Source organism: Podarcis melisellensis, assembly GCF_964234715.1.
Source record: "Podarcis melisellensis genome assembly, chromosome: 15".
Lineage (NCBI taxonomy): Eukaryota > Metazoa > Chordata > Lepidosauria > Squamata > Lacertidae > Podarcis > Podarcis melisellensis.
The window spans coordinates 31,840,547-31,962,497 of NC_138532.1; the positions used below are offsets into that span (position 1 = coordinate 31,840,547).

Consider the following 121,951-nt stretch of genomic DNA (forward strand, 5'->3'; position numbering starts at 1 on the left):
GTACCAACCAAGCGCATACATTGATGTGTGGACCACATGTCCGGAGCAGCACAGGAGGACCGCCCTGAAACCATTTTGACTCCCAAACTGACCAAATGTTTTCTCTGCGAGGAGGGAGGGTGTGGGGGAGCCTTCCCATTGTCTCAGGAAGTGGGTAATCACCATCTCAAAGGAATGGGCAGACTACCAGGAAAGGCAATCAGATAAGGCATTATCAGATAACCTGGCAGACAGGAAAAACAACAACATTCAAGTTTCTGTTGTAGACCACCTTTTCTGTGATGTAGGTATGATGTTTGGGGTGGTGGTCTTGGGTTACACCCCTTCTGTGATGTATGTTTGATTTATGGAGGGGTGGTCTTGAGCTCCAGGGCAGGGAATTTAAAATGTCTATATAAGGGCAGGCACACCTTTGTTATGAGTCCTCCTCCGTCCTCCTGCATGTGAGGGGAGCACCCTGTTGTAACAGTTCAATAAAGATCAGGCTTACTAGCTGCTTAGCTTCTCAGTATTCTCTGGTTGGCCTCTGTTATTTTCTCCTACAAAGAAAATGGAGAACCTACAAAGGACTCTGTAAGGGCTCTTGTGTCCCCCATAAGGAAATAAGGGCAGATCTTTATTACAATGCCTTGGCCCAGGAAGATGGTCCAAAGCAGTATGTTGTGTGTGAGAGAGAGAAATCACACAAACATGGCTCTAAAACACAGTGTACTAGATCTGTATCTAATGGGCTTACATTACAGGAAGGGGAATTTTGGTTGAATGTTAGGATAAACCTCTTGAAGCTAAGAGGTGTTTGACAATGGAACTGATGACTTAGAGTGGTGCTGAATGGGCTTTGCCTCACTTCAAACTTGACTCTAGCTCTGGATCTTCTGGATCCAACAGGGGGTTAGACTAAATTACTTACAATGACAGGGGTGAGGGGACCCGGAAGGTACATCAGGACATACTAGTAGATCTCTGGGTGATTTGCAAGAGATAGGCACGGACTCTGATCACTTGAAGGGTTTGATTCATCAAATGCAGGTAGAAGCAAGCATCCCTTGGAAGGTGTGGTTTCGGGATGGGAGGGGATTTTATTCTGATTGCATTTTAATGTGAACCTTCTTAACCTGCAATCCTTGAACCCATACATGAACTGAAACACAGCTATCCTTGGAAGTTTACTTTTCTCCAAATTTTGCAACACAGTCCTGCAGCCAAGCAATGCGTATACTACTGAACATAGCATTTAAAAGATGCATTAAAGGTAAAGGTACCCCTGCCCGTATGGGCCAGTCTTGACAGACTCTGGGGTTGTGCGCCCATCTCACTTAAGAGGCCAGGGGCCAGCGCTGTCCGCAGACACTTCCGGGTCACATGGCCAGCGTGACATCGCTGCTCTGGCGAGCCAGAGCTGCACACGGAAACGCCGTTTACCTTCCCGCTGGTAAGCGGTCCCTATTTATCTACTTGCACCCGGAGGTGCTTTCGAACTGCTAGGTTGGCAGGCGCTGGGACCGAGCAGCGGGAGCGCACCCCGCAGCAGGGATTCGAACCGCCGACCTTTCGATCGGCAAGTCCTAGGCGCTGAGGCTTTAACCCACAGCGCCACCTGTGTCCCTTAAAAAAAAGATGCATTACATTGGGCAAATATTTGGATTAGTCAAAACTACCTATAGAAATGGGTTTATCTGGAGATATTTGCAGGGAAAAGCTGGCAACCTTCACCAGGGTTTCTAACAGGAGTCTGTCCCATGCTTATCTGGAGATGCTGAGAACTGAACTCAGGGGCCTTGCACTGCCCCTGGGTTCTCAACCACTGAGTTAATGCTGTTGGTGATTTCCCTCTGCCCCATTTCTCTGGGCTGGCATTGCTCACCAGCTGTTAATAGCCTTTTGATCCAATATCAACCTTGCTCCATCAGAGCCTAGTCCTTCCTAGGCCACCTCTTTGATACCAGCCAAGCAATTACCGTACTTTTCGGACCATAACACGCAGTTTTTTGCTCCTAGAAAGTAAGGGGAAATGCCTGTGCGTGTTAAGGAGCGAATGCACGGATCGGAGCCATGGATGCCATCAGTCAAGCAAAGCGGGAGCTGCTTACACACTCTACGAGGCTCTCGCTTTGCTTGCTTTAAAGCGACCTGGAGCCGGGGAGGAGGGAGGGAAGAAGAGCCATGGCAGCAAAGCGGGCAGCAGCCGCTTACACGGGAGGAGGGACAGACGCTAGCAAAGGTCCGTGAGCTCTCTAAACAGAGCAATGAGGCTGCAGAGGGACAGCAGGAAAGATAAAATTTAAGCAACCAGCAGCAAAATAAAACCAACCTCGAGCTCTGAGCCACGCAGTGAAAACCAGGAAGTTAAAGAAAAAAGGCTGGGGATGAGGGAGAGGGGAAAACTTCGCAAATCCCCGCGTCTCAGCTGATCCGCTGGGAGGGAGCAGCTTTTTTTCAGGCAGGATAGATTCGAGCATTGTCTGGGTCCTAGTGCCCCTACCACTTTTTTGTGCTCCATTCTATTGCTGCTGGTGGCTGCTTATCACTCAGGCTGCAAGGAGGAGCACTTTTACACAGCTAATGGTGAATCCCCTGCAATCCAAGTCCTCCTCACTTGCTCAAATCTATTCTGCCTCAAAACAAGGAGTGGAAGGAAAAGGCTGCAAACTGTTAAATGGAAAAAACCCCAGGCACAGGGCAAGTACCTTAAGTATACCTTTAAAGCAACAGTGCTCTTTCCCTCCCTCCTCCCGCTCAGCTCACCGAAAAGCTCCTTCTCCACGCGTGCTCCCTTGAGTGCTTTTCCTTCCCTCCCCACTTTAAACGTGGTTACAAAGCAAGGATCCACATGGATCCTCAGGATTTTTGCATTGGGCTACCCCAAACTCACCATCAGATCACATGTCTGTGGCCACAGCATGAACCATAAAAATCATGCACCCACTGTTTCATTCAGAATTTTTTTTCTTGTTTTCCTTCTCTAAAAACTACATGCGTGTTATGGTCAGATGCGTGTAATAGAGCGAAAAATACGGTAAGTGCTCCATGGTGACTGCTAACTTGGCAAGGTTCCCCTTGCTGAAAAAAACAAATAGACTGGAAATAATTGCTCTTAAGACTCCTGGGCCGTTCCGGATGGTCAAAGTATGACTCTGTCACCCCAGGAATTCATATCACATCCTTCTCACAGTTATCAGCCTGAGAGATCCTGAAAAATGCCTTGAATTGTATTTCCCAAGCACAAATTAGCTTTCAGTTGTGCCTTAATAAGCCCCTTCTATCCGTATGACCTTGATCTAACAACAGGATACAAAATAACTGCACAACAGCTGCTGCTTATCTGCTATTCATTTTTGTTTTGTTTTTAAAGCCTTGCAACGCAGAGAAATCCTTTTCAGCCTGAGGGATACATGCCCTTCTGGGCAGCCTTGAAAGCGTAGGAGCTTTCACCCACCCTCCAATAAAATATCTGAGGGAGCTGCTCCGCACCCCTCCCCCAAGATGAGGGGCATTGTCATTAGGATGGTGTGTGTTGCACGGCAACTAGTGACTGATTATGTGGGGCAGGGCTTACCTGCCCCCCATTTCCCCCCCAAGTTGGCACCCCTGCTTCCAAGGGCTGGTGGGCAGAGGCAGAAGCAAAAGTAGGTTCAGCAATGAGTGCAAATTTTACTTGTGTACCCTAGGCTAGTTTCTACACACACACATGTAAGGAGAATCTGCTGATTCCCCTTACCCAGACTGCATTAAAGTTATTGTTAGGAGAATCTGCATACTCAAACTGTACTGTATTAAGAATGTGTCAAGCATGTTTGTGCAGGAAAAACTCAGCCTTGAGCTAGCCTGATAGAGAGCAGTAGCTGTTTTTAATCGCATCTAATCCAGACCACAACTAATAATATGACAACATCCCTAATCCAGGTTATTATTACAGTGGTACCTCAGGTTACATACGCTTCGGGTTACAGACTCTGCTAACCCAGTGCTTCAGGATAAGAACAGAAATCGGGCTCCGGCGGCGCGGCAGCAGCAGGAGGCCCCATTAGCTAAAGTGTTGCTTCAGGTTAAGAACAGTTTCAGGTTAAGAACGGACCTCCGGAACAACTTAAGTACTTAACCTGAGGTACCTCTGTATTATGATTGCAACCACCACCTGCACTCTTGCAAAGGTCCCTTCCAAAGGAATCACCGCCACCACGTGGGAAGAGGCGGAGGGGGGGCTGCTGCCCTTCCCACTTCCCGAGACTACCCTTCCCAGGACGCACCGCGGCACTTGCGGCGAGCATGCGTGGTTCGGGGACGGGGCGCGGAATGGAATGGAATGGAAGTGCAGGAAAAAGAAGAGTCTTTTCAGGGGGAGGGGAGGAAAGACTACGACTCCCATGATGCTGCTCGGCAGCGAGGAGGCAGTGCCGATGATGACGATAGCGGCGGCGCATGCGTGCTTACTCATTCTGGCTGAGGCGGAGGTGGCCGAGAGGAAGCAACGGCAGAAATAGCAGCAGCGGCAGCAGCAGCAGCGGCAACGAGGAGCTTCCTGGCAGCGGCCTCCGGTGAGGGGCTGGGAGGGCGAGGCGGCTCAGCCCCACTCACACGGCGGGAGGTGGGGCGGTTTGGGGAGGGGTTGAAGACTTTTGGGGGCTGAGAGAGGTCTGGGGGGCTTGGGGAGTTGGTTTTTTTGGGGGGACGGGTTTTTTCGAAGTGTTGCGGGTCTGAGGGACGTGGGTTGAAGGGCTGAGGGGGCATTTTAGGGGGTCCACGACCCCTCGTGCCTTTCAGTCTCCAGCAGAGCTTTTCAGGGTTTTTAAAAAATTAAAATAAATGGTGTTTTTTTAATAAAGTGGAGTTTCTGAGAAAATTGGGAGCGGCCCTTTAATAACGTGACATTTTTCATTTCCTCCCAGAAACTCGGGGTGGGGCCGTTGGTGTTTGTGGTCTCTTGTTTTCTCTTTCCTCTCCTGTCCATTTTACCCTCGCAGCCCCCCCCCCCCGCCCGGTAAGGTAAATTAAGACTTCAGAGACGGAGAGAGTTACTAAGCAGCCAAGTACTGTACTTGCCCAAGGCCACCCACCCACTGTGATTTCTTTCTTTCCTTCGCTAAGTGAAGACCTCTTAGTCTTCTCTCACCACTCCTTCTAGCCCAAGGACGACTCTCAAAACCTGTAGGTTGTGGTTTATTCATTTATCGTATTTTGTATTTTTAATAAACCCTGCCCTTACTTGAAGGAGGAACATAAGGTAAGCAGAGGAAGTTTCACTTCTTCTGTCCCCTTGCCCCACGAAACCATTGTGCAAGGGAGATCAGCCCTGTGTGGTTAAAGTGTCAGACAGGGGCCAGCAAACTTTTTCAGCAGGGGCCGGTCCACTGTCCTTCAGCCCTTGTGGGGGGCTGGACGATATTTTTTGGGACGGGGAAATGAACGAATTCCTATGCCCCACAAATAACCCAGAGATGCATATTAAATAAAATGACACATTCTACTCATGTCAAAACACCAGGCAGGCCCTGCAAATAACCCAGAGATTCATTTTAAATAAAAGGATACATTTTACTCGTGTAAAAACATGCTGATTCCCGGACCGTCCGCAGGACGGATTTAGAAGGCGATTGGGCCAGATCCAGCCCATAGGCCTTAGTTTGACTACCCATGGACTAGGACCTGGTTTCAAATCTCCATTTAGCGATGAAGCTCACTGGGTGACCTTAAGGGCCATTTGCTGCCTCTTAGCCTAACCTACCTAACAGGGCTATTCTCCCCCCCCCAGCTGGAACTCACAGGAACTCAGTTCTGGCACCTCTCAGGTGGACGTCATTGCCGTTATAAGAGAACAAGGGAGGCGTTCATGGTGATTTCCGGCACCTCTTTTTCCAGAAAAATAGCACTGCTGTGACGATTACAGTAAAGTGGGATGGGAAACCGTGTGGACCACCTTGAGCTCCTTGCAGGCAAGGTGGGGTATAATTGTAATAATGATGATGTGTGACCCAGCGATACCCAGTGGGCTTCAAGGCTGACTTAAGAATTTGAACCCAGGACTGCCTGGTCATAGGCCAGAACTCTATGGGGAGGAGGGGGGTAACCAAGTGGCCTCTAGATGTTAGACATCCAGCTCCAATCATCTGTTACTGTTGACCATGCTGTCCAGGGCCAATGGAGATTGGAGTCCAACAGCACATTGACTGCCTTTAATACACCACACATTGCTATAGTCACCTGCCTAGAAAATGGTGGACTTGTTTTAGGGGTGCTTTAATGGTCCCCTGGGCAAGGTAGTGTTCCTTTAAGGATTCAGGCTTCTCTTGAGGGAGGTTTTGTGTGCTTGTGCTAAGGCACGCATGCTATGGTACAACTTTTTTTCTACAGGAAAGCTGTGTGGGTGTGGGATGGGTATTTTGGGGGTGTTGTGGTTTCCCCTCCCAAGAAAGGGGGGCTGCTGAGTGATCAGAGCTGTTGGCAAAATTGTGCATTGGGACGTAAGTCCCTCCCCTAAGGGTGTGGGTATATATGTTTGTGTGTGAGGGATCCTCCTTATATAAGAAAAGTATACCCCTAAGTCCCTTCTGCTGGGGAAGGTTTCTCAACTTCGCCAAGCTTCCAGGAGGCATTCCATTGGCTGTTGGTTGGAATCAGGATGCTAGGCTAGGTAGGTTTTTGGTCCGATCCAGCGGTGTGTTTCTTACTGTCTTAGCAGGGTTGCCTTTTCTTGACAGAGGTCACCAGGCATCTGAGGTCTAGCCTCTTTTCATTTGAGGGGTCTGAGCTGCAAGAATCTATCACCCTTCAAGTAAACAGGCCTGCCTCTGGGGTGGCTTGCTGTTTGGCTGACTTGGTACCTAACTTTATGGTCCTAGACAGCTATTCCCCATGCTGGAAATTTAATGGTGGGAAATTCCTCTCCCTTCCTTTATCATTCATATGTCAGCTAATCTATTTGGGGAAGGATGAGTAATAACTTTGTGTGTATACGTGAGAGCAGAGGGGATAGATGTCATCCAGCTGTTTCTCAGCACCTCTTGTGTGTCATTCTCGGCTCCATTTACTTACATTGAGTAATCATTCCATGTTGCCAGAAAGGCATGTGGAACTGCTTCCCCTACGTTTAATACTCACCCCAACACCACAGGCCTTAGTGGAGTATTTGCATGTTTCTGGACTTCATTTTCTTCCACATCTCTACAGTGTTGCTGGAAGTGGCTTCCGCAATTTGTCTGTGAATGGGTGGACCCTCTTCGTTCTCTTGCCAGGGTTGCTATGAAGAGCAACAAAATAATCACCGTACTCTAAGTTTCTCAGAGTGGGTTACAACATCCGAACACAGCACAGTATTAAAAACAATTTAAAGCGACTTACACAGGTGGGTCCTGAAAACACATAGCTCAGGTGTCTTAAGCCAGGGTTAATGAGGTGCATCTTCAACATTTTCCAGAAACTGCTGAATGAAAGTGCCAGATGCACCTCTGTGGAGATGGAGTCACACAATTTAGGCGCTGCCACCCCCACTCTAAGCTTCTGCAGAACTACCAAGGGGCTCCTTCTGCCCATCTTAGCAACTGAGAGGGTCTGTAGGGAACGCGGTAGTCTTTCAGTTATTTGGGGTCTAAGTCATTTAGGGATTTAAAAACTACTGTGAGCATCTTGAATTGGGCCTGGAAATGCACAGGTAGCCATTGCAGCTGTTTTAGAACAGGGGTTATATGAGATCTAAATGCAATCCTAACCAGTAATCTGGCTGTGGCATTTTAGACCAGCTGAAGTTTCCTTCCAAGGGCAGCCCCATTAAGGGAGAGTTCAACCCTTTCCAAAACAGACAACCAGCCTAATTTAGAAAAATAAAAATACTGGAAGACTGTTCTTTTGAGCCCTTAGGCAAAATCATATGTAAATACCAGTAAGTGGAAGCATGCATCAGAAATGTGAAATGGCCAAGGTTCTCGAGTGCTTGAAAGTGTTCAGCAGCAAACTAGTGCTGGTCACGTTTAAACCCTCCATAGCTGGGGTGGGCTAATCTGTGGCCCTTTGGATGTTGTTGACCTCCAGTTTCCATCAGTCCCAGCTAGCGTGACCAACAATCAGGGGTGATGGGCGGTTGTATTGCAATGTCTGGAAGGCCACGAGTTCCCCATCTATGTTGAACCGAAGATGAGACTGTTCTCGGAAGGCGCTCAAGGCCATCTTGATAGTCAAAATAACTTTGAAACTAATTGGTAGCTATTGCAAGAATGCGCTCACATATGTATGTTCACTTGCTTGGATATCTGCTCATTGGCTTGTTTTGGTGCTATGTTTTTCTGTGGGCCCTGGGATCCTGGCTCTGGGCCTAGAGAGGGGAGTTATCTGCGAGCCTTGGATAGTTGCCACCAATGCCTTCAAGGGTCAGGTGGATTGATGGTAGATTCTGGCCAAGCTGACATATGCAGCTTCTTTTATAAGTAATGTATACATGTTTACCTGCTTGTGGACAAGTCATGGCGACTGCTTGTTGCTGCTGTGTTCGCCCAGTGACTGTAAAGGCAGCAGGGCTCTTTACTCCATGTTGCAAGTTTACACCTTTCTTTAATAAAGCACTGGAACTGGCCGCTTTAGTGTTTTTAAGATCCTCCTTTGGTATCCCTGCACCAGACTACTCCCACAAGCCCCACTTTGTGCTTGCAGTTTGGGACACCATCCCTTCTCTTGAGGCAGGAGTGCACTGTGTAGTTGTAGCAGCAAATGATGAAGCAAAAGCAAAATTCCCGAGTACATTTTAGTTATATAGTGGTATCTCTGGTTGCGTACTTAATTCGTTCCAGAGGTCCGTTCTTAACCTGAAGCAACACTTTAGCTAATGGGGCCTGCCGCGATTTCTGTTCTCATCCTGAAGCAAAGTTCTTAACCCGAGGTACTAATTCTGGGTTAGCAGAGTATGTAACCTGAAGCGTATGTAACCTGAGGTACCACTGTACTTGAAACTACAGCCTCCTTGAGGCAGGGGTCTTTCCTTTTATTGCTTTGCAAAAGTGCCACCAATAAGGGGCGTCAGGGTGCCATTTATTTTTTTTTAGCCCTCCAGCTTGACTCTCAATTGACCTACAAACCTGAGTTACTCAGCAGTAGCATTCTATGTAAGCTGGTTATACTTTGCTTGTATGCTGAGTTTCGAAGCAAAGTATTTTCTGAGGGGAGAAAACTCTGTGTTTTGACTTGAAAACAGTTTCTTCCACTCTTTACAGCACACAGCAAAAGCTTTGGTGACCTCTTGCCTCCCTCCCTGGTGTCATTTGTTCACATTTGAGTTCAATGCATCCAGCTTGAAAGGGAGTGCATGTGCTGTCAGCTTTGGACTGGGGACCAGAGTTCATGGTCTCATGTATTTCACCAGCTATGACCTTGTGGGGCGTTTTCTGGCTCATAGCTTTTTTCCTGCAAAGCTCTTGGAACAGGCTCCACAGTTTCCTTGAGGAACAGTGAAAGCAAAACGGATACAAGAATAAAACCGAAACCTTCTGATCTTATAAAATCAGCCTGCATGAAAGCCTTTGTGCGATTGGTTAGAAAGATACCACCACCACCCCCTCTTTGTCCACACATGCTGGGCCCAGTACAACTGATCTTTCCTCTTTGCCCTCCCAACAGCCCCAGGAAAAGGAAGCAGTTCTTTTGTGGAGCCTCTCTGCTTTGAAAGGGAAAGCTTTCTTTCTGAGCTTGTCCTAGATTCTTTCCTTGGTGGAAAAAAACCCTGGTTATTTGACCTGCTTCTTCCTTGTTCCTACCTCCTTTCCGAGTGCCATGCAGGGCTGATGCTGTCAGAGACAGGGTTCTTGGGCAGCAGTTGGAAAGGGCAGAAGGAGGCTTTGCCTGTGTGCTTGTAAGGTAAAGGTAAAGGTACCCCCGCCCATACGGGCCAGTCTTGACAGACTCTGGGGTTGTGCGCCCATCTCACTTAAGAGGCCAAGGGCCAGCGCTGTCTGGAGACACTTCCGGGTCACATGGCCAGTGTGACATCGCTGCTCTGGCGAGCCAGAGCTGCACACGGAAACGCCGTTTACCTTCCCGCTGGTAAGCGGTCCCTATTTATCTACTTGCACCCGGAGGTGCTTTCGAACTGCTAGGTTGGCAGGCGCTGGGACCGAGCAGCGGGAGCGCACCCCGCAGCAGGGATTCGAACCGCCGACCTTTCGATCAGCAAGTTCTAGGCGCTGAGGCTTTAACCCACAGCGCCACCTGTGTGCTTGTAGCAGCTGTCAAAACTACTTGTTCCTACCAGCAGCCAGAGGCTTCACCCACATGAAGCCATGTTCCCAGGCTCCTGCATAAACCAAACAGACCAGAACAATCCTAGTTGTTTTGTTTTTGTTTGTTTTTGAATTACCTTCTTTTATGCTGTTACTTGATCTTCCCATAGGGACAGAGGACGAATTCATTCTGTCCGCTTTCCACAGTGGTGCAGTGGTGGATTGGAACATAGTGTGGATTTGTATCGATCTTTGCAGTGCAATTGATCTTTGCCCCTCATTCACCATTCTTTTTAGGAATATAGGAAGTCAGATCATTGGGTCCATCTAGCTCAGAATTGTCTACACTGACTGACATTGACTTTCCAGGGTTTCAAGCAGTGGATGTTCCTAGCCCTACCTGAGATTGAGTCCTGGGACCTTCTGCGTGCAAAGCAAATGCTCTAACCACTTAGCTGAAGTCCTTCTGTTCTTGCTCATACCATTGTATTGGTGGAGGGTGATATTACCATGTATACTGTATTTGTTTGGCATCCACTTGTTTGAACCTTGAGTAACAACACAGAGACTCAAGCCTAACATTTCCTCCCTTTTAACTTGCAGGTGTGACAAGCTGCTGTTGCCAAAGATGAAAAATTGAATTCTGACTTGACACCATCCCGAACCTTTCATATTCCCCCCACTTTTTTTGGAGGAAGGGCAAAAAGCCCATTGAAGATGGCAACTTTGCCAAGTACCTCCACCGGGCCTCCCCCGTCCCTGCCAGATCCAGGAGTTGCCGTATGGGAGTGGCAGGATGAGTTTGGCAGGTGGAGGCCGTACCCAAGCGGCGTGTGCAGCTACATCGAGCAGTCCTTCCAGGCTCTCATGGCAAAAGGGAGGCAGTCACTGCCCTCCTGGCCTGCCAACGGCAGCATTCCTTTGGGGCAAGCGGATTCCACGCTAGCACCTTACATCATTGACATACCGAATCTCACACAGTTTCGGCAAGATACAGGTAGGAAAGCGGCTGTGCTAGCTGGCCTGGGCGTGACTTAGCAGTGGCCCTTCTGATAACACTAGAACTTGTGGACATCCGATGAAGCTGGATATTGGAAGATTCAGGACAGATAGAAGGAAGGACTTGGTCACACAGCACTGAGTTAAACTATGGAACTTGCTCCCACTGGAGGCAGTGATGGTCACCAATCTAGATTGCTTTAAAAGAGGATTAGACTAGGGCTGGACGAGATTATGTAGAGGCGAATACTGTAGGGCTGGGCAATATCTGGTTTGCAACATTGTGATATATCACCAGATAAACATCACAATATATTGATCTATCATGATGGCTGAAATAAGGATTGAGCTGTGTAGAGGCATTGGCTGGCTTCACAGTTTTTCCCTCATCGTGATTTTTGCATCACACACACACAGATACAGATACACGTCATGATTTGCAATATATTGGCCAGGTCTAAAATTTTGAAACCGTTATCACAATACAGACTTCAAAACGGTTTTGGATGATGTATCAATATATCGCCCAGCCCTAGTGGGTAATATCCAACAAAGTCATACTCGAAGTAAACCTGTTAAAATGGATGGCTTAAAGTTACCAAGATGCACCAATTGCCTACTTAGAGTAGGACAAACAGTGTGTGTGTGTGTACATACGTACACACACACACACACACACACAAAATTGGGGGGTGGGCAGGAAACCTAGCAGGAAATGCCTATCCACAAAACTTTGTAATTGCAGTGTAAAAAAACCCAGGCAATCTGGGCTGTTCAGAAGCCAGAGAGAATGGCAGGAAATCTTCCTTCCTGAGTTTCTGAACATCTTTGTAGAAGGGAGCAACAGATGCAAAGTCAGGCCGCAGGAGTGTGGTGCTTCAGCTGTCGGCAGTGGACAGATTAGCAGATGTAGGGGTAGCAAACACTCTCTGGTTGCTGCTGGACTACAGCTCCCATGATGCCTGGCCATGTTGGCTGAGGCTGGTGGGAGTTGGAGTCCAGGAGCGTTTAGAGAACATTTGTGACTTGGGCCCAGGCTGTCTGAAAGGTCCCATCTCCATATGTGAACCTGCTTGGGTGCTAAGATCCTCAGGTAAGCACCTTCACTGTCCCATCAACATCAGAGGTACAGCAGGTCCACAGGAGAAAGCCTTTTTTGTGGTTGCTCCCAGGTTGTGAAATATCCTCCCAAGAGAGGTCAGACTGGGTTCCTCTTTGTTACCCTACCACCAGTAGTCCAAGACCTTCCTGTTCAGATGGGCCTTTGGAAACTGAGGTGCAGACCATGCTTACCACTGGGCTGCTGTCAGGGCAAACCCAGTGTTAAATGCTGGCTCTAAATGTGCTGTGATATATTTTGACTATTGTTTTCAACTAGGTTGGTTTCATTCTTCTGTATTTCATAATGATGTTTTTAAATGTTGCAAGCTGCCTTGAATCCCTACTTGGGGAGAAAGGCAGGATAGAAATACATTAAATAATAGAGGAGCTGAACAAGAATGCAGGTCAGTGTTGGGTCTTCTGTTCTCTGTTATTTAGATTAAGAGTTACAGGTGTCTCCAACCTGGAGGAGGAGAAGGAATGTTCCTTTGGCCCCAGGATCCCTTTCCTCTTCACAGTAGGGTTCTTGCATGCTCTCCTTGCAGGGACCATGCGCTGTGTGCGCAGACACGTTTTCCAGTTGGATTCAGCCCCTGGGCAGGGAGTCATCTGGGAGTGGCAGAACGATGATGGCGGCTGGTTCCCCTATGAGATGACCGTCTGCATCTACCTGGAGCAAGCCTTCACGGTCAGCACCCCCCAGGCAGATCTTGGGCTCTTTGGCTACAAGTACAGCATCGATTTCATCTCGCAGACCCAGACCAACAAGGCCACGGGCTACCAGCGGAGGATCCGGAGGCGGGTGGATTCTCCCTACCCAGTCACCACAGTGACGGGGCCTCCTCATGCAGGACCCTCATGCACATGCCAGCAGTGTTTGTTGAACAGTGGGACTGGCCCCATTACATCACGTTTTCGGCACTCCATGGTGAACCTCCCTGGACCCTCCGCCGGAACTGCCCCCAGACCCTCTGCTGGGAATCTGGGGGCTGGCAGGACAGCGGGGCTCAGTTCCTCTCTGGTGGGCTTTGTGCCTTATAACAAGCCAGCCCTGTCCGGAGCACGGTCGATGCCAAGGCTGAATGTACACAGTGCCGGGGCAGCACCGCAGTCCGGAGCCGTCGCTGGGCCAAGCCCAGCAAACACTACATCAAAAGGAGTCAGGTGAGCTATGTTTGTTGATCTACTCTTGAGTTGTTAACATACTTTCTAAGCCAAGGGTGGGGAGCATCAGGCCTGCGGGCCAAATCTAACCCTCTAAAACTCTGTATCTCAGCCTTGGGACTCTCCCCCAGGCCACCCCCCCTCTCCCACTCTGCTTCACAGCCCACCAATAGCTTTGTCCTGTGCAAAATTGTGTGTTCTCCTTTTAAATCCAACCAGGTTAGACAGTCACTATGTTTTCTGGTATTAAATTCCATACTTCAGCTATGTGTTGTCTGAATTAGGACTTCCTTTTGTCCTGAATCTTCCATCCTTCATTGGATGTCCCTAGGTTCTCATATTATGAGAGAGGGCGAGAAAAGCATGGATCGTGTAGGGGGGTGGGAAGCAAGTTGTCACTGTGATTAGGATAAAAGTATGTTTAAGGCTCTGTTTATTAGGATGAGGCAGTTGCATTGGAGAAGACCCCATCAGCCAGACTCTTCTGAGCTGATCAATAGGGTGTTCTGCTTACGTGCAGCTTTTATAGAGATAGCAAATTTATCACAAGCCATGAACAATTTCTGTATATCACAGTCTCCCCTCCACCCCAACTCACCTTTTGTCTGAACGAAAAGACCTGAAATGTTATAGCCTTTCCTGGTGGGGGAGTTGTTCCACCTGCCTGATGGTTTTGACTGCCCTTATTCTGCACCTTTTCCAGCTCTGCAATAAACTTTCTGAGAAGCGTCAACAGGTATTCCATGTGTGGTCGTGCCACAGGCATTATGATATCGGCAAGGTGTGGAAGGTGTCAGGCCCTTTCCTAAGGATCCCCAACATGGGGTTTTCCTTTGTCTCTGCTTCTGCACACTGGATTCAGGTAGCAGGAGATAGAAAATATTCCTTCTGCCTGAGACTGAGTGCCACTGCCAATCAATGTGAACCCACTGCTGATGGTTCCCCCCTCTCTCTTGTATGGTGATGTTTATCTGCTGTACAAGAGCCTCTGAAGCCTGCAGCTGAAATAATGTCAATCTCCCAATCTAATATTTGTTGGAAAAGAGATGCAACTTCAGCACAGTGAAAAAATAAAATAAAATTGTTGATAGTTAGTGGACTCTCTTTCAGCCCAGGGTTGGGGAACCTCCCTCCCAGGGGCCAAATGTACCCCATGCCCAGTCCCCTCTAACTGGCCCTTATTACTCCTAAGGCCACAACTCTCACCGGCCCAGCTTCACATCCTCCTTGAGGGTTTCTGCCTGATTGAAATGTAGCTTTAAACTCTGATTGTGTCTCTCTCTTGCCTGGTGGGGTACCTGAGTGTGAAGAAACCAGCTTCCTGTACAAATATAAAAATCACATTCATTGTTCCACACACTTTTGCCTCTGGCCTCATCCAGCACTGGTATGTGCCCCTCGGAAACTTGCTCAGAAGGGTATGCAGCCATTAAATTTAAAAAAAGGCTCCTCACCCCTCTTGTAGAAAATGCAGGGTTAAATCGTCTGAGCTGATATCAGGCAGCTTCCTACGTTCCAGTGACTCTTTTCTTCAGGACACAATCTTACCGGCTGTCAGGCATTTGGGTAAGCCATGTTGACTGCAACATGCTCTTAAGCTCTCTTGGTGGCATGGGTTCACACTTTCGGATGCAAGTATTTAGTATCTGAGTGATTCACCCTGCGTGTGTGAACTGGCCTTCAGGTTAGGGTCACTGTATTGGTGCTGCTGCTTCTGCTCTTTATGAGGTGTTTAGACTTCCTCTTTCACTTGCCAGTGCTAAGTGGGGATCAGGCCTTGAAGGTGATGCTGGTGTTTGGGGAATTAGGTAGAAGCTTAAGCTGTGGAAAGGTCCTGTTTCAGCACCAGCAGACAGCCCTGGGCAGCTTTCCTCCACATAATAGCCTCCTGTCAGAAGTGTGCAATTACTTCTGTCCGGGCTCACATACTTGAAGCTCGCAAAAACCCACCTTCAAACAGAATATTCCCATGTATGTGATTAAAGGAAATCTGAGCAGCCAGCCATTGCTATCCAGCTCTTGGGCTGTGCTGTTTGCTGGTCAGCACTGCAGATTAAAATATTAATTATTTTTGTTAGATTTGGAAACTTCATTTTTGTGCGCACAGCAAAAAGCCCCCCTAGAGCTGCAGACGGTGTCTTTAATCTGACTCTGAAGGTTTTGTTTTATGAATCAGCCTAGATACAAAGCCAGGAAATACTGGATCAGATCAAAACTGTAGAGTTGTAAGGGACCAAAAGGATAATCTAGTCCAACCTCCTGCAGTATAGGAATTTTTGCCCAGTATGGGGCTCGAACCCATGACCCTGAGATTAAGTCTCATGTTTTACGAACTGAGCTGTCCCAGCACTTGATGGTGGTGTTGTAAGAAAACTTGGTATATCTTGAGCTGGAGTATAAGAAGCTGGTATTGGGCTTGAAATTTAACTTCCTGAGAATCGGCTGTTTTCTTTTTCTAAAAAAGCAAGTTTTGTGTGAGAGTGTTTTAAACTGGACAGTACTTGTTGAAATCTCAGAAAACTGATAATATATCCTGCTGAATAGGTTTTGCAGTGGTGGTGATGGGGTTGTGTATGCCTCATTTCCCCCATCTGATAAAATAACTATAAACTGTGTCCATGTGTACAGTTTGCTTGATTTATCCATGGCTGTAGGAGTCAGCTGTTCAGGGGGCCAAACCTGGATTGCCTAGGCAGAGAGTGCAATTTTTAGCCTAGAGCATGTATAGCCCTAGGTATGTCTGATTCTCCTGCTTATTCCTTGTGGTTGCTATAATTATCCACTTTAAAACACATTCAATAACATTGTCCTCTTCTCTCCCCAGTGTCCCAAATCTACCAGTGAACATGTCCAGACACAGCAAAGTGAGCCGAGCTCTCGCAGGTAAATGGCTCTTGTTATTTCTTTTTGTTTCCCCCCCCCCCGCCCATGGCTTACATTGGCAACTGGGCTTATAAGGAACTGGCATCCTCATACCCGGTGCTGCTTGGGAATTCTAAGAAACAAAAAAAGCTGCAGTTATGAAAGGTTCAGTCCACCATCTTGATTCAAAATGGCATCCAGTTGGCACAGACGAAAATTTGCTCCTTGATCTCAGGACCCATCATGCAAAGTGTGGTTAAAATCCATGCAGGTTTGAGCGATTTAGTCTGCCATCTTGATTTAAAATGGTGTCCGGTTTCATCCAAACGTAGACAAAAACCTGGGAGTGTAGTCAGCTAACTTTTACTCAGAGCAGACCCATTGAAATTAACCAACCTAAGTTAGTCATGGCCATTAACTTCAACTCTTGAGTAAAAGTTAGTTGGATACAACCCCTGCTCATTGATCCCAGAAATTATTATGCAAATTTTTTTAAAAAAATTGTTGCAGTATCTCTTAGAGGTGTTCAGTGGCATAGCAAAGAAACAAAATGGTGCCCTCATTGATGGTGTGGGACTTCAACTCCCATCAGCCTCAGCCAGTATGACAGATAGTCAGGAATGATGGGTGTTGTAGTCCAGGAACCTTCTGGAGGGCCACAGGTTCCCTATTTTTAGCAGTTACCTGTGTCCTGTTGGGGTAAACAATACTGCCTGCTTCTTCCTGAATGTCCCTAAGTCCACGTCACAAAATGAGGATTTCTGAATTCTCAACAGATTGTCTTTTCATACTTGATACAGATTTCCCTCACCCCTTCTGCTTCTTGGAGGCTGCTACTGCTACTGGAGTTCAGACCATTGGTCCCCTTTCCCTGACAGAGGTATTGGGAAGACCGCCTTTCCATAGTTAAAACCATGCCTAAGGCGGCTCATGACATGAAAAGATGTATACAATTGCAAAAGTACAACAAACGTAGACAAAAGCAGAGAAAGTAAAAGCATATAAACAATCTGCACCTAAGTCATAATAAAATCTAAAATTAAAGATACAAGAAGCTGTTATTAATAACAGCAAGGTTAAGCCTCTCCAAAATTAAGTCATAACCACAACAAAAAACCCTAAACAATAACCCGCGCCAAGAGTCTGCAGGCATCCTGAGAAGCAGGGCCTGAAGGACTTGCAGCCAAGATAGTCCCTGGCCTCTTAGGCAGTCTCAGCTTTTGTAGCTTCAGTCAGTCAGTCAGGACTTCATCCTCCCCAGCTAGGTAGCAAGCCAGGGAGCAGGTGTTGCAGGACTGTCAGCTAAGATGTACCCCTGCCCCATATATTCCATAAGATGCTTGGACGATCTAATGGGAGGCTACAGTCCACAGATTCTCTTCCACGTGCTATATGTTTTGAAATGCATACTACTTTCCCCTGTGGCTCGCTCTGTGCATTGTGAGAATCTGCCTTAATTGGGCACAGTCTCACTGCAATGAGGTGCTAGGAAGAAAAGCCCAGGAGGGTGTGGGGACACCCAGGGAAGTCATAAAATGGGAGATGGAGGATGCACTCCTGGCACCCCCCCACATTTTTTTTAAAAAAGCAGGGTGTGGTCTTCTTTTTCTCCAAAATATGTTCACCACCTATCCTTCCCTGACTCTGTAAAGCAGGTGGCTGGTCTCCAACATGGGTGCTTAGGAACAGCAATGAGTCTTGCTGCTTCTACATGTCTCAGAAACACTTTGCAGCTGCTGGGATGATATCTTGCCCATTTCTCGCTTTGGGACTTGAGTAGGCACTGCAGCAGCCCTCAATATGGTCGCCATGGTGAGTGTAGGCCTCAGGACTCACATGAACTTGGAGCACCACAGAATCCTCTGCCACACACAAATTCTGTTCTGTGTCATTGGCTCAGGGCTTTTCAGCAACCAGCTGAACCTAGGAGGGATCCCTTGAAAAACAGTGGTGTGTTTGTGACTTCTTGTCGTATTATGTAATAGTCTGGTTCAGATGACTGGTCTAAACCATGGTTTAGTGATTGAGAATGGACTGTAGCGAGCCTTGCATGCCCTACCCTCTAAATCTCCAGCTTGATCGTGCTTTGTTTTTTGTTGTTTTTTGTGAATGTTGGTTCGATCAAGCCACAGTTCCTCTCAAGCTTGTATGTCACATGGAACTATTGTTCATTCTAAAGTAAAAATGGAAGCTTTTGCTCTTTGCTGAACTCAAGGCTGGGAGCCTGCATTCCCCATCACCAGTAATGTGCTTTTTCTGGGAAAAAGTTAGTTGGGAAAATTCTCCTATGCCAATTAACCTTCCTCAAGCTTGTGCCTTCCATTTATTTTGGACTTCCAGTTCCCATCTGCCCTAGCCAGCATGGCCACTGCTCAGATCTGCTGTGGCCCTCCTGATGTTGTGGGCTACAAATGCCCCATCCCTGATTTATGTGGTCATTTGAAGTTGGCAGCTGTGAACGTGTCTGCTGCTTGACTCGCTTCCTTGCACCCCTCCCCCAAATTCCACCCTTTTGGGAGAAAGTGAGCTTTTAGATGTCTCTGTCTTACCCATCTATATCCCCACCCCCTTGCAATACTCAATCACCTCCTTTTCTTTTTGTGCTTGTTTTATGATTTCTTTTTACATTGGTCAAATCAGTTTCTCAAATCAAGGTTTCCTTGTGTTATTTCCTGGCAAATTGTGTGATGCAAATTTTCTTTTCGCTCCTCCTTCCCTCCCTTCCCCACCTTGCATGCTGATCTCGTGCCCCCCTGTAGGCATGATGGCCTTTCTGATGTCAGTCCCTGGATTCCCTGTGCACCTCAGCCTGGCACCTCAGCCCGCCAGAGCCCCTAGAGCCTCTAAAAAACACAGCTCAGTTAAGGAGGGGAGGAGGAGAGAGATCGCCAAAGGTAGCCCACTTGCTTGGATTCCTCAGGGGGGCGGGTTGTGGGGGAGATCTCCTCCCGGCTGCTGCCACCTCCTCCTTGCGGCATTCTGCTCTCCTTTCCTTCCTCCTTTCTGGCTTCTCTGGCAAATTGGATAGCTTTGGACGCTCTTTGGATGGCCTGGCCCTTTTCTGCCGCAGAGGGTCTTGACGCGATCTTTGCCTACATGCTGCTGCTTTGTAGTCTCTCCAGAATCTGCATGACCTTTTCTAAAGCCGCCTCTGTGCTCCCAAACAGAGAAGTCGGGTGGTCTCCAGGCTTTCTATGCTTAGAAACCAAGGTACACACAAGAACGAAGGGAAGGGTGGTGGAGGAGGAGGCTATATTTACAGTAGCGGAGGCTCCTGTTGCAGCTTATCGGATTAGCCGAGGTTCACCTTCTGGTGGCTGACACAAAAACAGTCTCGGATGGTTAAACTGGTATTAGTAAAATGTTTTGGGCTGAACGGCGGCTCAGTGATACCTTAGTTGCAGCTGGGTTTCCCAGGTTTGCAAATGTGCATAATACTGACCCCCTTAAAAATGTTTGTGTCCTTTAGTCTTAGGGCTCATCCATCGCGGCTCCTCTTAATTCGCTCATTTAGAAAGATTCCCAGATCACTTAATGATAAATCAAGTTCCTATTTGTTGCCATTGTGTTTGTTATGCTGAGACACATTTCCCTTTAGGGACGTAAGAAGAGCCTGCTGGATCAGGCCAATGGCCCATCTAGTCCAGCCTCCTATTCTCACAGTGGCCACCCAGATGCCCATTACGGGAAACCCTCAAGCAGGATCCAAGCGCAAGAGCCCTCTCCCCACCTGTGGTTTCCAGCAACTGGTATTTGGAACCATTATTGCCTCCATCTGGCTCATCCTAAAAAGAAATTCCAAAATCCCTGTTTTGCCCAGCCCCTTTGCTTTCGGCCTTCTCCAACAGCTGGTGCCTTCCAGATATTTTGGGCTGCCACACAGTCAATGGGTATTGTAATGCAAAACAACTGAATAATCATAAAATCTTGGAACGGTTCCCAAGGTCATCTAGTCCAACCCCCCGCAATGCAGGAATCTCAGCTAAAGCATCCATGACAGATGGCCATCCAACCTCTGCTTAAAAACCTCCCATGAGGGAGAGTCCACCACCTTCCAAGGGAGTCTGTTCCACTGTTGAACAGCTGTTACTGTCAGAAAGTTCTTCCTGATGTTTAGCCTGAATCTCCTTTCTTGTAACTTGAATCCATTGGTTTGGGTCTCTTCTTTTCCAGGCTAAACATACCCAACTCCCTCAACCGTTCCTCATAAGACATGGTTTCCAAGCCCTCCTCTGCACACGTTCCAGTTTGTCAATATATTTCTTAAATTGTGGTGCCCAGAACGGGACACAGTACTCTAGGTGTGGGCCTACCAATTTGGAATAGAGTGGTACAATTTCTTCCCTTGATCAGGACACTGTAATTCTGTTGCAGCCTAGAATAGCATCACATTTCAAAACAGACATACTAGGGGGATCGTTCCAACAGGGCAATGATTTCAACATGCCAGAAGGAATTATCCCCACCCCGTGTTGCTACTCTGGGGCTTTTCTCAACCCCACAAGAGGCAATTTTGGGGGTGGGGGGTGGAGATCGCAGAGGGTGTCGTTGCAGAAAGGAAAGTTGAATCCCATCCACTGCTTTCTGATAGGTTTCCAGACATTTTTGGGCCACTGCCCTATTGGTTCCATAAACTCATCCCCAGTTCCTTTTACCCTACCCTATAAAAAAGGCATAGGCAAACTTGGCTCTCCAGCTGTTGTTGGACTACAACTCCTATCATCCCTAGCTAACAGGACCAGTGGTCAGGGATGATGGGAGCTGTAGTCCTAAAACATCTGGAGGACCGAGTTTGCCTATGCCTGCTATAAAGAGTATTATTCAGTAGGGCAGTTCGCACAACCCACTAAGGAAGATAATAATACAGTAACATTCAAGCCAGTTGCAATTAATTGCACATTTAGTTAAAAAATAAATATATGCAGAAAAAGATGTATGCTCTGATCTAATATTGTAGCTAAAGAAGAAGAAGCAAAGAATTGTGCATGAAAAATATTTTTACTCAGTCTTGCCAACGACAGCATACAGGTGAAGGAAATTTAGAGCAGTACGTACCAGACGTACACAAATCTTTGCCTACCGCAGATGTACAGTAACTAATTTATAAGAAAATCAATAGCTGTTTATAATAATTGGCTTTCTTGTGACTTGCAAAGTCAGAATCATAAATACAAACAAATGTGACCAACGGAAATAGCTTTGAAAGTGGTAAGAGCAGTAAAACTTTTAAGTACAAAGAGAGGAAGGGGCTTTGCTATAGACTCTAGACTGGTCAGAACCCACTGTAAAGAACCACTGTCCTAATGTTTTCTCTCTGCATTGCTCTGCAAGCCCACATTTTTGCATTCTCGGAGGTGGTATTCTGGATCCTTAGCTCTGGGCAGTTTGTGGACAACCTGCTTACCTCTCCCACCAGTAGCTTAAGGCGCTGGTGGGGAACCTGTGGCCCCCTGGCTGTTATGGGTCTTCATTCTCATCACCCCTCTAGTCTGGCCCAAGTGTCAATGGGGAGTTGTAGTCCAGCAAAATCTGGGGAGCCACCCCTGGTTTAAGGATAGTGTTGCATGTCACTGTCCAGCTGCATCTGCTCTTTGGGATGAGGGGAGAGGACTTTGCATATGTACAGAGGTGCTCTTCTCCCCAGTAGACAACTGTGGCTTCCAGTAGGTGCACAGATGTTTTTCCCAGTGACAGGATCTCAATGCATTCTGAGATTACCTTTTCTTTCAAGGGGAACAACGGTAGAATGGTATTAAGAAGTCTCTCTAGGCAGGTGGTCCTCTGCCCAGGTATTGGACCCTTCCTTACAGACCCACTGCAGGAGCAGAGCAAAGCTTCCGTCATCGTTGCAAGTTGAGAGACCAAGGCCACGTTCACTGAAAGCACCTAGAGCCTACAATTCATAGAGTTCCCTGGGAAGAGGGATTGACCGTTAACCTAATTGTGGAAATCATAGCTCTGGGAGGGAAATAGGGGCCTCCTAACAGCGCCCTTAATAAACTGCAGCTCCCATGCCTTGTTTAAAGTGATTTTATCACACTTCAGACATATGGTGCGAATGGCCTCTACCCAGCTCTTATGTCCATCAGTGGAAACGACTCCGCCCTGCTCTGTGATCTTATGCACGTAGCATTGAAGCGCTGGCTGTGACTGCTCAGAAATTACTTTTGCTGGATTTAACCTTCTTGCACCTTCTCTAACCCTTCTTCCTTGGCCCGTCGCCTTGACTTGCCTGTGGGCCGCTTGCTCCTATTGCATCTGCTGTCTCCCAAGCAGATTTGTGTCTTAGCTTAGGTTAATGTCTCCCTCTGTGCTTTCTCTCTTCTCTTTCTCTCTCTCTCTCTAGGTGGCTCCAGCAATCCTGAAGAGGTGGTTAAGAAGTATTTGGAGGAGCTGAATTCACCCCCTGCTGATGAGGTGAGCTGAAGAACGGCCCCAGGAGCCCCTCCAAGCTAGGAATGGAGCCCTCCCTAGAAACCAGGGGTGGAGAACCTCTTTCAGCCTGAGGCAGACCTCTAGGTGGTGGGTGGGGCCAGAGCCAAAAGTGAATGCAATGAATGCAAATTTCTACAGTAGGCTTGTTTCTACACCCACCCACCCTTCTCTCTCTCTCTCCTCCATCCAGGCAAGCCAGTGGCAGGAGTTCAAGCAAATGTTCCAGCCAGGCAAAGCCACTGACGGCGGGTACAGAGCAGGGCTGGGGAGGGCTGTGGCCTGGAGAGAGTTCTGAGGGCCAGGTGAAGAAGCTTGGAGGGCCGCATTTGGCCTCCAGGCCTAAGGTTCCTAACCCCTGCTTAAAGTTGAGGGAGAATGGAAGGGGAATGGAGCTTTATTTGTTAATTTTTGCTAAATCGGTTACAGAGACATCACAATATAAGTTAGTTGTCAGGAGCAGGAGTCAGGCGTTAGGTCGGCGATAGCAAACACGGCGTCCGTGAAGTTATTCAAAGAAAGCAAAGCAGCGCAGGCCCAGTGAGCACAGCAACTTGTCCCTGTAGGTCTTGCCCCAATAAAGCAGTTGCGAGGACTGAAGGCCTTTCCCACTGCTCTGTACGGCTCCTCCTCTCCATGGTCTTTGCCAAGCAGTCACAGATTGCGCACACAGCCAATCTCTCCTCTGCTCTTCATTTCTCTGCGTGTCCTGGGAGACCAGGGGGGAGGGTAGCTGGTTGCGGCAGGAGGGGGAGGCTTCCTGGTTTCTTCAGCAGGCTGCCTCCACTCTGCCTCTTGACCCTGCTCCTCTTCTGCTTGAGTTGAAATACTGATTCTCTCTGTCCAGGATTGCATCATCTGCATGGAAAAACTAGGCGCCCCTTCGGGCTACAGCGATGCCTGCGAGAGCAAGACGATCAGACCGGAGAGCGTGGGGAGGCTGGCCAAGTGCACCCACACCTTCCACCTCCTCTGTGTGCTGGCCATGTACACGAGTGGCAATAAGGTACTTGGTGGGTGGGGTGGGTGCCTGTGGTCATGTGCAGAAGCAGCTACCCTTTCCCTAAACAGCATGGTGTGCAGTTGCTGCTGAGGGTAATCATTATAGCAGGGATGATGCTGGCGCTCCAGCAAGGCGTAACCTTTAAGGTTGCTGGAAACTGAAGACCAGGGATAGGGGCAGAAGTCTCAATTCTCCAGCCAGCTCCTCCGGTACATCAGCTTCAGCGAATGCTCCAGCTAGATTTCCATTAATACGCACACATATTCCATAAGGATTTTAGCTCAAAAAATAACCAAGCGCAGGTTCAAGTTACTTTCATTAATTCACAAAGCCCAGAACAACTCATTAATATATCAGTATCTTCACCCACAATTATGAATTTCTGTGCAAAAAGAAATGCCCTCTTTCGATTTTAGAAAACGGCAAAATGTTCTAACTCGCTTGCTTGCACCTATATCAAATGCCCTCCTGCAATGGTTGTTTGGCTACAGGAAGCACCTTTAGCAAGAAACCGACTACTAAAATGAAGTATTATTATTGTGGTCCTGGTAATTTCCTGCTCCAATCTGCCCCTACAAAGTATCATATGGACTCCTTATGCCTACAAGCATATAGCTGATGCATTTGCTGATGGATCATCCATCAAACTGATGGATGATTTAGAAGGATTGGGTCCAGCATCACTTTTGCTGTTCTTGTGCGCCATTATCCATACTCAGCAGAGTTAATTCTCAACGCAGCTCCTTCCTAGGAAACGTCTTTGGGGTTGAAGGCACACACAATAGGCAATAAACAATCATGGATGCCATATAGATTCAGTCGAGTGTAGAGGTTTACTTGACAGGCATAAAAGCATATTGGTAGCAAATATATACAGACATTCACCACTGCCGTGGTCAAGGCATGCTTAGAGTCCAACAAGAGTCCAAGACACTCTCTCTCTGCTTCTCTCACCAAAAGGCGCAAGCAAGAAACTCACATCAAGTTACGCAGAACCTTTGTTATCAGTGCTTCCTGTCATAATGTGCATGTCCAAAGAACAGTTCCCACAAAAAATGTCCTTGCATAGACAGAACAATCTCAGCCTTCTGCTGCTTCTTGAAACCACTTCTCTGTTCTTCTCTGTTTCTGGAACAAATGGTTCTCACACATAGAGAGAGAATATCCAAAATATGCATGTACCGATCTCCTAGAGCCCCCTGGGAAAAAGGGGTTTGTAGCCCTTGGAAAGACATCCTCCTCTCAGCACCTTGAACAAACTACAGCTCCTAGGATTCTTGGGGAAAGCCATGACTCTTTAAAGTGCTGTCACAGAGCTGTAAATGCAGGGGTGAATGTGACCTAGATGGTCAAGCAGCTCTGACTTTGTACAAGGACTTGCACCCCCAAACTCCTGTGGTTGCACACGGCTTTCTTTTTTTGCTGTGACCTATCTTCTTGCTGAGCAGTCCCCTCTCCCTCCCACTACACACACCCAGGAGTCAAAGTTTTTTGCCTGGTCTTGGTAGCCATCAAAACTTGGCTCCCCTCCCTGTATTGCAGAGAAAAAGCAAATCCATCCTCCTCCTACATCGCATGCCTGGCAAGCGGCCTTCCCAGAAGATAATGGGTGAAAAGAAAGGGCAGTGGCTTAGGCGCAAAGCAGCTGTTTTGCATGCGAAAGGTCCCTGGTTCCATCTCCCATGGTAGGGCTGGGCGAATTCCCTGCTTGAAACCCTGGAGAGCCATTGCTGCCAGTCAGACGATGCTGAGCTAGATGGGCTGTTGGTCTCACTCAGCATGAGGCATATTTCTAAAATACTAAGTGCCCAGTGCCAATTTGAAAGAGGTGCTCTCTGCCTCCTGTTGCCAGCTGTAACGATGGCAGAAAGAACTCCTTCCGGCCATCAAAATTAAATTTCTGGCTGCCACTGGTGACCTTATTTGTGGGCTCAAGAAGAGTAGGCATGCCAATCTATGTAAAAACTGTTCCAGCCGGAGTGGGATTGAATAGGTGCTTCTGGGAACTTAAGGAGGTGAGTGATTGCAATCTTCTCCACCCTTTGTGCTTCAGAGTTGTTCTCTGTAAGTATAAGCAAAACTTCTTTTAAAGGAATGGGGAGATGCAGGTGATCTGGAGCCTGCCTCAAAAGGTCCTGGGGCTCAGGCTCCCCACCCTGACACGTCCCCTGGTTCTCGGGGTTCTAAACCTTTCTTTGACCTGGTTTTTTTACCTTCCAGGACGGCAGCCTCCAGTGCCCGTCTTGTAAGACCATCTACGGGGAGAAGACAGGCACCCAGCCCAACGGGAAGATGGACGTCTCCATACTCTCCGAGTCTCTCCCGGGGAACGAGGACTGTGGCTCGATACAGATCATGTACCACATTAACAGGGGCATTCAGGTGAGAAAGTTAGAATGGAATCAAAGAGTTGGATCCCACAGGTCATCTAGTCCAAACCCCTGCTATGCAGTGGCGTCAGCTAAGGAAGAGGGGAAATCATAGCTCAGGGGTGGAGCGGCAGGGTACGCATGTTGGCTACCCCTGACTGTTGACATCCGTCTGTCTTGAGAGACAATGGAGGAGTGTGCCTTTGGGGGTGATGTCAAATGGCTAGAAGGTTACAGCGCCTGCTGTGGCTGTAGAGACCGACATGGGAGAGACATGTCCTGTTGCAGCTGGGGCAGTTGAAGGCATCCGGTTATGCTGCTATAGATGTACCACGGCGTTTCTTCTCTCTGCGCTCCACCCAGCAGCCATTCCTCCTCTGGTCACTGCTATGGGTGCACAACCTGACTGCCTGCAGGCACTGTGAACATCTGTGAGGGATTCCCACATATTGGGGTTGATGTTGCCAGCTTTCATGCCACATTTGCAGAAATCTTTGTAACTCAGAGTTGGTCTGCCAACACGCCTGACTGACAGCGTGCAAAGTACCCAACTGATACTTAACCAGCAACCCTTCCGACATGTTCCTACAGCACTGCCACCTTCCCGCAGCCACCTCTGAAGCTAAGTGGGCAGTACAGCCAATGACTGGATTTCACATGTGTGACCTTTGTCTCTCTTCCAGGGTCCAGAGCACCCCAACCCAGGCCGCCCATATTCCGCAAGGGGCTTCCCGCGCTACTGTTACCTGCCAGATAACGAAAAGGGAAGAAAGGTATGATGGAGTCAGCACCTGCGCTTACCTGTGGCAGTCAGCTTTCAACAGTTAGAGGAGCTAGGAGGTCAGCCTTAGACAACCTGATGCACTACAGGGGTTTTGGACTACAAGTCCCATCATCCCTAGCAAGGGCTGCTGGGAGCTGGAACAACTTAGGTCCAGGGTACCTCAGGGACTCTCCCGATCCCTTATATTCCAGCTCGAACTCCGGGATTATCTGCAGGAGCAGCTCTGGCTGCTCCCTGAGTAGGTGAGGCTCATTTGACAACAACAAGGAACTGAGCCTTTAGTGTCGTCAGCCCAGTACTGTGGAACTCACCACCACTGGAGATTCAGCAGGGGCCTTCTGTGTTAATTTTTAAATGCCTGCTGAAAACTTTTCTATAAAACACCTGGAGGGCATTAGGTTGGTGAAGGCTGTAATAGAGAAGAGAGGTGAGCACAAGCTTATGTCTTCTTTATTGCCTGTATTTTAATAGATTTGCTTCTTATATTGTTCAGATTCTGTTAAAAGTTTGATTACTTTTAACAATAATATTTTATATGGTTTTAGCTTTTGGTATTTTATCTGTACCATGTTTTAATTAGTGTCAGTTCCATTGAGCCCCAGAATGAGGGAAAAGGCAGGATATAAATATTATTATTAATAGTAGTAGTAATAATAATAAATGTAAGATGCAGTGGGGGACACTGGTAACTGTCCTGGCCAAAACCCCATCCAACACCAGGGACAGCTAAGAAAGGAGGTGAGATGTAAGGACTGGCAAACACCTCTCGATGAATGCAGAACAAAGCCAAATTAGAACTTCCCCATCACTCAAATTCAGCTCAAAACGGCACCAGCTTCATAGAGACAGTTCACACTTACAGCCAAGGTCCATTCGCCCACATGGTTGCAGGGTGCCATCTACTGCCATCTACCATCCAAAACTGCCATGGCCAAGACAGGGGGGGGGGTGCCCTCACTCTGATTTGGCTTCACAACAATGCATTTTCACTGGCAGCAGTGGCCTCCATTACGCCAACAAGTTAGTTCTGGGCGAGGGCAAAGCTTAACGCCCTCACTCTGATTTGGCTTCACGGCCACACAGTGTCACCAGCAGAGATGGCCTCCATTGAATCAGCAAGTCAGTTTTGAGTGACCTCCCTCCCTCACTCTTGCCAGGTCTTGGAGCTCTTGAAGGTGGCCTGGAGGAGGAGACTGATCTTCACAATTGGGACGTCCAGCACAACAGGAGAAAGCAACACCGTGGTGTGGAACGAGATCCACCACAAGACAGAGATGGACTCCAACACCTCGGGGCACGGCTATCCAGACCCCAACTACCTGGACAATGTGCTAGCCGAGCTGGCAGCTCAGGGGGTCACGGAAGACTGCTTGAGATCCTGATCACCCGCGTCAGTCGGATGGAGCCTGCTCCTGCACCTTCGGACTGCAGGCACCCCTCTCGAGGGTCGTCGCCGCTACAGCCAGTTGCCCCTGTTGCCTTAAGCTCGCTTGCCCCCCTTTCTCTGAGCAATAATGCTGTCTCTGGGATCGCCTGGTTGCAGGGAGGAGGTTTCTCTACTCCGTTTTGTATCTTTCTAAGGGCTTAGCCCAGCCTGAATGTACGCAGCGAAACCACCTCCCCCGTGTATAGAAGAAATGCATAAAAGGACGGTGACTTTAACTCTCCCCTCGTTGCCTTCTTCTGCAATATGTGGTTGCCGATGGGGAGGCGGGGCTTGGAGGTGCCTTTCGTGCAATGTGGGCTTGCCTGCTCTGGGAGGCAACCTGCAGGGGGCGCTGCATCTTCCTCCTGCATTGCAGATCCTGCATTTGAGCAAGGAAGTCTGTCTTCACGCAGCACTGAGTTAAACCCCGGAGCTCCCTCCCAGAGGAGGCAGTGATGTCCACCTGCTTTGGATGGCCTTAAAAGACAAAATATCTGAAGAAAGGGCAATCGTTGACTATGCTCTGCTTCCACAGTTTGAGGCGGCAACATTTCCCAATACCTGTTGCTGGAAGCCATAAGAGGGAAGAGTGCTCTTGTGTGCGAATCCTGCTTGCTATCTAGTTGGCCGTTACGAGAACAGAACGCTGGACCAGATGGGCTGTCGGCCTGATTCGGCATGTTCTCGTGTTATATGCCCTCCAAGGTCACTTCCTGTGTGCCAAAGTTTGCAGAGCAGGGCGAAGAGCTGTAGTTGAGACTTCTCCATGATCTGCTCATCTTCTCTGTGCAGCGAGATGTAGAGGCAGGGCAGCATTCATTTAGGAGGTCTCTTTCCGTGCCAGGGATCCAGGATGGTGTTGCTCTTTGGGAAGCGGTGGGCTCTCCTCCAACAGACGGTGACCTTTCAGGGAGGCCACCATTGCCTCCCACATGGCAGGAAGCAGGTTAGGCTGGATGACCTCTGAGGTCCCTTTCAGCTCTATGAGTCTGCGCACCAAAGTGTGCAGAGCAGGACATCCAGAACAGTCAAAAGGGCCTGAAATGAGTTTCCTATGAGAAAAGGCTACAACCTTTGGGCTTCTGAATTCAGGGCAGGAAGGCAAGTAAAGGAGAGGGGACTTGGTGGAAGATGTTTAAAACGATGCATGGTGCATGGAGTAAAAGGATAGAGGGACGCTCTTCTTCCTCTCCCAGCCAAGGGAAGTCCTCCTTCACACAGCAGATAGTTGGATTGTGGAACTCTCTCCCACAGGAGGCACTCCTGACCACTAAAATCCCAACACTCTGCTTGAAATGTGCTATCAACCTACAGAGAAGCTGCTGGCAGCTCTGTGTTCTTTGGAGCTGAAGTAAAATAGACCCCCTGCATCAGTAAAAGCAGGAATTAACACCCTGCATGCGTTATGCAATCAAATAGGTTTGCATAATGTTGTTCTCCATAATTCTGCATAATTTTTATTACTATGCTAGTCATACGGAGAAGTAAAGTCTTACTCAGCTAGCCTTTCAGCCTTCTGAGATAATATGGCCTGCCTTTGCCTACATACTTTGAAGTGTATTTTCACAGCCACAAGGACTTGCTTACAAAAAGAACTTCAACCCCTGAAATTTGAGATTCTCAGGATGCTGAATTGTATAACCATTATTTGGTTGCTTGGTTTTAATGCTACGGAGCTGGAATCCTCACAGAGTCACCAAAGTTTTTTAGTAACTCCCCATCTGAATCACTATTTTGGGGCTGTGCTGATTTGTGAACAAAAAGCAGCCTCAGGGCCTTGGCACCCTGTTCAGACATGACGTGTAACCCTTTATTCCCTTTTCCAATCAAATTTTGTAACTGCTGGAGCGCCATCAGGCCAAAAGATAACTTTGATCCCTAAGATTTTGGAAGGTAAGGGTGTTGTAGTTTGGGAGTGATTTTCCCACTTAAAGCACTGTGACAAAGGAATGGAGGAGTGGAAGTTTCCATTGGGACACAGCTCACACTCATTGCCCACTGCCATTTTTTACTGCAGTGTAGCAAATGAATAAAGATTATGCCAAGGTTGACCATAAGAGGGAGACATATGATCCACATTGGAGATGGAAGATCAAATCTCTGTCCAATGTGAGATTCATATCCCCATGGGCAGGGCTCAGCAATCCAGGCTTTTCTCTCTTTCCCAGCTACTGGCAGACCTTCCCAGTTTCTCCAGCTTCTGAGAATTCAGACACCTTTTTGAATTTCTCTGGCCTCCTGTGGACTAGGAACTTGGTTTTGACATCAAAGCGGGCCCAGCCTTCAAGCAAAGCCGACTTACCTCTGTGCTGTCTTTGCTGATCTGTATGAATGTCCTAAAGCTGAGCTATGTGTGAAGTATTTGGCTCATGAGCCTGACAAAGTTTTGAATCTAGACCATAAATGCTCAGCTGCTGGGAACAGAGAGCATAATAACCTCTAAACAATAAATACTTTTGCACAGAACTTGGAATCTGGTGATTTCTTCCTCACATTTTACTGTGATTGTTGGAAATTCTACGTGGAGAAAAACTGGATGCAAGCGTCTTGTTTAAACTACTCCTCTGCCCCACCTCCTTTTCAAACCCTACCTTAGGAGTCATGAGGACTAGTCCCTTACACTTAACAGTAATGAAATAAAATACAAATGAAGCCCTCCAGCTGCAGAATTCCACACATAGTAACCATTGCTGTACAGTGGTATCTCGGGTTATAGACGCTTCAGGTTACAGACTTTGCTAACCCAGAAATAGTAAAGGTAAAGGGACCCCTGACCATTAGGTCCAGTCATGGCTGACTCTCGGGTTGCGGCACTCATCTCGCTTTATTGGCTGTGGGAACCGGCGTACAGCTTCCAGGTCATGTGGCCAGCATAACTAAACCGCTTCTGGCGAACCAGAGCAGCGCATGGAAATGCCGTTTACCTTCCCGCCGGAGCGGTACCTATTTATCTACTTGCACTTTGACGTGCTTTCGAACTGCTAGGTTGGCAGGAGCAGGGACCAAGCAACAGGAGCTCACCCCGTCCTAAATCTGGTCCTGATAGAACCACCGACCTTCTGATTGGCAAGTCCTAGGCTCTGTGATTTAACAAACAGCGCCACTTCAGGATAAGAACAGAAATGGTGCAGCGGCAGCGCAGCAGCAGCGGGAGGCCCCATTAGCTAAAGTGGTACCTCAGGTTAAGAATAGTTTCAGGTTAAGAACGGACCTCCAGTACGAATTAAGTTCTTAACCTGAGGTACCACTGTATTCAAACACAGCCACTTGGTGAGGTCATCCTTCAGACTCTGGCAAGGGGTGAAAACTCCAATTTAAAGAGAGGAAAAGGTTCGAGAACAAGCATCCTATAGTGTTGTAGACTGTGAGCCTTGGGAATATCTGGATTTTGTCTTATTTTTTGGTGGTTCACCCAACCGAAAAAGAGCTCGTTGGAAGGAGGACAGAAAACTTGCGTCAGAGACAGAGTGAGCTACCTCCTCTGAGTAGAAGCAGTCCCAGGGCGTCTTTGCTTCCAAGGCACAGAGACATTATCGTTCTGCCCCCTCCCCGCAGAAGCTTGGCTGCAAGGAGGAAATGCCAAAGCAGTGGATCATCCAGAGAGACATCAGGCACGCTCCTCTTTGAATGAGTGCCCTGTGCTCTCGGGAGTTTACTCATCATTTAATCTCAAGTCTCTTTGGGGCAGCTCAGACCTGCCTGCCCACATTAATGGACTGCCCAGTACAACCCAGCCTTGTGGAACTGGTTTGGCAGCATTACCCCCTAGCCTTGTCCGTAACCTGTGTGACAGGTAGCATGGCTAGGACTTTTACACATCTGTGTACCCACTCCCCAATCCAGACTGGTCTGGTGGCATTTTTCGAGTGTTTCATGCCTTTCCTGTCTCCCACCTGCCACGCTGTTCTTTTCCTGTGTTCCGCTGGCCTGGTTGATGGACCTACAAACATTTGTCCTCAAATATTGCTTATTTCTTAACTTAAAAGCATTTATGGACCATTTATAGGGAAGTTTATTTTTAATCTTTTATTATGTTTTTTATATGTGTTGGAAGTCACCCAGAGTGACTGGGGCAACCCAGTCAGATGGGTGGGGTACAAATAATAAAATAATAGTATTTACTACCACTACTACTATTACCGGTACTCCTACAATTATGGGATAGGGCATCCCTATTTTAATCAGAAAAATGTTGGAGTGTATGGACCTGTAGTCTAATGAATTGTTGGGCAGTACAAATAACAGAATTTGATGAGGCCCTCAGTTACTGAAGGTAATGGGGCCCTTTATATGTCCAGCTGTCCTTTGTCAATAACAAATTGCCACTGTTTTTTGTGTTGAATATATGCTATATGGTATTTTATGGACCTAATAGGTATCTAAAGCTATTTGCACATAACAAATAGGAGCCTACACAACACAAAAGACTGTTGCTGTATGTAGGTTTTATTTTACTTTTTACTTTTTATCTTATATTTTGGAAATGTTCATCCAGTTGTTGTTTACCTTTAATTTTTTGGGTCCCTCCAAGAGAGTGGATAGCTTGTTTAGCTTATATGTAAATCTGGCACTGGTCCTATTCCATACCCTCCAACATTTCTCCAATGAAAATAGTCCTAAGGAAAAGTGGGACATTTTGGGATCAAATCAGAAACTGGGATGGCTTTTAAAAAAATAAAATAAAACCAGGGAAGCGTTCATGGTGAGTTCTCTTTTTCTGGAAAAAAGTAACACTGGGCATTATTAATAAATAAAAAACTGTCTTGCCAAACAAAGGGCAGCCAGGACTGGCTAATACCTGGATGGGAGTGTACAGGGGACCTCCCTGTGTATTAATTTTTTGATGGAAGGTATAAAATAAAATTCAGGAACGCCAATAGGTAGATTTGGTTATGAAGTATCTTGATCCATCACACCTGGACCAGAGGGGCTGCTGGTCTCATCCGGAAGCTCTTCCCATGTTCCTCTTGCTGGCTGTTTTGTGTGTGTGTTTTTTCGGTGGGGCAGAATAAAAACAAGACAAACCTGCTCACTATCAGGGTCAAGATCCTCCTTACACAGGCTGGGAGGAATGTGGAAAGTGGGGAAGGGCCTAGGGCAGCCCCTGAAGGCAAAACAAAAAAAGAAAAAGAAAAAGAGCCAGCCAGTTGAGGAGAAGAGGAGGAAGATATTTCGCCTCAGTGGTCCTCTCTTCATTTGCACCTAGGACAGCGAGAGAAGCGGTTTCTGTGGCCCTGACCATCTCCTGTTTTAGTGAGGAGAAACATCTGGAGAAGATCCGGGCTGTGTGAAGATGGCCTCCTTCCTTCTGCTTCTGCTGCTGGCAGCTGGAGGGACTGTCGCTGGCATAGGTGACTATTGTTTGGTAACACTGTGAATTTTAAATATAATGTTATATATAATCTGACCCATCCCCAGGATTTTGGGGTAGTTCCTTCAAAGAAACCTGGGAACGACAGACCCTCCAAGTGTCCCTATTTTCCAGGGACAGTCCTGAATTTACAGAAGCCGTCCCATTTTATGATTTGATCCCAGATATTTTCCTTAGGATGTCCCTATTTTCATCAGAGAAGTGTTGGAGAGTATGGAGTTATGCGACCGCCGAGATGTCTGAAGGCAGCCCTGTAGAAGGAATATATTTTTATTTATTAATGTTTTATTGCATTTTTATACGTATTGGTAGCTGCCCAGATTGGCCGGGGCAACCCATTCAGACGGGTGGGCTATAAATAATAAAAAATATATTATTTTAATTTTTATTGCGGAATGAGGCATCCCTATTTTAATCGGAGAAGTGTTGGAGGGTATGGAACTGTAGAGTTGCAAAGTGCTGGGGGTTGTAGCTCTGTGAGGGGGAAAAGAATGTGCTTTAAAATGTGGCATATGTGTGTGGAGCAGTGCTTGGGATTTTTTTTAGTTTAGAGGAAAAGCTGAGTAAGAGGCAGCATGATAGAAGTTTATAAAATTGGACAGAAGAAAGTTTTTCTCCCTCATAACACTAGAATTTGTGGACCTCAAACAAAGTTGAATGTTGGAAGTTTGATGCACCTTGAGTGATGATGACCAGGGTAGGCGGAATGGAAGGAATAAATTTGATTCCGTTCCTCTTTAAAGATAAATTTGCTCTTCCTGAAACAATGCTTGAACCAAAACGCATCCATCCTTCAGAATTCACACTTCTCCAAATTTTGTAGTGTCATTCTGCAACTGAATAAATGGTACGAAATGCAAGTACTGTGGTAAAATATGCATAAAATCTGCATAGATCCGTGAAGGAAAGATACTTAAAACATGCATTCTATCCCATATATTACTTTGCAAAAAGAAAAAGAAAGAAAAGCCAAATTGCATAAAAACATGTAGATTTGGAGAAATTCAAACTTCAATGCTACCAAATTTTCATGGCAAGTTGTTGTTTTTTTCCAATCTGATGTGGAAATGTGGAGACTTGAAGAATAGAAAAACGAGAAGTAGAACTTGATAGATTTGCCCATCTCTATTGGGGAGGGGAGGATCGCTGTTTGCTGCTTTGCCTCAGGCAGCAAACCACCTACCCTTTGCCCAGTTAACCAGGACGACTTGGGAATGGAACCAGACCATACATTTAAACTACTGTCATACAATTTTATATAGTAACGGCTTTCCCCCAGAGAATTCTGGGAGCTGTAGTTTGTGAAGAATGCTGAGAGTTTATTATCTATTTATTTCGTCTATATCCCACCTTGCCTCTCGAGGAGCTCAAGGTGGCGTACGTGGGTCTCCCTCTCCCCAGTTAATCCCCACAACAACCCTGTGAGGTAGATTGGGCTGAGAGGCAGTGACTGCCCCGTTCCCCCAGGTCGCCCAGTGAGCTTCATGGCCGTCTGGGAGAGGGGGGCGGATTTGAACCCTTGTCTCCCAGATCCTAGTCTGAGACTCTACCCAATACACCACCCTGGCTGTTTAACGAACACTCCATCTCTTTCCCCTGGCGGAGCTACAATTCCCAGAGTGGCTTAACAGGTAAGAGAGAACTCTGGGAATTTTAGCTCTTTGACGGGGGAATAGGGGCCTCCTAACAACTTCTTTTAAAAATTATAATTTTTTTTGGTATTTTCATTTTCAAAAACCACTGTGTTATTTTACATATCTTTACGTTACCTATACAGTCATACCTCAGGTTAGAGACACTTCAGGTTGCCTTTTTTTTGGGTTACGGACCCGCCAAAACCCAGAAGTACCGGAGCGAGTTACTTCCGGTTTCAGCGATCGTGCATGTGCAGAAGCGCTAAATCACGCTTTGCGCATGTGCAGAAGTGCCGAATCGTAAACCGCATGTGCGCAGACATGGCACTGTGGGTAGCGAATGTGCCTCCCACACGGAACACGTTCGCAACCCAAGCATCCGCTGTGTTCTGACTCTCTCGAGTCAACCACTTCGCCCCATCCCAGCCAACTGACTTTCTAACTTCCAATTATAATTTCATCCACATTTCTCATTCCCCACATCTACCTTTCCTTTTACTTTAAGATTCCTTATCATTGTAAATAAGTTTCTAATTTTAACTGACAAAACTTTAAGCCAGTCCTGTTAGTGTTGTTAAACGTTTACAATGTTATTTCAAATAAATAATAATTTTACTCCGGTCTTTTTCAAACTGTTGGTCTCGCTGGTCTCGGATTTTCCCGTACAGTCTTGCCATCTCTGTATATTCGATCATCTTGTTCTGCCATTCTTCGACTGTCGGGGTTTCTTGCTGTTTCCACTTCTGGGCTGAAAGAATCCTTGCCGCTGTTGTTGCGTATAAGAATATAGTATGGTCTTTCTTAGGGATCTCTTCTCCTAACATACCTAACAAGAAAGCTTCTGGTTTCTTATGGAATATGTTCTTACACACTTTCTTAAGTTCATTATAGATCGTGTCCCAGTATGCTTTCAAAACCTTAGGGCAAGTCCACCACATATGGTGAAAGTTACCTTCTTTTTCTTTACATTTCCAACATAAATTATCAGATGTTCTATACATTTTTGCTAATTTAGTTGGCGTCAAATACCATCTATACATCATTTCCCATATATTTGCCTCCTAACAACTCTCAGTGCCCTTAACAAACTACAGCTCCCAGGATTCTTTGGGGGAAGCCATGACTGTTTAAAGTAGCATTGTATGGTGTGAATGTGGTCCAGGTTTTCTTGAAAATCCATCTTCTAAGATCACTGAGAAAGGAAGGATCGCATCATGGGGGGCTCCCATTCTGAGGGGTACAGTTGGCACCTATGCTGGGGTCTCTTTCATCCCAAAGGTATCCAGAGCTGTTGAGCCTGACAGCAGACTTGCTGCCCTCACCTGGAGAAACACTAGATTGCATGGCCAGTTGGGGGGGGGGGTGCCTGGCTGATCTGTCCAGAAAAAAGAGGAGCTTGTCTTGTGTAAATTTATACACTCTAAAAATTGCAGGGAGTAGTGAATAGACGCCCCATTCCCACCATATGTTCAAAGCACTACAATACCACTATGGGATCCGTGGTTTGTTGAGGGTGCTGAGAGATGTCAGGAGACCCTAAATTCCTCAGAGAACCATGATTCTCAGAGTGTTTTAACAATCCTGCTTCGCAGGGAACTCTGGGAATTGTAGCTCTGGGAGGGGAACTGGGGGGGGGGTTGTCTTCTAACAACTATAATCACCTTTAAGAAGCAACAGATCCCATAATTATTCGGGGGAAGTTAGTAGTTTGTTTAAACTTTAAAGGTGGGCTTAGACACAGTCTTGGTGGATAAAGCTAACAATGGCTACTAGTTGTGATGACATTGTCTTCTCTCCACTGATTGGGGGATTATTTACTTATTTATTTATTCCATCTGCCTCCCACCTTTCCTGCAAGGAGCTCAGGGCAGCAAGGAAAGCCCATGTGGTGTAACAGTGGGAATGTTGGATGAGCCCCTGGGAGACCATGGTTCGAATCCCCACTCAGCAATGAGGAAGCTTACTGGGTGAACTTGGCCCAGTCACCAGTGATTTTTTTTTCCTGGGGATACACAGATTCACAAAATGTTTTTGTACTTTTGTCCATTTACTGTATTTATTTTCCCCGATTTGAACCATAAATTGGTGGTTTTCTTTGAGTCAAAATGAGAGTAACCGTAAACATTTTTTTAAGGCAGGGGAAAAAGCACTGCCAGTCAACATTCCTCAGCCTAATCTACTTCACAGGGTTTCTGTGAGGACAAAATGGGGGAACGATGTACACCACCTTGAGCTCCTTGGAGGAGGAAGTGCTGTACGTACAGTGGTACCTCAGGTTACAGACACTTCAGGTTACAGACTCCACTAACCCAGAAATAGTACCTCGGGTTAAGAACTTTGCTTCAGGATGAGAACAGAAATCATGCGGCGGCAGTGGGAGGCCCCATTAGCTAAAGTGGTACCTCAGGTTAAGAACAGTTTCAGGTTAAGAACGGACCTCTGGAATGAATTAAGTTCTTAACCCAAGGGCCCACTGTAATCAGTCAATAAATGCATGGTTCTCCCTGTCTCTGTTTTATCCTCACATCAACCCTGGAAGGTAGGTTAGGTCGAGAGACAGTAACTGGCCCAAGGCCACCCAGCGAGCTTCCTCATGGCCGAGTGGGGGTTCGAACCCTGGTCTCCCAGGCCCTAATTCTCAGTGCTCTAACCACTAGATCACACTGCCTCACTTCCCTTTGGGGCATCTGGCTGGCTGCCGTGAGAACTGGCTGCCTGGCCCCCTTTGGCCCGATGCAACTGCAGGCGTCTCCTGATGCCCTTCTGATGGCAAATGTTTGCGTACCTCACAGTTTTCTGCATCTGGGAGTAGGAACCCACTGAATCTCCCTGTGTATTTTCAGAGACGATCTCCTACACCCCCTCTGTCTCCAACAAGCCATTGGAAGGGAAAACCACTCAAAGCACCTTCGCCCTGACACTACCCCACTGCATTTTTGACCGATTTGCTAATGCCTCGGACAGTATCTGGTTGGTGGTCACGTATGCGAACGGTGAGTCTGCGGTGAGCTTTTTGTAGAGCCCACTAAAATCTGGACAATGGGGTTAGAGGGGGGAGGGTTCTCAATTTAAACCCTTGTCAACTCAAAACTACCTGCAACTTTTACTTTTCTATTTCCCAGTTTTAATTTTTGACATCTCTCCCAGTCTGAGTTGCTGCAACACTCAGATATTTTAGAAAGCCAGGGTTGTAGATGAGTAGAGATGGCATGTTGGCAGTTAATGTAACAACCTTAAAAGCAGGGCTGCAAGCTTTCAGCAATAAATAAATCAACTTGAAGCAGCAAGAAAAGACAGGCAGCTTAATTTAGGTTACAAAATGGTAAATGTTTCTAAATTTTATGTCTAAGCTAAACAAGCTATAGCTTAGGGAGTCGACCCCCCCCCATTTTAATATTAATATACTTCTTCTTAATTGTATTTCAGTTCAACAATTACTTTGATAAAATACATATTTTGTTATGTGCAAATTGCTTTAGATACCTATTAGGTCCATAAATTACCACATAGCATATATTCAACACAAAAAACAGCGGCAATTTGTTGTTGACAAAGGACAGCTGGACATATAAAGGGCCCCATTACCTTCAGCAGACGGACACAGGTGGCTCTGTGGGTTAAACCACTGAGCCTAGGACTTGCCGATCAGAAGGTCAGTGGTTCGAATCCCCGCAACGGCGTGAGCTCCTGTTACTCGGTCCCAGCTCCTGCCAACCTAGCAGTTTGAAAGCATGTCAAAGTGCAAGTAGATAAATAGGTACCGCTCCGGCAGGAAGATAAAAGGCGTTTCTGTGCACTGCTCTGGTTCGCCAGAAGCTTAGTCATTCTGGCCACATGACCCGGAAGCTGTACGCCGGCTCCCTAGGCCAATAATGCGAGATGAGTGCTGCAACCCCAGAGTCAGCCACAACTGGACCTAATGGTCAGGGGTCCCTTTACCTTTACCTTACCTTCAGTAGCTTACGGCCTCATCAAACCTAAATCTGGTCCTGATAGAAACGCAAAGATGGCTTGCTAAAAACATGCAGTCTGGGTTTGGAGCAACCAGCCCAAACATGCTTACTGGTTGGTTCACATGGGGGAAAGGTTTAAGAAGAGTTTGGTAGTCCTTTCTCCCAAGGTGATGGGGTGTGACCTCGCTAAGCCTGGCAGGACAGCTTACTCTATGATATTAACCCCTTAGTGCATTAATTAGAGTTAAGCATGTTGGTTATGAGGCTGGAAGTATTCTACAAGCAGAGGGGGCTGTCTTGGTCCTTACAGAAATATTCCTTCACCAGCAAAATGTTTCATTCCTGCCCCCGCTATGCCCCCTCCACCCAACAGCCACAGCCAGATTCAAGAACCCCAAAACACCTCAAGAGATCCCGCCATACGAAGCTCTGTTCACCTCTCACGGCTACATGACCATGAAGTCCACCCCCGCCCAGTACTGCAAAGCCGGTAATCCCAATACCGTCCTCCGGGTAGGAGGCGAATCGTCTTGCAAGAATGACGACACCCAGACCAGTTGCAATGGGCCGCTGCCTTCTCCTGCCTCTTTCAGGTAACAATTCATCAGCTGACTTGATGCAGAGCAGAAGAGCTGAATTTGCATGGGAAACTCAGAGACCCTTAGCCAATTCAACTATGATTGTTGTTGCTTGCCACCCCAATCTCTGAGTGATGCGAGATTCCAGGGGTTCCAGGCGCTTCCCCAGGGATCGTGTTCCATTTTGGAAATGTGGCACAGCGGAGACCGTGGTGTATTTAGGATATAATGGTTTATTGACACATATATACAACCTAAGCCTACGATGGAGGGGCTCACAGCATTAACACTCCAATGGGGCCTTGCTTCCCGTATGGACGCAGCCCTGGATTCAGAAAGAAACCAGACACATCTCTCTCTCTCTCTCTCTCTCTCTCTCTCTCTCTCTCTCTCTCTCTCTCCTTCCTTCCTTCTTTCCTTTCTTTCTTTCTTTCTTTCTTTCTTTCTTTCTTTCTTTCTTTCTTTCTTTCTTATCTCTCTCTTTCTTCCCAGTTTGCTGCTTTGCCTCTAGCTCACATCACTGCATCTCTCTGCTCTCAACTCTCGCTCTGTCTTTCTAACTACCTGGAGTTGAGGGAGGGGCTTCACCCACTGGCCATCTCGCACAGAGCCCCTTTCCTTTGTCCCCCTTAATGGCTCATCACCCAGGCTATCACTTCCACCAGAAGGCTAGCCTGGCTCTTCCAATAATTAGAAGCCTTTTTAAATTCTAACACTCGCTGGATCCAGGGATTGGAAGGGTCTCGGCATACAACCTAACAAACTCTTAACATTATTATTATTATTATTATTATTATTATTATTATTATTATTATCCCGTCTTTTCCTCAAACCAGGGCTCAAGGCAGCTAACACAAATTAAAGCAAGACTGATAAAATATAGAAAGCTCCAAGACAATCATTAAAAAGTAATTAAACTATAATAAAATTAAAACATGGCTTCCAGAGATGTTTGAAAACGCCACACACCCCTCTTAGAAATGAAGTGACCGTGTCGTCAGTCCTGGCTTCTCTGAAGCCTGAGGCACCTTGAGTTTCTGATGGCTCAGAACCATCCCTCTGCCCAAACATCCGTGGCAGAGCAGATCTGTTCAGCCAGAAATTCCACATTGCACTCCACGTGAGTTGACATTTCTGAGGGACTGGAACGAGGCCTCAGGCGAAGGAGCTTATTATGGGTGCAGTCAGGGCTCTGTCTCCTACTTTAAACACAGGCCTGGAAGATACAGTAAAGGCCTCCGCCCTGCGATCAGGTGAGAGTCTCCCTTGCAGAGAAAGTTTAGATTGACATTTATTGAGCAAGTTGGAGCTACTTGATTAGAATGGGGGTAGAGATGCTCCTTCAGGTAAACTGGGCCGAGGCCACTTAGGGCTTTAAAGGTCAGCACCAACACTTCAAATTGTGCTTGGAAACATACTGGGAGCCTATGCAGGTCTTTCAGGACCGGTGTTATATGGTCTCAGCGGCTGCTCCCAGTCACCAGTCTAGCTGCTGCATTCTGGATTAATTGCAGTTTTCAGGTAACCTTCAAAGGTAGCCCCACATACAGCACGATGCAGTAGTCCAAACAGGAGATAACTAGAGCATGCACCACTCTGGTGAAACAGTCTGCGGGCACGGAGGGTCTTAGCTTGCCTACTGGTAGACAGCTGCCCTGGACACAGAATTGCGCCTCCATGAACAGCTGTGAGTCCAAAATGACTCCCAGGCTGCACACCTGGTCCTTCAGGGGCACAATTACCCCATTTAGGATCAGGGAGTCCTCCACACCTGCTCGCCCCCTGTCCCCCAATAACAGTGCTTCTGTCTTGTCAGGATTCAGCCTCAATCTGTTAGCTGCCATCCATCCTCCAGCTGCCTCCAGACACTCACACAGGACCTTCACTGCCCTCACTGGTTCTGATTTAAAAGAGAGGTAGAGCTGGGTATCATCTGCATACTGATGAACACCCAGCCCAAACCCCCTGATGATCTCTTCTAGAGGATTCATGTAGATATTAAAAAGCATGGGGGAGAGGACGGAACCCTGAGGCACCCCACAAGTGAGAGCCCAGGGGTCTGAACACTCATCCCCCCAACACCACTTTCTGGACACGGCCCAGGAGGAAGGAGCGGAACCACTGTATGACAGTGCCCACAGCTCCCAGCCCCTCTAGACAATCCAGAAGGATGTCATGGTCAATGGTATCAAAGGCCGCTGAGAGATCCAGCAGGACTAGGAAACAGCTTTCACCTTTGTCCCTAGCCCGCCAGAGATCATCAACCAGTGCGACCAAGGCAGTTTCAGTCCCATGGTGAGGCCTGAATCCCGACTGGAAGGGATCAAAATGGTCCACATCCTCCAGGGTGCTTGGAGTTGTTCAGCAACCACCAGCTCAAACACCTTCCCAAGAATGGAAGATTTGAGAGTGGGCGATAGTTGGCCATATTGGCCAGGTCCAAATATGTGGTTTTTTTTTAAGAAGCAGTTTAATAACTGCCTCTTTCAGTAGGTCTGGGAAGGCTCCCTCACTGAGGGAAGCATTCACCACCCCCTGGAGCCCATCGCCCAGCCATTCCTGGCTCACTTTTATAAGCCAGGACGGGCAAGGATCAAGGAGACAGGTGGTTAGTTTCACTCGTCCAAACAGCCTGTCCACATCCTCGGAGGTAACGGATTGGAATTGAGGGCTCTAGCACTCTCCCGCCCCAGCCCTGCTCCCATGGACGAGTCTACCTCTTTCTGAATCTGAGCGACTTTATCTGCAAAGAACTTTGCAAAATCATTGCAGGAGATCTTGGGGTCATCACCAGGCCCCAATGGCGAAGGTGGTTCCATGAGATTGGGTTCAGTTTACATTGAAAGGTGAACCCACATAATTATTTCCAAAAGAACATGCAAACTAAAAAAATCCCAGCCATCCTTTGAAATTTGCACTTCTCTGGTTAAGTTATGCGTACACAAATGCATATACTGGGGTAAAGCATGCAGAAGAATGTGTATATTAGCAAAAATAACATACACCAATGCTTTATATTAGGGGAAATATAAATAGTAGGGGGAATACATCTTGCCAAGAATGCATATATTAAGCAAGACTGCATACGAACGTGTGTTTATTAGGGGAAATGCAAGTGCATTTTCCTAAGGCAGGGTGATGTGGGAATTTGAAAAGCCAAATTTAGGGCTGGGAAAATGAGAGACAGAGAGAAACCAAAACTAGATGCACACGCTGGACCTAGATTCAACCAGTGATTTGTTCCAATAAAGTTTAGTAAGACATCCCTGATATTTCCACTCACCCACCTCTGTCTCTTTTTAAACTCCTCCTCAGAGTGAAATTCCTTATCATGGATTCCAAAGGACCGAAAGCTGAAACAAAGTGGTCCGCTCCAATTCCGTTGAAAGGAGGTATGTTATAAAAGAAAGAGGCTTGCAGAGAAGATCTGGGCTGGCTCAATGTGATTTGCCACCTGAGGCAAAGGGCAACATGGCTTCCTGTCACCAGAAGCTGACCAAGCGGGCAGGGTAACTGGCAGAGTCCTCACAAAGGCACCTGAGTCAGACCATCTAGCTCAATATTGTTTACACTGACTGGCAGCTGCTCCCCAGAATTTCAGGCAGCCGAGGAACCGATAAGAAAATTGCCTCCTTTTGTTATCTCTTTCAGGTGAAGCGTGGGAGACAGTGGATACCTGGCCTGGACGTCGCAGTGGAGACATGATCGTCATCACCACTATTCTCTCTGCCCTTTGTGGGGTTGTCACCATCGGTTTCCTAAGCACCGTCAGCTATGAATGGTAAGACTTTGCCGGCAGGCTTAGTGGGGTACTGGAGGGGGATTGTGGCAGAGGGCAAGTCCCGGGTTTTACTCCAGTGAGGCCTTCTGCTAAAACACCAAAGTGATCAACAGGCCCTCCCTGCTCCCCTCATAACGGAACTTTTAGGTTTGTTAGCACAGAGGGAGTCGGAGGATGAGGAAAACCATCCAACCCACAGGCTAGGTACGTTTTCCCTTTCCTTTGATGGGATTCCTGATTCAGGCTAGCAGTTCAAACAGCAGCTGTGTCACATTTTGCTAAAGCACAGCGTTTTCTTACAAGCAGAACTGAGTTGCACTTGCATTGCTTCGTATGTAAACCGCAGGAAGATCTGTGCTTATATTAAGAGAGCCAGTGTGGTGTAGTGGTTAAAAGCGGTAGTCTCGTAATCTGGTGAACTGGGTTCGCATCTCCGCTCCTCCACATGCAGCTGCTGGGTGACCTTGGGCCAGTCACACTTCTCTGAAGTCTCTCAGCCCCACTCACCTCACAGAGTGTTTGTTGTGGGGGAGGAAGGGAAAGGAGATTGTGAGCCGCTTTGAGACTCCTTAGGGTAGTGATAAAGAGGGATATCAAATCCAAACTCCTCTTCTTCTTAAGTGGGATATTTCAAAATATATTAAAAAATGAACGAACGCATGCTGTCAGATGTAAGCACCACTGAGTGGCAAGGCTAAGGCCAAATCTCCATGGGAGAGCATCTGTTTCGCAGGCAGAAGATCCCAGGTTTGAGCCCCAGTGCCTCCAGTTTGGGCTCCCTGCCTGAATTCCCTGGGAGCCACTGCCAGTCTGTGTAGACAGTACTGAGCTAAATGGAGCAATGATCTGACTCGGTATAAGAAGGCAGTTTCTGATGCTGCCCCCCTCACTCGTTCCCAGCTTTCCTCCGACATTCATGCTCTGTGCTCTCTCTCTCTCTCTACAGCTTCAAGCTTTGCCGCCCAGGCCCACCGGAAAACCAAGAGGAGCCCCCACGTCAAGACCCCTTCCAAGGCAGCCGCTATGATACGCACCACATCCCTCCTGCTCCTCCTGCGCCTCCCCCTCCCCCTGCCATGGACATGCCAAGCCCCCACCACCTCAGCACTGCTTCCTAGAGCACCCCGCCCCCCCCGGGTCGGGTCTCTGGGCAGATCAACACACACCCTACGTCTAAAACGCACATTTCAAGCACATGACTTCCCCCAAAGAACTCTGGGAACTGTAGTTTGCTAGGCTCGCTGGGGACAGTAGCTGTGCGATGGGAAGACTACAGTTCCCATAATTCTTTGGGGGAAGTTGTGTGCTTGAAGTGTGCACTGCGAAGATACTTTAAGTGTGGCCCTGCCCTCCCGTGTCTGTTTGCAGTCTGATTCCATCCAGACCAGACAGCCACCCACTCACCCCAAAGTAGTCCTGTTACAGTACCAACACTCACAACTTAATCCCACCACCTTGACCACCTTCATTCTCCAGGTTTTATTCTTCCACTCAGCAATATAAGCCTGTCCTCCATTCACTTTTTCGAACGTCACATTACTAAGCTGGCTGTGATTGTTTCCTCTTTTTCCTTTCCTTTCCTTTTCTTTAAATGACTTTTTATTGGGTTTGGTAAACAACAGTCCTGGGGATAATAAATGATGTGAATAAAGAGAATGAGTCTTCTCATGTCATTTGTATAACAAAAAAAAAACACAATAAATTTGCAGCGATATCTGCGACATACGGTGTGTTAGTGATCAATGTAAAGGTTCTTGGTTTAAACAAACACAAATGGGAAACAGGACAGAACAGAATTATCAGGGAACATTCAGCATCGCATAGATAAGAGTCCAACCGGGAGCCCTCGTGGCTGTGCTTCGATTAAGTATGAGTAATAGTCATTGTTCCTCTTATGTTACCAATGGAAAAAAATATAAAGTGTTGGTTTATTGATAAATGGGGGAGGGGGTTCAAAGTGAAGATTATAATTTACATTTAAATTTTGATCAACCAGATTGAGACAAATGCTGATGGGGTGAGGGAAAATTGTCTATTTTCTGGAATACTGGCATAGACTCATAAAACTAGAGTTGGCTGGGGTCCCAAGGCCCGTGGCTATCCTACCTCTACTTAAAACCCCCCAATGAAGGATATGTCATGAAATTCAACCACACTGGGCTCAAGCCATCTGTCCACATGTCAACCATAGTATATTTGTTAATCTCTGAAGGAGGGCTGTTTCTCAAACTGTTTTGTACCGATTGTCTATCATTGTGCCAGAAAGGTCTCTCCAGTATGTTGCATGTTGCCACTTATAATAAATGGCTTATTCATTCTTTACTATGGAAATCCAGATTGTTGTCTTGAAACACATTTAATAAAGCTAATTCTGGTTTGACTGCCCATTGCTGTTTCGTTATTAATTTCTCTGAATATCAAATTCCAGAAAGGCTGGGTTTTTGTATGTTTACCCACCATGTGTGTAGAAGATATGGGACATTTTTTAAAAAAAATAATAAATGACAATAATAATATAATGCAGACTCCCCCCCCCCATGCCCACCTGTTTTCTTGAATCCAGCACTGTTCAAATTTGGTGCTGGACGCAAGACATGTTTCCTTTGGCAGGGATCAGACATGTATGTTACATCACAGTTTTGTTGCCACAGGAGAAGGAACTGAAGCTTAAATTGTTCTGGTCGCCTCGCCTCAGAAAGGATATTGCAGAGATGGCAAAAGTTCAGAAAAGGGGACCCAAAATAATAAAGGTAATAATAAATGAAGAAAGGCTGCAACATTTGGGAAATTTTAGCTTAGAGAAAAGGCAGGAATGCTTTTGAAAGCCAGAGAAGAGGAGAGGTCTCTTATGCTCAGATCCTGCTTTTCCCATAATGGGCATCAGGTTGGCAAGTGTGAGAACAGGATGCTGGACTAGAGGGGCCTGGGCCTGAACCCACGGGCTCTTATGTTCTTAAACAGATCTACTGTTCTTTCTTCTTTTCATTTCCTGAATTTTCCTGTTCTTATTTTTCTTTTATTTACTTTTAGGCGCACGTTACACAAAATGAGAGTTAATTTTGCCAATAGAATCTATGTACAAAAGCTCTGCGTGTGCCAGCTTGACGTTGCATAAATAAATCTTGAAAAAGAAAGAAGCAGCCCTTTGGAGATCCGAACGTGGAAATCCTAAAGCAGGGCTGGGCGAGATTGAAAATATTTCTCTGCCACTGAAGTGTGAAAGGGTTTGAGTCACCCAGTGCGCTAACATATGAGCCCCACCCTGGATACACAGACCTGGACACTGGTGCTTGGGGATTCCCACCCCAACCCCACCGGATGGGACTCCTTCCTGCCGCTGGAAATAAGAGAAAAGTTTGTCAAATCTTAGTTTTTCTCCCTCTCACAACACTAGAACTCATGGGCATCCAATGGAGCTGAATTTTGGAAGATTCGGTACAGGTAAAAGTAAGGACTTCTTAAACTGTTAAACTGTGGAACTCCCTTCCACAGGAAGCAGGGATGGCAGCCAAATTGGATGGCTTTAAAAGAGGAATGGGCAAATTCATGGAGGAAGAGGAGAAGGCTATTATGGCTCTGCTCTGCCACCACAGCTTGAGACGGCAATGCTTCCGAAAACCAGCTGCTAAAAACCAAGTATGTGGGTGGTGCTGTGGTCTAAACCACTGAGCCTCTTGCACTTGCCAATCAGAAGGTTGGTGGTTTGAATCCCCGTGAGGGGATGAGGTCCGTTCCAGCTCCTGCCAACCTAGCAGTCTGAAAGCATTCCAGTGCAAGTAGATAAATATTGTATTTTTCCATGTATAAGACGACCCCTATTTTTTTTTAACCCAAAATTAAGAAATTAAGTTGTTTAGCTTTGGGGGTGGGTCACTTCTGCCAATCGCACACCCGCCTGCCCGCCACTGCCAATTGCTTGCCACAGCCACTGCCGGTCACACACCTTGCCGCAGCCAATTGTCTGCCCACTCACTGCCACCAACCGCCCAGCCTCCCACTTGCCACAGCTGCCAATCGCCTGCCCAATTGCCGCAGCCACAATCGCCAGTAGGCCTTGCCTCAGCCACCAATCACCCACCCAATCGCTGCTGCTAATCTACTGCTTGCTGTTGCCATGAATCGCACGTCCCCCCACTGCATTCACTATCCGTGTATAAGACGACACCCAATTTTTGCCTATTTCTTTATTTTAGCAAAAAGCATCGTCTTATACATGGAAAAAATACGGAAGGTACTGCCAGTGCTTTTTTTCTTTCTGGGGGTACGCACCCCTAAACATTTTGTGAATCTAAGTTTGGCCTCATTGAGGGGCAGTATTTCAATATGAGTAGGAAAATGAGAGTACCCCTAAACATTTTTTAAGAAAAAAAGCACTGGGTATCACTGTGGTGGGAAGGTAAACGGTGTTTCCGTACGCTCTGGTTTCCGGCACGGTGTTCCATTGCGCCAGGAGCGGCTTAGTCATGCTGGCCACATGACCTGGAAAGCTGTCTGTGGACAAACACCGGCTCCCTGGGCCTGAAAGCGAGACGAGCACCGCACCTTGTAGTTGCCGTTGACTGGACCTAACCATCCAGGGATCCTTTACCTTTTTTTTTTTTTTTTACGTTGCTGGAAACCACAGGAGGGGAGCAGGCTCTGGTGCTCAGGTCCTGCATGTGGGTTTCCCAGAAGAGGCATCTGGTTGGCCACTGTGAAAACAGGATGCTGGACTAGCTGGGCCACTGGCCTAATCCAGCGGGTTCTTCTTAGGATCTTATCATCAGAGTTCAAGGACATGTTCCAGTCACGCAGAAATGCTCAAGGAGAGTACAAAGGAACACTGGTGAGGCCTTTGGAAGAGCTGGGGTCCCAAGGACCAGGCAGGAGGTCTCGAGGGCTGCATCTGAGGTTGCCAACAAGTGATTTAACAATGGAAAACATTGCAGTAGTGTCTCATACCTCACATTAGCGAACTGTGGAAAAGGCTCTAAGGACTGAAAGTGGAGATGCTATGTGTATTTTTCTCTGTTTGTTTGCTTGTTTTGTAACACGAGGAAACCTTTAATGAAAACACCGACGGACATAAACAACAACCGTTTCAAATCCAATACAATGCAGGTTGGGATTTAAAAGGAAAACTCTCGCTAGAATTGGAAGGTATTTGGTAAGCACCGAAAAGGCAATAAGAGGCAGGAGGATGTTGCAGAAGGAAGGGGCTGCCCCACTAAAGGCCTGATTCTGGCATCGTGAGGGCCAGAGAGAGGGAGGCCTGGAGAGTTTCAATTAGCAGTGAAGAAACCAAACTGATCACAACAACAGTCTTGTCAGTTAGGCTAGGCTAAGTTAAGATATGCAGAGAAGCAGCAGATCTTTTCAATAAGTGGGGCAGCAATCCCCATACAATGTACTGGGCCCAGGAAATCCTGTTAGCATCCATGCCCCCCACCCCCAGTCTTCAGGGTCTCCTTGTTCTATATCAGTTGCAATCAACTGAAAAGTTCACAACGATCCATATAGACTGTCACATGCAAATGTTAAGCAAATCTGTGCCCATATTTGGACAAGCGAAGATCTGAGGAGAGAAAGGCCCCAAGGCAGGTTGAGCTGCCTACCCAAGAGCAGGCTCCTCGCAATTTAGGAAGCGCCACTCTGCTAAAAATAACCAATAGGTGCGGCCAAGCTGACCTCAGCGCATTGGAAGCCTTTTGCTCACCTGCTTGGGCTTGTCGGCGTGTGATCTTTCAGTCACACACTTGAGAACTTTCCCTCGACGTTTTGCGTTGTGTTTCCGTTGCAAAAGGGCTAGGTTTCGACAAGGCCCCAACCCTGCGCTGTCGGGTGCGGCCGAGTCCTCATGAAGGACGACAGCTGTGTTGCCTGTCACCATTTTCTTTCTGGGCAGGGTTTTGGGTCTTTTTAATGGGAGTGCAATGAGCAGAAAGAAAGTCGGCCAGCGTAGCGTTCTGAAATTCTTCAACAGCGCATAATTCTGGAGTCCTGACCCACAAGGTGTGGCCACACGGCCACCAGCTTCGGAAGGAGATGAGACATATCTGCTAGGAAAGAGGTGTCTCTCAACAACTATTAGCTGCAAGAAACCAGTAGAACCTCCAGGTTCGGATGCACTCTATCTCCGATGTTGACCCAGTGTGTGTGGCAGCTGTGAAAAAAGCAAAATCCATGTTAAGGATGATAAGGGCAGGAACTGAAAATAAAACTGCCATTATACAAACCTATGGTGCAATCGCATATGGAATGCTATGTACAGTTCTGGTCACCTTGCCTCAAAAAGGATATTGTAGAGTTGGAAAAGGCCAATTCAAATGATAAAGGGGATAGAGAAACTCCCGTATGAGGAAAGATTGCAGTGTTTGTGACTTTTAAATTTAGAGAACAGCGTAACCCCAATCCGTCCCTATTTGCCTGGAACATCCCCATAATTACAGAAGCCATCCTGGCTTCTGATTTGATCCTGGAACGTCCTGGTGATGAGCGGGTGCTTGCAGTGGTGCCACGCTCTCACGCGAGTCAGCTGCCTCCCACGAGAGCGCGGAAGACGCACGTCTTTTGGTGCCGCACTCTCGCAATTGCCAGCTGGCTTGCGTGGCACCGCTGCTCCAAAAGACACACTTCTTGATTTTCGTCAGATTAATGTTGGAGACTATGGGACAGGAAAGAGGAGGCAGGATCAAAGTTTATAAAATCACATATATATTTTTCTCTCTCTCTAGTGAAACTAGAACTTGTAGATGTCCAATGAAGCGGAATATCAGAAGATTCAGGAAGATAAAGTTCTTCACATGGCACATAATAGGACTCACTTCCACAGGAGGCAGAGAGGGCCATCAACTTTAATTGGACAAATCAATCAAGGAGAAGGTTATCATTGGCTGCCACCCATGATGGATCTGTCTTGCTTGTAAATACCAGTTGGTGGAAAGGTGCTCTTAGGCTCAGGTCCTGCTCGTGGTTTTCAGTTTGGGGCATCTACTTCACCACGATGAGAACAGGATGCCAGACTAGATGAGCCATTGGCTTGATCCAGCAGGCTCTTTCCTCATCAGTGGCAAGGAAAGTATTGTGTCCCTTAACTGGTGACTCCACGCTGCTCAGTGTGCTGCTCAGGTGAAGTGGGGAGGCCAAATGGGGACTGCCTCCAGTAGGGGGTGGCAGCTGCAGAGGCACACCCCTAACTTTTTTTGAACCTGGGACAATTGCTTGACTAACCCCCCTCCCCCCCGCTACACCCCTGTCTTACGTTTTCATGACCCAAGAGGAACTTTACAACCCAAGTGAATGTGCAATAATAAAAATCGCAAAAGCTGGTCAACATCAGAAGGCAATGCTGGGAAATGTTCCCTGGTCTGTGGGAGCAAGAGTCCATTGGCCTCCGCTCTGTGGCACAAAGGGTCTCTCATCTCCCTTGTTCAGCCCCATCTCATTCTGGCTTCTTCTCACCATTCTATGGATTATACAGTGAGGGAACTGCCAGAAGGCCCTCAGAACTGGACCTCCATGTCTGGGCTGGACGATGGAGTGGAGATGCTCCTTCAGTTACAAGCTAGTTGCCATTGGTAGACTTCCTCTCCGTGAATTTGTCCAGTTCTCTTTTAATGCCACCCAGGTCGCTGGCCATTACTGCCTCCTGTGGGAGGGAGTTCCACAGTTTAACACTGTGCTGCGTGAAGAAGGACTTTCCCTTCACGGCCTAGGACCCTCGTACTTACGGGACCGCCTCTCCCGGTATGCCCCACAGAGAGCCTCAAGGTCCATAAATAGCAACACCCTAGAGGTCCTGGGCCCCAAGGAAGTTAGATTAGCTTCAACCAGAGCCAGGGCCTTTTCAACACTGGCTCCGGTCTGGTGGAACGCTCTGTCTCATGAGACCAGGGCCCTACAGGATCTGATTTCTTTCTGCAGGGCCTGTAAGACAGAGTTGTTCCGCCTGGCCTTTGGCTTGGAGCCAATTTGATTCTCTCCCCCTCGTTTTCCTTTCTCCTCCTGTGATGAGGCTGCTTTTTAATACAGTATTTTAATGTTTCAATATTTTAATGTTGTATTTTAATCTTGTTTTAAGCTGTATTCATTCAACTTGTTTTTATTATTGCTTGTTAGCCGCCCTGAGCCCGGCCTTGGCTGGGGAGGGCGATGTATAAATAAAAATTATTATTATTATTATTAATCTGTCCTGAATCTTCCAACATGCAGCTTCATAGGAGGCCCACAAGTTCTAGTGTTATGAGGAGGGGAGGGAGAGAAACCAAACTTTTTCTCTATCTGTTTTTTCTTCCTTCTGCCCCCGAATCTACCAACATTCAGGCTCAAGGATGCCAGGCCAGAACGTGACAACCCTCTGAGGCAGGTGTGGCTTCCTCTTGCCTTTAGAAACCAAGTGACGCTAAGTGACGCCCAGAGAATGCCAATCCACGTGAGGGACCTTCTCTCGCTCCCACCAGCCCCTGGGCACACCCCTCTTTGGCACGGTCGGTTGGATCCCTCACGCTCCATCTATCCCTCGCTCTCCAAAACAAGCCGGACTTGTTTGCTGCCAGCCCTCGCCCGTGTGTATGGAGGGGTTGTGGTTTTTTTAAGTACAGCTGTCTAAAAACTGAATGACAAATGTGGGCGAGGCCCAGTGGGGCAGGACCACAAATAGGGGCAGGAGGCATCTTTCTGCTCAAGTCTCCTGGTGGCATTTTTGTGTGAGAGACCCAGAAGGAGGAAGGACAACCCGTGGGAAGCATGCTTTTCTCTGGGATACTCTTGGTGATGGGAATCGGCGTCACAGCTGAAAGAGGTAGGGATGTTCCTTGACTTATTCAATTTATGGGGACATTGATTTATTTGTAAAATGCATTTTTGCCAGAGAGAGAGAGAGAGAGAGAGAGAGAGAGAGAGAGAGAGAGAGAGAGAGATCACTAATAATTCAACATCAGGAAGAACTTTCTGACCATAAGAGCTGTTCAACATTGGAACAGAGAATACTGAGCTCTCCTTCCTTGGAGATTTTTAAGCCGAGGTTGGGTGGCCATCTATCATGGAAGCTTTAGCTAAGATTCCTGCATTGCAGCGGGCTGGACTGGGAAGCCCCCAGAGCCCCTTCCAACTCTAGAATTCATTGATTCTGTGATTCGCTCCAGGGCGAGCTACAACAATTTAAGAATGCAATACGAAAACCAGTTTTAACAAATGGCTGTCAAGAGAATAGCTTGAGTCCTGATATATGTATATCTGTGGTGTCAAAGGCTGTGGTCTGGAGGTTCGTACAGTGGTACCTCGCAAGACGAAATTAATTCGTTCTGCGAGTTTTTTCGTCTTGCGAATTTTTCGTCTTGCAAAGCACGGATTCCCTGGGTATTAATGGTTTTAAGAAAAAGGAAACAAACTTGCAAGACGTTTTTGTCTTGCGAAGCAAGCCCATAGGGAAATTCGTCTTGCGAAGCAACTCAAAAAATGAAAAACTATTTCGTCTTGCGAGTTTTTCGTCTTACGAGGCATTCGTCTTGCGAGGTACCACTGTATTTAAGATACAACAGAAGGTACATAATGCAGGTGTTCAACACACTTCTGTGGGAAGGGATTTTCTCAGTTTAGTGATTGCTACAGAGAATGCCTTCTCCCACCCATGCTCCCGAATTTACAAAGACATTTATTTGTTGGTTTTATTTGTAAAATTGCATACACCTCTTAATGTTAAAAGGTTGCATCCAACAAGTCTGTGCCAGTAATGTGACTGTACCTTAAGCTCTGCAGAATATAAATTATACAGAATATATTAGGTTGTGGATAAATATATTTGTAATAGCACAATAAGACTAAACACATCTGTATTCCAATGTATGGAAATGTAATTGAGTATTTTTATTTTATTTTTATTCTCATTCACATTTTTCTTTCTTCATCACTCTTTTTTTATAAACGATTTTTTTTTCTTATAAACAAACAAATAAAGTTCTACACAAAGTAGACTTTTTGAAATTAACGGGCCATGGTTTATTGATTTCAGTGGGTGTGCTCTTGTGTAGGACTAATTTTAGAAATACCCCCACCCAATTTTATTTTATTTTTTAAATCTCTAAGCAGTTTATATAAAATATAATGGAGGGGGGAGTCAGTATAAATTAAGAAAAGAATACAACAGCAGTATTCAGACAAGACTTTTGAAAAACTAAATAAAAACAGTTTAAAACTATATAATAGATAAAACTGAGCAATTAACAAAGACTTTGTAGCCCAGCTGAAGTTAAGAAAAATGCAGCAAAATTTGGAATAGTTGATATACACTACATGCATTGGTTGGCAATGTTTTTATTGATGCCTTTTATGATGGTTTAATGTTTAATCTCTTTGCGATGTTTTGCAGGAAGCAATTGATAAATGAAACAAATAATAGAATGACAGCTACAACCTCTTGTTTATAGAGATCTCCCCCCTTCCCAGATTTCCCCTTACCCAATTGGCACACCCTAGGGACATGCCATCGGTTTGGAAAGGGTGGCAAAGAATTTTGACCTCTTGAGAAACAATTAAAATAGAAGCGGCAGGGTGGTGTGTAGATGTGGGGGGTAAAAACTTTGGAGAGGGGGTGGTAAGATTCCAGAGGAGGATTAACTTTTTCATTTAGAGAATAAGCCTCAGAAAGGTAGGCTCTGGATTTCTCTAATTTATGCCTCCCATAAAATGCAATACATTGTTTTAGTAACTTAAAGGGTGGAAAGGCAAGAGAGGGGGTGGGGTGGGGACTGTTAATTAGGCCAGTAAACCGGGCATCTCTCTCCCCTCAACCCCGTTTTAGTGGAACAAGTCCTTAAACAAGCCACACACATTTTTACAGTCCTGGGTGAGGTGTGCTGAATATTCTATCCTCCATTAGGGAAAGGGAATTTGCAGGGAGGGCAAACGGTAGACGAGTCCCTTCAGAAAATATGGTGAGAATTGAGGAGTGGAATAAACATGCTTTCCATAGATAACAGTATTGCAGATTCATAGAAGTGTAGAGTTAGAAGGGATCTCCAAAGGTCTTCTAGTCCAACCCCTTGCAAAATGCAGGAGTCACAGCTAAAGACAGATGGACACCCAACCTCTGTTCAAAATCTCCCAGGATGGAGAGTCCATCTCCTTCCAAGGGAGCTCATTCCATCTTAGAACAGCTCGTGCCGCCAGAAAGTTCTTCCTAATGTTTAGTCGGAATCTCCTTCCTTGTAATTCGCATCCATTTGTTCTGGTCCTACCCTCTGGAGCAGCAGGAAAACAAGCCTGCTCCCTCTTCCACCAAACGGATTATCCTCTGCACGAAGTTTTCCTTCATAGCTGTCCTGGGGCTGCAGAGATGGAGTACAGGGTCTCTGCCATCAGCCAGAAAAATAAAGACATCTGGGAATATGCCTCCCGGGAACAAGTAACAACAAGGGGAAGAACACTCTCAAGGACATCAGAACCAGTGCTTGAAGTTGTATTCTTTTCCTCTTCCCTCCCAATCCGTTTTTCCTTTTGTGCCACACCCTTCAGATTGTAAGGCTGAGAACAAGCACCTTATTATTGACTGTTGCAAGCCGCTCTGGGAAACTTTCTGCTGAAGAGTGGGATTTAAAAAACAACCCAAAAAAACCCTTTAATAAGCAAAATGAACAACTCACTTCCTTTTCTCGTTGCCTTTCTCTAGTGTCGGTAGGATATACGCCTCGCCTCACTTCCAAGGACCTGGCCGCGAAGATCACTTCCTCCACCTTCACTTTGGAACAACCTCGCTGCGTCTTCAACAAGTTTGTCGATGCCACCGATGAGATATGGCTGCTGGTCGCCCGCAGCAATGGTACGTTGTGTGTGATTGGTTGCAATTATATCCCGCCTTTTTCTCCATTGAGCTCTTTTTTTTTGTAAATCAATTTTTATTGGTTTCTTCACAATTAATTTCCACAGTTAAGTACAAAAGACAAATCTCTGCCCCCAATCCCCATTCACAAACACCTTTCAAAACCTTATCTTTGAGGTTCTTTAAACCTCATGACTTCCCTCCATTCCCTCTTCGGGTTCCTTATATTAACAAAATTCTTCTGCATTTCTATACACATATTTCATCAATTCCTCCTCCTCCTCCTCCTCTTCTTCTTCTTCTTCTTCTTCTTCTTCTTCTTCTTCTTCTTCTTCTCCTTCTTCTTCTTCTTCTTCTTCTTCTTCATAAATAATTTTTATTAATTTTGCAACATACATTTATAATATCCAGCCTAAATTTATCACATATTTTCTCTTTTGGACTTCCTTCAGCCTCTCTAACAATCATCCATTATTCAATTTTTTAATTACACATTTCCTAATCTTTATATTGCATTTTATATACCTTCACTCTCTTATTTTTCTTCAACACAATATTCCTCAATCTTCTTCTTCTTCTAATTTTATTCAAATTTTTCTGATTGCAAATGTGCGGTTACACATATACAATAATTATTTCACATTATTTTCCCTAACTTTGGCATATTTAAATTTCACTGGAAGGCAGCTATCAGTTAAATCAGATTTAAAATCCAGCTCACCTTCCTCACAATCTCCTCTTAGTCTCAGGGGCTGTAATTTCTGCCTCACTTCAGCCACCAAGGCATTCCCAAATATTTCTTGCCTACCGCCCATGCCAACCATAGTTACTTCTGACTTTTCCTCCAGAAATTCCACCAGTTCCATCACAATTTTTTCTCTTATGTCCTCCCTCTCCTGTTCAGGAACCCCACGGAGTCTTAAGATATTTTCTTTTTGTTGCATCTCAAGCATTTCAAGATCATCCTCTATCGTCTCTTTCTGCCGTATAAAGGAGTTCATGCCTTCCTGCGCTTGCACTATTTTTGCCACATTGTTCCTGTTAGGGTCGCTCAGCAAGGTCTGGCGAATAATCCATTTTTTCCTTATTGCCCCTTACAGCGGCAGAAAGCTGCACTGTCCTCAGATCCCCTGAGGAGCTGCCCTATCAGTCGTTCGAGAACAATTCCTGTTACATGACTCTGGGCACTGCCCCAGCCAACTACCCCTGCCCAGCAGAAGAAAGCAACAAGCTCACTGTCTTGCGAGTGGGGAACGAAATCGGCTGCAAGACGGATCCTGCCAGGCCAGATTGCAATGGCCCCCTGCCTGAGCCAGGGCCCTACAGGTGAGTTACCTGTGTCAGGTGATTCCCCCACCCGCCACTCAAAGTTCTGATAGTGTCTCTGTTTTCTGAATTAAACCAGTACTGCATTAAAGTACTGTCTATAGGGTTTGCTTGTTTGTTTTCCATTTGGTGCAGCCGTCCTCAACAGGAAGCCTTGCCAGGTGTGGTTCGACTCCAACTCCCATCATCCCTGATCATTGGCTACACTGGCTGGGGATGATGGGAGTTGGAGTCCAACGACATCTAGAGCAGCCAAACTCCCCACCAACAACACTACCACACCGGGCCTCTTGAAAATGGCCGAGGGTCTTGGAAGACAACTTAATGGTCCTATTTTTCTCCCAGTAAATCATTGTTGACATGCCATGGCATTTGATGGCTGGCATGTAATGGACGGGTGGAAGGGGAGGAAATTCGATTCAGTACGCTGTTAGAAAGTTGGTGCCACTTTGAATCTATTTTGGCCTGTTGCTATTGCAGCTTTTCAGAAGTCCTACGTTATCGCTTTTCATTTTCCTTATTGATAATTTTGATTGCTTTATCTTTTTTTGTGTAAACTGCCTTGAGGGTTGTTTGTTTTCTGCAATCCAATGATCCATGAATTCTTTGAAACAAAAAAAATGAAATTAGAGCCAAATCTATCATATTTGTGCTTTCCGGAAAAAACACATGAGGCGTTCCAGCCTGTGGCAGTGGGGGGTTACCTAGGGAGAGTCTTGAGGACTAGGAGGAGGAGGTGTCAGAAACTGAAGAGGCAACAGAGTTTAGTGAGCAGGAAGAGGCTGTGGCAGAGAGCAATCTAGGGTGAAAGGCAGAAGAGGAGGCTGGAGAGGAGGAGGGCAAAGGGGCAGGGATGAGGCAGGCTGCTAAAGAAGCCAGGGGGTCTCCCCCTCCTGCTGCTACCAACTCACTTCCCCCCTGGTCTCCCAGAACCAGAAGAGGTATGAAGAGGGCAGAGCAAAAGGCAGGCACAGCAAGGAAGTCTCAGATTGCTTGGGGGAGGAGAGGAGTCTTAGAGAGCTGTGGGAAGTAAGGGACTTTCAGTCCTTACAACTGCCTCACTGGGGTAAGGCCTACTGGGTAGAATTGCTGTGATCACTAGGCCTGCACTGTTTTTGTTTCTTGAATAAAAAGCTAATCTCACTGACACCAGGTGTTTTATTGCTGACCTACCCCTGGCCCTAGCTCCTGACAATCTCCAGGGAGGACTCAATGTGCCCCTTAACTCTCTCTTTTTTTTAAAAAAAATCATTTTTTATTAAATTTTCTGAATTACATTTCAAAATATTCATTTAAACAACCTTAAATCAATGACTTCCCTTCTTCTTATGAGGTTCATTTTGCATACCATAAAGGTAAAGGTAAAGGGACCCCTGACCATTAGGTCCAGTCGTGGCCGACTATGGGGTTGCAGCGCTCATCTCGCTTTACTAGCCGAGGGAGCCGGTGTACAGCTTCCAGGTCATGTGGCCAGCATGACTAAGCCACTTCTGGCGAACCAGAGCAGCGCACGCAAACGCCGTTTATCTTCCCGCCAGAGCAGTACTTTTTTATCTACTTTCACTTTGATGTGCTGCTAGGTTGGCAGGAGCAGGGACCGAGCAACGGGAGCTCACCCTGTCGCGGGGATTCGAACCGCTGACCTTCTGATCGGCAAGTCCTAGGCTCTGTGGTTTAACCCACAGTGCCACCCGCGTCCCTGCATATTTTACATGAACTAAACCATTCAGTAATCCATTGTTACATCCATCAAAACTTATTTACTCTGTTGAATTTATCTTAATGCTACCAGTGGTTTTAAATGAACACAATTTTCACCTATATATTCAGTAAATATTTTCCAGTCTTCTTTAAACGTGCATTCTTCTTGTTCTCTTGTTCTAGAAGTTAAGTCTTCACGCTGTGCATATTCCATCAGTTTAAGTTGCCATTCTTCTTTGGTTGGGACCTCCCTCGTTTTCCATTTTGGGGCTAACAAAACACAGGCTGTGGTAGTAGCATACATAAATAGCCTTTTCTTTTTCTTTTTTGGACATCTGGGAATTTCCCTCTGAATTATCCCCAACAAAAAGGACTCTGTTTTTTGGGGGGAAATGTACTTTTAAACTCCCCCCCCCCAAAAAAATCACTATATACCATATCCCAATACTCTTTTACCCTTTTACAAATCGCCCACATAAGATAAAAGGTACCCTCAAACCTCTTTACATCTCCAACACTTATCTGATTCAGACTTAGACATTTTAGCAAGTCTACTTGGAGTTAAATACCATCTGTAAATCAGGTGCCCCTTATATCAAACCCTGAAGGGAGATGCTGCCAGCCAGTGTCAACAATCCTGAGTCAGGAGGACCAATGGTCTCAGTCCCAGGCAGCTTCCTTCCTTCCTTTATTCATGTGACTTGGAAGAGGGTATTCCGACTCCATCAAGTTCTTACCTTTCTCTTCTCAGAGTGAAGTTTCTGGCCTTTAATTCTGGAGGCCCCACAGCAGAGTCGAGATGGTCGGATCCCATCACGCTGATCCAAGGTAACTGAAGAGGACCTGCTGGGTGCAATCCACACCCTGCCAGGCATGTTGGAGACCCCTCAGTTTCAAGAGGACCACTGCAGATGCCTTCAAAGGCCTCCCTATCACTGTGTGCAGATACATGTTTATCACTAGAGGGCCGAAGGACTAGGAGTGTCTGGTTTGCCAACTATGGCCAGTCCTGGGCAGGGATAGCCTGGCCACTGCAGTCCATGCTTTGGTAACCTCAAGGCTGGACTACTGCAATGAGCTCTGTGTGGGGCTGCCCTTGGGACTGGTTCAAATGCCCCAGCTGGTGCAGAATGTGGCAGCCAGGTTGCTGGTGGAGGTGGCTGGCCAGTAGCATGCAACACCTTTGTTAAAACAGCTGCACTGATTGCCCATCTGTTACTGAGCCAGGTTCAAGGCCCATGTCTCAATTTACAAAGGCCTGAACAAGTTAGGTCCAGCGTACCTCAAGGTACCTCAGGCTCGATCACAAAGATAATCTGCAGGAGTATTGCTAGTCACACCTGAAGTTGGCGAGGCTCATTTGACGACGTGAAACTGAGCCTTTAGTGCCGTGGGCCCAGTCCTGTGGAACTCTCTGCCACTGGAGATTCAGCAGGCACCTTCAGTGGCCAATTTTAAACGCCTGCTGAAAACTTTTCTATTCTGCCAGGCCTATGCTCGCAATTACCATTTACTGCTGTCTGTTTTTAACTTTTTTGTTTTTAACTTGTGTTTAACTTTTTATGCTTTAGATGTGTGATTATATGGCTTTATTGCTGTAAACCACTTGGTTATACAGTACTTTTGTGATATAGCGGCAAACATTTTTTATTATTATAAATAACTAGTCCCCCACCCCCACTTGCAATGCTCAGGAATCGGGGGTCACCAACCTTTCTGGACCTCTGGGTACATATACATATATGATACTGTGTATGCCATTCCTTTTAGTCACTTTTCAATAAAACGGCCCGTCTGACAATTACAGCTTTAAATGTATTCTCTTGTCCTTATCAGAGAAGGATCCCGAGACGATCGACACATCCCCTGAGCGGCGGAGCGCAGGAATGATCGCCATTGCCACTATCCTCTCCATCCTCTCTGCCATCCTGCTGGCTGCCCTCATTGCTGCCTTGGTCTATAAATAGTACGTTTCTATTTAGAATTGCCGAGGGAATTGACTATGGCTTTGCCTGAAACCTGATGGCCGTGTCACCCTGGAGTTAAGGGCCTTTGCTTGACGTCTGCGGCTTGGCTTGCTTACTTGAGCCTTCTGCAGCATAGGTATTGCCTCTGACATTAGTCATGCCCAAAACAGAAACAAATGGAGATGGCTAGCACATTCATATCAGTGGGTCGCCTCTGAGTAGGACTTAGCTGAATGTCTGGGCAAATGTTTATTCCTATATTTGATGCATTTTTATCAAGCAGAAGAGGAAGAGGAGGAGACAATGTGGTGGGGAGACATCCACAAGGGTGGGTGGGTGGCAATGAGCAAAGGTAGCTGGATCTGTCACCTGAGGTGACCACCTCACCTCATGGGCAGGCCGGACCCTGCCTTTAAGTAATACAGGAGTTTCCCCAGTTTAATTGTGAAGTGTTTCTTTTTCATTTAACTGAGTCTACACCCAACCTTTTCCTCCAAAGAGCTCAAGGTGGTTATACTGTTATCCTCATTTAATCCCCACAACAACCCTCTGAGGCAGATTAGGCTGAGAGACTGGTCCCCAAGATCCTCCCACCTGGCTTCATGGCCAGGTGGGAGGATTTGAACCCTGGTCTCTCTCAGGTCCTGGTCCACCCTGGTCTCTCTCAGGTCCTCTAACTACTACACCACCACTGCCTCTCCCACGTCGGTGAGGTTGAGGCCCGACCTTACGCGATCCTCACAGCCCATATTGACCTCATTCTTCCTTCTGCCATTCCTTCCCCACAGTTCGGACGTCTGCGGCAGCGCCGAGATTGTCACCGTGAGGGATACAGCAACAATCACCCGCTACACAACCCACCATATATATGACCAGCCTGGCCGAAACTTGTGAGGCCCTCTGTTTTGGGACGATCTGTCGACGGTATCCATCTTCCCTTTCCCCTCCCGCTGTGGCTGCCTCAATCCCTTAGACTCTCTCAAGGAGCTCCGCTGAGACATTTGTCCTCTGGACGTACATCCCATTCCTGAGTCCCTCTTGCAGGAGCTCAGAGGAGTTGGCGGAGTGGAGAGAAGAGGAAAAACTGAGCGATCATCTGTGAATTACACACTTTGGGATATTGTCTTCCCTGAAGATGGATTTTGGCGGCACCTTCTGCTCAAAGGAGAACCCGGTGCTACGGTGGTTTTGTCTTAACACATTGAAATAATTCCATATGTAAACAGCAGCAGATTTACGCTGTTCCCAATGAACGAATAAGTTTCCACCATCTGGGGGCAGCCTCATTTTAAAAGATGGGGGGCGGGGGCAGGGACAGAGCTTTCGGGGTTGTTGTTTTTCCAATTAAGCATCATAGATGTGGTGGTTGCGGGCAGAGTAATTCACCAAAGATACAGGAGAGAAGCTTCAGGGCCAGGGTGCCCCTCAATTAAAGACGTCTTTGTTTGATGAATGGGATGGGGTTTGTTTGAACCTGAAAGGAATATCTCACAGGAGAAAAGGGACGCACACCTTGTTTTCAGGCATCCGTGGGAGCAAGAGGCATCTTCTTAAAAGAGGCTTTTGAGTGCCTCTTAGAAGATGGTGCCTGTCGGCTGGGAAGTCTGGCGGTACTGCTATTCAAATATAATCTATATCATTTTAACCTGCTGTTGCCAAGTTAATCAGGGGCAGGCACTATTCAAAACTGTGGAATGGGGAAATCAACGCAACCAAGGGTGTGCACTTCCAGGTATGGTTGGACTACAACTTCTATCCAGGGGCGGCCCGGCTGAGGCAAAACAGGAAGGTCCAGTGAGAATGAGGACCCTCATTGTCCTTAGAATCGTAGAGTTGGAAGGGACCCTGAGGATCATCTAGTCCAACCCCCTGCAATGCAGGAATAGGCAGCTGTCCCGTACGGGGATTGAACCTGCAACCTTGGCATTATCAGCACCACGCTCTAACCATCTGAGCTACCCAGGCCTTCACAGAGTCCAAGAGCATCTGAAGGACCACAGATTAGGTGCTCCTGGACGACACATTATAATCCTACACTTGGAAAACACCACACCATCAAATGGCCACCTTCCCCACAATCAAACAAGCCCAAGTGTCAAAATAATCAACCCATCCTTTTGGGGATTCCTCTACCACTTGGGCCAAGCAGAGGAATCCGAAAGAGAGGGGTCTTTCTTTGGCCTCACACTTATAATTCTCCCTCCGCCTCTACAATCATTGTGTTGTCGTTTTTTGCAGAACATGCTAAGATCATCCTATGTACGGAAGCAGAAAGGCAACCGGTGTGTGGGTGTGGGTGTATTTCAACCTAATGGGTGGCAAATCCCCAACTACGGAGCCTAATTTCCTGACCCACCCCAAAACATTTAATTCCCCCCCCCCCGATTCCCCAATTTGGCAGCAGCAAAAAGGAGAAAAAGTGGACTCAGTACTGGCGTAGGCGGAGACAATTTAGGAAGGGGAAAGATATAGCCACACCCACTTTGGGCCACACCCACCACTGGCATGCAGCCCCCGGGGCGGTTGGCCAAGACTGCATGTGGCTCTCAGGTCAAGGAAGGTTACTTGCTTCTCCCATAACCAGCCCATTAAGTATCCTTTAACTGAACGCAAACCATGATTTCTTCTTAAAAGACAACAGTGTGAGCATTCATTCGTATGCACAGTAGAACCATTACCAATTCATTCTGCACATTTTCCGTTCTTTGATCTGTTCCATCCTATTTCTGTATCAAATGGCTTTTTAAAATAAAAGAAAAGGACCAGGTGTTTTTTCATTAGAGTATATTTTAAAATGCAAATTTTACATAGGGTGGGCAGCATATTTTGCATGTATATCTCGAGCACCCTGGATATTTGTACATTTTTGAGTCGCAGCAAAATTTGGAGAGATGCAATAACTGGCCAATAGCTGTGATCTGCAAGATTGGCTTGGTCCCCATTCCAACGTGGCTCATACGAAATCCTCCACCTTCCCTACTCTAAAGTGAGGAACTGCAGTATCAGTCCAGCACAAATGAAGCCTCCTAAAAGGAGGGTGTACACAATCAAGAAATAAGCCAAGACCCTTTGGACTTCCTGGAGGACCACGGCCGCTATCCCCCAGCGTTTCTCTGGCCCAAACATGGCTGAGGCAATGCACTCTCCTAAATCACCATGGAACATGGAGTCTCCAAGAGTCCTGGTGGTTGAAAGCAGGTCTAGATAGGACAGGCTGGGGCTGTGGAATGCCTTATCTTGATTTCCTTTCCATTAAATTTGCTGTTGTGTTCTTCCTGTGAAAAGGCAGAAAGAAAGGGTTTGGGGGTTGTTGTTTTTTACATTATTATTATTTATTTACAATCTCAGAAGGCATGACACAAAAGGAAAATGGATGGGGAGGGAGGAGGAGATATGCAAATTACAGGTTCTTTCCCCCTTTTTTTATTTATAATCATAAATAAATAAGAATAAACATGTGCACCCACCACCGGGACCATTCCATTGTAACTATCCAACCTCCCAAAATTTCAACACCTCTTGCAATTCCATTTTAACAGTACAAATTCTAAAAACACCTTCCATATTTCCTCAAAACAATTTCTCCTGTATATTCCCTGTCTTACCATAATGTCACATGTTAATAGCTACTGTATATCCCACACCTCTTTATACCATTCTTCCATTTTATATTCCGCTTGCCCCTTCCTGGCTATAACAATTCGTGCAGCTGTCAATAAATTTGTGAGCGAGTCCTTCATAGCCTGCGAACCTTCCACCCCGTCGTAAATTGATAATAACGCTATCTCTGGACTTTCTGTCAGCTTTAACCCAGTGATTTCTGATATCTCTTTAAACACCCTTTGCCAAAAAAAAATGTACATATTTACACCCCCACCACATGTGAACATAAGTCCCGGTTTCCTGGCATCCCCTCCAGCATAACACCGAATATTCCTTGTTTATTTGATTTATAGGCTCTTCTAATGAGCAACGGGTGGAACAATTCAAAGAGAGGAGATGTCGAAAGTTGCCCATTTCTCAACTGAGCTGATGGAGGGGTATTGCTTTCCTTCTCAACCCCTCCTCAGGCGGCAGTTCAAGGCAGGAGAAGCCTGGCTTCTCAGCAGAGCTGGGGGTGGCCTTCGTCCCTTTTCTTCTGTTGCCTTGACCCTCAGGCTGAAGAAAGTCAGTAAGCATTTGTGAGTCTTCTGTTGTTCCCCTAAAGAAAGGGCCATGTCGCTTAAAAAAATTAAAAATTAATATGCAAAAGTTTAAAAGGCGCAAGGAGATAGGATCATAATATATTAAGGATGGAATAACAAATAAAGTGAATAATGCATGTTGTAAACAAAAATGGCCCTTTTCCCTTATGGGGTATCCAAGAGCCCATATAGAGTCCTTACATAGGTTCCTTATTGGTAGGAGAAGATAACAGAGGCCAACCAGAGACTATTGAGAAGCAAAGCAGCTAGTAAGCCTGATCTTTATTGATCTGTTGCAACAGGGTGCTCCCCTCACTCACAGGAGAGAGGAGGAACCCAGAACAATGTCGCGCAAGGCCTTATAAAGACTTTTGAAATTGCCACCCTGTAGATCAAGACCACCCCCAGAAACATCACAGAAGGGGTGTAACCTAAGACCACCCCTCAGATACATCATACCTACATCACAGAAAAGGCGGTCTTAAAACAGAATTTTGAATGTTGTTTTTCTCCTGTCTGGCAGGTTACTTGATTGGATTGCCTGGGTACCCTGGCCAGTCTTTTGTAATGATAAATACTTAGTTCCTGGGCCAGGTCACAGGCTCACACCATATTCATATATTAAATGTTCCCTTAAGACAGGAATTGTGAGGAAAGAGACAATGGGGAGGTTTCCCACTTTGACCTTGCAGAGAAAACATTTGCTCAGTTTAGGAATCAAAATGGTTCCTGATCTATGTACGTGCTGATCTATGTACGTGCTTGGTTGGTACGCTTATGAACATTACCATATATCTAAGACCTCAAAATTCCTTTTTAAAAAAATAATGTTTATTAAAGTTTCAAAAAATTACAAAAATAAAGAAAAGAAAGAGAGAAACAGAAAATACAAAATACAGGGGAAAAAACAATTAAAAACAAATCCATCTTTCCATGTCTTATCTTTCATTTACTTGTTTCCTTGACCTCCTCACACCTCCCTTTTTTGTATTCTAGTTCAATTGGTTATTTCAGCAAATCCTTTCCATCCTTATTTTTATCTTACTAATTTATCTTAATATATTGTAACTTTACATTCTGACCTGTTAACAATCAATTATTACTTAACCCTTTATAGCATTACTGCTAAAGCAGGGTACTGCTAAACTTCATTCCAGCATCCTTCTAGCATTCCTTAATTTTACAGTGTTTCTGTAAATAGTCTTTAAATTTCTTCCAGTCTTCGTCTACCGACTCTTCTCCCTGGTCTCGGATTCTGCCAGTCATTTCTGCCAGTTCCATGTAATCCATCACCTTCATCTGCCATTCTTCCCGGGTGGGTAAATCTTGTGTCTTCCAATAGAGTACTTCGCTATAAGTATTCTTGCTGCTGTTGTTGCATACATAAAAAGAGTTCTATCCTTCTTTATCACCAATTGGCCGACCATGCCCAAGAGAAAGGCCTCTGATTTCTTAAGACCTCAAAATTCCTATCACACGCAACAATAACAAAAATAATACTAGGTAAAGAAAATCACACTCAGGTGGAAGGAAGTTCTGGGCTGTGGGGGAGGGAGGTGAAGGGATTAACTGAAACTGTTAAAGATTGGTATAGGATTTAAGAGAGTCAAATTTTCATAAAGATTCTACAGTATAAGGAAAGCAGAAAGCAACAAGAAATATCAAGTAAAAGTATCGGAGAGGAGATCAGTGTAAATGAAAAAATGAGAGTTATGGTTTTGTTAAATATGATTTTATTTTGGAGATGTCTATTTTGGAGTTGTTTGTTGTAAAGAATGTATATTATGTGAATAAAATAATAAAGGATGAAAAGTTAAAAAAAAGAAAAAGAAAAGAAAGGGCCATTTTGTATGTTTCCTTGTTTTAGTTATTCAGCATATTTATAGCATCCCCTTCGTCACAAGGAATCCCAGGGCAAGGAGGGGGGGTTGCATGCATGTTGCATAAAAACACATTGGAAGAAGATCAGACTATAAAATAAATATAAACAGTGAGAACTAAAGTGGGCCAATCGCATCCTATCAACAAATTCACTAATATTCTGCAGATTTATTTATTTTATTTCATAAAATTTAAATACTGCTTGATTGTAAGGAAAAAAATCCTCAGCACAGTTAGGCAAACGGGTCAAATTCTTCAAAGCGGCAGTGAAATGAATATTCAGAAACATTATGTGCTTCCAATTTTGGCATTCAACTTTTGAGAGGAATTTAGAATTCAGATTTTAAATCTGGGCACTCCAAAATTTGAATGCTTATTGGCTTCTGTTGTTTTGTTTAGAATATTTGGGGGGGGGGCAGGCATCCCATATGAAATCTCAAGAGCTGTAAGTAAAGCATTTCAAACTTATCCAAACAAGCAGATCATTGTGTGGTCTGCTTGTTGCAAGAGGGTTAGAAGAAGTCAAGCGCTGTTTGCAACTAAATGGGATAAAAGGGTCAAACAACTTGTATTCCTAAAGCTGCTTGACTTTTGTGAGTTTAAACTCTGCTATTTAGGGCTCTATCTTGCTGGAGTTTAGCCTGACATTTTGAACCCATTCACATTTCCCCCCATATCTCTTTCCAGTTGGTTTTAATGCATCTATGTGGAGTTTATTGTCTGCTTGTTTGTTTTGTTTGAAGTCACTTTGGGTTGCCCTGAGCAAGATACAGCAACTATCATTTAATCTATCATCTATCTATCTATCTATCTATCTATCTCTATCTATCTATCTATCTATCTATCTATCTATCTATCTATCTATCATCTATCTATCTATCTATCTATCTATCTATCTATCTATCATCTATCATCTATCAATCAATCAATCAATCTTGTCAATAATCACATGCTGGGAGAAAATAAGACCACCATTAAGGTGTCTTCCAAGACCCCCAGCAATTTCCAAGTGGTCCTGGGGGGTGGAGTTTGGGAACCATTGCTCTAGACTTTATTGGACTACAAATCCTATCAGCCCCAGCAAGTGTGGACAATGCTTAGAGATGATGGGAGCTGTAGTCCAGCAACATCTGGAGGTGCCTCAGGTTCGTGGGAAGGCTGGCTTGGAAGATCCGCTACTGCCCAGCAACCTGTGCTAATATTGAAGAGGAACCTTGTGGTTTTAGCATTTGGAGAGACCCTCTGTCCATGCACAACACAACCTACACAGAGATATTGAAATTTGCATCAGCAAAATGAATTTGCCACAGAAAGCGCTTGCAGCTCCAACTTGGTGCCTCCGGGTTTTTGAGTGATTAACAAAAATGAAGTGCAAACATAACAAAGAGAGAAACACACACATACACACACACACACACACACACACACGGGGGGGGGGGGGGAGAGAGAGAGAGAGAGAGAGAGAGAGAGAGAGAGAGAGAGAGAGAGAACCAGAAATTTAAACCACAAAGTGTCACAGCCTGTAAGGACAAGTGCAAGGATCCAGCACAGCTCCAAATGGAAAATAAAGTAATAACTTGTTCAAAGATTCTCTTTACAAATAATAAAGTTTTATAAAAAAATAAAAAGTATTCTCCACCCGTGAGTTCCGTTATTATTGAGAATAAAGGTTCTATATATTCTTAAATGAGCCAGATGAGCATATCTGGATGACACTGAACAACCATGTGCTTCAATGTATAGGAAATTAAGTCCTGCCATGTGTCAAAAAGAACAGTCCTTTGAGCTCTACCCTTTAGATACTTTTGGTTTATGGCAGATCTCTTCAAGAAGGGCAATTTGCCAAACCCTTGAACACCAGCGACCCAAATGATTTAGGATTGAAGGTTTTCCAGGTATTAGCAACACAGCCCCGGGCTTCTGTTAAAAGATGAGAAATAAATTATTTACTTTTCAAATCCCGCTCTGCCTTGGGTTTTTAATCCAGAAAAAAATGCTGCCCGCAAAGCTGTTTGCTAACCTTAACTCACCCTAAACTCCAGCCAACGAGATCCAAAGGTCCGGCGCTTCTGTTCTTCAGATCTTGTAGCTTTTCAAAAAGGATCGACGCTGCCACCCTCCTAACTCTGATTTCCTGGACCTTCCTTGTGGGGTGCAACAAACCAGGACACCTGCTTTGGTTGCCTCTGCTCAGTGGCGTAGCGTGGGTTGTCAGCACCCGGGGCAAGGCAAGTAATTTGCGCCCCCTAACCCGTGGGTTTTAGTAGGGGCAGAGAGCCGCGAGTGCGAGCGTGCGCGCCCCAGATGTTGCGATTGGTGCGGCCGGCCCCCCCTTCACCCCCCACGCTACGCCACTGGCTCTGATGCTAGCAGCAGGGCGGTGGCATTAGGAAGACTCGAACTCTCAAGGAGAGAGCCAGACGAGATGGCCTGGTGGAGCAACCAGCTGGAAGAGTGACTGACAAAAGTGAATAAGAGAGAGGCTGATTTACACGGTTCTGCTGAGCGCAGCCTCTTTCATCTGCTCCCCCTGTTGCTTGGAGACCTCCTTATCACCAATTGCACATCCTCTCTCACTTCTTATGGACCGGAGTGATTGATGGCCGGGGGAAAGACAGACGGCTCGGGCATATGTTTTAACCTACATCTATGCCACTGGTTTGGTGAGATTGCCCGCTGTGGCTGGCATCAGTGAACCCCCTTCCCTACTGGTCCATACACAGGGGCTGAGATAGCGGCAGTTCCCAGATCGCCGACTGGAATCATAAAGACTTGCAAAGCAAAATGCTTTAAACTGAATCAGACCATTAGTCCTCATTGCACACCAGGTTTCCAGATAGGAGACCAAACCCTATCTAGGATTATAAACTGCTTCGAGGTTTGTTTCCCCCTCAAGCGGTGTATAAATTTTATGAAATAAAAATAATCATATAATTTTTATTTATTTTCCATTTGATATTACAGTATAAATTCACACCATCATTATCCACTTTACCACATTGGCTCTTTAAGAGCCTATCCCTATCGACTTCCTTCCCTCCCGCCTCACGGCTTTCAAATTTAAGCTTTATATCATTGCATTTTGTACGTTTTCCAGTTCTAATTACACTCATTACAAAATGGCTCAAAATTTAAATAAATATAGAAAGATAGAACATTTCTCATTACAAGTCTTCAGACAACTCTGCTAGTGGTATTAATTGCTTCCAACAATCTTTCAGATACAGTAGTACCTCAGGTTAAGTACTTAATTTGTTCTGGAGGTCCGTTTTTAACCTGAAACTGTTCATAACCTGAAGCACCACTTTAGCTAATGGGGCCTCCTGCTGCCGCCGCGCCGCTGGAGCACGATTTGTGTTCTCATCCTGAAGCAAAGTTCTTAACCCGAGGTACTATTTCTGGGTTAGCGGAGTTTGTAACCTGAAGCGTATGTAACCTGAAGCGTATGTAACCTGAGGTACCACTGTATCGTATAAATTTACTCCAGTCCTTGAAATACTTGATCATGCTGGTTTCGGATTTTTCCTGTCAGCTTCGCCATTTCTGCAAAGGCCGTCATCTTCATCTGCCACTCTTCTTTCGTTGGCCTAGGATTTTTTATTTATTTTTTATTTACCTTGTCAACCAACATGGGCGACGTCTATGATCCCTCTCCAGATGTGCCGGGCATCAGTTCCCATCCCCCAGCCAGGATGCCCAATGGCCAGGGATGATGGGAGTTGTAGTCCAGGAAATATCTTAACCTCTGCTGGTTGACCACCCTTGGCTGATGTGAACATAAGAAGAATCAGCTGGATCAGAACCATGTCCCACCTAGTCCAGCATCCTGTTCTTGTAGTGGCCAACCAGGTGCCCCCGTAGGAAACCCGCAAGCAGAAACCCAAGAGCATTCCCTCCATACTGTGGCTTCCAGCTACTGATATTGAGAAGCATTTCTGGCTCTGAATGTGGAGGTACAGTGTAGCCATTGTGGCTAGTAGCCACTGACATGGACATAGTAGCCAGGATTTTTGTTAGGGGGCAGGCCTTTTGTCGGGGCGGGGCAGAACCTCAATTAGCTATGTATTTTTATTGATTTGTATTGATGGGAGGGGCAGCTGATGTGATTTGTCACCTGAAATATACTCAGAGTGGATTTCATGCTCTTTATTCAGCTCATAGTGGTAAGGAGGAATCGAAGTTCCCCCACAATATCTGCTTTATATACATTATTTACACAATGGGCTGCACGTGATTGGCTAATTCCGGGATTCTCCTGATTCTCCAATCAGGTTGTGGATTCACTTCCAGCTGGAGCTGGATTGGGTGGCTCCTGCGGACCAATCATACTGCTGCATTGTTCTAGGACCAATCAGACTGCTGCATTTTTGATCCTATTGTTCTAGGACCAATCAGACTGCTGCATTTTTGATCCTATTGTTCTAGGACCAATCAGACTGCTACATTTTGGATCCTATTCAACTCAGTACATAACATCACCCTATTGGTTTTGTCATATTTTAATGCTGTTGAGAAATTAGGCTTGCACTGTGTGTCGGGGGGGGGGTTGGTTTCTAAATCTTACTGCGTGTACAAAGCAATAGAGGGCTAACTCAGGGGTGGAATTTTACAGTCACCGAGTAAGCCTGGGAAAGAGACAAGTACTACTAAGCTGACTTTGAGAGTGCAGGAACAGAGATAACTATGAGTAAAGACATAGCAACGCCATCCATAGTGTCATATCTATTCTTGCGTCGGGCGTTTGGTACTGTATCTAGTTTTTAAGCTGGATTGGATTTTTAAGGTTTCATACGAATGCAAGGTCAAAATGACAAACACAACAAAACACGATCAAGTTTATGAAACATAAGGGAAGCAGTAGAGAGGTTAAAATTTCCAAATAGAGAGCAGATAGCATAGACAAATAAAAGCAGCAAGAGAAATTCAAGATTCATTGTGGATTTTTATTTTTTTTAATTGTCATATGGCCATGGTTTTAAGCTGATTTCATTTTATGTGAGTTATATCAGCCATAAACGAAAAACAAATAAAAGCAATGAACTCACTATTCAACTCAGTTCTGTTTTATTATACCAAATGGAAAGATCCTTAACATGATAAATTTAATGCACATGATTCTACATGAGAGGAGGAGGTAAAATATGACACCGACCTCCAGTTTCAGAGGAAGCCACCCAGTGACCTACACATGCGCCCTGCCCTGTGCATTTAGAGTGACATTCCTCTCAGGAGCTCTTGCAGCCTAAGATGCAAATGTGCTTCGTGCGCAACTCGAGCTGGGTGTCCCGAGAAGAAACGCCCATCATCTCCAGAAACCTAGGGGAAGGAAAGCGAGAGAGCAGAAACCAGGGTTCAGTTCCGGGATTCATTGAAATGAAAACAATTACTGGACGAAACAACTTGAAATGTCCAGAGCTAGCACCGCTCCATCTTTTCATGGTTCAAATAAGTTGTCTTTTGACGGCAGCCAGGTGCATAATGGCGAGATACTTAGAAGAATTTGGGAGGCTGCCTCTTTGACAAACTGGTACAATAAAATGCGGCAAATGGCGGGTGTGGGAAATGGGACTGATGCCACAAAGCCGGCATAAGGTTTGAAGCATGGCTTATGCACAGATTAAATGAATAACTGGCATCTGGCAACACTCCTGACTTTGCCACTCACATGCGTTAGTGGAGATTCCTGCATTGCAGGGGGTTGGACTAGATGGTCCTTAGGGGTCCCTTCCTTTTTAAAATAATTTTTAATTTGATTTTTAAAAAGTATAAACATGTAAGCAAAAAAACCCAAATATTTAGATTACTCTGAATCTCCTGACTTCCCCCACCCATCCCTTCTATGGGTCCTACTGATATATACAACTGCATATCAATACTAATCCAAATTTTTGTCCTTCTAAATTATCCATACTTACTGTTACTTTAGAATTGTGATTTTAATCACAATTAAATGTGATTAACTAATCACATTTAATGTTTTAATGTGCTAATGTTTTAACTTGCTTACAGTAGTCTTGTAGATGAATTGTAAACTTTCCCCATTCTTTCTTAAAGTTCTTGTCTTCTTGATTTCTGAGCTTCCCAGTTAATTTTGCTATCAACTTGGTTTGCCATTCTTTTCTGGTCATGGTTATCTCTTCCTTCCATCCCTGGGCTAATTTTTTTTGGGGGGTGGTTACCATCCAACTTTACCATTCTGTTACTCTACATGGAAATTTTTTTTGAATTAAAAATTACCATGTGCATACTGGAGCTGAATTTTCATTGCAGGAAAAAAATATGGAAATCCAAGCCCTTCTGCTTTGCTAGCATCTCATACTGAGAACAGTTTCCGGTAAATTCTACTGCATGCCATCTATGAAAAGACATGCAATATCACAGGCTAAAGACTTCAGTGCGACTCTACTAGCGGACAACCATAGTTCCTTGGCCCTTCCACATTTGGCTTACTCCAGCAAACAGATTTTGTCGGTGTTGTGTATTGAGTCAAAGGATTTTATATCTGTATTATTATTATTGTCTGTATTTGCATTAGGGTAAAGTAACTGCCTTTTGGTTCCAGAGGGTACAGCTACTATTGGTTCATTTAAGCTGCTGTATTTGGATATAAAAGTTATGACGCTGGAAGATGAGCCCCTCAGGTCGGAAGGCGTCCAACATGCTACTGGGGAAGAGCGGAGGGCAAGTACAAGTAGATCCAGAGCTGATGAAGCGGCTGGGCCAAAGCCGAAAGGACGCTCAGTTGCGGATATGCCTGGAAGCGAAAGGAAAGTCCAATGCTGTAAAGAAAAATATTGCATAGGAACCTGGAATGTAAGAACCATGAACCTGGGTAAGTTGGAGGTGGTCAAAAATGAGATGGCAAGAATAAATATTGACATCCTGGGCATCAGTGAACTAAAATGGACGGGAATGGGTGAATTCAGTTCGGATGACCATCATATCTACTACTGTGGGCAAGAAACCCGTAAAAGAAATGGAGTGGCCCTCATAGTCAACAAAAGAGTGGCGAAGGCTGTACTGGGATGCAATCTCAAAAATGATAGAATGATCTCGATACGAATCCAAGGCAGACCTTTTAACATCACAGTAATCCAAGTTTATGCACCAACTACTGGTGCTGAAGAAACTGAAATTGACCAATTCTATGAAGACTTACAACACCTTATAGAAGTGACACCAAAGAAGGATGTTCTTCTCATCATAGGGGATTGGAATGCTAAAGTAGGGGGGACTTCCGGAGGCGGCGCAAAACGGCAATGGCGGTCCTCTTTACTCAGTGAAGAGGGGCTCCGCGAAAAAGGGTCGTCCGCTACGGCGAAGCGGAGACCCATTCAGACAAACCGCAGGCAGAGTGAGCCTGTGGCCGTGGGACTCGGCGGGTGCCAGAAGCCCCCCCAGAAGCGAGGAAGGGACCTCGTAAGAGGCTCCGGATCGTGAACGGGGGAGCGGCGCTGTGAGTTCATCGCTCTTTTCGCGGAAGTGAAGCCGCGCTGCTGTTGCTGATGAGCGCCGACCTTTCTTCTTGAAAAACATCGAAATTGGCTGCAATCTACCCGTGAGTAAGGGGTACCAAAGAACTGATTAAGGATTAATTTAAATTTGTCTATTTCGGCTGAAAACGGGAGGCGAGTAACAGGAAGTCCGCCTTCCGGTCCTGCTAATCAGAGCAAAGCAAAAGAACCCGATGCGGGCTGAAGCGCTAAAAAGAGATTTTGAAAGAAGTAAGAAGGGGCATTAATAGACTGTGTGTTTCTAGAAATTGAAAAGAGTGAAGAAGTAAATTTTTTGGTTCATTGTGTTAGAGAATCCTCCTCCTACTGTGAAGAGATGTGGAATTGAAGGGGATAACCGAGTTATTGGACTGCCAGTGTTGTAAAGGAGTACTGTCAGGCTGCTGAAACTTTTTTCTTAACATAAACTGTTGCATTGATGGATACACTATCGCTTTAATACTGTCATTGAAACCTCTCCGTTACCTTGTGGCACTAATTTGAAACAGAACTTTCTGAAAGCCTCCTTTCTGAACTTGGGGACTTCAGTTGAAATAGGAGCTTTGATGGTGGAAAAGAAACTTTCTTTCCTATGAAAACCCCCCCTAGTGGATTTGCGGAGGCATTGAGGTCTGGGAACTGTATCCTATTGGGATTTTTTGTGGTTTAATTGTTTATACTCTGGGCTTGCCTTTCTCATGGATTGAAAGACTATTTGACCTTGAACAGCAGCTGGGGAATGAGTGGCCCAGCGAAAACAAGAGCAGCTAAAGCTAAGGAAGCTTTAGCTGAGGAAGCTAAAGAAAAGAAAAAAGATAAGAGAGCTGGGCAGCTTGTCCAAACAACCTTGATTCATCATCGTAGATCCTCGGTGCCAACTGTGCTGACGGCACAGGAGGAAGAAGTTGAAACGCCTGCTACAGAAGAAATGGCAGCTGGAGGAACTGATCCAGTCTTGAAACAAATTTTGGAACAACTGGCACTTCTGAATAAGAAGGTGGACGATCAGTCATCTAAAATTGATAGAGCTACATCTACTATCAGCAAGTTAACAGATCAGGTTTCGCAGCACACTCAGGCTATTGAGAAACTGCAAGGAGCTACGGCGGAGAACTACAAACTAGCTGCGGAAGCCAATCAAAAAGCTGAGCAAGCGTGCAAGAAGGTGGAAGAGATCAAAGGGGAAGTAAGACCTTTGAAAAGACAGGTAGGAGAACAGCAAGCCTACCTGTCAATGGTGGAACTGAAAAGTAAGGAATGTAATCTTAGGCTGAGGGCTGTCCCAGAGTTGGAACAGGGCAACCTAGAGAAATTCTTGACGGAGTTGTTTTCTAAATTTTGGGGGGTTGAAGAAGATAAAGATTTCAGGATTGTGACGGCCTTCAGACTGGGAAGATCGGTTAAGAAAGATAAGTCCAGAGACTGTTTGGTTTGTTTGAGAACAAGAGAGGAAAGAGACAAGATATTAGGCCAACATTTTAAAAAATCCCTGGAAGTTGAAGGCAAAAGGGCAGAAATTTATAGAGACATTCCTAAATATTTGTTGGACCTTAGAGCCACATACACAGACTTGGCCAAATTGTTAAGATACAACGCAATCCCTTATAGGTGGGAATTTCCTCAAGGTCTGTCATTCACCTATAGAGGAAAGAAGGTAAGAATTAAAACACCAGAAGACCACCAGAAGTTCCTACACGACAACGAGGAGGACCTCCAAAAGAGAGCTGCAGATTCCTGGCCTCCACCACCGGGATTGCCACCAGGATCTATACCATCTGGAGGCGGCCCGGCACCACAGCTTCCGGAAAAGGACGACAAATTAGATACCCAACTGTGATACCCAAGAAGTAGGCCGGGATGTCTCTACAGCTTCTTAGTTGGAATATAAATGGCGGGAATTCTCCAGAAAAACGCAGAAAAGTATTTCATATTTTGAAAAAAGAACAATTGGACATTATTTGCCTGCAAGAAACGCATGTGACAAGACTCCACAGAAAAGTGTTAATCAATAAAAGGTTAGGCCAAGAATTTATTTCATCGGATAAAGTTAAGAAAAGAGGAGTGGTGATTTATGCAAAGGAGAACTTGTCCCCAAAATTTGTATTTAAAGATGAACAGGGCAGAATTTTGGCAATTGAAATCCAGACACAAGGAGAAAAGTTTTTAATTCTAGGAATCTACGCCCCAAATGATGGAAAATCGGAATTTTTTAAGAAGCTGCACGAGATTATGCTGGACTATTTGGACTACAACAACATTATCATGTTGGGAGACATGAACGGTGTCGCCTCAGTGAATATGGATAAGTCACAAAGTGCTAATATAACGAAAGATGGCAGACTACCAAAAACCTTTTTTGAAATGACTGACAATTTGGATTTGATTGACATATGGAGGATCAAGAACCCTCTAGGGAAAGAAGGAACTTTTTTTTCTGAGGCCCATATGACATGGACGCGAATCGACCAAATATGGATAACTAGAGGGCTGGCACCTAAGACCAGAAAAGTGGAAATCTGCCCAAAAACCTGCTCCGACCACAACGCCTTGAGAATGGAACTGAGACTAAATACAACCGGATCGTTCAGATGGAGAATGAATGACGCTTTGTTAAGAGATCAGGAGATTGTTAAGAAGGCCCAAAAAGTTTTAAAGGACTATTTTGAAATAAACTTAAAGACAAATGTGGAAAAAAGAATAATCTGGGACGCAAGCAAAGCAGTTATAAGAGGGTTTCTAATACAACAGAGCACGATTAAAAAAAGACTCTGGAATGAAAAGAAGGAGAAGATCCTGGAGAAAATAAGAGAAGGAGAGAGAAAACTGAGATCCAGGCCTAAATCAAAGGAAGTATTGAGAGAAGTGAAGTTTTTCCAGGCACAATATTCGAAACTGATAAACCAAGAGGTGGAATGGAAAATTAAACAAATGAAACAAAGATCCTTTGAATCTGCTAACAAATGTGGAAAATTGTTGGCTTGGCAGTTGAAAAAGAGACAAAAACTTAACACAGTTACAAATCTAGAGATTGAAGGGAGAATGGTTCAGAAACCCGACGAAATTAGAAAGTCCTTCCAGAGATATTTCAAAGAACTTTATTCTCAAAGGCCACAAAAAAGCTCAGAGGTGGACCAATTTGTTATAACTAATGGATTACAAAAAATACCCCAGGAAATGAGAGCAATCCTGAACTGTAATATTACAACTCAAGAAATTGAATGCGCCATTCAGAACCTTCAACTGGGCAAATCTCCGGGACCTGATGGGCTTACTTCCAAATATTATAAGGTATTGAAGGATTCATTGATACAACCATTGCTGGAAGTTTGCAACCAGATTATGGAGGGGAGGAAGGCACCGGAAACGTGGAAAGAAGCTTTCATCACGTTGATCCCAAAACTAGAATCTGAAAAAACTCAACTTAAAAACTACCGTCCTATCTCACTCCTAAATGTGGATTACAAAATCTTTGCAGACATTTTGGCAAGTAGGTTTAAGAAAGTCTTAAATGAAGTGATTCATAAGGACCAAGCAGGCTTTCTCCCTGGTAGGCATTTATTTGACAACACAAGAAACATCATCGACATTTTGGAGTTTTTACAGATTAATTCAAACACAAGAGCGGTGTTGATTTTTATTGATGCGGAGAAGGCCTTTGACAACATTTCTTGGCTGTTTATGAAGAAAAATTTGGAAAGGATGGGAGTAGGGCGGGGATTTGAAAATGGAATAGAAGCAATTTATTCAGAACAAAAAGCTAAATTGATAGTAAACAACGTGGTGACAGAGGAGTTCAAAATTGAAAAAGGGACACGACAGGGGTGCCCTCTATCTCCTCTGTTGTTTATTTCTGTCCTGGAGGTGCTATTGAACATGATCAGAAATGACCGGTTGGCACAGGGAATTGTGGTCGGAGAGAAACAATATAAATTGAAAGCATTTGCAGATGACTTGGTATTAACACTACAGGAGCCAGCCTCTAGTACTAAAAGAGCGTTAGAATTAATTTCTGACTTTGGTCGGGTGGCGGGATTTAAGCTGAACAAACAAAAAACTAAAGTCCTAGCAAAAAATTTGACAACTACTGAAATAGAGGAGTTCAGAAAAGAAACGGAATTAAATGTGGTTAAAAAAGTAAAGTACTTAGGGGTGCACTTGACCTCCAAAAATTTGAATTTGTTTAAGGACAATTATGAGAAATGTTGGTCAGAGATCAAAAGAGACTTGGAAACATGGTCAAGACTGAAACTTTCCTTGTTGGGTAGAATAGCTGCTATAAAGATGAATGTATTGCCGAAAATGTTATTTCTGTTTCAGGCCCTCCAGATCGTGGACAAGGTGGAATGTTTTGGAAGATGGCAGAGGGATTTATCTAAATTTGTCTGGCAGGGCAAAAAGCCCCGAATAAAGTTTAAAATACTAACAGATGCGAAAGAAAGAGGGGGGTTTGCCCTGCCGGACTTGAGGTTATATTATGAAGCAGCAGCCCTCTGCTGGTTGAAGGATTGGATTTTATTGGAGAACACCGATGTCCTTGACCTGGAGGGATTTGATAATGCTTTTGGGTGGCATGCATATTTGTGGTATGACAAGGTTAAAGTTCATAAATTGTTCAAAAAACATATTGTCAGAAGGGCAATTTTCATGGTCTGGTCAAAATATAAAGACTTATTGGAGAGTAAAACTCCGAGGTGGCTCTCACCGATGGAGGCCAAAGCACGTAAAAGACTCAATATGGAGGCCCACTGGCCTAAATATTGGGAAATAATTGAAAAAATTGGAGATAAATGGAGGCTACAGAGTATGGAAAAGTTAAAAAACAAGGTGCGAGATTGGTTGCATTATGCTCAAATCCAGGAAGTTTTTAAAGCAGACAAAAAAGTGGGTTTTCAGGAGGAAAAATCGAAACTAGAAACAGAGTTGCTTGAGCCAAAATCTAAGCTAATTTCGAGAATGTATAACTTGCTGCTTAAATGGAACACACAGGATGAGATGGTCAAATCCTCTATGATAAAGTGGGCACAGGACTTGGGGCATAACATTATGTTTGAAGACTGGGAAAGGTTATGGAACACCGGAATGAAATTCACGGCATGTACTGCCTTGAAGGAAAACATTATGAAAATGATATACCGGTGGTACATGACCCCAGTCAAGCTTGCAAAGATATATCACCTGTCCGATAATAAATGTTGGAAATGTAAGGAAGAGGAAGGGACATTTTTACACCTCTGGTGGACCTGCCCGAAAGTGAAGGCCTTCTGGGAAATGATACATAATGAACTAAAAAAGGTGCTGAGATTCACCTTACCTAAGAAACCGGAGGCCTTCCTTCTGGGCATGGTAGACCAGAGGATGGTCAAGAAAGATAGAACTTTCTTTATGTACGCTACTACAGCAGCGAGGATTTTGTTGGCAAAGCACTGGAAGACACAAAATCTACCCACATTGGAAGAATGGCAGACGCAGCTGATGGACTATATGGAGTTGGCTGAAATGACTGGCAGAATTCGAGACTCGGGAGAAAAAGAAACGGAGGAAGTATGGGAAAATTTTAAGGACTATTTGAAAAAGTATTATAAGTTGTATGAATGTTAAAAAATGCTCCTATCTAGGAAGGTATAGCTTCAGTATCGGCAAATTCCTGAATTGATAAATAAGACACTATAAGACAGAAGTGAGATAATGAAATATTTTTATTGTGTGGAAATTAAAAATTAATGCAATTGTACTGAAATGTCTACATCAGATAACACGATAAAATGGAAGATATATTGTTATGTATAAAATAAGTTAACAAATTGCTGAGGTTTTGGTTACACAGGGAATGCAGTGCTCGGGAGATGGGGGGAGTCCATTGGATCTATGGAAGTTTGTATTTGAAAGTGGAAATTTGTTTATTAAAAACCTAATAAAATATTTATAAAAAAAAAAAGGAATGCTAAAGTAGGGAGTCAAGAGATAAAAGGAACAACTGGCAAGTTTGGCCTTGGAGATCAAAACGAAGCAGGGCAAAGGCTAATAGAGTTCTGTCAAGAGAACAAGCTGGTCATCACAAACACGCTTTTCCAACAACACAAGAGACGACTCTACACATGGACATCACCAGATGGGCAGCATCGAAATCAGATTGATTATATTCTCTGCAGCCAAAGATGGAGAAGCTCTATACAGTCAGCAAAAACAAGACCTGGAGCTGACTGTGGCTCAGATCATCAGCTTCTTATAGTAAAATTCAAGCTTAAACTGAAGAAAGTAGGAAAAACCACTGGGCCGGTAAGATACAATCTAAGTCAAATCCCTTATGAATACACAGTGGAAGTGAGGAACAGGTTTAAGGATTTAGATTTGGTGGACAGAGTGCCTGAAGAACTATGGATGGAGGCTCGTAACATTATACAGGAGGCAGCAACGAAAACCATCCCAATGAAAAGGAAATGCAAGAAAGCAAAGTGGCTGTCCAATGAGGCCTTACAAATAGCGGGGGAGAGAAGGCAAGCAAAATGTGAGGGAGATGGTGAAAGATACAGGAAATTGAATGCAGATTTCCAAAGAATTGCAAGGAGAGACAAGAAGACCTTCTTAAACGAGCAATGCAAAGAAATAGAGGAAAGCAATAGAATGGGAAGAACCAGAGATCTGTTCAAGAAAATTGGAGATATGAAAGGAACATTTTGTACAAAGATTTCCATAATAAAGGACAAAAGTGGAAAGGACCTAACAGAAGCAGAAGACATCAAGAAGAGGTGGCAAGAATACACAGAGGAATTATACCAGAAAGAAATGGATGTCCCGTATACCCCAGGTAGTGTGGTTGCTGACCTTGAGCCAGACATCCTGGAGAGTGAAGTCAAATGGGCCTTAGAAAGCACTGCAAATAACAAGGCCAGTGGAAGTGACGGTATTCCAGCTGAACCATTTAAAATTTTAAAAGATGATGCTGTTAAGGTGCTACACTCAATATGCCAGCAAGTTTGGAAAACTCAGCAGTGGCCAGAAGATTGGAGAAGATCAGTCTACATCCCAATCCCAAAGAAGGGCAGTGCCAAAGAATGCTCCAACTACCGCACAATTGCACTCATTTCACACGCTAGCAAGGTTATGCTTAAAATTCTACAAGGAAGGCTCAAGCAGTATGTGGACCGAGAACTCCCAGAAGTGCAAGCTGGATTTAGAAGAGGCAGAGGAACCAGAGACCAAATTGCAAACATGCGCTGGATTATGGAGAAAGCTAGAGAGTTCCAGAAAGACATCTACTTCTGCTTCATTGACTATGCAAAAGCCTTTGACTGTGTCGACCACGGCAAACTATGGCAAGTTCTTAAAGAAATGGGAATGCCAGATCACCTCATCTGTCTCCTGAGAAATCTCTATGTGGGGCAAGAAGCTACAGTTAGAACTGGATATGGAACAACTGATTGGTTCAAAATTGGGAAAGGAGTACGACAAGGCTGTATTTTGTCTCCCTGCTTATTTAACTTATATGCAGAATTCATCATGCGAAAGGCCGGGCTGGATGAATCCCTAGCCGGAATTAAGATTGCCGGAAGAAATATCAACAACCTCAGATATGCAGATGACACAACCTTGATGGCAGAAAGTGAGGAGGAAATAAAGAACCTTTTAATGAGGGTGAAAGAGGAGAGCGCAAAATATGGTCTGAAGCTCAACATCAAAAAAACGAAGATCATGGCCACTGGTCCCATCACCTCCTGGCAAATAGAAGGGGAAGAAATGGAGGTAGTGAGAGATTTTACTTTCTTGGGCTCAATGATCACTGCAGATGGTGACAGCAGCCACGAAATTAAAAGACGCCTGCTTCTTGGGAGAAGGGCAATGACAGGCCTAGACAGCATCTTGAGAAGTAGAGACATCACCTTGCCAACAAAGGTTCGTATAGTTAAAGCTATGGTTTTCCCAGTAGTGATGTATGGAAGTGAGAGCTGGACCATAAAGAAGGCTGATCGCCGAAGAATTGATGCTTTTGAATTATGGTGCTGGAGGAGACTCTTGAGAGTCCCATGGACTGCAAGAAGATCAAACCTCTCCATACTGAAGGAAATCAACCCTGAGTGCTCACTGGAAGGACAGATTGTGAAGCTGAGGCTCCAGTACTTTGGCCACCTCATGAGAAGAGAAGACTCCCTGGAGAAGACCCTGATGTTGGGAAAGATGGAGGGCACAAGGAGAAGGGGGCGACAGAGGACGAGATGGTTGGATAGTGTTTTCGAGGCTACCAGCATGAGTTTGACCAAACTGCGGGAGGCAGTAGAGGACAGAGGTGCCTGGCGTTCTCTGGTCCATGGGGTCACGAAGAGTCGGACACGACTAAACGACTAAACAACAACAACATTTGGATCCTCTGTCTTATTGGTTTCCTCCAAAAGGCAGGACTGTGATTGCCTGATATTGTTCCCTCCAAAATGTATCCTTTCTAGCTAGTTCCCTGTCCCTATAAATGTAGCTCTCCCCTCCTCAGGTCTCAGTCTTGTTTGCTTTAATAAAGAAGTGTTACTAGAGAACTGTCTCCAGCATATTATGTCAAGAGAGCTGAAATCACAAACCCCACGTCACAACAGTCACCTTCGCTCTGTGTTTTGGAGAAGTGCTTTCGCCTCCTCAGGCTGGGCTTCCAGATAATGTTGGTACTGCGAGAGTGACTGGATATATCCTATTACGTCAGCAACGCTCAGGGGAATTTTATCGAAAATATCCGTCATCCTGGAAAGAAGCAGAAAGCTTTAGGAGAAGTGCGGGGCTTAGTTGAGAGTATGGAAATCCTTTGACTACGGAAGTGGTGTCAATCATATGTATGTTTGCTCAGGAGAGTGTGTCTGTTCAACTTAGTGACTTTGACAGTATTGTTCCAGACTTCCCAATTTGCATTTGTTTAGTTACAAAAATATTTGTATGTTGCTGTGTCATAAAAATATATCAAAGCCATTTACAGCAACAAAACCATACAACTTACAAATTCAGTAAGTTGGGGGAAAAAGAAGTTAAAAACAGGTATCATTTAACAACTGTGGATGCATTCTTAATAGTTTGCATAAGCTTGGTGGAACAGAAATGTTTTTAGCAGGAGATTGAAGAGATTGGCATGGCTGGGTCAATGCACTGCATTGTACAAAAGGGCCTGATCCACTCACCTCTGCTTCTCCTGAAATGGCAAAGAATCAAAGATTTCTTGGTAATCATTCTCAAGTGATTTGAGCTTTTTATTTCTAAAGGTGAAAAGCTCGTCTACCACCTGGAAAAGAGAGGGGGGGGGGAAGCCACAGTCATTTTTTTTAATGCTTGCAAAATCTCGCTCTTCAAAGCATGCTGCATAAAAGAGGATGCTGAGCTGTGAAATCCGGAGTAGAAAAGTGATCATCATGCAAATGCTCCCCATATGGAAAAACTAAAAGCACTGAGGGAAATGTGTGAGGTGTGGCAGCCTATAGAATAATGTACAGTGGTACCTCAGGTTACATACGCTTCAGGTTACAGACTCCGCTAACCCACAAATAGTGCTTGAGGTTAAGAACTTTGCTTCAGGATGAGAACAGAAATTGTGCAGCGGCGGCATGGCAGCAGCAGTAGGCCCCATTAGCTAAAGTGGTCTTCAGGTTAAGAACAGTTTTAGGTTAAGAACAGACCTCCGGAACGAATTAAGTACTTAACCCGAGGTACCACTGTATTTCAAGACTGTCACCCAGTATGTTCCCATTTGATGGCTGGGATCTGCGAAACTGGCCCTTTCACAAGTGTCACGTAACATTCATTCAGCACTTACAAGAAATCAATCTTTTATTGTGGCAGCACTTGGGAACTGCCTGCCCATTGACATATCTGGCTAAAAACTTTTTCATTCCCCATGCCTACCTAGATTTTAGTAGCTATAAGTGTTTGAAAGGGTCAGTTTTATTTATTTTATGTAACATGTTTTTAATGTTTTTTAAATTGGTAATTCAAATTATAGTCAGACCTCGGTTCCCGAATGCCTCCGTTTTGGAACGTTTTGGCACCCAAACAACGAAAACCCGGAAGTACCGTAACTGCTCTGGTTTTTGAACGATTTTCAGAAGCTGAACATGCTACGCAGCTTCTGTTTTGAGTTTCCCTATTGTACTGAGGCTTCCGCTTTGTTTTCGGTTGTTGAACGTTTCAGACGTCGAATGGTTTTCTGGAATGGATTATGGTCGACAGCCGAGGCTTGACTGTAATATTTTAGACTGCCTTGTAAACCACTTGGAAGTCTTTTGTTTTATGTGGTGTGTGTGTGTATATATGTGGACTATATTAATTACTGAGTGGGGGTTGGTAAAAGTGTTGAAAGTCATGGTGCTTTGTAGAAACTGGCTTTATAAATATTACTGCAATAAACGCCTGGGCCCTGAAATGATATTCTTTTCCACAGTGCCAGTGTTTTGCAGGAGGGATTAAAATGCATCCAGGACTTGTAGGTTTGCTCAGTTAACCTAGACTGAAGGACTCTTCTGTCCTTCTGCAGGGAAGACACTTAAAAACAACAACAACCCCGCAGACATTTGGGTCTAGAAAACTGGCAGGGATGGCCCTGAAATATATGGCCTGAGGGCAGACCTCAGGTCCGAGGCCTGTGCGATGGACTGACCTCTCTGAAGATCTCTGTTAACTCGTCTGTACAATCTTTGTAACACAACTGCATGTCCCAGTTGTAGGAGCTGAAGACCACACAGCCTGATGGCTTGAGAACTCGGTCCACTTCCCTTAGAAAGCGAGGCCCGTCAAACCAGTGGACGGCCGCAAACGCCGTGACCAGGTCCACAGAGCCGTCTTCGAAAGGGAGGTCTTCGGCAGGGCACATCCTGTGGGAGGAGATGGCAAGGTGATTGTTCGAAGCCTGCTGGATCAGGCCCAAGGCCCGTCTGGCTAAGCATCCTGTTCTCACAGTAGCCAGCCAGATGCCCCATTGGGAAACCCGCAAACAAAACCTGGGTGCAAGACCAGCGGCAGAGGAAGCCGCTCGGGCGCCTGGCAGTGCGCCCAGTGGGTGAGCCACCCATAGGGGCAGGGCGCACCGCACGGGCCTCCAGAGTCTGCCTGCCTTCTCCCACTCAGCCACCCTATAGCTGGGGGGGAGGGGGAGAGGCAGTGAGGAGCCTGCAGGCGCCCAAGCCACCACGGCACTCCCAGGAGAGATGCGTAGCTCGGGCACGCTGCAGGCCCCGCGGTGAGTGCTGCCTGGCATTTTGTCACCCCCCTCAGTGGTGACACCCGGGGCAAACCGCATCCACAGCACCCCCCTTTCTTGGCCCCTTTGCAAGACTCCTCTCCCCTTCTGTGGTTTCCAGCAACTGGAATTCAATAGCATTGCTGGCTCCAGCTGTGGAGACAGAGCACAGCCATCGTTATACTGCCCAACATTTCTCCGATGAAAATAGGGGTGTCCTATTCCATAATCATTGTATTCTTTATACCCAAGCCATTTGACTGGGTCACTCCAGCCACTCTGGGCGGCTTCCAACATATATAAAAACATAATGAAACACTACACATTAAAAAAAAACCCCGAAAACCTTCCCTGTGCTTCAGGTGTCTTCTAAGGTTGTATGGTTGCATAACTCCATACCCTCGAATGAAAATTTGGACGTCCTAAGGAAAAGTGAGACATTCCGGGGCTGCTTTTGTAAATCTGTAAAAAATGATGGCTCCCAGAATCCTCTGGGGGAAGCCATGACTATTTAATGTGGTATGATAGCGCTTTAATTATACTTTCATATTTTAATACTTATTATCTTCCGGGTCGGCGAGACTTCCGGGTCGGCGCCATCGCCGGAGGGAGCCTGCTCGGCAGGGGCTGGGTCCTACCGCACCGGCGATGCGGGGACCCTTAAAAACCACGGCCACGGAGGCCGTGGACATGGAGACTCGGCTGGCACCGTCAGCGCCCTCTCGATTCGTGAAGGAGCCTTTTTAAAGGCTACGGATCGGGTGCCGGGGAGGAGCGTGGTGCTTTGAGTCCTCTGCTATCCCTGCCGAGCGCAGCCGCATGCCATCCGGCGGAGAGCGCTGACTTCTTCTATTGAAAATTTGGACCCAAAAGAAGAACCCGTGAGTAATTGGAATATGGACTAAAAAGAGGGATAAATTTTTAGAATTTGGAGCGAACGGGGGAGGTGGAAAAAAGGAAGTCAGCCCCCCCCCAAATTGTAGAAGAGCCAAAACAAAGGACTGGATAACTAAGACCGAGAAGAACCTTATCTTGCCGAACTAGCAACTTCGCGAGGGAAATTTATAAGATTGAGCTGGAGGAGAAAAGTGGAATTTGTATTAAAAAGCAACCCCCCCGGAATCCCTGGAGCGATTCGTGAAAATGCCTGGAGAAGAACAACGGAGGTTTTGACAGCTGTCAAAGAGCTGTCAAAACGGAAGAATGAAATTGAGACTTTGTTATGAGGACTTTGCCGGCTACATTTGTTATAAATTGGAGATAAATTGTTTCAAATAAGGATTTATAAGTTATTTGGACTGGCGGATGTGATCTGGAAGGGAACTTTGTTATTGTAATCCACCTAGAGGAGCTGAGGGACATTGCATGTGTTTTCGACGGGAAACTTGAACAGTTGGATAGAACTTTTAATCTCCTGGGAAACTGCAGAAATGGAACATTATTTTGTCTACAGAGGCCTACACTTTACTGGAAACAATGGATTAATCTGTTGAAAAATGAAAGGAACATGATGTAATGTTTTGCTCCTGAATAACAAGCCTCTGTAGAGACACTAGAAGCCTTTGGAAAAAGAACATTTCTGTGAGGGAACAGGGAAGTAAAAAGGAGGAGAGTGATTGACAAGAACAAGGAAACAACAAGAACTGGACAGAATTGGAGTGGGAACATTTGGGATATCCAGATTTGACAAGCTTATGGATTTAAAATTGGAGTTTATACTCCTGGATATAAAAATCTGGATAGAAGAAATGGGCCCCCTTTGATAGACTCCTTCTATGATTGGACATCTGTAATTTTAAAAATGCCAGAAGTTTAATATATGCCATTTAAAAAAAAAAAAAAGACCGGTAAAGAACCAGAGGGATGTGGGTTTAGTGAAAGGTGGGTTCATCAGGAAGACATTAGAAGTGGAGGGATAGGAGGAACGCAACAGGGAAAGAGGGGAGGGAAATTTGGAATCCAAAGGTTGTAAAATTATTGTTTGTTTTTATTCTATTTTTATCTGTATTATATTTGAAAGGGGGGAACTCGTGGAAGGGAATAGGTCGACCTTAGGGGATGGAAATTTGGATAAATTGAGTTATTGATGATGAGTGTATTTTGGGAATAAGAATTTGTTGAATATTATTGCTTTTTTGGAAGATTTGGAACACAAGAGGGGGTGGGGAGGGGAAGTCCTGGATATTGGAAAAAGTTTATGAATTGGATTTTATTTGTTTTAATTTGGAAAACCTTAATAAAAATTATTTAAAAAAAAATAATTTGTGAAGTAATTGGAAGTGTCTGTGTGCACAAACATCAGAACATAAGGAAAGCCTTTGGATCAGGCCTAGGGCCCGTCTAGTCCAGCATCCTGTTCTCACAATGGCCTACCAGATACCTGGGGGAAGCTGACAAGCAGGATTTGAGCAAAATGGCTTCCCTCCTGCGGCTTCCGGTATTCAGAAAAACTGGCCTTCACTCTGCCCACCTTGGAGGTCCAGCAGAGGCATCGTGGCAAGTAGCCACTGATAGGCCTCTTCCTTAATTTCTCTAGTCTCCGTTTAAAGCCATCCAAGTTGGTGGTCGTCCCTGCCTCATGTGGGAGGGAGTTCCATAGTTTAAATATGGACTGCATGAAGCTGTGTTTTCTTTCGTCGGTCCTGAATCTTCCAACATTCAGCTTCAAGAGCTCTAGTGTGATGAGAGAGGGAGAAAAACGTCTTCCTGCCCGCTTTCGCTCGGCCATCCACGTGTGAGGTCAGCTCCTACTTACAGATAAGAGACATTGGGCAGTTGTGGAGCTCTCCTGGCCTCCTCGATCTGAGCTTCACTGATGTCTGTCCCGACCACCTTCTCAAAATGTTTTGCCAGCATCAGAGTGCTTTGGCCCGAGCCACAACCCACGTCGACTGCCAGCTGCCCAGGGCTCACTCTCTGAGAAAAGATAGCGACACATCTCAGAAAAAACCAAGAATAAGCTCCAAATACCAGCACCTCCCCACCTCAGAAGGAGGATGGGGAATCCCCATCATAGAAGTATATTACATTGCCAACCAAATACGCCATATAATCCCATATATACTCGAAGATGAGACAAAACAATGGGTACACCTAGAGAGGGACACAATTGAAAACACCTGCACCACAGCATACCCACTCCTCCCAAACAAACTAAAGAAAATTCCCACAACACTTAACAGGTACACACAGATCATGCTCAAAGCATGGAAAACACAAATAGGCAAACTATCCCCAACCCCATCCCCACTAATCCCCCTGGCGTACCACCCATTATTGCACCATGCAGCACAAAACCTCCAGATACAAACCTGGCGAACCAAAGGCTTATATCGCCTAATAGACTTTTATAAAAATAACAAACCTTTGTCAACACAAGAAATACAACACAAACTAGAAGACACCCAAATGCCCTGGTTAACACAACACCAACTACATGCCCTTTTAAACAACCCAACAGTAAAAACAGCAGCACCTAGACCCCCAACAACCTTCGAAAACCTCCTCCTAACAACAAAGGGAAATGGTAAAGGGACGGTATCCGCAATATACAAAATACTACTCCAAAATCCCACAACCCCCCTAGACGCAATCAAAAAACAATGGGAGAATGACATAGGCTATGAGATTAACCCCACTCAATGGACCAGAATGTGGTCTAAACCCCCCTTTAAATCCATATCAATGAAAATAAAATAACTCACTTTGAAACTCACCTGCAGGTGGTACCTAACACCAAGAAAACTAGCTGTGATGGCCTGGGAATCTGATTCAGAGGCTGAACCGGAGGAATTCCAGCCTGCACAGGAGTCCCCGCCTCCAGGACCGGCTGAGCCGGGGCAGGGCCTTGAATCTGAAGGGCCCGCACCTGTGCCGGATCCTCAGGAGCAGACACCAGGTGTATCCACTCTGGCTCCAGAGGTGGTTGAGGACCCAGTGCCTGCAGGTGCGCCTCTCCCAGCCCTGTCAGGGGAAGGTGAGCCTTCCCCTGGGTCACGTAACCCTCCAGCATCTCCTGAGCTGCAGAGGCTCAGGGCAGAGAGGCGGAGGGAACTGGGTTCTCTCAGGAGGAGTGCTCGCCTTAAGGCCAGGAGAGGCGGTCACCTGGGGGCCAGGACCGCCCCTGGCCTCAGAGAAGATAAAGGTCAGTCAGCCCAGTCCCAGGTTGCGGGAGCAACGACGTTGGGAACCTGTTTCTTCCAGCACCCAGGCCTGTTTTTCCAGAGTTCCCGACCATGCCCAGCTTCTTGCTTTGGACCCCACTTCGCCCTTGGTGGACAGTCTCCAGACCCTCGGCCCAGGACCAGACTATGACCATGCCTCATGGTACACCCCCCCCGGGACCAGCACACTAGCGCTAATACGCCCAGGAACCTCACCAAAATGATGGAGAGGGTGCACCTCCACAGGCACATACCTCCACATGTGGTGGGAGTGCCCCAAAATCCAACTATTCTGGACAACAGCCACGCAATAAATATGTAAAATAACTAAGCAAGTATTAGACACCACCCCAGAATTGGCCCTACTAAACATCTTCCAAGACAACAATACCCATTTACACCACAAAGAACTCATATCCCACCTACTTTCAGCAGCCAGAAACACCATAACCAGACACTGGAGAGACCTGTCAGGAGTATGCATGGACCAATGGTACCAAATAGTATGGGAAACAGCCCTACTAGAAAAATTAACCAATAAACTCAAACTGACACGGGGACATACAGAAGACGCCTTTACCCTGGTATGGTTCCCCTTTATCACATACACAGCCCAACAAGACAATGACAATAATCCACCAACAGCATACAAATCAATATGGCTAACCTGATCCAAAACACCCACCCACCCCACTCACACAAGAAAACAAAGATCACCACAGCCAGTCACAAACAACCAACCACACCCTAGGCCAACCCCAACCTCTATCACCACCAAAGGAACACAAGTGAACAGCACAAGCAACGCTGATACCAAACCCTACATACATTAAGCATAACAGAAACATCGCCACCCCACCCATCTTCCCTCCCTCCACCCCTTCTTTTTTTTCTGCTCCCCCTAACGTCTCAACAAATGAAACGGATTTGTAAAAATGTTACATGGAAAAAGAGAGATTACACTTACTTCTGTAAAACAAGAAAATCTTTAATAATAATTTTTAAAAAATGAAAAAAAGAAGAATAAATGCATCGCCTAGCACCTCAAAGTGCAAGTAGATAAATAAGTACCGCAATGGGGGGAAGGTAAACGGCATTTCCATGCGCTGCTCTGGTTCGCCCCCAAGGGAAGAAGATTCAGAGCCCGGGGAGTGGTGGTTGCAGAAACCTGAGCTCTGAACGTGATCTGATTTACTTTTACAACCCAATTCGTGACTTATCTGTGGTGATTTTGGTGTGGTCTTTGGCTAACGAGTTGGGCAATTTGTAAAGTTGTGACACACCTTTGTTCTGGGTTCCCTCTCGCCTCCTTGCACGATGAGGTGATGGTAACTGTGTCACAACAGAAAACTGCTTCATTCAGTTGGTTCCTGCCTTCACTTGTTCTTCTCTGACCCGTAATGGACTTCAGGGATACTGCCACCCCCTTGTTACTACCTAGGCACAGTACCAAGAGGTCTAAGACCTTTCGCTAGAGTTCTAACGATTGCTTGTTATGAATATGTGTTTACCCTTAGCCTTATGCCTGCTAGAAGTTTTCACGGAAAGGGAATAACGAAAGATTGGTTGTTTACAAGAAATGAAAGAGACAGAATATTTACTTCGGGAAGCAAAGTGACAATGTAGAATCGTGGAGATAGAAAGGACCAGAGGCGCCACAAGGCCTTGTTTTAGGCTGCTCAGCCTCCTCGTCTAGCAACTGACGCGGGAGGTAGCGCTGCCTCTGCCGCAGCTTTTCCTCACAACCTCCGTCCAGCCCCCAGAGCTTCAACTCCAGATATTTTGGTCTGGATTGGAGAGAGAGAGGAGGAGAGCTGGAGGGGAAAGCAGGCATTCAGAGGTTTATTTTTCAAGGGTGCTCCCCACTTTGCACATTTTCACTTTTGTGTGTGGGGGCCTCAGAACACAACCCCCACATAAGGGAGGGGGAGTTTTTCAGTGCCTGTACTGTTATATACCAATGTTAGGTTATGGAAAGGGTCTTCTAGAGAAATCATTTACCATGCTATTTTTTTCCTAAAGTATTAAGAAGGCCAGGAAGCCTTCCAGAACATTCTCAGGATAAAGACTAGTATCAGAGTCAAGAAAGTTCATAATGGAGCTCTCCGTATATATAAAATTATGCCAACTGTACGAATGCAATGATCTACGCGTCTAAGTTCAGACACACACACTATTATGTTCTTACCTTTTCTTCCAGGTACGAGAAGATCACGCCCTGTAGATTCTCCTGCGGGGAAAACCTGTATTTTCGATAAATAGCAGCGTGAGCCCTCTCCTCAAACAGACGAGTGACCATGGTTTCACGGAGCACAGCTTGCAACTACTTGCAAGTTCAGAATGACACACACTGCTACGTTCTTACCTTTTCTTCCAGGTACGAGAAGATCACGCCCTGTAGATTCTCCTGCGGGGAAAACCTGTATATTTGATCAACAGCAGCGTGAGCCCTCTCCTCAATCAGAGGAGTGGCCATGGTTTCATGGAGCACATCTTGCAACTTCTTGCAAGTTCAGACTGACACACACTATTATATTCTTATCTTTTCTTCCAGGTACGAGAAGATCACACCTTGTAGGTTCTCCTGCGGGGAAAACCTGTATTTTTTATAAATAGCAGCATGAGCCCTCTCCTCAAACAGACGAGTAGCCATGGTTTCACGGAGCACAGCTTGCAACTTCTGCAAGTTCCAAGAGACACTGGTCTGCCTTTGTGTGTTTTTAAATGTTTTAACAGTGAAGTAATTTATTGTAGCGCTTTTAAATGTAATCAGGCAATCAGATAAGGCATTATCAGATAAGCTGTGTGTTATGTGTTGATGTTCTCACCCTGGCCACCACTCACCATGGTATTGTTTATATAGTTTTCACTCAGGTCCACATAAATTAATTTAGGCGGAAAACCCTGGGGTTTTGTTGTTACAATGTTGACAGCCGGCTGCCTATAAAAGTAGGCCGGCTGAGCTGTTCAGTCCAGTTCAGTTCCAGCTTACTATAAAGAACCACTTGGAGAAATCTCTGTGTCAACTGCTATGTCCACCCACAACTTAATACTGGCAGACAGAAAAAACAACAACATTCAAATTTCTGTTGTAGACCACATTTTCTGTGATGTAGGTATGATGTTTCGGGGGGGGGTGTTCTTGGGTTACACCCCTTCTGTGATGTATGTATGATGCATGGAGGGGTGGTCTTGAGCTCCAGGGCAGGGAATTCAAAATGTCTACATAAGGGCAAGCACACCTTTGTTCAGGGTCCTCCTCCTTTCCTGTGTGTGAGGGGTGCACCCTGTAGCAACGGCTTTAATAAAGATCAGGCTTACTAGCTGCTTTGCTTCTCAATATTCTTTGGTTGGCCTCTGTTATTTTCACCTACCAATAGGGAACCCACGTAAGGACTCTATATGGGCTCTTGGATACCCCATAAGGGAAAAAGGGCTGGTTTTGTTTACAACAACCTCTACTCACCCGCCCCAAATTAACTCTTACATTCGCCTCACTTTAACTTCCATTTGTCACAGCTGCAAGTCTGCAACTAAACAGGCTTGCCAGTTTGGGGTTTTTATGCCGGTTTAAAAAGGCTTCCTGCTAAAGGATTCTGGGAATTGCAGTTCAGCAAGGCTGCTGAAAATTCTGAAGGTTTTTTTGCCTCCTTCCTTCCCTCCCAGAACTACAGGTCCCAGAATTCCGTGGGGAGTAAATTAAGTCAGTAATATGGGTTACAGGACAAGTTTAAGGTCTTGCTATTGGTAACATTGAGAATGTCCTAACTTGTACACACTGGTCTGGATGCTTTGATCCTTGGGAGGAGATGGACTCTCATTTGTACTGTATGCTCCTAAGGTTCAGTGAATGTCTGCTAAGCCTTTAGTGTGAAGGCATTCATTGTGGATTTTTATTTTTTTAAATTGTCTTATGGTCAAGGTTTTAAGCTGATTTCATTTGATTTGAGTTATATCAGCCATAAACGAACAACAAATAAAAGCAATGAATTCACTATTCAACTCAGTTCTGTTTTATTATGATACCAAAGGAAAAGATTCTTAACAAAGGACACGATTCTACATGAGAGGAGCAGGTAAAAGATGACACCGACCTCCTCCCATTGAAATAAGTTTTTCTTCCGTTGCTTTTGCCTTTTCATTCACATTATTTTTTAAATCTTGGATATATTTCTTCAAACTTAAAATTAATTCTCTCATATCTAGTGGTTGATCCATGTCAATTACAGAAGTTCTCCTGATTTGTGAGGCTGAAACTGCCGCAGAACCTGACACAGTTGCTTTTTTATCAGACATCACTAAAAAATTCAATTAGCTCACAAGGTAATTTGTTCTCTTTCTTTCCGTCTTACAGACTGAATCTCAATTAAATTCTATCTTTCTTAATACAATCGTGACAATATTTCCAATGTGATAATTAATAAATGTCAATTAAATTCAATCTTATTTAATACAATCACAACAATTTTACCAGTCTAAAGATCAAACTGGATTTCTTCCCGGACGTTTTATGCAATCCAACATTAGATGTGTGATTAATGTATTAGAATATTTGGATATTAAAATTGATAAACCAGCAGCTATTATGTTGAAAAGCTGAAAAAGCTTTTGACAACGTGTCCTGGAAATTTATGAAAAAATTAATGGAAGAAATCGGACTAGGAGAAAATATTTGTAAAGGAATAAATGCCATTTATTCGGAACAATATGCAAAATTGACCATCAACGGAAGAATTACTGAGGAGTGCAAAATAAACAAGGGAACCAGACAGGGCTGTCCACTGTCACCACTAATATGTATCTTGGTGATGGAAGTCTTGAACAATCAGATAAGAAAGGATCAGCTTGTTAAAGGCATCACTCTGGGAAACAAAACATATAAAATTAAAGCTTTTGCGGACGATTTACTTGTTATGACTGAAAACCCTAAAGAAAGTCTGAAAAGAGTGCTGGAATTGATTAAAGAATTTGGAGAAGTGGCAGGCTTTAAGCTGAATATAACAAAAACAAAAATGCTTGTTAAAAATGTAACCACAGAAGAAAAGGACGACTTAGAAAAAATATTGGGCCTGAAAATCTCCTCAAAATCGAAATACTTGGGTATTTGGATCACCCCCAAGAACATAAACTTATTTCAGGATAATTACACCAAAACTTGGTTAGAGATTAGAAAAAACTTTGTAACCTGGAGTAAACTAAAATGAACATTTCTGGGTAGGATTTCCATTATAAAGATGAATGTGCTTCCAAAATTAATATTTTTATTTCAAATGATTCCAGTACTGGGTGAAGCAGGTTGTCTTAGGATATGGCAAAGAGAAATTTCCAAATTCCTGTGGGAAGGAAAGAAACCTAGGATTAAACACCTGATCTTAATCGACATAAAAGAGAGAGGAGGCTTTTCCCTACCCGACTTAAAACTTTACTACGAGGCAGCCTGTTTCACCTGGCTAAAAGATTGGTGCATGTTGCAGGATCCGGACCTCTTGGACCTGGAAGGTTTTGACAACCGTGGGGGATGGCACGCCTACCTGATATATGGAAAAGCGAAAATTCATAAAAATTTTACCAACCATGTAATAAGAAAATCACTCTTTGCTGTATGGGAAAAATATAAAGACCTGATGGAACCTAAAGTCCCGTGGTGGACTTCTCCAATAGAAGCCGTAGCAGTAAAACGGAAAAATACTCAGGAAAGCTAGCCAACATATAAAACACTTCTAAAAAATGAAGATAACCAAATAAAATTTAAAAACTTTGAGGAAATAAGAGAACACATCTCAGACTGGTTCCAATAGCATCAGTTATTTGAAAATTTTAAATCTGACAAACAAAAGGGGTTCTCAACAGAAATTTCCCGATTCGAATCTGATCTTGTAAATTCTAAAAGAAAAACTCTTTCCAAAACTTATCGACTCCTTCTTGACTGGACAGTCAAGGAGGAGGAGGTAACAGTGGCAATGGTGAGGTGGTCCCAGGAATTTGGCCATTCAATGACCATGGCCTAATGGGAAAATTTATGGAAGATCTATTGGAAATTCACAAATTGTTACACGATTAGAGAGAACTTTCAAAAAATGCAACATCGATGGTATCTAACACCATGGAAACTTTCAAAAATGTATAAAAATGTGTCAAGTAATTGTTGGAGATGCGGTGAATCAGGAACATTCTACCATATGTGGTGGATATGTAGGAAAATACAGGTATTCTGGGAGAGTATCCATGTAGAACTGCAAAGAATGCTAAAGATCTCTTTCAATAAAAAACCAGAGCCCTACCTCCTGGGAATAACAGATTTGGATATTCCACAAAAGAGGAAAGGTATCTTTTTATATGCGACGGCGGCAGCAAGAGTTTTGATCACAGCAAAATGGAAGAGTAATGAAATCCCCTCTATACAAGATTGGAACCAAAAGCTGACAGGATATGCCGAATTAGATGGTTTATCAGAAAAAATAAAGAATAAATCAAAACAGGAATCTGTTTCAAAATGGGAAGTTTTCAAAGATTATCTGAAAAATAAATATAGTAGTTTAAATTCTGTTGCAGCATTCGATGAACTTCAGTAATACTTGCAAGGTAGATATAATAAATTAGATGTATTGAGAATAAGTTTAATTATGATAAAAGTGTGTACTGGCAAAAAGTAATATGAATCTGAAATATGGAATAGACGGGAGGTTGGGTCTTTAGTGTTAAGACCAATAGATGTTTTATTGTTTGCTAAGAAAATTATGTGCCTATGGTTATTTTTGTAATTTGTAATTTTGTATTTTGTAATTTGGTATTTGTGTGTGTGTGTGTTTTCTTGTTGTATAAATAAAAAACTTTAAAAAAAACAAAAAAGAGAAGAAAAGATAAGAACATAATAGTGCATGTCAGTCTGAACTTGCAAGAAGTTGCAAGCCTTGCTCCATGAAAGCATGGCCACTCCTCTGATTGAGGAGAAGGCTCACGCTGCTATTTATCGAAAATACAGGTTTTCCCCGCAGGAGAACCTACAGGGCGTGATCTTCTCGTACCTGGAAGAAAAGATAAGAACATAATAGTGCATGTCAGTCTGAACTTGCAAGAAGTTGCAAGGTGTGCTCCATGAAACCACAGCTACTCCTCTGATTGAGGAGAAGGCTCACGCTGCTATTTATCGAAAATACAGGTTTTCCCCGCAGGAGAACCTACACGGCGTGATAGTGTGTGTGTCTGAACTTATACCCGTAGATCATTGCATTCGTACAGTTAACATAAATTTATATAAAAGGAGAGCTCCATTATGAACTTTCTTGACTTTGATACTAATCCTTATCCTGAAAATGTCCTGGAAGGCTTCCTGGCCTTCTTAATACTTTAGGAAAAAATTAGCATGGTAAATGATTTCTCTAGAAGACCCTTACACCAAGGGGTGTAAGACCTTTTGCTAGAGTTCTAATGGTTGTTTGTAATGAATATGTGTTTACCCTTAGCCTTATGCCTGCTAGAAGTTTTCATGGAAAAGGAATAACGAAAGATTGGTTGTTTACAAGAAATGAAAGAGACAGAATATTTACTTCCGGAAGCAAAGTGACACTGTAGAATCGTGGAGTTGGAAAGGACCAGAGGCGCGTAAGGACTCTATGTGGGCTCTTGGATACCCCATAAGGGGAAAAGGGCTGGTTTTGTTTACAACAGCCTCTACTCACCCGCCCCAAATTAACTCTTACATTCGCCTCACTTTAACTTCCATTTGTCACAGCTGCAAGTCTGCAACTAAACAGGCTTGCCAGTTTGGGGTTTTTATGCCGGCTTAAAAAGGCTTCCTGCTAAAGGATTCTGGGAATTGCAGTTCAGCAAGGCTGCTGAAAATTCTGAAGGTTTTTTTGCCTCCTTCCTTCCCTCCCAGAACTACAGGTCCCAGAATTTCGTGGGGAGTAAATTAAGTCAGTAATATGGGTTACAGGACAAGTTTAAGGTCTTGCTATTGGTAACATTGAGAATGTCCTAACTTGTACACACTGGTCTGGATGCTTTGATCCTTGGGAGGAGATGGACTCTCATTTGTACTGTATGCTCCTAAGGTTCATTGGATGTCTGCTAAGCCTTTAGTGTGAAGGCATTCATTGTGGATTTTTATTTTTTTAAATTGTCTTATGGTCATGGTTTTAAGCTGATTTCATTTGATTTGAGTTATATTAGCCATAAACAAACAACAAATAAAAGCAATGAATTCACTATTCAACTCAGTTCTGTTTTATTATGATACCAAATGAAAAGATTCTTAACAATACACATGATTCTACATGAGAGGAGCAGGTAAAAGATGACACCGACTTCCAGTTTCAGAGGCAGCCACCCAGTGACCCAGGCCTGAGTTCTAACGCTGTTCCGACAGCCAGCTCTCTTGTTTTCTGCCTCAACACGTGGGTGGCAGGGAGAGTCTCCCTGACACCCTTTTCTCTTCCTCCCCACCCAACAGCTTGCCAGCTCTTATCAGTGGGCTAAATGGGTCGTTTGCAGAGAGCTTCTGGAACAAGGTCCAAGGAGACCGACCAATCACTGCTGCAGGGAAGAGGTGACTTCATAAAGGCTTCTGGCCCTTTGATAGAATCTAGTTCCCACTCTTCTTGAAATCAATGGAACCCTGGAATCACAACCTGCTGTCTTCACGACTGATAGAGCTGGGGTCCAAATCTGGCTTTCCTACGCATGCGCCCTGCCCTGTGCATTTAGACTGACATTCCTCTCAGGAGCTCTTGCAGCCTAAGATGCAAATGTGCTTCGTGCGCAACTCCAGCTGGGTATCCCGAGAAGAAACGCCCATCGTCTCCAGAAACCTAGGGGAAGGAAAGCGAGAGAGCAGAAACCAGGATTCAGTTCTGGGATTCATTGAAATGAAAACAACTACTGGACGAAACACCTCGAAATGTCCAGAGCTACCACCGCTCCATCTTTTCATGGTTTTGTCTTTTGACGGCAGCCAGGCGCATAATGGCGAGATCCTTAGAAGAATTTGGGAGGCTGCCTCTTCAACAAACTGGTACAATAAAATGCGGCAAACGGCGGGTGTGGGGAAATGGGACTGATGACATAAAGCTGGCATAAGGTTTGAAGCATGGCTTATGCACAGATTAAATGAATAGTTGGAATCTGGCAACACGCCTGTGCATTAGTGGAGATTCCTGCATTGCAGGGGGTTGGACTAGATGGCCCTTAGGAGGTCCCTTCCTTTTTAAAACAATTTTTAATTTGATTTTAAAAGGTATAGAGATTACTCTGAATCTCCTGACTTCCCCCACGCATTCCTTCTATGGGTCCTACTGATATATACAACTGCATATCAATGCTACCATATTTTTCGCTGTATAGGGCGCACCGGACCATAGGGCGCACTTAGTTTTTTGGGGGGGAGTAAATAAAAAAAAATCCCGCTGGCTGTCTTGGCTTCCTCTTTAGCCACGCACAACCTCTCCAGCCGGGAGAGGCTGCGCGCGGCTTTGGCAGAAGCCAAGACAGCGAGCGGGATGGATCCCGCTTGCAGGGCTAGGGGCGGGGGAAGCCCGAACTTCCCCCGACCCCAGCCTCCAGGACAAGTCCGGGAGCTGGGACGAGGTTGCACGCAACCTCGCCTTCCCTCCCGGAGCTTGCTGCTATACGCAAGCCTTTGGAGCCCAGCGGGCACCCCCACCACGCTCCGTAGGCTTGCGGATAGCTTCCTGAAGCCTGGAGAATTAGAGGGGTCAGTGCGCACCAACCCCTCTCACTCTACAGGCTTCAGCGAACGCCTGCATTTGCTCCATAAGATGCACACACATTTCCCGCTCATTTTTGGAGGGGGGAAAGTGCGTCCTATAGAGCGAAAAATACGGTAATCCAAATTTTTATCCTTCTAAATTATCCACACTTAACTGTTTCTTTACAATTGTGATTAAAATCCTGCTAATGTTTTAACTTGCTTACAGTAGTCTCATAGATAAATTGTAAAGTTTCCCCATTCTTTCTTAAAGTTCTTGTCTTCTAGATTTCTGAGCTTCCCAGTTAATTGTGTCACCAACTTGGTTTGCCATTCTTTTCTGGTTGTGGTTATCTCTACCCTCCATCCCTGGGCTAATTGGGGGCGAGGGGGGTCCCTTCCAACTCTACAATTTTGTTATTCTACATGGAAATTTTTTTTGAATTAAAAATTACAATGTGCATATTGGAGCTGAATTTTCATTGCAGGAAAAAATATGGAAATCCAAGCCCTTCTGCTTTGCTAGCATCTCGTACTGAGAACAGTTTCCGGTAAATTCTACTGCATGCCATCTATGAAAAGACATGCAATATCACAGGCTAAAGACTTCAACACAACTCTCCTAGTGGACTTAACCATGGTTCCTTGGCCCTTCCACATCTGGCTTACTCCAGCAAACAGATTGTGTCACCTTCGCTCTGTGTTTTGGAGAAGTGCTTTCGCCTCCTCAGGCTGGGCTTCCAGATAACGTCGGTACGGCGAGAGTGACTGGATATATCCTATTACGTCAGCAACGCTCAGGGGAATTTTATCGAAAATATCCGTCATCCTGGAAAGAAGCAGAAAGCTTTAGGAGAAGTTCGGGGCTGAGTTGAGAGTACGGAAATCCTTTGACTACGGAAGTGGTGTCAATCATATGTATGTTTGCTCAGGAGAGTGTGGCTGTTCAACTTAGTGACTTTGACAGCATTGTTCCAGACTTCCCAATTTGCATTTGTTTAGTTACAAAAATATTTGTATGTTGCTGTGTCATAAAAATATATCAAAGCCATTTACAGCAACAAAACCATACAACTTACAAATTCAGTAAGTTGGAAAAAAAAGGAGAAGTTAAAAACAGGTATCATTTAACAACTGTGGATGCATTCTTAATAGTTTGCATAAGATTGGTGGAACAGAAATGTTTTTAGCAGGAGATTGAAGAGATTGGCATGGCTGGGTCAATGCACTGCATTGTACAAAAGGGCCTGATCCACTCACCTCTTCTTCTCCTGAAATGGCAAAGAATCAAAGATTTCTTGGTAATCATTCTCAACTAATTTGATCTTTTCATTTCTAAAGGTGAAAAACTGGTTTTGGATCTGGAAGAGAGAGAGAGAGAAAGAGAGAGAAAGGGGGTGGGTGGGAAGCCACAGTCATTTCTTTTATGCTTGCAAAATCTCATTGTTCAAAGCATGCTGCATAAAAAAGGATGCTGAGCTGTTAAAGGTGCAGAAATCCGGAGTAGAAAAATGATCAACATGCAGATGCTCCCTATATGGAAAGACTAAAAGCATTGAGGGAAATGTGTGAGGTGTGGCAGCCTATAGAATAACGTATTTCAAGACTGTCACCCAGTATGTGCCCATTTGATGGCTGGCATCTCTGAAACTGGCCCTTTCACAAGTGTCACGTAACATTCATTCAGCACTTACAAGAAATCAATCTTTTATTGTGGCAGCACTTGGGAACTGCCTGCCCATTGACATCTGGCTAAAAACTTTTTCAGTACCGCATGCCTACCCAGGTTTTAGTAGCTATAAGTTTGAAATGGTCAGTTTTATTTATTTTATGTAACAGGTTTTTAATGTTTTTTAAATTGGTATTTCAAATTATAGTCAGACCTTGATTCCTGAATGCCTCCGTTTTAGAACATTTTGGCACCCAAACAACGAAAACCTGGAAGTAACTGCTCTGGTTTTCGAACGATTTTCAGAAGCCGAACATGCTACCCTGCTTCTGTTTTGAGTTTCCCTATTGTATTGAGACTACTGCTTTGTATTCGGTTGTTGAATGTTCAGAAGTCGAATGGACTGACCTCTCTGAAGATCTCTGTTAACTCGTCTGTACAATCTTTGTAACACAACTGCATGTCCCAGTTGTAGGAGCTGAAGACCACACAGCCTGAGGGCTTGAGAACTCGGTCCACTTCCCTCAGAAAGCGAGGCCCGTCAAACCAGTGGACGGCCGCAAAAGCCGTGACCAGGTCCACAGAGCCGTCTTCGAAAGGGAGGTCTTCAGCAGGGCACACCCTGTGGGAGGAGATAGCAAGGTGATTTTTCGAGGCCTGCTGGAATAGTTGTTCGTTTATGGCTGATATAACTCATATAAAATGAAATCAGCTTAAAACCATGACCATAAGACAATTAAAAAAATTAAAAATCCACAATGAATGCCTTCACACTAAAGGCTTAGCAGATATCCAGGCTTAGCCGACATAAAAACCCCAAACTGGCAAGCATGTTTAGTTGCAGACTTGCAGCTGTGACAAATGGAAGTTAAAGTCAGGCGAATTTAAGAGTTAGTTTGGGGCGGGTGAGTAGAGGCTGTTATAAACAAAACCAGCCCTTTTTCCCTTATGGGGTATCCAAGAGCCCATATAGGGTCCTTACGTGAGTTCCCTATTGGTAGGAGAAAATAACAGAGGCCAACCAGAGAATACTGAGGACCAAGCAGCTAGTAAGCTTGATCTTTATTGAACTGTTACAACAGGGTGCTCCCCTCACACGCAGGAGGACCCAGAGCAATGGTGTGCCTGCCCTTATATAGACATTTTGAATTCCCTGCCCTGCAGCTCAAGACCACCCCTCCATACATCATACATACATCACAGGAGGGGTGTAACCCAAGAACACCCCCCCCCACAAACATCATACCTACATCACAGAAAATGTGGTCTACAACAGAAATTTGAATGTTGTTGTTTTTCCTGTCCGCCAGTATTAAGTTGTGGGTGGACATAGCAGTTGACACAGAGATTTCCCCAAGTGGTTATTTATAGTAAGCTGGAACTGAACTGAAGTGAACAGCTCAGCCGGCCTACTTTTATAAGCAGCCGGCTGTCAACATTGTAACAACAATACCCCAGGGTTTTCCACCAAAATTAACTTATGTGGACCTGAGTGAAAACTATATACACAATACCCCTGGTGGCCAGGGTGAGAACATCAACACATAACACCCAGGTTATCTGATAATGCCTTATCTGATTGCCTGATTACATTTAAAAGCACTACAATAAATTACTTCACTGTTAAAACATTTTAAAAACAAAATAAAAAAAATTCCTTCCAGTAGCACCTTAAAGACCAACTAAGTTAGTTCTTGGTATGAGCTTTCGTGTGCATGCACACTTCTTGAAGTGTGCATGCACACGAAAGCTCATACCAAGAACTAACTTAGTTGGTCTTTAAGGTGCTACTGGAAGGATTTTTTTTACTTTTTTTTACTATGGCAGACCAACACGGCTACCTATCTGTAACTAAAACATTTTAAAACACACAAAGGCAGACCAGTGTCCCTTGGAACTTGCAGAAGTTGCAAGCCTTGCTCCGTGAAACCATGGCCACTCCTCTGATTGAGGAGAGGGCTCATGCTGCTATTTATCAAAAATACAGGTTTTCCCCGCAGGAGAACCTACAGGGTGTGATCTTCTCATACCTGGAAGAAAAGCTAAGAAGATAATAGAATGTGTCAGTCTGAACTTGCAAGAAGTTGCAAGATGTGCTCCGTGAAACCATGGCCACTCCTCTCATTGGGGAGAGGGCTCATGCTGCTATTGATCAAAAATCTCCCCACAGGAGAACCTACAGGGTGTGATCTTCTCGTACCTGGAAGAAAAGATAAGAACATAATAGTGTGCGTCAGTCTGAACTTGCAAGAAGTTGCAAGATGTGCTCCGTGAAACCATGGCCACTCCTCTCATTGAGGAGAGGGCTCATGCTGCTATTTATCAAAAATCTCCCCACAGGACAACCTACAGGGCGTGATCTCCTCATACCTGGAAGAAAAGGTAAGAACGTAGTACTGTGTGTGTGTGAACATATACTCGTAGATCATTGCATTTGTACAGTTGGCATAATTTTATATAAAAGGAGAGCTCCATTATGAACTTTCTTGACTCTGATACTAATCTTTATCCTGACCATGTCCTGGAATGCTTCCTGGCCTTCTTAATACTTTAGGAAAAAATTAGCATGGTAAATGACTCCTCTAGAAGACCCTTTCCATAACCTAATATTGGTATATAACAGTACAGGCACTGCAAAACTCCCCCTCCCTTATGTGGGGGTTGTGTTGGGGACCCCACACACATAAGTGAAAATGTGCAACATGGGGAGCACCCTTGATAAAAACCTCTGAATGCCTGCTTTCCCCTCCAGCTCTCCTCCTCTCTCTCCAATCCAGGCCAAAATATCTGGAGTTGAAGCTCTGGGGGCTGGACGGAGGTTGTGAGGAAAAGCTGCGGCAGAGGCAGCGCTATCTCCCGCGTCAGCTGCTAGACGAGAAGGCTGAGCAGCCTAAAACAAGGCCCTGCTGCGCCTCTGGTCCTTTCCAACTCCACGATTCTACATTGTCACTTTGCTTCCCGAAGTAAATATTCTGACTCTTTCATTTCTTGTAAACAACCAATCTTTGATTATTTCTTTTCTGTGAAAACCTCTAGCAGGCATAAGGCTAAGGGTAAACAAACAACCATTAGAACTCTAGCGAAAGGTCTTACACCTCTTGGTACTGTGCCTAGGTAGTAACAAGGGGGTGGCAGTGATATAAGAAGAAAATGGAGTTGGCTTTTACAGGCCAACTCCCCATCAAAGGGACCCAGTATCCCTGAATTCCATTACGGGTCAGAGAAAAACAAGTGAAGGCAGGAACCAACTGAATGAAGCAGTTTTCTGTTGCGACACAGTTACCATAACCCCACCGTGCAAGGAGGCGAGAGGGAACCCAGAACAAAGGTGTGTCACAACTTTACAAATTGCCCAACTTGTTAGCCAAATACCACTCCAAAAGCACCATAGATAAGTCACAAATTTGGTTGTTCAAGTAAATCAGATCATGTTCAGAGCTCTGGTTTCTGCAACCACCACTCTCCAGGCTCCGAATCTTCTTCCCTTGGGGGCTACCCAGCTGGTTCCTCCCGCCTTCTTCTGTGTCCAACCAGCCCATGACATTTTGTGTTAATTCACAGCTGGTTTCACTGTTTTCGAGTGAAAACTGTTCATGTATCGGACCTTGATGGGTACAGTGGTACCTTGGGTTAAGTACTTAATTCGTTCCGGAGGTCCGTTCTTAACCTGAAAGTGTTCTTAACCTGAAGCACCACTTTAGCTAATGGGGCCTCCTGCTGCCGCTGCGCTGCCAGAGCCTGATTTCTGTTCTTATCCTGAAGCAAAGTTCTTAACCTGAAGCACTATTTTTGGGTTAGCGGAGTCTGTAACCTGAAGCGTATGTAACCCAAGGTACCACTGTACGGCCTTGGGTTAGTCAGGAGTGGGAAAGCCGTGTCCCTCATGATGTTGTTCCTTTGACTACAACTCCCATCCATGCTAACTACTGGCCATGCTGGCTGCAGAGGACAGGGGGCTGTACTGTCTCAACAACATTGGGGTGGGTGGGTGCAGGATCCACAGGTTCCCTAAAAGGTAAAGGTAAAGGGACCCCCTGACCATTAGGTCCAGTCGTGGCCGACTCTGGGGTTACGGCGCTTATCTTGATTTATTGGCTGAGGGACCGGCGTACACCTTCCGGGTCATGTGGCCAGCATGTCTAAGCCGCTACTGGCGAACCAGAGCAGTGCACGGAAACGCCGTTTACCAACCCGGATGGATTTATTTTAGATTTCTAAGCCGGCCTCCATCAAAAGAGATGGTTTATAGATCAGGACGATTAAAGCCATAAATTACATAACAAGCATTAAAATAGAAAACCAAACCACAGAAAACCACCATCAGGTGATGCCATTTAACACAGGCCTCATTTGCACAATACATTTGCAATGGTACCGCATTAAACAGTCATGGCTTCCCCCAAAGAATTCTGGGAGCTGTAGTTCGTTGAGGGTGCTGAGTTGTTAGGAGAGACCCCTATTCCCCTCACAGACCTACAATTCCCAGAGTACCCTGTGAAAAAGGATTGATCTGGGAACACCATTCACTTTTGTAAATCCGTGAATGTCACAGTGAAATAGGGGCACTTGACGGGTATGGAGTGGTAGATCTGGGAGCGAGAGAGGGATCTCTCTTCACAACTCTCAGCCACCCTTAACAAATGATGTCTCCCAGAATCCTCTGGGGGAAGCCTTGACTATTTAAAGTGTTATGATAGCACTTTAAACGTATGGCATGAACAAGTTAAATAGAATAATGTAATGGTTTTTTAAATATACTTTCATATTTTAATACTTATTATCTAATTTGTGGAGTAATTGGAAGTGTCTGTGTGCACAAACATCAGAACATAAGGAAAGCCTTTGGATCAGGCTTAGGGCCCGTCTAGTCCAGCATCCTGTTCTCACAATGGCCTACCAGATACCTGGGGTAAGCCCACAAGCAGGATTTGAGCAAAATAGCTTCCCTCCTGCGGCTTCCGGTATTCAGAAGAACTGGCCTTCACTCTGCCCACCTTGGAGGTCCAGCAGAGGCATCGTGGCTAGTAGCCACTGATAGGCCTCTTCCTTAATTTCTCTAGTCTCCGTTTAAAGCCATCCAAGTTGGTGGTCGTCCCTGCCTCATGTGGGAGGGAGTTCCATAGTTTAAATATGGACTGCATGAAGCTGTGTTTTCTTTCGTCGGTCCTGAATCTTCCAACATTCAGCTTTGCGAGTTCTAGTGTGATGAGAGAGGGAGAAAAACGTCTTCCTGCCCACTTTCGCTCGGCCATACACGTGCGAGGTCAGCTCCTACTTACAGATAAGAGACATTGGGCAGTTGTGGAGCTCTCCTGGCCTCCTCGATCTGAGCTTCACTGATGTCTGTCCCGACCACCTTCTCAAAATGTTTTGCCAGCATCAGAGTGCTTTGGCCCGAGCCACAACCCACGTCGACTGCCAGCTGCCCAGGGCTCACTCTCTGCGAAAAGATAGTGACACATCTCAGAAATGCACCAGCAGGTCTTTGTCAGCAAGGCTAGCACCTCAAAGTGCAAGTAGATAAATAGGTACCGCAATGGCGGGAAGGTAAATGGCATTTCCGTGCGCTGCTCTGGATTGCCAGTAGCGGGTTAGTCATGCTGGCCACATGACCCGGAAGTTGTACACCGGCTCCCTTGACCAATAAATCAAGATGAGTGCCGCAACCCCAGAGTCGGCCACTACTGGACCTAATGGTCAGGGGTCCCTTTACCTTTAAGGGAACCTGTGATCCTGCACCCACCCACCCCAATGTTGTTGGGAGTGTACAGCCCCCCGTCCTCTGCAGCCAGCATGGCCAGTAGTTAGCATGGATGGGAGTTGTAGTCAAAGGAACAACATTGTGAGGGACACGGCTTTCCCACTCCTGACTTACCCAAGGCCGTACAGTGGTACCTCGGGTTACATATGCTTCAGGTTACATACGCTTCAGGTTACAGACTCCGCTAACCCAAAAATAGTGCTTCAGGTTAAGAACTTTGCTTCAGGATAAGAACAGAAATCGGGCTCCGGCAGCGCAGCGGCAGCAGGAGGTCCCATTAGCTAAAGTGATGCTTCAGGTTAAGAACAGTTTCAGGTTAAGAACAGACCTCCGGAACGAATTAAGTTCTTAAACCGAGGTACCACTGTACCCATCTAGGTCCGATACATGAGCAGTTTTCATTCGAACACAGTGAAACCAGCTGTGAATTAACACAAAATGTCATGGGCTGCTTGGACGCAGAAAAATGGCGGGAGGAACTAGCTGGGTAAAAGCCAACTCCATTTTCTTCTTATATCACTGCCACCCCCTTGTTACTACCTAGGCACAGTACCAAGAGGTCTAAGACCTTTCGCTAGAGTTCTAATGTTTGCTTCTTATGAATATGTGTTTACCCTTAGCCTTATGCCTGCTAGAAGTTTTCACGGAAAAGGAATAACGAAAGATTGGTTGTTTACAAGAAATGAAAGAGACAGAATATTTACTTCCGGAAGCAAAGTGACACTGTAGAATCGTGGAGTTGGAAAGGACCAGAGGCGCAGCAGGGCCTTGTTTTAGGCTGCTCAGCCTCCTTGTCTAGCAGCTGACGCGGGAGGTAGCGCTGCCTCTGCCGCGGCTTTTCCTCACAACCTCCGTCCAGCCCCCAGAGCTTCAACTCCAGCTATTTTGGTCTGGATTGGAGACAAAGGAGGAGAGCTGGAGGGGAAAGCAGGCATTCAGAGGTTTTTATCAAGGGTGCTCCCCATGTTGCACATTTTCACTTATGTTTGAGGGGGCCCCAGAACACAACCCCCACATAAGGGAGGGGGAGTTTTGCAGTGCCTGTACTGTTATATACCAATGTTAGGTTATGGAAAGGGTCTTCTAGAGAAATCATTTACCATGCTAATTTTTTCCTAAAGTATTAAGAAAGCCAGGAAGCCTTCCAGGACATCTTCAGGATAGAGACTAGTATCAGAGTCAAGAAAGTTCATAACGCAGCTCTCCTTTTATATAAAATTATGCCAACTGGTATAAGTTCAGACTGACACACACTATTATGTTCTTACCTTTTCTTCCAGGTACGAGAAGATCACGCCCTGTAGGTTCTCCTGCGGGGAAAACCTGTATTTTTGATAAATAGCAGCGTGAGCTCTGTCCTCAAACAGACGAGTGGCCATGGTTTCACGGAGCACAGCTTGCAACTTCTGCAAGTTCCTAGGGATACTGGTCTGCCTTTGTGCGTTTTTAAAAGTTTTAACAGTGAAGTAATTTACCGTAGCGCTTTTAAATGTTTAACAGAGAAGGAATGTCCCCGTCTTCCTGTAGCGTAGCGAACTTTGGCACCGGAAAGAAGCCTGCCTCTTTCAGAATGCTGACTGTGCAATGCTAATTACCGTATTTTTTCTCTATAAGACTCACTTTTTCCCTCCTAAAAAGTAAGAGGAAATGTGTATGTTTCTTATGGAGCGAATGCAGGCTGCGCAGCTATCCCAGAAGCCAGAACAACAACAGGGATTGCTGCTTTCACTGCGCAGTGATCCCTCTTGCTGTTCTGGCTTCTGAGATTCAGAATAATTTTTTTCTTGTTTTCCTCCTCCAAAAACTGGTCTGGTGCGTCTTATAGAGCGAAAAATACGGTATTTCTCAGACTTGTTTTTCTGCAGCCAAGAAGCAAAGGATTCAGCTCTAAAATCCCTCTAGGGCAGCCTTGTAATAAAAAATTTAAGGTCTTATATATATAATAAATGTTCATAAATGTACCAACCAAGCACATACATAGATATGTGGACCACATGTCTGGAGGAGCACAGGAAGACCGTCCTGAAACCATTTTGACTCCCAAACTGACGAAATGTTTTCTCTGCAAGGAGGGAGGGGACCTTCCCTTTGTCTCAGGAATTGGGAAATCACCATCTCAAAGGAATGGGCAGACTACCAGAAAAAGGCAATCAGAGAAGGCATGTTATGTATGGGTGTTATGTATTGATGTTCTCACCCTGGCCACCAGGGGTATTGTGTATATAGTTTTCACTCAGGTCCACATAAGTTAATTTAGGTGGAAAACCCTGGGGTATTGTTCTTACAATGTGGACAGCCGGCTGCCTATAAAAGTAGGCCGGCTGAGCTGTTCAGTCCAGTTCAGTTCCAGCTTACTATAAAGAACCACTTGAGGAAATCTCTGTGTCAACTGCTTTGTCCACCCACAACTTAATACTGGCAGACAGAAAAAACAGCAGCATTCAAATTTCTGTTGTAGACCACGTTTTCTGTGATGTAGGTATGATGTTTGTGGGGGGTGGTCCGGGGTTACACCCCTTCTGTGATGTATGTATGATGTATGGAGGGGTGGTCTTGAGCTTCAGGGCAGGGAATTTAAAACGTCTATACAGTATAAGGGCAGGCACACCTGTGTTCTGGGTCCTCCTCCGTCCTCCTGCGTGTGAGGGGAGCACCCTGTTGTAACAGCTTTAATGGTTTTATTAGATTTTAGATCAAAACAATAATTTACTGTGGGAACTAATTGCCCTTATAAAATTAACAAATGATAAAGTGATTCAAGTTCACACACACACAATCCTGAGTCTCTCTGGCCAGAAACAGCATTCCTCCTTAATCCCATCTCCACTGTCATAATTAAAAATACATGGTTTTAATAAGTTTGTATCCCTGATAAGAAGAAGCAGTAGGGCTTCTGTATTTGGTAACCTAGCAAGGTAATGTTTAATACTGTAGATACATTTATGCTTGTGATATAGCCACATATAATGCTTTTAACTAGACAGCATTCTAAAAAGCAGAGACACTACCTTGCCAACAAACAACAATATTTATTACGGCCGTAGGCCCATACCGGTAAAAACAACACATAAATAACAGCTTGTGCACGTGGGAAAAAAACAGCCGCTAAAACACCACTATAACAATAAAATACTATAAGATAGAATGGCATACTACGCCTTAGTTAGCTTGTAGTGCTCCTTGGCGTCGCTTTTGGGTAAGGACAGCGACCAGGAACCTAGCCACTTTCAGGGTCGTATGAGTATCCTTATCCTGCAGGATTTGGGCAAGGTGGAATTTTGGTGGGGTATCCTCTAGTTTCTGTATGATTGATCCCAACAAATTTGCCCGTGGCACGTTGAACAGGGGGCAAGTGAACATAATGTGCTGGAGCGACTCCGGCGTCTCCTTATCACATTCGCACATGGCGGGGGCTTGGCCCTTTGAGAATCTATGTCTCAGGACGTTGGAGGGAAAAACGTTGAACCTCGCTTTGGTAAAGGCCAGTCTATGGGCAACAGTCGAAAGGGAGGAGAGGTATGATGGAACACAGTAAGTTAAAGTGATACCAATGTTCTGGGGCGAACAAACACCTCCCCCCAGCATATAATTTCGCTGTAGATCGATGTCATCCAGTCTTTGGCGGATCAGTCTTTGAGCAGTAATTTGGTCTAGTTTTAGGGAATCTGAAGGAGAGATTCCGTAACTCAGGAGTTTGGCATGAATTCTACTGGTCCAAAGGCTAGAGAATTCATCACGCCATAAGCATTGGACAAGGTAGTGGTTTGGTAATCTATGCCACAATGCTAACCAATAATTGAAGACTTGCTTCCACAGGCAAGTTTCTAAGGATGCAATCTTCAGTTCTAGTCGCATGGCTGCGTTGCTTACGCACAGGGGGAGCATTAGGAGCCGACGTAGGAATTGATTTTGCAGTGTCTCAAGAGGAGCAAGATCTGTCATCACGGCCCAGAGCGGGGCAGCATAAGCAAGCACAGCAACCACTTTTGCCTTGAACACCTTTAGGGCCGAGGGAGAAGGGGACGACAGAGGACGAGATGGTTGGACAGTGTTCTCGAAGCTACCAGCATGAGTTTGACCAAACTGCGGGAGGCAGTGGAAGACAGGAGGGCCTGGTGTGCTCTGGTCCGTGGGGTCACGAAGAGTTGGACACGACTAAATGACTAAACAACGACAACAACAATGCTTTTAAAAACATGGATTAAAACTCTTTATCCTTTAACAATTTAAGTAAAGTCATGTTTATAACCCAGTTAGATTGACCTGGTGGTCAAATTGCTAGCACATTTGCAAAGCTTAAGCAGGGTCTGGCATGGTTTCAAACTGGATGGGGATTGTGTGCCAAAAGTCCTGCATAGCAGGGGGATGGACTAGATGACTCTTAGGACCCCTTCTATGACCAATAGCTTTGATCAGCTTTGGCAAACTTGCCCTGTAACACCCACCCCACCCCCTGGGTCAGTCAGTTACTGAGCTTAGAAAATGCGAGGAGAAAAAATGTTAGGAATGGTTAAATAAAACAAGTTTCGGGAACGGCTGAGCAGTGCCCCAAGTGGTGAGGCGCATCATTGCAGCTTCTCAGTAAAGCGTCAGGAGCTGGTAGACCACTGCCCCACGTGGCCAGCAGTGTCACTACAGCTTCTCAGGGAAGAACCTTCCCCACTGGCTGGCTCTCCCATGCTGGCCATTGGCTCCTCCTGGGCTGGGAGGGGGATTATAAGGGTTCTCCTGCCACCTAGGATTCTGCTTCAGCAGCAAGGCCTAAGGGAGCTCTAGTGCTGGAGCAACAGGAGGCACTGTGTGTGTGGGGGGGTAGGTTTCTAAATCTTACTGCGTGAACAAAGCAATAGAGGGCTAACTCAGGGCGGGGTTTACAGTCACCGAGTAAGCCTGGGAAAGAGACAAGTACTACTAAGCTGACTTTGAGAGTACATGAACAGAGATTACTATGAGTAAAGACATAGCAACGCCATTCATAGTGTCATGTATATTCTTGCATTGGGCGTTTGGTATTTAGGTTTAAAGCTGGATTGGATTTTTATGGTTTCGTACGAATGCAAGATCAAAATGACAAACACAACAAAACACGATCAAGTTTATGAAACATAACAGAAGCAATAGAGAAGTTGCATTTTTCAAATAGAGAGCAGATAACGTAGACAAATAAAAGCAGCAAGAGAAATTCAAGATTCATTGTGGATTTTTATTTTTTTTAAATTGTCCTATGGCCATGGTTTTAAGCTGATTTCATTTTATGTGAGTTATATCAGCCATAAAGGAACAACAAACAAAAACAATGAATTCTCTATTAAACTCAGTTCTGTTTTATTATGATACCAAATGAAAAGATTCTTAACACGATAAACTTCAATGCACATGATTCTACATGAGAGGAGCAGGTAAAAGATGACACCGACCTCCAGTTTCAGAGGAAGCCACCCAGTAACCATCAATAGATGAATGGGGATTTGAACTCAGGCCTGAGTTCTAACGCTGTTCCGACACCCAGCTCTCTTGTTTTCTGCCTCAAGACGTGGGTGGCAGGGAGAGTCTCCCTGACACCCTTTTCTCTTCCTTCCCACCCAACAGCTTGCCAGCTCTTATCAGTGGGCTAAACGGATCGTTTGCAGAGAGCTTCTGGAACAAGGTCCAAGGAGACAGGCCAATCACTGCTGCAGGGAAGAGGTGACTTCAGAAGGCTTCTGGCCCTTTGATAGCATCTAGTTCTCACTCTTCTTGAAATCAATGGAACCCTGGAATCACAACCTGCTGTCTTCACGACTGATAGAGCTGGGGTCCAAATCTGGCTTTCCTACGCATGCGCCCTGCCCTGTGCATTTAGACTGACATTCCTCTCAGGAGCTCTTGCAGCCCAAGATGCAAATGTGCTTCGTGCGCAACTCCAGCTGGGTGTCCCGAGAAGAAACGCCCATCGTCTCCAGAAACCTAGGGGAAGGAAAGCAAGAGAGCAGAAACCAGGATTCAGTTCTGGGATTCATTGAAATGAAAACAACTACTGGACGAAACAACTTGAAATTTCCAGAGCTAGCACCGCTCCATCATTTCACAGTTCAAACCACTTACAAGTTGTCTCTTGACAGCAGCCAGGCGCATAATGGCGAGATACTTAGAAGAATTTGGGAGGCTGCCTCTTCAACAAACTGGTACAATAAAATGCGACAAATGGCGGGTGTGGGGAAATGGGACTGAGGCATAAGGTTTGAAGCATGGCTTATGAACAGATTAAATGAATAGTTGGAATCTGGCAACACTCCTGTGCATTAGCGGAGATTCCTGCATTGCAGGGGGTTGGACTAGATGGCCCTTAGGGGTCCCTTCCTTTTAAAAATAATATTTTAATTTGATTTTTAAAAGTATAAACACGTAACAAAAAAACCCAAATATTTAGATTACTCTGAATCTCCTGACTCCCCCCACTCATCCCTTCCATGGGTCCTACTGATATTTACAACTGCATATCAATTCTAATCCAAATTTATATCCTTCTAAATTATCCATACTTACTGTTACTTTACAATCGTGATTAAAATCCTGCTAATGTTTTAACTTGCTTACAGTAGTCTCGTAGATAAATTAAAAACTTTTCCCATTTTTTCTTAAAGTTCTTGTCTTCTTGATTTCTGAGCTTCCCAGTTAATTGTGTCACCAACTTGGTTTGCCATTCTTTTCTGCTTGTGGTTATCTCTATCCTCCATCCCTGGGCTAATTGGGGGCGAGGGGGGTCCCTTCCATCTCTACAATTTTGTTATTTTACATGGGAATTTTTTGAACTAAAAATTACAATGTGCATATTGGAGCTGAATTTTCATTGCAGGAAAAAATATGGAAATCCAAGCCCTTCTGCTTTGCTAGCATCTCGTACTGAGAACAGTTACCGGTAAATTCTACTGCATGCCATCTATGAAAAGACATGCAATATCACAGGCTAAAGACTTCAACACAACTCTCCTAGTGGACTTAACCATGGTTCCTTGGACCTTCCACATTTGGCTTACTCCAGCAAACAGATTGTGTTACCTTCGCTCTGTGTTTTGGAGAAGTGCTTTCGCCTCCTCAGGCTGGGCTTCCAGATAACGTCGGTACGGTGAGAGTGACTGGATATATCCTATTACGTCAGCAACGCTCAGGGGAATTTTATCGAAAATATCCGTCATCCTGGAAAGAAGCAGAAAACTTTAGGAGAAGTGCGGGGCTGAGTTGAGAGTACAGAAATCTTTTGACTATGGAAGTGGTGTCAATCATATGTATGTTTGCTCAGGAGAGTGTGGCTGTTCAACTTTGTGACTTTGACAGCATTGTTCCGGACTCCCAATTTGCATTTGTTTAGTTACAAAAATATTTGTATGTTGCTGTGTCATAAAAATATATCAAAGCCATTTACATCAACAAAACAATACAACTTACAAATTCAGTAAGTTGGTAACAAACAAAAAAAGTTAAAAACAGGTATCATTTAACAACTGTAGATGCATTCTTAATAGCTTGCATAAGGTTGGTGGACAGAAATGTTTTTAGTAGGAGATTGAAGAGATTGGCATGGCTGGGTCCATGCACCGCATTGTACAAAAGGGCCTGATCCACTCACCTCTTCTTCTCCTGAAATGGCAAAGAATCAAAGATTTCTTGGTAATCATTCTCAAGTGATTTGATCTTTGCATTTTTTAAGCTGAGAAGCTGGTCTTGGATCTGGAAAAGAGAGAGAGAGAAAGAGAGAGAAAGGGGGTGGGTGGGAAGCCACAGTCATTTCTTTTATGCTTGCAAAAATCTCATTGTTCAAAGCATGCTGCATAAAAAAGGATGCTGAGCTGTTAAAGGTGCAGAAATCCGGAGTAGAAAAATGATCAACATGTAGATACTCCCTATATGGAAAGACTAAAAGCATTGAGGGAAATGTGTGAGGTGTGGCAGCCTATAGAATAACGTATTTCAAGACTGTCACCTAGTATGTGCCCATTTGATGGCTGGCATCTGTGAAACTGGCCCTTTCACAAGTATCACATAACATTCATTCAGCACTTACAAGAAATCAATCTTTTATTGTGGCAGCACTTGGGAACTGCCTGCCCATTGACATATCTGGCTAAAAACTTTTTCATTCCCGCATGCCTACCTAGGTTTTAGTAGCTATAAGTGTTTGAAATGGTCAGTTTTATTTAATTTATGTAATACGTTTTTAATGTTTTTTTATAAATAATGTTTATTAACAGGCCAATCAAATCACCTTATTTCCAAATCACATTAATTCCAAATTATACAGCCAGATTTTTAAATTTTGTTGGGAGTACCCATACATCAAGCTCCGAATGGGGGTCCAAGCATCACTTATATTGCTGCTTTAATTAAACAGTTCTATCCAGATAGTCTCTTTATTAATTTCTTCATCTTCTTGTTGTTATCATATATTCCTTTCTTTGCGATTTCTGATAATCTTCACAAGTGGGTTGGAAACAGACATCCTCTGTGTGGGTTTTACACTCTCCAAAGATCATATCATTTAGGGACAGCCATTCCACACTTCCATAAAAATTTTATCTTCGGTCTGTCCTTTAATTTTCTCAGGCTTGCCAAGTATATCAGGAGGGCTCTGTCAGGTTAAGATCACATTCCAATCATCATTCACATTCCGATGATCCTGATCCTCCCCCCCCCCCGTTTTTCTTAGACAAGCCTGTCTTAGCGAGACGCCATTTAAAGCTGCGTCATAAAAATTTCCTCCGTTCTCCGTTGTTTACCAGTCATCTCTTTAATCTATAATCCACTCCACACAGTTCTTGAATTCCTGCTTGTGATTAGTAAAATGCAATGATCTTCTTTCTCTGGGGTGGAGGGTTATTAATATTCACATAAGGCAAAGAAAATAAAAGTTTTTTCCTCCACCCTGCTTCTTTCACTCCAAACATACCAGTCTCTTAATGGTGGTTCATCACTTGATTTATTTGTCCCATCCGTCGCTCCAGTCACAGAGATCCATTAATCAGCAGTCTTATCTCCCAACTTTGCTTGATGTATGTGCTTTAGCTTCTTTCCAATTATATGTTTCCAATTATATTTTCGAGATAAAGCGAACCAGCATGTGCTAATTGGAGACAGCATCAGGAAGAGCCGACCTCGTCGAGGGCTTGTGCCAAGTGACTGGCACCCCCTTCTTTCGAATCCGGGGGTGCGTTATGGACACTGGTGGCAAGGCAGTCCCCCTCCATCTCCTGGGGGGGGGGGCGGGAAGGCTGCATACTTCCCATAGCAGCCTCTTAATTACCTTGTGTGGGTCGGAGAGATGTTATTGTCGGCCATCTTCCAATGTGCCACCTGGTGGCCCATGTTTTTAATGTTTTTTAAATTGGTATTTCAAATTATAGACAGACCTTGGTTCCTGAATGCCTCCGTTTTGGAACATTTTGGCACCCAAACACCGAAAACCCGGAAGTAACTGCTCTGGTTTTTGAACGTTTTTCAGAAGCCGAACATGCTACCCAGCTTCTGTTTTGAGTTTCCCTATTGTAATGAGGCTTCCACTTTGTTTTCGGTTGTTGAATGTTTCAGAAGTCAAATGGTCTTTTGGAACGGATTATGGTCGACAGCCGAGGTTTGACTGTAATATTTTAGACTGCCTTGTAAACCACTTGGAGGTTTTGAAAGTCATGGTGCTTTGTAGAAACAGGCTTTATAAATATTACTGCAATAAACTAACAGAAAATAGCCACACAGTCACAAATCTTTCTGCATAGGAAGGTCTTAAAACTTCTCCAAAAAATGTAAAGCAAGCTGACCATAAGAGCTTCTCATGGCAAAGATTTCAGAGGGTGGGATGAATTTTTCTTATCCCCTTCATGTCCTCGCCTGGGCCCTGAAATGATATTCTTTTCCATAGTGCCAATGTTTTGCAGGAGGGATTAAAACGCACCCAGGACTTCTAGGTTTGCTCAATTAACCTAGACTGAAGGACTCTTCTGTCCTTCTACAGGAAAGACACTTAAAAACAGCAACAACCCCACAGACATTTGGGGCTAGAAAACTGGCAGGGATGGCGCTGAAATATGTGGTCTGAAGGTGGACCTCAGGTCCGAGGCCTGTGCGATGGACTGACCTCTTTGAAGATCTCCGTTAACTCGTCTGTACAATCTTTGTAACACAACTGCATGTGCCGGTTGTAGGAGCTGAAGACCACACAGCCTGACGGCTTGAGAACTCGGTCCACTTCCCTCAGAAAGCGAGGCCCGTCAAACCAGTGGACAGCTGCAAACGCCGTGACCAGGTCCACAGAGCCGTCTTCGAAAGGGAGGTCTTCGGCAGGGCACACCCTGTGGGAGGAGATGGCAAGGTGATTGTTCGAAGCCTGCTGGATCAGGCCCAAGGCCCATCTGGCTAAGCATCCTGTTCTCACAGTAGCCAGCAAGATGCCCCATTGGGAAACCCGCAAACAAAACCTGGGTGTGTTGTAAACAAAAATTGCCCTTTTCCCTTATGGGGTATCCAAGAGCCCATATAGAGTCCTTACATAGGTTCCTTATTGGTAGGAAAAGATAACAGAGGCCAACCAGAGAATATTGAGAAAGTAAAGCAGCTAGTAAGCTTGATCTTTATTGATCTGTTGCAACAGGGTGCTCCCCTCACCCGCAGGAGAGGAGGAGGAACCCAGAAAAATGGCGTGTGAGGCCTTATAAGGACTTTTGAAATTGCCACCCTGTAGATCAAGACCACCCCTATAAACATCATACATACATCACAGAAGGGGTGTAACCCAAGAACACCCCCTCCCCCAGAAACATCATACCTACATCACAAAAAAGGCGGTCTAAAACAGAAATTTTGAATGTTGTTTTTCTCCTGTCTGGCAGGTTACTTGATTGGATTTCCTGGGGAGCCTGGCTAGTCTTTTGTAATGATAAATACTTAGTTCCTGGGCCAGGTTACAGGCTCACACCATATTCATATCTTAAATATGCCCTTAAGACAGGAATTGTGAGGAAAGAGACAATGGGGAGGTTTCCCACTTTGACCTTGCAGAGAAAACATTTACTCAGTTTAGGAATAAAAATGATTCCAGGTCGTACTTCCTGTGATGATCTATGTCCGTGCTTGGTTGGGATGCTTATGAACATTACCATATATCTAAGACCTCAAAAAGGCTGTTGCCAGAAGTCCCTGATAAAACCATTGATAGGAAAGGATTGATAGGATTGATAGGAAAGGAAATAAAAAAAAGATAAAAATATCTTTCTATATGCCATGAGGGCAGCAAGAACTATGCTAGCCCAGAATCGGAAAACAGATGTAATACCTACTATAATGGAATGACAGGTTAAAATGGTTAATTATGCAGAACTGGCCAGAATATCAGGAAAATTAAGAGACCAGGGTGAACAGAAGTTTCAAGAAAACTGGAGTAATTACTTGATGTATAAAAAAGACAACTGTAAAGCTTTAAAGACACTGGCAGGGTTAGAATAACTCTAACAGTGTACGGTAGACAAAGTAAAATACACAAAATACGAGATGCTAGAAATTTTATGATACTTACCAAAGGAATGGAGGGGAGCCCGAGGCTCGGCAGAGCTTAAGATAAATATGTGACTCATTTGTATAATATATGTATGTATGTATGTTGGTGTGTTTAATGGAAAATCAATAAAAAATTATGTAAAAAATAATAATTAAAAAAATACATTTGCGATAATACCACATTAAACAGTCATGGCTTCCCCCAAAGAATCCTGGGAGATGTAGTTCGTTGAGGGTGCTGAGTTGTTAGGAGAGACCTCTATTCGCCTCACAATTCCCAGAGTACCCTGTGAAAAAGGATTGATCTAGGAACGCCATTCCCTTCTGTAAATCTGTGAATGTCCCAGTAAAATAGGGACACTTGACGGGTATGGAGTGGTAGCTCTGGGAGTGAGAGAGGGATCTCTCTTCACAACTCTCAGCCACCCTGGCCTTCACTCTGCCCACCTTGTAGGTCCAGCAGAGGCATCGTGGCTACTAGCCACTGATAGGCCTCTTCCTTAATTTCTCTAGTCTTCGTTTAAAGCCATCCAAGTTGGTGGCCGTCCCTGCCTCATGTGGGAGGGAGTTCCATAGTTTAAACATGCGCTGCATGAAGCAGTGTTTTCTTTCATCGGTCCTGAATCTTCCAACATTCAGCTTCGAGAGTTCTAGTGTGATGAGAGAGGGAGAAAAACGTCTTCCTGCCTGCTTTCTCTCGGCCATACATGTGCGAGGTCAGCTCCTACTTACAGATAAGAGACATTGGGTGGTTGTGGAGCTTTCCTGGCCTCCTCGATCTGAGCTTCACTGATGTCTGTCCCGACCACCTTCTCAAAATGTTTTGCCAGCATCCGAGTGCTTTGGCCCGAGCCACAACCCACGTCGACCGCCAGCTGCCCGGGGATCACTCTCTGAGAAAAGATAGCGACACATCTCAGAAATGCATCGCCAGGTCATTTTCAGCAAGGCTAGCACCTCAAAGTGCAAGTAGATAAATAAGTACCACAATGGCGGGAAGGTAAACGGCATTTCCGTGTGCTGCTCTGGTTCGTGAGTAGCTCCTTAGTCATGCTGGCCACATGACCCGGAAGCTGTACGCCGGCTCCCTCAGCCAATAAAGTGAGATGAGCGCTGCAACCCCAGAGTCGGCCACTACTGGACCTAATGGTCAGGGGTCCCTTTACCTTTACCTTTTAGGGAACCTGTGGATCCTGCACCCAACCACCCCAATGTTGTTGGGAGTGTACAGCCCCCCGTCCTCCGCAGCCAGCATGGCCAATAGTTAGCATGGATGGGAGTTGTAGTCAAAGGAACAGCATCGTGAGGGACACAGGTTTCCCACTCCTGACTTACCCAAGGCCGTACCCTTCTAGGTCCGATACATGAGCAGTTTTCACTCGAACACAGTGAAACCAGCTGTTAATTAACCCAAAATGTCATGGGCTGGTTGGATGCAGAAATATGGCAGGAGGAACCAGCTGGGTAGCCCCCAAGGGACCTTTGTTCTGGGTTCCCTCTCGCCTCCTTGCACAGTGGGTGATAGTAACTGTGTCTCAAGAGAAAACTGCTTCTTCAATTGGTTCCTGCCTTCACTTGTTCTTCTCTGACCCGTAATGGACTTCAGGGATACTGGGTCCCTTTGATGGGGAGTTGGCCTGTAAGAGCCAACTCCATTTTCTTCTTATATCACTGCCACCCCCTTGTTACTACCTAGGCACAGTACCAAGAGGTCTAAGACCTTTTGCTAGAGTTCTAATGTTTGTTTGTTATGAATATATGTTTACCCTTAGCCTTGTGCCTGCTAGACGTTTTCACAGAAATGGAACAACGATTGGTTGTTTACAAGAAATGAAAGAGACAGAATATTTACTTTGGGCAGCAAAGCAACACTGTAGAATCGTAGAGTTGGAAAGGACCAGAGGCGCAGCAGGGCCTTGTTTTAGGCTGCTCAGCCTCCCCATCTATCAGCTGACGCAGGAGGAGTTATTGACCATGCTAATTTTTCCCAAAAGTATTAAGAAGGCCAGGAAGCCTGCCAGGACATCTTCAGGATAAAGACTAGTATCAGAGTCAAGAAAGTTCATAACGCAGCTCTCCTTTTATATAAAATTATGCCAACTGGTATAAGTTCAGACTGACACACACTATTATGTTCTTACCTTTTCTTCCAGGTACGAGAAGATCACGCCCTGTAGGTTCTCCTGCGGGGAAAACCTGTATTTTTTATAAATAGCAGCGTGAGCCCTGTCCTCAAACAGACGAGTGGCCATGGTGTCACGGAGCAAGGCTTGCAACTTCTGCAAGTTCCTAGGGATACTGGTCTGCCTTTGTGCATTTTAAAATGTTTTAACAGTGAAGTAATTTAATGTAGCGCTTTTAAATGTTTAACAGAGAAGGAATGTTCCCGTTTTCCTGTAGCGTAGTGAACTTTGGCACCGGAAAGAAGCCTGCCTCTTTCAGAATGCTGACTGTGCAAAGCTAATTATTTCTCAGACTTGTGTTTCTGCAGCCAACAAGCAAAGAATTCAGCTCTGCAATCCCTCTAGGGCAGCCTTGTAATAAAAAATTTAAGGTCTTATATATATAATAAATGTTCATAAATGTACCCACCACGTACATATATAGACTGGCACGAGCAGGTCACCGCATACTTGTTCGTGCAACACATCACCCCTCATGCGGGCACAGGTCACTGCTCGACCGGCTGCACCCGGACTTTGCCCTGGCCGAACCCCCAGGCTGTGCCAACGCGCCACGGTCATTTGTTCCAGGAAACCAGGTCTTTGCCCGGAACTATGTGGGGGACATTCCTTGGGTGCCAGCCACAGTAGTGGGAGTCACTGGACCTTGCTCGTACCAGGTGGCACTCGAAGAGGGACCCTTGTAGCGCCGGCACATAGACCAGCTTAGGCGCAGGGTTGGGGACTTGGACACTACCGCGATGCCCCCAACTGCGCTCGTGGCTCTGGAAGAGACACTTACAGATGGCGAGGCTCCACCTACACCTCCCTCACAAACTGCCAGCGTGGAGCCAAACCAAGCCACTTCAAGAGGGTCTGCCAGACTTACCACAGGCTCAGACCTCTCCACTTGCGGAGGCTCCACCCACAGCAGCGGATCCAGGGGATTTGGTTTCAACGCCACCTAGGGTTGTTACCGGACAAATCCGAGGGCTCCCTTGGACAAACAGAGACACCAACCAGAGCAAGTCAGAGCAAAACAGCAGCCAGTAGGCTTGGTCTTTATTAGAAGAAAGACTGTCGCGACAGGGCTCCCACCGCCCACGAGGTGAAGCAAAATGGAAGCCCCGAACAAAAGAAGACCCTAACTTTTATTAGTTACTAATCCCCAAAACTACACCCCCAGAATTACATCACATCTACATCATGATTACATTAAAATTAGGAGGAGTCGAGGAGGGGCTACACAGGTAATCCGAGTGTCCTGACACCTGGCCGGAGCCTCCTGCCTCCTCCCCACATGAGTCAATTTCAAGAACAAAAGGAGAAGGGCGAAGTTTCCTGCCCCCTGAGGGGAATCCGGTCAGTGTCCTTTGTACAAGTCTGGGTGGAATACACTAAAAGGTGCAGCTTTATTGTGTCCTTGATAGTCTCCTGTCTGGACTCATCACGATGGCTATCAAGGTAATCACGCCAGCCGGGGGGGGGAATCGCTGTGTACGTGACTGCTCGGTCAGGAGATTATGGTTACCCAGCGTCACGCCACCCCCCTTTGGTAGTCCTTTGGATATGTAGTAAAATAAAAGTGGTCCGATAAAAATCCGTCGTACGGTTGATTTTTAACGAATATAAAACGGCGAATACTTTGAAGTTCAAACCAACCCCAAGTTCAGGAAACAATGTAGCAAGCACTTGATTGGATTAGTCACGGTTGAGTGGATTCGGAAACGTTGTATCAGTGAGCTGTCAAACAGGGACACAGCGAATGGCGGCT

The 121,951-nt window shown here is 45.2% G+C and overlaps 6 protein-coding genes and 2 long non-coding RNA genes across 11 annotated transcripts; 3 read left to right on the forward strand and 5 right to left on the reverse strand.

Annotated features, from left to right (window-relative positions):
- Positions 1–4,411: 4,411 nt before the first annotated feature.
- On the forward strand, positions 4,412–28,572 carry DTX2 (deltex E3 ubiquitin ligase 2). 2 transcript variants are annotated; one of them, XM_081889707.1, is made up of 10 exons: positions 4,412–4,535; positions 10,800–11,193; positions 12,842–13,460; positions 16,285–16,343; positions 19,082–19,216; positions 22,669–22,739; positions 23,602–23,760; positions 25,978–26,139; positions 26,810–26,899; positions 28,068–28,572. In XM_081889707.1, the coding sequence occupies exons 2-10, from the start codon at positions 10,914–10,916 to the stop codon at positions 28,290–28,292; spliced, it is 1,800 nt and encodes a 599-aa protein (XP_081745833.1). In that variant the 5' UTR covers positions 4,412–4,535; positions 10,800–10,913; the 3' UTR covers positions 28,293–28,572. The 2 variants fall into 2 exon arrangements, with proteins under 2 accessions (XP_081745833.1, XP_081745834.1); XM_081889708.1 differs by lacking the exon at positions 19,082–19,216.
- A 2,827-nt stretch (positions 28,573–31,399) lies between these two features.
- LOC309357947 (uroplakin-3b-like) lies at positions 31,400–46,038 on the forward strand. Its single transcript, XM_081890671.1, has 6 exons — positions 31,400–33,687; positions 38,185–38,334; positions 39,668–39,887; positions 43,188–43,264; positions 43,524–43,653; positions 44,600–46,038. Exons 1-6 carry the CDS (start codon positions 33,630–33,632, stop codon positions 44,769–44,771), a joined length of 807 nt encoding a protein of 268 aa, XP_081746797.1. The 5' UTR covers positions 31,400–33,629; the 3' UTR covers positions 44,772–46,038.
- LOC309358053 lies at positions 45,214–47,875 on the reverse strand. The gene is made up of 2 exons (XR_014163313.1): positions 47,545–47,875; positions 45,214–45,277 (listed from the first exon to the last, which is right to left on the reverse strand). It is a non-coding gene; the product is annotated as an uncharacterized lncRNA (long non-coding RNA).
- A 3,915-nt stretch (positions 47,876–51,790) lies between these two features.
- On the forward strand, positions 51,791–63,215 carry LOC309357962 (uroplakin-3b-like). The gene is made up of 6 exons (XM_081890698.1): positions 51,791–52,432; positions 55,298–55,447; positions 56,548–56,773; positions 59,226–59,302; positions 60,311–60,440; positions 61,230–63,215. The coding sequence occupies exons 1-6, from the start codon at positions 52,378–52,380 to the stop codon at positions 61,333–61,335; spliced, it is 744 nt and encodes a 247-aa protein (XP_081746824.1). The 5' UTR covers positions 51,791–52,377; the 3' UTR covers positions 61,336–63,215.
- On the reverse strand, positions 62,822–65,289 carry LOC309358045. Of its 2 annotated transcripts, none has more exons than XR_014163304.1 (2): positions 64,942–65,289; positions 62,822–63,716 (listed from the first exon to the last, which is right to left on the reverse strand). It is a non-coding gene; the product is annotated as an uncharacterized lncRNA (long non-coding RNA). The 2 variants fall into 2 exon arrangements; XR_014163305.1 differs by lacking the exon at positions 64,942–65,289 and adding an exon at positions 64,467–64,806.
- Positions 65,290–71,565: 6,276 nt separating this feature from the next.
- On the reverse strand, positions 71,566–91,721 carry LOC309357943 (putative methyltransferase). Its single transcript, XM_081890662.1, has 6 exons — positions 91,548–91,721; positions 87,952–88,112; positions 84,618–84,831; positions 83,149–83,249; positions 82,583–82,720; positions 71,566–71,822 (listed from the first exon to the last, which is right to left on the reverse strand). The coding sequence occupies exons 1-6, from the start codon at positions 91,656–91,658 to the stop codon at positions 71,732–71,734; spliced, it is 816 nt and encodes a 271-aa protein (XP_081746788.1). The 5' UTR covers positions 91,659–91,721; the 3' UTR covers positions 71,566–71,731.
- Positions 91,722–97,569: 5,848 nt separating this feature from the next.
- LOC309357941 (putative methyltransferase) lies at positions 97,570–108,040 on the reverse strand. Of its 2 annotated transcripts, XM_081890659.1 has the most exons (6): positions 107,764–108,030; positions 106,014–106,174; positions 101,143–101,356; positions 100,326–100,426; positions 99,757–99,894; positions 97,570–98,169 (listed from the first exon to the last, which is right to left on the reverse strand). In XM_081890659.1, exons 1-6 carry the CDS (start codon positions 107,872–107,874, stop codon positions 98,079–98,081), a joined length of 816 nt encoding a protein of 271 aa, XP_081746785.1. In that variant the 5' UTR covers positions 107,875–108,030; the 3' UTR covers positions 97,570–98,078. The 2 variants fall into 2 exon arrangements, with proteins under 2 accessions (XP_081746785.1, XP_081746786.1); XM_081890660.1 differs by lacking the exon at positions 99,757–99,894 and having other exon boundaries at positions 107,764–108,040.
- Positions 108,041–111,796: 3,756 nt separating this feature from the next.
- LOC309357942 (putative methyltransferase) lies at positions 111,797–120,531 on the reverse strand. The gene is made up of 6 exons (XM_081890661.1): positions 120,157–120,531; positions 118,748–118,908; positions 116,601–116,814; positions 114,102–114,202; positions 113,534–113,671; positions 111,797–112,441 (listed from the first exon to the last, which is right to left on the reverse strand). The coding sequence occupies exons 1-6, from the start codon at positions 120,265–120,267 to the stop codon at positions 112,351–112,353; spliced, it is 816 nt and encodes a 271-aa protein (XP_081746787.1). The 5' UTR covers positions 120,268–120,531; the 3' UTR covers positions 111,797–112,350.
- Positions 120,532–121,951: the final 1,420 nt, after the last annotated feature.

Bases quoted from the DNA above. Each gene is read 5' to 3' on its own strand.
- DTX2 (XM_081889707.1), top strand. From the start codon at position 10,914: ATGGCAACTTTGCCAAGTACCTCCACCGGGCCTCCCCCGTCCCTGCCA. The intron at 11,194-12,841 runs GTAGGAAAGCGG...CTCTCCTTGCAG, and splicing joins ACAGTTTCGGCAAGATACAG to GGACCATGCGCTGTGTGCGC. The intron at 26,140-26,809 runs GTGAGAAAGTTA...TCTCTCTTCCAG, and splicing joins ACATTAACAGGGGCATTCAG to GGTCCAGAGCACCCCAACCC.
- LOC309357947 (XM_081890671.1), top strand. From the start codon at position 33,630: ATGGCCTCCTTCCTTCTGCTTCTGCTGCTGGCAGCTGGAGGGACTGTC. The intron at 38,335-39,667 runs GTGAGTCTGCGG...TCCACCCAACAG, and splicing joins GGTGGTCACGTATGCGAACG to CCACAGCCAGATTCAAGAAC. The intron at 43,654-44,599 runs GTAAGACTTTGC...CTCTCTCTACAG, and splicing joins AGCACCGTCAGCTATGAATG to CTTCAAGCTTTGCCGCCCAG.
- LOC309357962 (XM_081890698.1), top strand. From the start codon at position 52,378: ATGCTTTTCTCTGGGATACTCTTGGTGATGGGAATCGGCGTCACAGCT. The intron at 52,433-55,297 runs GTAGGGATGTTC...GCCTTTCTCTAG, and splicing joins CGGCGTCACAGCTGAAAGAG to TGTCGGTAGGATATACGCCT. The intron at 56,774-59,225 runs GTGAGTTACCTG...TTCTCTTCTCAG, and splicing joins CCTGAGCCAGGGCCCTACAG to AGTGAAGTTTCTGGCCTTTA.
- LOC309357943 (XM_081890662.1), bottom strand. From the start codon at position 91,658: ATGGTCACTCGTCTGTTTGAGGAGAGGGCTCACGCTGCTATTTATCGA. The intron at 88,113-91,547 runs GTAAGAACATAA...ATCTTTTCTCAG, and splicing joins TCTCGTACCTGGAAGAAAAG to AGAGTGAGCCCTGGGCAGCT. The intron at 82,721-83,148 runs GTGAGTGGATCA...GCTTCTTTCCAG, and splicing joins CCATTTCAGGAGAAGCAGAG to GATGACGGATATTTTCGATA.
- LOC309357941 (XM_081890659.1), bottom strand. From the start codon at position 107,874: ATGGCCACTCGTCTGTTTGAGGACAGAGCTCACGCTGCTATTTATCAA. The intron at 101,357-106,013 runs GTAAGTAGGAGC...CTCCTCCCACAG, and splicing joins CTGCCCAATGTCTCTTATCT to GGTGTGCCCTGCTGAAGACC. The intron at 98,170-99,756 runs GTGACACAATCT...TCCTTCCCCTAG, and splicing joins CTCCAAAACACAGAGCGAAG to GTTTCTGGAGACGATGGGCG.
- LOC309357942 (XM_081890661.1), bottom strand. From the start codon at position 120,267: ATGGCCACTCGTCTGTTTGAGGACAGGGCTCACGCTGCTATTTATAAA. The intron at 113,672-114,101 runs GTGAGTGGATCA...GCTTCTTTCCAG, and splicing joins CCATTTCAGGAGAAGAAGAG to GATGACGGATATTTTCGATA. The intron at 112,442-113,533 runs GTAACACAATCT...TCCTTCCCCTAG, and splicing joins CTCCAAAACACAGAGCGAAG to GTTTCTGGAGACGATGGGCG.